Source organism: Suricata suricatta, chromosome 12, assembly GCF_006229205.1.
Source record: "Suricata suricatta isolate VVHF042 chromosome 12, meerkat_22Aug2017_6uvM2_HiC, whole genome shotgun sequence".
Classification (NCBI taxonomy): domain Eukaryota; kingdom Metazoa; phylum Chordata; class Mammalia; order Carnivora; family Herpestidae; genus Suricata; species Suricata suricatta.
In genome coordinates, this window is record NC_043711.1 from 7763443 (window position 1) to 7874855 (window position 111413).

The 111413-nt window shown below is 54.9% G+C and overlaps 2 protein-coding genes across 9 annotated transcripts in view; both read left to right on the forward strand.

Annotated features, from left to right (window-relative positions):
* The first annotated feature begins 16640 nt into the window (after positions 1-16640).
* Positions 16641-87866, forward strand: SMARCA4 (SWI/SNF related, matrix associated, actin dependent regulator of chromatin, subfamily a, member 4). 7 transcript variants are annotated; one of them, XM_029918845.1, is made up of 34 exons: positions 16641-16890; positions 18907-19039; positions 19829-20233; positions 20563-20661; positions 21744-22002; positions 24110-24236; positions 24720-24893; positions 25713-25886; positions 27043-27210; positions 27318-27368; positions 31621-31751; positions 31939-31996; positions 39835-39956; positions 41459-41609; positions 42611-42774; positions 48386-48452; positions 49374-49484; positions 50977-51219; positions 53476-53589; positions 54271-54378; positions 55230-55316; positions 56272-56318; positions 57620-57786; positions 59994-60157; positions 62174-62401; positions 62652-62750; positions 62985-63062; positions 63918-64136; positions 68500-68762; positions 83760-83868; positions 84289-84390; positions 85541-85673; positions 85811-85953; positions 87351-87866. In XM_029918845.1, the coding sequence occupies exons 1-34, from the start codon at positions 16669-16671 to the stop codon at positions 87381-87383; spliced, it is 4953 nt and encodes a 1650-aa protein (XP_029774705.1). In that variant the 5' UTR covers positions 16641-16668; the 3' UTR covers positions 87384-87866. The 7 variants fall into 7 exon arrangements, with proteins under 7 accessions (XP_029774705.1, XP_029774706.1, XP_029774707.1 ...); XM_029918846.1 differs by having other exon boundaries at positions 16669-16890; positions 83763-83868; XM_029918847.1 differs by having other exon boundaries at positions 16669-16890; positions 68509-68762.
* A 16412-nt stretch (positions 87867-104278) lies between these two features.
* The window catches only part of LDLR (low density lipoprotein receptor), a 31764-nt gene continuing 24629 nt past the window's right edge, over positions 104279-111413 (forward strand). For both annotated transcript variants that reach the window (XM_029917276.1, XM_029917277.1), the window contains exon 1: positions 104279-104472. In XM_029917276.1, the coding sequence (XP_029773136.1) occupies positions 104406-104472 (67 nt within the window). In that variant the 5' untranslated portion in view covers positions 104279-104405. The remainder of the gene's footprint in view (positions 104473-111413) is intronic.

The following is a 111413-nucleotide window of genomic DNA, read 5'->3' on the forward strand; positions in this document are numbered from 1 at the left end:
GTGGGGTGGGGGCCCGGGCCGCGTGGAGGCCGCGCGCGCGCTCTCGCCGGGGTCGCCGGACAAAGCTCTCCGCCTCCTCGGCGGCCCGGTCTCCCGGTCCCCAGTCGCCGTATCCGCCGCGGCAGCAACAATAGCATGGCGTTGGGGCTTCTCTGGCTACGTTGTAACGGGTCCGACCCGAATGTTGTCGTTTTGGGAAGGTTGCGGCCGGGGCTTGGCAGGAAAACACCCCCAAATGAGTCCAGGGTCGCCTGGAAACGAGTATTAGCAGCCTGTTTGGGTTAGCCGACCTAAAATATTTTTAAGAAAATCACGTACTCTAGATTTTCAAGGAAAAGCAAATACTCCCCCAATCCCTTGCAAGTGGTGACTTCAAAAATGTTTGCCCTAAAGTGGGGAGTCCAGAGCAAGTGGGGGAGGACGGGTAACTGTTTGCTCTTGGACGCATTGTTTTTGTTTTGCAGCCTTTCGCCTTCTTCCCAATTGATTTTCCAGATTAAGGCTTCTTTTTAAATTATGGGCCTTTAGGAGAGTGTTTTGTGTTGGTCCTGAAGACAGACACCCGTGTTGTTTTTGTATCCCCCCTTCAATGAGTCTTTGGGGGAAAGTAGGGAATACGTGCAAGAACCACTTCCTAGGAATTTGAACCAAGTTTTCAGTTTGAATTGACCGACCCGATTGGAGTTTGATTCCGGGCGCTGTCGGTCACTTAGCTGTGTGATCTTAGATCAACAGCCTAATCTCTCTGAACCTCTGTTTGTGAAATGGGGATAATGCCACAAATGGAGTCGGTGAAAACCTGTAAAATGGTTCCCGACAAGTGGGAAGTTCTGTTGTTACTGTCAGGCCCCATCTCCTCCATTTTTTTTAATGTTTATTTATTTTAAGAGAGGAAAAGCGTGAGTGGGGGAGGGGCGGAGAGAAGGAAAGAGAATCCCAAGCAGGCTCCCAGAGCCTGAAGGGGCGGGGGAGAGGGCGTTGATCTTAACCTGAGCCATCCAGGCGCCCCGTCCTCCTTCATTGGTGAGCAAATATTTGTGGCGTCCCTACTGGGTGTTAGATAGTTGGTGATTGGATGCCCCAAGGAGCCTCTCTGGTCTTGTGGGGGGTCAGATGGTAAAGATGGGAACCACTCCGCATGGCCTGTCCAGTAATCCTCACTGTCATTTTTGTGAGAGGCAATGGGCGCCAGCAATCCGGGAGGTTGTATGGAAGGGGTGGGGGTGGGGTCTACTCAGAATGGGGGAGGATGCATCTGACCACCTGGACAGGTCATTGCTTCTCACTGCTACGCTGGCACATCACCTTGATCTTCCCTTGGGTAGCAGCTACCCCAGTGTGTAATCACACGTTCGTTCTTCTCTGGGGGCCATCGGAGCAGGGAGCGCGTCTGCTTGGTCTCCCAGAGGGCACCCTGGGTCTGGCACGTAGTAGGTCCTTAGGGAACATTTGAGGAATGAACGAGGAGAGCCCTGGCGAGGCTGGAGTGGATTTGTGCGTGAGATGCTTGGCGCAGGACTGGGGGATGGGTGTAAGCAGTAAGTGTTCGTTGCTCTTGTTGGTGTTTCAGCTTTCCAGGCCATTGTCCCCGGGAATGAGGGTGTGGGGGGGTGGTGAGGACTGCTGGTTCTGGAATCACACCCCCTGGACTCACACCCCGCTGCCTAAATTCTAGTTTGACCTGGAGCGAGGCAGTTACCAGTCGGTCCCCCCACTTGTGAAACAGGTGTGACGGCGATGCTGCCTCAGTTGTAAGGGCTGAGAGCCTAACACGGGAACTGCTTCACCCACCCTGTCACTCTAGTGAGCACTCAGTTTATTGGAGGTAGTGTTCATTGTGTGTACGTTTCTGTGTATATATAAGTCAACTAAAGAAAGAACCACATAGTTTAGAATCATATATCCCAGGAAGCCCAGGTTTGATGAGCTGGTTCTATATACTGTAATTTCTGTAAGATCAATGCATGCATATTATGACAATGATAAACACTCCTCTCTGTGCCATGTCCCCTTTGTCACTCCTTATGGGCCCTCAGAACACTGAGAGGTAGCCCTGGGCCACCCCCTTGTCCTTGCTGATTATGAGACGCTGGAGGGATGAGGTGCGTTGAGTGAGAACAGCATTCTGCCGGTGAAGAAACTGACGTTAGGGATATTTCTTCACCAAGGGCTCTAGTCCGCCTCCTGCATTTGACTCCTGACTTTGCCACATTCCCTCTTGGTGCCTCAGAGAAATGGAGGTGAGAGTGCTTGGCACTTAGTGAGTCCTCACATGCGCCGGCCAGCTTTGGCCTCAGTTACTTATTTATTTTTTTTAATTTTTGTTTTTAGGTTAAAAAATTTTTTTTTATTTTTGAGAGACAGAGAGACAGTGCGGCAGGGGAGGATCAGAGAGAGGGAGATACAGAATTTGAAGACAGGCTCCAGGCTCTGAGCTAGCTGTCAGCACAGAGCCTGACGTGGGGCTCGAACCCACAAACATGAGATAATGACCTGAGCCAGAGTTGGATGCTTAACTGACTGAGCCACCCAGGCGCCCCTTAAATTTTTTTTTAATGTTTATTTTCTGAGAGAGAGACACAGTGCAAATGTGGAAGGGGCAGAGAGAGACAGAGATAGAATCTGAAGCAGGTTCCAGGCTCTGAGCTGTCAGCACAGAGCCAGACGTGGGGCTTGACCTTGTGAACCGTGAGATCATGACCTGAGCCAAAGTCAGATACTTAACCAACCGTGTCCTCAGTTTTTAAGGCTGCCATCGCACAGAGGGACGCATTCACATGGACCACAGACAGAACATAACAGGAATGGTGCCCCCTGGAGTTGTGCAGGAAGCGGCCCAACCTCCCCTTCCCCATTCCAGCAAGTGGGCATGGAGAGGCTGCCATAAGCCAGGCCCTGACGGGGGTGGGGATTCAGCCAGGAACAGGCAGACAAGGGCCCTGTTCTCAATCAGTCGTGTATCTGTCCCCCTGTTTGCAACGGGAGACAGTAATAGTCCCCAGCTACTCGGATTGTTGCGGGGACTGAACAACAATGACAACTGTGAAGTACTCAGAGCAGTGCCTGGCACGTAGTGCTAAACAGTCAGCCGCTGCTGTCGTGTGTCAGGGTTCCTCCAACACCCCGTGGCAGGTTGAGATGCAGAATACATTTTTGCCCTTGTTGTGAGAGGTGCTGTGTGTTTTCAAAGTGAGTCAAAGGAATCGACTCTTCTGTGTTGTCTTCATCATTTAAAAATCGTAAGCTTGCGATGCCACCGTAATGCACTGGAAAGGGAAGTGTGTCGGTGGCCTTGGTTTGGAAAACATCAAATGTTTGTTTCTCATCTCACATTTCCTCATGGCTTGTGACATTTGACTGGAACACTTAAGAGAGAACTGCAGTTAAAAAAACAAATCACATCAAAGCTATGTGCAAAAACCTCCAATAAAGGGGCGATTACAGCTGCCGGACTCTTGGGGAAATGCCTGAGGGGGAACACCTCAGAGTCAGGTCCGAGGCTCACTGGAGCCGTCATTGCTGCCACCCTCTCGGACATGGTCCCTCAGAAGCACAAGGCTCGTTAATATGAGTGGTAGTATCTCAGCTGGAGTCTTCTGTTAACTGTATGCTGATGATAGTAATTCACCGGACATGGATTTGATGGGCGTGAGAAATTTGACCTCGAATCATCTTCATGTGAGGGAAAGGGCCTCCCGGTGGTGCCAGGTCCCCAGCTGGGTTGGCTCAGCGCTTGGATCCCACAGGGCGGAGAGAACGGAAGGGAAGCATCCATTTCTTTACAACTCCCCTCCGAGAAGGGGCTTTCTTTAGAAAAGAGCCAACTGTTAGGACATAAACCAGCCCAGGCCCCTTCGAAGCCTTTGCGGCTTGACTGGCCTCCAGAGCTTGCCGGGGACTGTTCCTTTGTTAAATGCGGCATGTCTTCGTTTCGGCCTGTGGATACTTGTTTCTGCCTGGGTTTTGCGCAGTGTGTGAGCTACAGGACGGTGGACCCCGTTTGTAGCGGCCGTGGGCTTTAAAACGGCTCCTTGGGATGGTTTGAGTTCTCTTTTCGCTGGTTGGGTCACGCCCCGCTGGCTCAGGAAGCAGGTGGCTGCATGGCAGTTGCTGCCTTACCTGTCGCAGAGGGGACAGGGGAATTGGTGTGCGCCACCTCGATTTGCACCAAAAGTCCCAGTAGAGGGGCACAGTGGGTGGTGTCATTGTCTTTTTTTTTTTTTTAATGTTTATCTATTTTTGAGAGATAGGGAGAGAAAGCACGAGCAGGAGAGGGGCAGAGAGAGAGGGAGACACAGAATCCAAAGCAGGCTCCAGGCTCCAAGCCATCAGCCCAGAGCCCGACTCGGGGCTTGAACTCACAAACTGTAAGATCATGACCCGAGCCAAAGCCGGACACCCAACCGACTGAGCCACCCAGGAGCCCTGGTGGTGTCATTGTCTTAGAGGTGACGATGAAGCCCAGGGGTCTACTCGTTGAGCCCTGGGAGCTACATCTGCCCTGATGACTGCCAGGTGTGCTTCTGATTGGTCTGCTGTTGGGCTGACTGCCTGCGCGCAGCTTCCGGGAACGCACTGCGTACTCCTGCCTGTCAGAGTGCTTCCTTTGCCTGTACCTTGCACCCTTTGAGGCTGTTCTCTGCCTTTTGATACTTAGCCTAAGTTCGTTACTCAGGCTTTGGAGTCAGACAGACTTGAGGCAGGACTGACGCCACTTCCTGTGTAATGTTGGACCAGTGACTTAACCTCTCTGAGCAGAAACCCCTGTTCCTCCCATAGCCTCCCCAGGCACTTCCAGTCACCAGTACTGAACCAAGGGATGTGACCCGAAATCCAGCCTGGCTGGGCTTTGCCGCACCTGGCTCCAGAGCTGGTCAGCCCCAAGGAGGGTGGGTGGTGGGAGAAGCGCCTTTTGCATTTCAAAAGGCACGTGCTGGCTGAGGCCCTGTCGCTTGCCTTGGTCACCATCGACTCCTTTCTTTCTTTTACCCTTATTATATCTGTTCGTCACTGCCCTGCCCAGAACATGCCAGAGGTTTCCCCCTCTTACGTCCTCAGTGCTGTCCTTAAGTCCTGCGGTCTCCTGTCCCCACCCATCTCTGACTTCATCTGCCACCCCCCCCCCCACTCTAATCCAGCACAGTACCACCGGATGGCTGAGCTTCCATTCCACTGCAGGTGTCTGCCTAGGTGTATCTCCTTGCTGAGGCCGCCCCTGCCACGGCGATGGGAAGAGTGATTGCTGTCAGCTTGATGGGTGACCCGGCTTGTTCCTTCCACCCCCTGCGCAGCATCATGTCCTATTTGTGTGCTTGGCTCTGTCACTCAGCTGTTAGTTCCACCAGGAACTGTCACTTCCAACCAGGCAGGGGTTTTGTTGGCCGCTGGATGCCCAGTACCTGGCACCTTGCTCAGCACGGGGCTGGTTCTCAGTCCGTATTTGAGGTGCCTGGGAGGCCCTGTCACAGGTGAAACTTCGCGGGTACAGCCACCCCCCTCCTCGGCCATCCTTGCATTTTGTGTGCCGCTGTTGTGGGGGACTTCTCCGTTGCCCTCTCCACGGGTCATGTGTTGGGCTCAGTGTTGACTATACAGCAGGCACCGCAAGAGACCCAGCAGTAGGTCATGGCATCCACCCAGTGTGGCTTGATCAGCCTTCAGAAGGGAAAAGGAAGAGAGTCTGTCCATGCTTCATGGGAACATGGTCAAGACAGATTTGTAAAACTGGTTGGATTTACTTGATGCCTGTTTGCCGGGTCACGTTGTGACTGTGGACTTTGACAAATGCCCGTCTAGTGGACAGATGGGCCAGCGTTTGCGTTCTCCCCGTGGAGACCCTGCGTCTCCCCGCTGGGTTAGAGCGTGAACGCGCGGGCAGAGAAGCAGCCGGGTGTCCTCATGTCTTCAGATCTTCTGGTGTGTTTTTAGATGAGGAGGTGCTCTTCAGTGGTTTCCAAATGAATGAAAAAAATTGTTTTAATGTTTATTTATTTATTTGTGAGTGAGAGTGCGTGCACAGGGGAGAGGCAGAGAGAAAAGCCCATGCCCAACTTGGGGCTCAGTCTCAAGACCCTGGGGTCATGACCTGAGCCGAAATCAGAAGTCAGATGCTCAACTGACTGAGCCACCCAGGTGCTCCCTGAATGAAAATTTTTTCAAAGGGCAGGAATACATAATTCCTAGTGCTAAAAATAATACGGTAGACCCTCATATACCTGGGACATACCTTCCAAGACACCCCGCCACCAGTGGGTCCTGAAACCATGGATAGTACTGCATCCTATCTACTGTCTTTCCTTGTACGTGCACACCTACGGTAAGGTTTAATTTACAAAGGAGGCACAGTAAGTGATTAGCAACGTGCAAATTATTTTATTTTGTTTTGTTGAGATAGAGTGGGGGGGCAGAGAGAGCGAGAGGGAGACACAGAATCCGAAGCAGGCTCTGGGCTCTGAGCCTTGAACCCATGAGCAGTGACATCATGACCTGAGCTGAAGTCGGACGCTTAACCAACTGAGCCACCCAGGCGCCAGCAACGTGAAAATTATTATACACTCAAACCGAGGACAAAGTTTATTTTAGGTGAGGCACAGTAAGTGATGAGTGACGTGAAAATTGCTAACAGGAAATCTGACTTAACCTGGTTTGGGAGGACGGAAGGGGGAGCTCTCAAACCCTGACCCTCGTCCTCCCTTGCGGTCATCGGTTGTCAGGTTGTCAGCCGTTGCCGACACCTTCCTTGCGAGTCACACCTCGAAGGTCGTAGAACTTGACTTGTCCCAGCCCCGGCCCAGCCAGCGAGGGACTGTCACTGCTCAGCCAAGGAAATGCCGCTCTCTACACTCCGACCTCCCCGCTTACTTCTCGTTTATGACAGCCCCCGACTCCCCCCATTCCTTCCAGAAGAGAGCATTCTTCTTCTTTGTTCTCTGGCCTTGCCTGTTTTGGCGTAGTTTGCTTTTCCTGGATTGCAATTCTCTGCTACTCCCAAATAAGCCCATTTTTGCTGGGAATTCACTGATGGTTTTAATTTGAAGGTAACAACCACAACCGATACTAACATGGAGCAGTTATAACAGCGTGGTGTAATCAAAGTGTGTGAATGTGCCCTTTGTCTCTCTAAACACGTTGTTGTGCTGTGCTCCCCCTTCTTGGGACAGTGCGAGGTGACAGAGTGCCGGTGTGAGGAGATGAAGTGGGGTGAGTGGTGGAGGCATTGGGACGCACTGTTTTAGCTATAGTTGATTTTCTGGCAGAACCCCGGGTAGGGGGGGATCATCTGCTTGCGGGCCAAGGGCCGCAGTTGACCCTGGGTAACGGAAACTGGAAAGTGAAACTGGGATCGGGGTGGGGGTTGGGGAGAGGAACTGCTGTACTTAGTAACGTACAGACCAGGCCTGTCTGCACTGTAGGTAGAACTGATGAGACATTGTGATTAATTATCATGACAGAGGTTTTTGTTTCCGAAGTGTATTCCTTTTTTTAAATTTTTTAAAATGTTTTTATTTTTGAGAGACAGAGAGAGACAGAGCACAAGCAGGGGAGGGGCAGAGAGAAGAGACACAGAATTGGAAGCAGGCTCCAGGCCCCGAGCTAGCATTCAGCACAGAGCCCGACACGGGGCTCGAACCCACGAACCATGAGATCATGGCCTGCGCTGAAGTCGGTCACCCGACCGCCTGAGCCACCCCAGCGCCCCTGAAGTGTATTCCTTTTTAAATGTAGGGCAAGGATTTGCTGCGTAATTCTGCTGCAAGGAAAGTGCCCGCAGCCGGCCGTGGAACAGCAGTGTTGGGGGAGCACCAGCTCAGGAGTGGGCTGTTGCCCGGTGCTCCCCGAGGCAGCAGGTGCGACAGCCCACTTGTCACAGACCAGTGTGCCCCACGCCATCATGTCAGGTGTAGACGGTCTTCTTAGTAGAGAGCTGGGGGGGATCCTCATTTTGTAGTTTGATTGTAGCAAATAAAGCTGGTGTCGCTGAAGGAACGTTGCCCTGTGCCCCCAAAGCAGAGTAGCAGCTTTCCTGGGGCCAAACTTCCGTTCGGTGCTGGTTTTCAGGCAAGACGGGGGAAGAAACCCACACACCGTGATCGCAGCAGGCAGAGTTTAGAGGGTCCTCTGCACCTGCTAGTCTGTCCTGTTGCAGTGGCCAGCCACCACCATTCTTGTTACTGACTGTACTTTTTCAATTTCAGTTCCAGTATCGTTAACTTACAGTGTTACATTAGCTTCTGGTGTCCAACGTAGTGATTGAAGTGGGGCCTGGGTGACTCGGCCGGTTAAGCGTCCGACTCTGTGGCTCAAGTCACAATCTCACAGTTCTTGGGTTCGAGCCCTGCGCCCGGCTCTGCACTGGCAATGCGGAGCCTGCTTGGGATTCTCTCTCTGCCTCTCCCCAACTCATGCGTTCTCTCTCTCTCTCAAAACAGATAATGAAAAAAAGAATTGCAGGTTACTCAGTGTTCGTCAGGGCAAGTCTGTTCATCCCCTTCACCTATTCCCCCTCCCATCCCCCGCCCCGCCCCCTCCCCTCGGTAACCACCAGTTCTCCAAGGTGAATGAGGTTGCTGTTTAGCTTCTTTCTTTTTCTCGCGGTTCATTTGTTTTGTTTCTTAAGTTTCACAGGGGAGTGCCATCCTCTGGTACTTGTCTTCATCTGGCGTCACTTAGTGTCACACCCTCCGGACCCATCCCTGTCCCTGCAGCCACGGTTCTTTGTTGTACGAGGAGAGCACTGGCGGTGTGAAAGCAGAAGACGCTCCTGCAGCGGTCTGGTTCCGCATTCGAGCGTCACTAGATGTTTCTATTTTAAATGATGGTTTTGATGAAGTTGAAAGTAGAAAAAATAACGCAATCCTCCCATCCTTTCATCTTTTTTATCTCCACAAAGGCACCCCCTGGCCGTCTGTTCTGGGTATTTATTTCTCAGGTATTTTGCTGATCGAGCTTGGTTGGTTGGTTTTGGTGTTTTTTTATTTTTTATTTTTTTTTAAGTACATAGGACTGCCAAAGTAGTGGAAGGTTATTGTAAAAACAACAACACACCAACAGGAAAAGCCCCAGAGGTCTGTGATGTGGAATGTGTCAGTTCCCCATCTTCCGCCTCCTGAGGGCTGCTGGCCGCTGCCAACCGCGGTTGGGCACGTTCTCTTCGGACCGGTTCTACGCGGGGCTCGGGCCGAGCACACCTCACGTCGGTGCCCCCTTCTTTCCTCTGCTTCATCGTGGACCTTGCTTCACGTCCGTGTGCACGAAGCTCCCTCATTCGTGCTCGATATTGTCCTGAGGCGTGGATGGGTCGGGGGTTCGGACTGTTCAGCGGTTGGGGTGCTCAGAGAAACCAGGGGGGTGAGACCCTATCACCTCCAGACCTGTTGGCCCTGGGAACCCGACTTTTTTCGTCCTGCAGCCTGTTGACTGTCTCCGCTTTCAGGGTTTTGATTCTTGCCCCAGAGTAGCTTTGTTTGCTGTCACATTCCTTTGGGCTGCTCTTCCCTCCTCGAGGAGCCCCCGGACACACTCGACCCACAGGCCACACACACACTTCTCGGTTAGGCTCCCGGAGACACGTGCTGGTGGTGGCACTGTTCGTCCCCTTGTCCTTCACTTTTCCCCGCTGCTTAGGTGCTGCTGACTGGTCTGAGATGGATTTCAGTGTTTGTGTATAATTACCTTCTTTTTCCCAGCCCAGACGCCACGTGACTCGCCACAGAGGGACTTGTAGGGGGCTGGTCTGAACGACGGAAGCCACCTGAAACCCCCAAGACCATAGGATGACCTTGGGGGCCCAAGGAATTCGCTGCAAATGTCAAGTGCTCAGTTTACTGTGTGGGAAAGGGAGAGGCGTTTGGTGATGAGGGAAGAAGGGGGGTGTTCCTTGCCCTCAGATCCACCTCACTTGTGAAATGTCCGGCCGAGCCCTCGGGCTCTCCTGAGCGGGCATCTTGCTGGATCACAGCAGTGCCCCATCCCGTATCATACCCGGCTGTGGGGAGGGCCAGGCCCAGCCCTGCCCTTGGAGAAGGGTTGGCTGGTCACAAGGGCCTTGATGGTGGGTAACACTGCGTTTGCGTCAGTGCGATCCAGGAAGGCAGGGGCGAATTTGTAGCAGCTCCGATCCTGCCCAGTGATCGCCAGGGCGGACCTCGTTACTGGGCCGGCCAGTCAGTGTGCAGCCGGGCCACCGTTCCTTCTCGGGTTCCACAGAGCCGCCTGGCGCAGCCCCCGCATCCTGAGCTTGCTCCTGAGCGCCGTGGGCAGGAGCATCACTTGAGCTTTGCCCTGCGAGGGAGGCTAGGTTTGGGAAGCAGATTCTCCAGAGCACGTTCTTATTACGAGAGGAGGATGCTCCTGGGTCGGCAGTGGCCAGCAGTGAGCAGCCGCTCTGTGAGCGCAGAGGCCCTGGATTGGCCCAGCGTGCGGGGTTACTTCCGGCCTGTACGTGCCTTGCATGCGTCCGCCCATGTGATGCTGGCTGTGACCCCCTGCGGGGGGGCGGTTGGTCCCCGCTTCTGCCTGCCGAGGCGGAAACAGGCTGCAGGTGGTGAAGTCACCCATCTAGGATCATGCAGTTGGCAGGTGGTGAAGTCCACACTCCGAGTCCAGGCTGCACTGCAGTGAGGTACACCATGGCTTTGGCCTTGTGACCCTAGTCGTTCCACTGGGTGCCTGTGAGGCTCAGGGACCCCTCTGTCGGCGAGCCCTTGACGGCCCCTCTGGGAAGTGTAGAGGTGTGCACTCCGTGAGTACGTGTGGTCCTTGCCGCCGAGTGGGCCCACAGACCTGCTTCCCCTCTCCGGCTGGGTCACCTTCCCTGTGACTCCTTTGTGACTGATAACACCCTCAGCAGTCGTGAATCCCTAGGAGCCGGGAGCAAGTGACAGTGTCTCTGGATTTTAAAATATCCCTTTCCTTTCTCTGTCTCCGTGACCTTAAGATAGTAAAGGAAAACCGATTTCGTCTGCTCACAGCACTCTGACACCAAATGTGTGGGTTTTCCACACTGAGCAAGTTTCTGCAGACACCAGCCGAGGGTCCTTGCGTCACCTCTGACACTGATCACCCAGGCTTCGGGCAGACCCCAGAGGTTACGGGCTCAGCCCCACAAGACTCTGGCTGCCGGCGCCCGTCATGAGGAGTGGGTCCCCGGGTTACCCGCACTTCTGTCCAGCTTGGTTACAGATGGGGTTACCGTGACACCCTCTTCGGGTTTAATTATTTGATATAACAGCCGACAAATCTCGAGAGGAGACATTTACATATGTTTACTGGTTTATCTGAAAGGATATTGTTAAAGGGTAGGGACGAATAGCTATATGAAAAGGTAACTAAAGTGAATTCCAGAAGGATCCTGATCGCAGGAACTTTTGTCCCCATGGAGGAGGAATGAGCCACCCTCCTAACACACGGATGTCTTCATCAACCCAGAAAGCTCTCCTGGCCTCTTCGTTTAGAGTTTTTACTGATGCTGCATGATGCAGACATATGGTAATTCGCTTTCCAATTTCTCTCCCCTCCTTGGAGGGTGGGGCTGGAAGTTCCAAGCTTTTAATCATGGCTTGGTCTTTCTCAGAACAAGCCCCCATCCTGAAGCTCTCCAGGAGCCCACCTGGAGTCCCTTCGTTAGGACAAAAGACCGTCCTATTGCTAAGGAAATCACAAGGGTTTTAGTCAAAAACTGAAGGCAGAGACCAAATACGCATTTCTTTTTTTTTTTAATGTTTTTTTTTTTAGAAAGTTTTTTTTTTTTAACTTTTAACATTTATTTATTCTTGAGAGACAGAGACAGATCATGAGCAGGGGAGGGGCAGAGAGAGAAGATACAGAACTGGAAGCAGGCTCCAAGTTCTAAGCTAGCCGTCAGCACAGAGCCTGATGCGGGGCTCGAACCCACGAACTGTGAGATCATGACCTGGGCCGAAGTCGGATGCTCAACCGACTGAGCCACCCAGGCGCCCTGTTTTTTATTTATTTTTGAGAGGCAGCGCAAACAGGGGAGGGTCAGAGAGAGAGAGGGAGACACAGAATCTGAAGCAGCCTCCAGGCTCTGAGCTAGTTGTCAGCACAGAGCCCGTCGCGGGGCTCAAACCCATGAACTGTGAGATCATGACCTGAGCCAAAGCCGGCCGCTTAACCATCTGAGCCACCCAGGCGCCCCTAAATACGCATTTCTTATGATCTCAGGGAGACAACATTTTCTTGAACCGGACTCTGAAACCATTAGCTACCTAAGGACACATGTGATAAATCAGATGCCATTAAAATAAGAACTCTGCGCTGGGTGTTGTGTGTCAGCGATGAATCCCGGGATCTACCCCCAAAACCAAGAGCATGCCGTGTACCCCCATATGTTAGCCAGCTTGACGATGAATTATAGTAAAATAAGTAAAAAGAAAGGCAATAAATAACTTCTCTGCAGGCTGGAAGGGGAACCACGCATCCCCAAGTGAAACAGTGACAGCAGGGCCTCTGCAGAGGCGAGTGTCGCAGCGGCCGGCCCGCCCACGGAGAGAGCTCCCGTGCCACTGGTCGCAAGGGAAATGCCAGTGAAAATAAGATCAGATTCTACACTCACTGGAACGGTTACAAGTTAGAGGGACCGACAGCGCCGAGCGTCAGCGTTGACGGAAGGAGCTGGAACGCGTCACCCTCCGCTGGGGGCTGACGGTGTGTGGGACCGCAGTCCTGATTTGGAAAGCTGGCGATATTTACCCGCGCCACATTTACCCCTCCCTCTGACTAACGGTTCCACTCCTGGATCCCCAAGGAAGCCGGATGCCCGTGTCCGCCAAATGACATTGTTGGCAGCGGCTTTATTCGCGGTGGTCCAGATCCGGCAGCACTTGGCCCGCGGATAGGAGAGCAGGCAATGACGAGCGAGTGCCTGCCGAGCCAGCAACGTGGGTGCCCCTCGCAGTAGAGCTGGGGACACTACGCGGGCTTCTTTTTCTTCCCCCAGATGCTGTTCAGTAACGAGTGAAACCAGGGAGTGATAGAGGCAGAGCAGCGTCTCCTGCCGGGAGGGTGGTCTTCTCGGGACGGGCCGAGAGGCCTTCGGGAATGTTCGAAATGTTGAGTCTGATCTGGGGCATATCCAGCAGCACGCCTACGACGAGGGCGTGTGGGGATGCTGACGCTCGGCGCGGGTAAATCAGATGCTCCGGCCCCACTTTCCTGTGCTCTCCGTCCCGGTGCCGTGGGTCTGCCAGCCTGCATGTCCGTGCAGGCACCGGCACCCCGACGGGGCGCGGCAGTGTTTGGGGGAGCCCAGCCCCCTGTGCTGCTCGGATGGTTTTGCATCGTGTCTGTACGTCTTAGGTCCCTTTCACTGTCACTGCCTCGTGTGTCTGAGCTTTCAGACCAGAAAGGAGTTTGCCGCCAGCAGCTCCATGCGTGTTCCTGTTTCGTCGCCGCCTGATCCTTCAGAGGTGGCAGCTTCTGAAGCAAATCCCATTTTTATTATTTTTATTTATTTATTTATGAAGTTTATTTATCTTGAGAGAGAGAGAGCGCGTGCACGCAGCAGGGGAGAGGCAAAAGGAGAGGGAGAGAATCTCAAGCAGACTGCGCGCTGAGCCCAACGCAGGGCTTGATCCCACAACCATGAGATCATGACCTAAGTCAAAAGCAAGAGTCAGAGTTTAACCGACTAAGCCACCCAGGTGCCCTATTTTATTTTTTTAATGTTTTACTTATTTTTGAGAAAGAGTCAGCATCAACAGGGGAGGGACAGAGAGAGAGGGAGACACAGGATCCAAAGCAGGCTCCAGGGTCCAAGCTGTCAGCACAGAGCCTGACACGGGGCTCAAACCCACAAACTGGGAGATCATGACCTGAGCTGAAGTTGGACACTTAACCGACTGAGCCACTCAGGCACCTCTAAAAATTTTTTTTTAAGAATGAAAAAATACAGGGGTGCCTGGGTGGCTCAATCATTTGAGTGTCCGAGTTTGGCTCAGGTCATGGTCTCATGGTTCATGGGATTGACTGGCCCCGCATCAGGCTCTGCTCTCTCGGGGCGGAGACTGCTTAAGATTCTCACTCTCTCGCTCTCTCCCCCACTTGTGCTTTCTCTATCGAAGAAGTAAACTTAAATACATTAAAAAAAAAAGTTCTGAAACCCTGTACTTCTCAAAGGTAGATGTTGCCATGTTTTGGCACAAAACTCTTAACCCCGTGCCCTCCAGCACCTTCAGCGAGCTTCCTATGTCGTCGATGAAGTTAGTGCTGCTGTGGGTGGAGGTGAATTCCTAGGAGCGTCGCAGTTTGATGGGAAGGAGGTCCGACGCCAAGTGTAAACCCCGTTAGAAGAGCCATGATCGCCAGGACACTTCCCAGTGTTTGCTCTTTGGTGTATATGCCTTGAGGTCAGGAGACGCTGTTCCCCTAGGTGACGTGGATTTTATTTTGCTATTGGTTTCAGTTGGCCTGACTTAGAATAGATCCTCAAAAAGCACCCATGAGCTCCCAGATGCCACGGGGTTCCTTGAGTATTTTTCAGAGCCGCTGTCTCTCTGGCCACCTGACTGCCGTCTCTCCGGGCCTGAGAGGGCCGGTGACCGCAAAGGGTCTAGAGGGGCGCCCTGAGGAGCCATCCTCCTCGACCCCAGCCACGGCTGTGTTCATGTCACTCGTTGTCCACCTGCCAAGTATGGCTGCAGGCGCATCTTACCCTAGATAAATCCGGGCCCGAGGTTTCAGACTTCAGAATCAGCAGTTTAGAAAAAGATTGGGCTCCAGCTCCCTCTTCCGTGGCAGAGACTGGAGCGTGGCGCCTGGCGGTAACAGGAGCCTAGTTCTGTCACAGAAGGTAGGACTGTTCACACAGGTCTGAGTCCGGTCCGCTTTTGCTTCTAAATGACTTTGTCTCTGTTTTTTAAAATTTCGATTCTCCCCGTCCCCAGGCTTCCTGGATTTTGGATTGGTGAGGAAGGGATCGTGAGCCGACACCAATCCTGCCGCTGTCTTGGGAGGTACATAACTGAGGCCCCTTGTACCTCGGGGGAGAGCCAGACGCCCTGAGGCTCCAGGAGCACCTCAGCGGTCAGCCATGTTCCTAGTCAGGCTGGTGCTCTGGTCACTGGTCCAGGCCCTGCCAACGTCTGACCCTCTCTGATTATTTAGCCGTGAAACTGGGACAAAGAAGTTTTGGCTTTTGATCGATTATCCAGGAAAATATGCCCACCTTTCAAATGAAAACTTTTGTTTCAGTCAGGAGAATTTAAAATGTTCTTACACGTGTTCACAAAATTTATCTTTAGAACCAGAAGTGTCCAGTAAAGTTTAGGGACAAAGAGAGTCACTCCCAACACCAACAGAGCCCACGTTCGTGACGTGCCAACAAGAGAGGGGCTCTAAGCAGCCCCGTGCGCGGCCGAGTGAGAGAACAGCAGAAATCTACACGATCCTCTCTCGAAGCCGGTTATGTGTTAGAAAAGGTCCTGGGTGGGAGTCTATGAAGAAAAGCTTGCCTAGTCTGTGCTGAGGAAGGAATGCTGTCGAGTGTGTGTGTGGAACAGTCTAGAAGGGAGGCAGTGAAGTGTGGGGGGAGTCCCGGCGGCAACCCCCGGAGGGAGCCCGCCCTGCCTGGCTCAGCCACGCCCCTGAGGAGGCCCCACTCCCCCGTCACCCTGCCCGGCTCGGCTCCGGTGAGGACAACTGGGTTGCTGGCTGCTCCCTGCAGGGCCGCTAAGTGCTTCCCCCCTTGTCCGGTGCGATGCTGGGTGATTTTACGTTCCCGTGATCTCCTTGTGTTTTCTACGTTTCAGCCCTGAAGACGTATTTCTCCACCATCATGAAAGAAGTTCTTAAATTGAAGAGAGCTGTACTTAAGGCCGTGTAGATGAAGGGTCACCTGAGCATTGAGCCCTTACTGTAGAAAGCACTGGTGGCCCTGTCTTAGCTAGCATAGTTAATCCCTTTCCCACCATCATTAGATTTTTTTTTTCTTTGCATCTTTTTGGAGTTCCTGGTGGCTCCGGGTCTTAGTTCTGGGCACCAATTTTCAGATTTTGGCAACTCTCATTGAACTTTAGGCCTGTGAATAACCACCGTGGAAGAATTTGAGGTATCAGAGCGCCGTCATTTGTGTAATACTTCTCTTTAAATGAACGCATGTATTAAACCTACATTCACCTACTGTAAAGGGAACTGGGTCTCCCCGCCTTACACGGAACCCCGGCGTCACTCGCTGTGAATGTCTGGTTTTGTTGAGGGTGCCAAGGCCCGGGTGGGAGCTGTTGCCGCAGAGGCCAGGAGTCTCGGCCTTGCTCTCCCTTCTTGTGAAACCGGAAGATGGCAGGTGTTAGGCGGGCAGCGTGTGTCAGCACCACCCCAGGACGTCCTTTGTTGTGACCGGAACAATAGCTGGTCCCGAGGTGGGGCAGGGGCCGCACACCTCCACCCCCGAGTCCCCTCCCTTCCTTGGGGAGACTCGGATCTGGTGGTGTAGGCCTGGTGTGCTCCCTCCTCTGAGAAGAATGGGGGAGAAAGGTCTGGGTGGAGGGGGTTGCATGTCAGAGGTGCCAGCACCCTGTCCAGTGGGTGCTGCTTACATGCTACGTGTGGCCCTCCCTTGCCCGCTCTGACCCTCCCTGGTGGTGGCCACGACCCCCAGCCTGACCAAGACTTCTTTCTGGCAGGAGACCACTGTCTGCAACTCCTGTGAAGATGTCCACTCCGGACCCACCCCTGGGCGGAACTCCTCGGCCAGGCCCTTCCCCGGGCCCGGGCCCCTCCCCTGGAGCCATGTTGGGCCCTAGCCCAGGTCCCTCGCCGGGCTCTGCGCACAGCATGATGGGGCCCAGTCCGGGGCCTCCCTCAGCAGGACACCCCATCCCGTCCCAGGGGCCTGGAGGGTACCCTCAGGACAACATGCATCAGATGCACAAGGTAGGGAGCCTGGCCCTGCTGCCCTGATTGGCTGGGTCTGCGTGATCAGAGGTGGGAGGATGAGCCGGGCATCCTGGCCTCTGCCGCGAGCCAGCAGCCTTCCCACCGTGGGTCTCGCACACCCGTCATCCCACGTGGGAAACGTGCTGACCTTGCTCCGGGGTTGTCTTCTGTTAATAAAAATGCCCAGCTCCAGTGTCACTTGGGTTCCCACGCTCACCTGCGTAACTTACAAAGCATAGCCACGGGTGCCCTTTATCCCCCGCTCGCTGTATAACAACCTGCGGGAACTGATCAGGGACGCTTTTGCTGGTGGGGTGGAAAAGAGGCCTCCGAACACAACTAGTTTTCCTTTCTCCCTGTGTTCCGGGTGGTGGTTGGGGGAGTGAGGAAACAGCCTCTCATATGTATTAGCATCTAAGGGAGAAGGTGACGCACATGATGTACATGTTCAAATCTCAGAGACCACAGGAGACCCTCGTAGAAGATGCAGGTTGGCCTGGAGGTGAGGGGTCTCTGTGGACTCCCAAAGCTTCCCTCCTGGGGCTATGTGTTTGCACCCCATTCCACTTAATCTCTCCCCCCCATCAGGTGGAGGTGGTTCTTGTGCCCATTTTACAGATGAGGAAGTAGGCTCTCCGAGAGATGGTCCCTCACTGTGTCCATGGCAGAGCCATCTTATCCCTCTGGTCCTCCCTGCCCTCCCCATCTCCTACCCGTTGCTTTTTAATTTTTTTTAATTTTTATTTGTTTTAATATTTATTTATTTTGAGAGAGAGAGACAGTGTGAGCAGGGAGAGGGGCAGAGAGAGGGAGACATAGAATCTGAAGCATGGTCCAGGCTCTGAGCTATCAGCACAGAGCCTGATGGGGGGCTCGAACTCATGAACTGCGAGATCATGACTTGAGCAGAAGAAATGAGTGAGCCACCCAGGTGCCCCTCCCACACATTCTGTCAGTAGTATCTTCTTGTCACTTCCTCCTTGGGAAGCGGTTGGTGAACCGACCCCCTCCCTCCCCTCGCTGATTTAGTCTGGCTTCTCCAGCACACCCCCCTCTTTCCCTCTCTGCCCATTTTGGTGTTTTTCCTCTAATCGCTGGCACACACCCCACACCTGCCACTTGTCCTGCACAGCGTTAGGAGCCTGGGCCCGGGGGTAGTGGGATACCCCTTGTCTGCAAGGAAGTCAGCTTCCCGAGCGCTCCACCCTCTTCTTGTGCCTGAAGCTGCTCCCTGTGGTCCCAGCTGAGCACCCTCTTCTCCCGTCTTCCTTCTCTTGTGACACACACTGTGCTGTAGTCTGCTGAGCCACCCATTAGACTGTTCTGGAAGCCCAGGACGTTTGCGCCAATCAGGCCCTAGCAGAGTGCCCTGAAGGGTGCCGGGAAATTTCCCCTTTACCAGCTATTCCAGGAGGGGAAGTGCTTAGTGCTGAGCCTTCGGAGGGAGACTAGGGTGTCCTCGCTCCACAGAGGACTGATGTGCCTCGGGACGGACAGACCCATGCCACAGGCTGGAGGCTGAGCTCCGATCAGCGAGGACACCTAACCTAGTGTAACCACACTTATGGGCAGAAACTTGTTTGTCCCAGGGAAGAAGGTTTCTGATCCAAAGACTGGTGGTCACCAGGTTTCCTTGTGACAGTTAATGGGGAGCTTGGTGTCCCAGTCATAACTCCTCACCAGGAACTCATGTCCTTTCCTCAGGGGGTTTTGGCCATCTGAAACTGTCTCTGGCGCCTGATCCATCGGTCCCTTCCCCTCCAGACCTCTAGCCACCTAGGTGGCCAGCCATCACTGTGTGACCCTGCTTCATGCGTCTGCTTGACACTCAGTAGGCATCAGGACTGGGGCTTGGACCTCGGCTGCTTGGTCACGTTGGCGATTCCATATATACCATGGCGACCTTGGGTGGACATTTTCAGTGGCAATGAACTTCTCTTGGGCAGCCCTTTGCCTCCTGCCTCTTCCCGTTCCCTCTTGCTGATCTGGCCTTTTCATCATCCCCTCTTACAGCCAATGGAGTCCATGCATGAGAAGGGCATGTCGGATGACCCCCGCTACAACCAGATGAAGGGAATGGGGATGCGGTCGGGGGCCCATGCAGGGATGGGGCCCCCGCCCAGCCCCATGGACCAGCACTCCCAAGGTACCGCTTCATTCCTCTTCCTTCCTTGTGCGTGTTGTCCCCCTGGGTGCCCTGAGGTCATTTTTCTAGTTGGGTCTCCCGCAGGCACATACAGGGTAGACCCGGGACTGTTCAGGCCTTGGGAGATGCTTGGGCTTGCCTAGGGCCCGCTTCAGGCCAGCCTGTCTTCGAGCAGCCCTGGCAGTGGGAACACTCGTGGGGTGGGTCCACGTGAAGCACCGGAGGTTAGACGGGGGCTGAGCGGGGTGGGCGCCTCGGGCCGCGGCCCCTAAGCCACCCAGGAGCATGGTAAGAAATACACATTCCCGGGCGCACTTTAGCCGGTCTTGGGGTGGGGGTGGGGCTCTGCTCTCACCAGCCTTCCAGGTGGTTTTTCTGAACAGGGCAGTTTGAGAATTGATGGAGTATATGACTTCCTCTCATCAGGGTGGGGAGCTCAATGTGCCCCCGGGGCTCTACATGGGGGTTCGAGAGGCATTCTATCCTAGCTGAGGGGCAGGGGGCCCCAAGGGAGGCCTGGGTCTGTGTAACATCCCAGCATCGACCCCTGGCAGCGCTTGCCAAAAGCTGAGCCAAAACCAGACCAGCTGTGCCGACCGCTAGCCACGCTGCCAGCGCGTGTCATGTCCCGTCTCTGCACTGCTTGTTCGCATCACCAGAGTAGACCCCTCGGCCGCTCCCGTCCTGGGGTGGGAGCTGGCGCAAGCGAGGCCGAAAGGTTGCCATCTTTGCCTTGGCATCCTCCGGTGTGTGTTGCCGACTGACTGCTCGGATCCAATTGCCCCACAGGTTACCCCTCACCCCTGGGCGGCTCCGAGCATGCCTCCAGTCCGGTTCCAGCCAGCGGCCCATCCTCAGGCCCACAGATGTCCTCTGGGCCAGGCGGGGCCCCGCTGGACGGTGCCGACCCCCAGGCCTTGGGACAGCAGAACCGGGGTCCGACTCCGTTTAACCAGAACCAGCTGCATCAGCTCAGAGCCCAGATCATGGCCTACAAGATGCTGGCCCGGGGCCAGCCACTCCCCGACCACCTGCAGGTGGCGGTGCAGGGAAAGCGGCCGATGCCGGGGCTGCAGCAGCAGATGACAGCACTACCTCCACCCTCCGTGTCTGCCACAGGCCCCGGCCCTGGCCCCGGCCCCGGGCCCGGGCCTGGGCCAGGACCAGCACCTCCAAATTATAGCCGGCCTCACGGTAAGGCCCACTGGCCACAGTGCTCGGGCTGGGGAGGGGACGGCAGTGTCCGCAGTCCTGGGCTGTGTTGTTGGCGTGCACACCCCTGGCCCCTCCGCCCTGGACGGCACAGTATCGGTGCCTGGCGCTCTGGCAGGCAGGACTGCTGGCGCCATAAACGTTCCTCTGGCCGCCTCCCCATGCCCCCATTTTCCCCCGGCCCCCAACCCCTCGTCCTCACCGAGGGGCTTGTTGTTAGCCATGTCCCCTGGGTTCAGGGCTGCCCGTGGGTGTGGATGCAGGCGTAAACACGGGATGACTTTGATTCTCTTGTTTCTACCTATGTGCAGGTATGGGAGGGCCCAACATGCCCCCCCCAGGACCCTCAGGTGTGCCCCCTGGGATGCCAGGTCAGCCCCCCGGAGGGCCTCCCAAGCCTTGGCCTGAAGGTAAGTTCCCTCTGTGTTGGTGACATGCCTGTTCCCTGCTCTTGTCACGAGCTTGGGCCATGCAAACCTGAGAGGGGACCGAGATCAAGTCCTTGCTTCTTCCTTTTTCTTTTTTAAAATATTTTCTTACAGTTTATTTATTTTGAGAGAGAGAGAGTGAACATGAGTGGGGGAGGGCCAGAGAGAGGGGGAGACAGACTCCCAAGGAGGCTCCACGCTGTCAGCATGGGGCCCACTGTCAGGCTTAAACTTACCATGATCATGACCTGAGCCAAGTCAGACACTTGACTGACTGAGCCACCCAGGGCCCCCAAGTCCTTGCTGCTTCCTGCCTTCTTGGGTCTGTCTGTCCCTGGTCGGTTCCCGGAGGCTCAGGTTCGGTCGCACTGCACGGTCCCTACCCCACCTTGTCCCGTGGGGCGTGGTGATCCCGGGCTCTCTTTACCAAGAGGCGAGGGCACTGAGGAGGGAGTTGCTGTGTGACTCCAGCGAGGCCGTGAGCAGCGCTGCTGTGGCCACAGATGCCAGCCTTCAGGATTTGGGCCTCAGCCTGGTGGCCGTGTGGGACCCCCTGCCCTCCTGAGAACATCCCCAGTGCTGCAGGAGGCAGGCGGGGTGACCGGGTGGCCCAGGGTTCCAGGTTCCACGTTCTGTGTAAAACGCGGTCTTTACGTATTGGAGGGGGAGCATCCATTGGGATGAAGCCCGGACGGAACGGACTCGTTCCGCGTCTTCTCGGAGCCTGAGGGTTAGTGATGGGCGCTGAAGAGCTCGTTGCTTAGGAGGGTTCCTTCTGGTCCTAGGAGGCCACACGCAGCAAGACCACACCTGCGAGGGTGCTTGGGCAGGCCTGCCTGCGGGAAGGGGCGCGTACGCTGAGGTGTAGAGGAGGGAGGGAGGCCCCTGGGAGACCCTTGAGCGGGAGGCGGCGTGGTGGCCTGCACAGGCCTTGTCTGCTGCAGGGTTGAGTTTGTCCCTGGGTGGGGAGCACCTGGCAGGCTTTTCAGTCTCCCCATCCGGAATGGAGCTGGAACTCAAAGCTGTGCCTTTGCTGCCTGACCCCTGTCCCCTTCCGCCCCCAGGACCCATGGCGAATGCTGCTGCCCCCACAAGCACCCCTCAGAAGCTGATCCCCCCGCAGCCAACGGGCCGCCCCTCACCAGCGCCCCCCGCCGTCCCGCCCGCTGCCTCCCCGGTGATGCCGCCCCAGACGCAGTCGCCAGGGCAGCCCGCCCAGCCTGCCCCCATGGTGCCCTTGCACCAGAAGCAGAGCCGCATCACCCCCATCCAGAAGCCGCGGGGCCTGGACCCCGTGGAGATCCTGCAGGAGCGGGAGTACAGGTGAGGGCGCGACTGCCTGGGCCCCTCGCGGGGCAGCCTAGATGCGGGCCAGCTGGGCCCACTGTTCTCAAGGCCCGTGGGGTGTGTGACCAGAGAGCTGGCGCCAGCTGCCTGGTTCTCTGCGTAGGTGCGTGTCCTTCCAGAGAAGTCCGGTGAGCGTCTGGGCGGTCGTGCGGTCCCAGATGCTGCCCGGTGTGCGCACTGTTCCTCCGTGGGGCATCCTCTGCGTGTGCAGTGAGCTTTTCTTTTTCTCTTTTTATTTATTTTGAGAAAGAGTGAGCGTGTGCTTTGGGGGATGGAGGGTGACAGAGAAGGAGAATCCCGAGCAGGCTCCACACTGTCCGTGCAGAGCTCGATGTGAGGCCTGGACTCACAAATTGCAAGATCATGACCTGAGCCAAAATCAAGGGTCGGATGCTTAGCCAGCTGAGCCACCCAGGCGCCCCAGCGAGCTTTCCTATTGTGGACGCGTGGTGTCTACCTGGGGGCTGTGCCGTAATTTATTCAGCCAGTACCCAGGCTGAAGGGATGTCAGGTGTGTGCACGTGTGTCAGAGTAAATCCGTAAGAGTGCCGTTGTTTGGGTCCAGGTTACAGATGCAGAGAAATTTCCTGGAGTCTGGGAAACGGCTCTCTGTCGGGGCTGTACCAGTAGGTGTGGGAACGGAGGTGCCCGCTTGTCCTTGCCTTCGATTGGCCCACGAACACTCCACAGGCAGCTGGTCGGGCTTCGTGTTGGGCGCTTCTCCCGTCCAAGCACTAACCAGGCCCGACCCTGCTTAGCTTCCGGGATAGAGGAGATCAGACAGGTTCAGGGTGGTAGATGGCCCTAGACTGTGCTGGGCCCTTCTTGAGCGACACTAGGTGCTGGCTGCTTTGCCCGGGCCTTCTGGGTGCCGGGGGCTGGGTAGGGTGCCGGGCACACGCAGGTTGGAATCACTCTATCCCATTCTGCGGGTGTGCCTCCGATTCAACCCCCCCACCCCCGGTTCTCCATTGCACTGCTAACTTACTCAGGGCTGGCCTCCCTTGGTGAACATAACCCCCGTGAGGGGGGCCTGTGCCTCGTTCGCGGTAATCCCCAGATGTATCAGGAAGCTGTGATGTGCTCTGGAGCTCCCTCCCCAAACCCAGGCACCTCCCGTTCAGCTCCATTTCCGGGTGTCCACGTGCCCCTCTCCCCACCCTGTTTCCCTCCAGTCTCTGTTCCCTGCCCCGCCCCCGCCCCGGCAGCAGCTCACCGGGCCAGACCCTGCAGCCCCTCGCCTCTCGCCCTCCCTCAGCCCCCACGTCCTCATCTCGGCTCTCCCGCCTGTCCCAGGAACTGGCGGCCTTCTCCACACTGTGGACCCAGCCACCTGCTCTGCGCCACCTGCAGCCTCTCGTTTGTGTAGTCGGTTTGCCACACAGCAGTGTGAAGTCTCTTCCAGAGATGTGTTAGATCGCTTCCCAGGTTCCAACCTGCCAATGATGCCCTGCTGCCCATCCAGGAAGCATCTTTTGGTTTTTAGCCCCCGCCCAAGGGTCTATCCTGCCTTATTCCACTCTCCCTCTTTCTGTTGAATAAGTTAGACTCATTTCTGCCCCAGGGCCTTTGCAGGGGCTCTGCTTGGTTCCTTGACTAATTAGGCCTAATGGCTGAGTTCACCTGCCCATAGCGGCGCTGCCCACCTTCCTCACTTCCAGCCCCTTCTCAGAGAACCTGGAACTCTCTGGAATTACTATAGATTAAACATTTTTAGCTGTGTTATGGCCTATTGTGCTGATAAGTCTGTGAGCCCTAGGAGAATAACAAATAGCCCTGTTAGTCTTGTTTAGCACCAAGGTCTAACACCTGGATCGGTCCCTGGCACACAGTAGGTGCTTAATAAATGTGTTAAACCCTGAGAAGGGGGATTATCTCGTTCAAACTTCAGACCAAGCTTATGGGGCTGCTCTGTGCTGTCTCCCCAGGCTGCTGAGTCCCAGGGCTGCCTCCACAGGCCGCCTGCATGGCCCCAGTGTCAGAGAGCAGCTGTGGCCTGTCACTTGAAAGGGAGGGAACAGATGGGCTCGTGAATCGACAGGACCTCTCATCGCTGCTCCCTTCTTCTGTCATTGTACCCCAGGCTGCAGGCTCGAATTGCACACCGAATTCAGGAACTTGAAAACCTTCCCGGGTCCCTGGCCGGGGATTTGCGAACCAAAGCAACCATTGAGCTCAAGGCCCTCAGGCTGCTGAACTTCCAGAGGCAGGTGGGCACAGGCGCAGGCACTTGGGGGAGGGGCCTTTGCTGCCGCTTGCCCGGTGGTTATTGAATGGGCGTTGACCGTTGAAAGCAGCAGCGTCCTTGCATCCTCATTAGCTGGCTGTGCATCTCCTCTCCGCATCGGGCACAGCGGGGGGACGGTAGCCGTTCTTGGGGTGAATGGTTGTGGAGCCGTCACTTACCAGTTTGAAACAGTAGACTTAGATGCGTCTGTTTCTGAGGGTGCTTTTATTTTGAATGACCCACAAGTATCTTCTGCGGGGTTGACGGTAGGCGAAGCTGGAGACCTGAAGCTCTGATACAGCCTTCTGCTGGGGGTCCTGACCTGTGCGTGTGCTGCCCGTGGGCCCCCTCCAGATGGCATTTAGACTAGGATCCTTCTGGAAAGGGCAGCATTCAGTCTGGCTCAGGAGGTGTAGTCACGTGTGGGCCTGACAGAGTCGTGCGCCTCTTGTCTTCCCTCCTCAAGCTACGACAAGAGGTGGTGGTGTGCATGAGGAGGGACACGGCCCTCGAGACGGCCCTCAACGCCAAGGCCTACAAGCGCAGCAAGCGGCAGTCCCTGCGCGAGGCCCGCATCACTGAGAAGCTGGAGAAGCAGCAGAAGATCGAGCAGGAGCGCAAGCGCCGGCAGAAGCACCAGGTGCGCCCCCGCCCAGTGTGGCCCGTGTGCCCGGCGCCGTTGAGTCTCGTTTGGCTTGTGTCTGAGCGTGCTGCCCGTTTGTCTTCTCTGTTCGTCGTGACAGTATTCCAGGTGCTGAGAGTATGGCCGTGAGCAAAACCAAATGGCCGTGAGAGGAAGGGCCATAATTACGTACACCACGTGGGGAGGTGGTAGAACGTGGAAGGACGTAAAGCAGGGGTGGAGGGAGGGAGGTGGAGGGGCTGTTTACACAGTGTGGGTACGAGAGGAGACCTGAAGGAGGGTAGCCACAGGACCCGTGTGTGAGGAGCTTTACAGATCGAGGGGAAGATGCAGAGGCCCTGGGGCTGCCGTGTGCCCTGTGTTCTGGGGAGAAGCGGGGGATGGAGGAGTGACGGGCAGAGCTTGCGGGCAGTGCGCACAACTTGGGCCTTTGCTCTGAGGGGGACGCCACGGAGCGTCCAGAGCAGAGGAGGGCGTGATCTGCCTTTGCTTTTACAAGATCAGGAAGTTTATTTTTTTATTTTGTTTTGAAAGTGAGAGAGAGAGTGGGGAGGAGACAGAGGGAGAGAGAAGCCCAAGCAGGCTCCACGCTGCCAGGGCAGAGCCCGACGCAGGGCCCCAACTCACGAACCACAAGATGAGCCTGGAGCCCACTTCAGATTCTGTCTCCCCTCTCTTTCTGCCTCTCCCCTACTCATGCTCTGTTTCTCTCTGTCTCAATAATAAATAAAAACATAAAAAAAAAGTTTGGTCTCAGCTGGGGCATCGCGTAGCACCTCGGCCGAGTAGCCAGGCCTGTCGTGTGTGTCCCTGCAGGAGTACCTCAACAGCATTCTGCAGCACGCCAAGGACTTCAAAGAGTACCACCGATCGGTCACAGGCAAAATCCAGAAACTCACCAAGGCGGTGGCCACGTACCACGCCAACACGGAGAGGGAACAGAAGAAGGAAAATGAAAGGATTGAGAAAGAGAGAATGCGGAGGCTCATGGTAAAGTCCCGCCTGCGTGGCGTCGTGTCCCTTCATGTGCAACAGACGTCAGGGTCGATTCCCCAGTGTTCTGCTGGTGCGGTTCACTGCGCAGAGGGGTGGGGTGGAGAGAACGACAGGGCTTGGGTTTGCGGTCCAAAAGGCCTGGTCTGAGACCTTGGCCTCTTCGTTCCATGTGATCAGAAGACCTTAGGCTGTTAGGTGGCGGCTCCGTGTTGTCTCCAGAAAATGGAGGGAGCGCCTGCTCCGGGTTGGGGTGGGGGTTGGGAGAGCCACGATGTGGTCCCTAGCCTGCATCCCACCCTTTGTGTCTGGCTATTCGGGGGTGACTGTCTAGTTGGGCGGATGTTGGTGGGCGCTGCTCTGTGAACACGGCCCCGGGAGTAAGGAGAAGCGGCCGCCCCCTGCTGGCCCCAGAGAGCCAGACACCCAGGGGGAACAAACTGGATCATTCTGGATGGAAGCAGGACGGGGAGTGGGGGTCGCTGGGGTATTCTGGGACGGGTGGGCATGACTCCCTGGGTGCAGTGCCTCTCAGGATAGAGCAACCCAGGCTAAGAGCCCAAGGTGGCAGGAAGTCGAGTGTGAGGCACAGCAGGTCGCCCATGGAATGGCGTGGTGAGGGTGCAAGGGACGTCGGGGGTCCTGGGGCCCCAGGGCAGACCTGTCGGGCCTTGCAGGCCACGAGAAGGCTTTAGATTTCATTCTGAGTGTGAGTGGGTGCCACAGTTCATAAACTGGGGGTGACACGATCTGATTTATTATTATAAAGCCAGGAGGGGCTTGCCGCACCCGTCTGTGACAGTAAAATGGCCCAGACCGTAGGAGGTGTTGGATTTGGGGTGTGTCTGTGGACACGGGGGCCAGGACTTGCCATTGGCCTTTGCAGATGACTTCTGGCAGACGCATGTCCGTCCAGCAGGCCCCCTTGGGGTTCTGCCCTGGATAGAGTCGATAGCTACGCGAAGGGCGTGTATAAGCTCAGCCGTGGGGTAGCTCAGCACTCACTCCCTTAGTGTGGGGCTGGTCACCGGGTCACCGCCCCTAGTGGCCTTCTTGACCCCGGGTTCCCCCCCCCCCCCCGGGTCCCCTGCCGTGGGCGCTAAGGGACGAGATGACTCTGGCAAGCAAGCGACATAACCTTGCCGTCCTGCAGGCTGAAGATGAGGAGGGCTACCGCAAGCTCATCGACCAGAAGAAGGACAAGCGCTTGGCCTACCTCCTGCAGCAGACGGACGAGTACGTGGCCAACCTCACGGAGCTGGTGCGGCAGCACAAGGCTGCCCAGGTCGCCAAGGAGAAAAAGAAGAAAAAGAAAAAGAAGGTGCACCGGGACCCGGCCCCGCGCCCGGCTGGGACCACAGCCGCCGTCCTGCGAGCATGCCCCCGCCTCCCCAGTCAGGGAGTGACCCTGTCTCTCTCTATTTGCAGAAGGCGGAAAACGCGGAAGGACAGACGCCTGCCATCGGACCCGACGGCGAGGTGAGGAATCAGGGGCTTCCTGGAAATGCCAGCCCAGCCCCGGGAGCTTCGATCTATTTCCTCCTTTACGTGTTTATTTCTGTTTAAAACTCGCCACAGCTGTATGTGACGGTGGTAAGAAGCCACATCTGTCCCCTTCATGTCCCAGTTCTGCTCCTGGGAGGGCATGTGGTTAACTCCTGGGTGTGTTTACTTCTGGACTTTTTTTCCTTCCGCACATGCCATGATTTTCCAGTTTTTATCCTCACATAATTACAGGCCAGGGAATTCCTGCCTAGTCCTCAGCTGGGTGTCCACATTTCCACTCACCACTTTTCCTAAACCATTTGGGAGGTGCCAACAGGATGACCCCCCCCCCTCCATATTCCCTAGAAACAAGGTCTTTCTTGTCCGTGGATGCAGTCACGCTGTGAGCAGATCCGCCGCTCTCATCGAGGTTTGGCCCCCTGTCCCTCTAGCATCCTCACCACGGCTCCATGGCCGAGGGTCTCATTCAGTGGTAGTGTGTCTAGTCTCCTTTGATCTAGAACAGCTCCTCGCTTTTTCTTAGCCTTTCTGACCTTGGCAGTTTTAAAGAGAACAAGCCAAGCATTTCCTATAATTTGGGTTTGACCTGCTGTTTCCTTTCTGGTTAGATTCGGGTTATGTGTTCTTGGCAACAAGAGCCAGAAGTGATGCTGTGTTCTCCGTGCGTCACATCAAGAGAGCATGGCGTAGACGTCTTCCGTCACTGGTGACGGTGACCATGATCACGTGGTGGCATCTCTGCTGAAAAGTTTCTGTTTCTCATTTCATGATTATTAAGTGCCTTCTGGGGAGGTACTGGAGGCTCCTTAAACATTTTAACTCATCAGCCTTCCACCCACTAGTCTCTGGACCCACTGACGGCCTCTGCCTGCGTCAGTTTTTGCCTTGCTGGTTACATTATGGGGATTTTCTGCCTCCAGCCTCCACCTGATTTCGTCTGCATTTTGTAGATGACTTTCTGCAGAAGGAAAAGCTTTCTGTCTGTCTGTCCCTCTCTCTCCTTTCCTCTTTGGCTCTTGGAACAGAGTTTGCCAACCCCTGGTACCAACTCCTACAATTCTTATTTAGTTTAATCCTTACGGTCGTTATCTTGAAGTTTAAATTGTTCCGATTTGGGCCAGAGGGAGCCCCTTCAAATTGGTGCCTGCATCCTTTGAGGACTTCCTTACTTCTCTTGCACACGGAAATGGGCTGTGTTCACCTTCTGCTTTCCGTGCCCAAACCCTGGAAGTCGTCATTTCTTCACGGGGCCTTGGTTCCTTTTACCAGAGAAGAATATGTAAAAATCAAGATCTCCCTCTCTCTCTTTCTCTTTTTGTTTATCTCTTTATTTATTTAACATGTAAGGTAAGTAAGCAAGCTCTGCGCCCAACGTGTGGCTTGAACTCATGATCCTGAGATCAAGCTTTGCCTATTCTACCAGATGGCCGCTAAGATCCCTCTTTAAAAAATTTTTTTTTTACTGTTTTTATTTATTTTAGAAAGGGAGATAGCATGAACAGGGGAGGGTCAGAGAGGGAGGGAGACTCAGAATCTGAAGCAGGCTCCAGGCTCTGAGCGATCAGCACAGAGCCTGACGCGGGGCTTGAACCCACGAACCGTGAGATCACGACCTGAGCCGAAGTTGAATGCTTAACCCACTGAGCCGCCTGGGTGCTCCCAAGATCTCTCATTAGATATGAGTGTTGGTGCAGGTTGTCATTACTTCTAGGCCCTTGCAGCCAACAGATCTAGGAAGTAGGCATGTGTCCGTTGCTAGTTCTGTATATTCAGAACCTTCAGTTGACACAGACGCTTCTGTGTGCGACCCTTCTGTCTTTCCATTCTGTATCAGCCTGAAACCTGGATTCCGTTAGCCATGGACTATTTCCTTCTTTGCTCATTCTTGGAACATACAGGAAATAATTCAGAATTGCTAACTTGTACTCCTCTGCAAAGGAAGCCTCCTGGCTAGTTTAATTTGTGTTTGGAGTTATTCAGCCTGAAGTTGTGTGCTCAGAGTACTGCATTTGAAAGTTACTTGGAGGGGACGCCCTGGGGGGCTCAGTCGGTGGAGCATCAAACTCATGCCGACTCAGGTCATGATTCCAGGGTCGTGAGATCAAACCCCACGTTGGGCTCCGCGCTGAGCTTGGAGCCTGCTTGACCTTCTTTCTCTCTCTCTCTCTCTCTCCCTCTCTCTCTCTCTCTCCCCTCTTCCCCTTCCCACCTCTGCAGTCCCCTGCCACAAGTTACTTGGATTAGTTTCCTCCTGTGCCCCCGTTAGGGTGGTTTTCTCCACCCTTGTTGGTTTTACTTATTTATTCATCACTTAACGTATTTCGCATGTGAAACCTGACCAGCTTGCTCCTAAAAATCAGGACTGTGTGAAGGGGCCCACTCAGGGAGGGGCTGTGTCCCGCACACCCGCTCTCCCGCATCCTTCCCGCCCCTGCCGCAGCCGCCCTCGCTCCGTACTCGCATTTGGGAGAAAGACTTATAAAAGGAAGAGACATAAATACGAAGTGTCTCCTCCCCCCCCACCCCCCAGGAAAAGTGTGAGTACCCATGGGGCGCGGGCTCTGGGGCCTCTGCTGTAGGCGCCACCAGATGGTTTGCTTTCCCCAGCTTTGCATCGTGTCTCTGACGTCCTCCCATGCCAGCTCACACACGCCTTCCTTATTCTTTGCAGCGTTCCTGAAATGTAGTATTTCTTGCAGAAAATACCCGAACGGCCTGATGAGAAGCAGCTGCTCTCGCGAGCCTGCGTGTTGGACCTTGGCTGGCGTCTTCCCTGCACATCCGGGATCTTTTTGCCCGCGTCCTTTTTGAGTTGTTCTCAGGCCACTCGGGGCAGTGTGGCCCGGGCTAGACTCTTTCCATTTATTTGAGTGCCTTGGGCCATGTCCATATCAGGCCATGATTTCTGTTTTAATTTTATCGCGTCGATGTATCAGAACCTCATTCAGCTTTCAGACTGGTAGTTATGTAGCTCACTTCCCATCCGTAGCTGTGCGGAAGGTCCCGCGCCGCTTGGTCCTGACGCACCGCTGCCTCCCTTGCTGGTGGCTCTTTCCCTTGTTCCCTTTCTGCTGTGGCGCACGTCATGGTCAGGAGCCTTCTCGTATGGCGCTTGCTGATGCCCCCTCCCGGGCGGCCTGGCCTGCCCTTGTAGAACGCCATGGCCTGGGTGCCTTGGTGGCTGTGAATCGTACTTGACCTCAGCCGGGGCTCGGCCGTGGCACATGTGCATCGCCTGGGAGCTTAAAGGAGTCTGGAGCTGATGAGTTAGGGTTTGGGGGTGGGGACAAGTGCAGGCGTCAGCCCTGTTAGCCACTCCCGGGGAGCACGCGGGGGTGAGAGTCACTGACCGGGGCCGATGCCGGCTGTCTGCAGAGCCTCTACGTGTGACAGGCGGTCGCTGTCCCCTTCTGGGCCGGCAGCTTTGAGGGGGAGGTTGGCTGCACGGAAGCTGATCTCACCTGGAGTGTGTGGGCCGCGTTGATGGTGAGTGCGGCACTTTGAGGGGTCGAGGAGGTGGTAGTAGGTCCTAGAAGATGCGAACAGAGGTTTAAACATGAACCTCCTCCTCCTCCTCCTCCTGGAGGTTTTCTCCAGCAAATTCGAAGGAGCTAATGGAGGGGGGAAATGTTCTTCCGACGTTGCCATCCATCTCAAAATGAGAAATTGAGGAATTCCGTATTTGTTGGTAAGGGGAAGTTAGTTGTTTTGTTTTTCAAATATTCTAGTTAGCTGTTGAACAAAGGATGAGAACGTTTGAGGAGGTCCAGGAAGGTATTATCAGTGACAGAATCAAGGGCCCGAGGGATGCGAATCGTGTAGTGTTTTGTGTAAAGGGGGAGAAACCAATCCTGCTCCTCCTGCACGGAACTGGTCTGCGGGGATGCGTGCGAGGCAGACCTGTGCAGAGAGCTGTCACGTGGGGCCTGGGGGCGCGTGGGGCCGGGGCGCGTCAACACCCCATCCTCTGGTGGATTTTGAACGTTATGAATGTATTACCTCTCTGAAAATGAAGTTCCTCGAAGAAACAGCTGTTGTCAGGCGATCTTCTGGTATTGCTGGATTATTGATATGTCATTAATCTGTTTTCACAGCCTCTGGCCGCATTTGGTGCCATTTTGTGGGGGCCTGGAGGTGGGAGGGCACTTGCCAAGTTGGCACCAGTCGGGGTGCCTGGGCTGCAGATACCGCAGAACCTCCGGTTACACGTGTGACTCTCTTTCAGCCTCTGGATGAGACCAGCCAAATGAGTGACCTCCCGGTGAAAGTCATCCACGTCGAGAGTGGAAAGATCCTCACGGGCACAGATGCCCCCAAAGCAGGGCAGCTAGAGGCCTGGCTGGAGATGAATCCGGGGTGAGTGGGGCCTCCCTTTTGGTCGAGGCCAGGGGTCCTGAGCTGGCCTCGTCCCGGGGGGCGCTGGCAGCGGGGGGGTGGGGTTGGGGGGTGATTTTGCTGTCATCTAGAAAGAAGCCAGTGTGCTGAGGAGAGTAAATCCTGTGGGTTCGGGAGAGAGGTGTATTAACACGTGACTTTTTTCTAGGTACGAAGTTGCTCCGCGATCTGATAGCGAAGAAAGCGGCTCAGAAGAAGAGGAGGAGGTAAGAGTCCGTTTCCCGGCCGTCGGGGCTCTCGGTCCTCTGTTGTGGTAACTTGCACCCCTGGGGCGCCCGTTACCCCCTTGCACTGTGACCCTGCCCCGCTCTGGGAGGGCCCTGCATGGGGCAGGGGGCAGGCCCAGGGCGGCTGAAGTCCGGTGCTTTAGAGCTGCCCTTGCCAGTAGGGTAGCCCCTAGCCACTTGTGACTCTTGCAGCCTTAAAATGAGCCAAATTAAATGGAATTTAAAATGCTCCCTCCTCAACGGTACCAGCCACCTTTCAAGTGCTCAAAATTTGAAGCTCTCCCCTCCTCCGAAAAGATCAGCATGACGTGGTGGTCGTGAGTTCATGCACGTCATCGCCCGTTATCATCCCTTCTTTGGGCACGTAAATGACCGCATTTGTGGCGCACGTTCCCTCGGGCGCTTAATCAGGCCATGTTGGGGCGCTCCTTCCTTGGTTGCCAGAGCTGTAAACCGCGGGCCTTGCTCCTCCCCGCTCCAGAGTGCCTCCTTGGGAAGGACGACTCGGGAGCAGGACGGTGCTCTGTGTCGCTCCCCCTGGAGGTGCAGCGGACCTGCTTAAGAAGCATTGCTGCCGCCGTTGTTTTTCAGAAGGGAATTTTCACGCGTGTTTCCTTGGTTGCTCGTACACTGGGGCGTCTTACTAGGTGTTCCTGACCATTCTGATTTCTTCTGTGAGTGTTTTGCCTTGTTTGCCCATTTCTGATCAGTTACGAGTGGGTTTTGGGTTTTTTTTTTTTTTTTTTTTTTTTTACTGATTTTGAAAGCGCTCTTCCTGTATTTTCCCCAGCCTGAAATCCACGTTGTATTCACCTATAATCTTTCTTTTCTTTTGTCCTGGTTTTACTCTCCTTATTGCCACCTGAGCTCATCTGGGACTTACTGGGTGTAGGGCCTGGGGCGGCTCCCACCCCCGGGAGGAGCGCTGCAGCTCAGTGATGTGTCGTGAATTTACAGACTTGTGCTTTCTTCCCACCCACCAATCTTAGAACGTCCTGTAGTCCCCCACGTCCCCTTCGGCCCGGGGTAGTTTGTTCCGACTGTTTCCTCCAGTTCCAGGAAACCACCGATCGGCTTTGTCTCGGTCGAGTTTGCCTTTTCTGGACATTGCGTGTAAACGGCGTCCAGTAACACGCAGCATTTTATATCTGGCTTCTTTCGGTCAGCATGCTTTTGAGGCTCAACCGTCGTGTTTGTGTGTCAAGAGGTCATTGCTATTTATTCCTGAGCCCTGTTCCATTGTGTGGTGAACCCCACTTTATCCGTTCACCAACTAATGAGCATTTGTGGTGTTTCCAATTTTTGCTTTTATGAGTAATGTTGCTGGGAACATTCCCATACGTGTCTTTTGTGTGGACATACGTTTTCATTTCCTCGGGTAGATGCCTGGTAGTGGAATTGCTGGGTCATGTGGTAAGTTTATGTTTGCCTTTCGAAGAAACTGCCAGGCTGTTTCCTAAAGTGGTTACACCAGTTCACCGGTTCCAATTTCTCCGTATTCTCGTCCACACTTGGTATTACCGGTCCTTTGATTATGTCCATCCTGGTGGGTGTATAGTAGTGTCTCTCTCTCTGTGGCTTTAATTTGCATTTTCCTAGTACCTAATAATGCTGAGCACTTTTTTTCATATGTTTATGCAACATTTGTTATCTTCTTTGGTAACCATTTATTCACATTTCTTGCCCATTATTAATTAGGTTTGTCATCTCATTGAGTTGAATTCCTTATAAGAATTCTTTATATGTTCTTGGTACGTGTTCTTCGTCAAGCACATAATTTACAGTATCTTCTGCTAGTTCCTAGTCAGTTTGTCTTTTTGTTTGTTTTGTTTTGGGAGAGACAGAACGTGAACAGGGTACAGGCAGAGAGATGGGAGAGAGAGAGTCCTAAGCAGGCTCCACACTTTCAGCATAGAGCCTGATGCAGGGCTCAAACTCACGAACCGTGAGATCATGACCTGAGCTGAAATCAAGATTCAGACGCTTAACCGCCTGAGCCACCCGGGTGCTCCAGTTTGCTTCTCCCGCCATCCAGTGGTGTTTCTTTGAGTGCAAAATTTTTAAATCTTCATGAAACCCAGTTTATCAAATTTTTTTGTTCATGCATTGTGCTTTTGGTGTTATATCTAAGAATTCTCTGAAGTCACGATTCTTCTTCTGTGTTTTCTTCTAGAAGTTTTGTACTTCAGGCTCTTACATTTAAGGTCATACATTTAGGTCATACGAAGTTGACTTGATTGCCATGCGTGGTCTGAGACACAGGTCTAACATTTTTATTTTTGGCATGTGCTCATCCGTCTTATCTAGCATCATTTGATGAAAAGACCACTCTCTTCTTCTTTGGTTAGTTTTGGCACTTCTATGGGAAATCACATGAATTAAAGTTGTTTTCTGCCTCTTGTTTCTTTTCTGTTCATCTTCATGTCTATTTTTGTGGCACTCCCACTTTATCTTGATTATTTTAACTTATGATTAGTGTTCCTCCTTCACTCTTGTGGCTTTTGTTGTTTGTTCTAGATCCTTGGGGTTCCTGTGTAATTTTAGGGGTCAGCTCATCATTTACTACAAAAATGCTTACTGGCACTTTTTTAATATAAAATTATCCTGGATTTTTAAAGTTTATTTATTTATTTTGCGAGAGACAGAAATAGCGCAAGTGGAGGAGGAACAGAGAGAAAGGGAGAGAGTATCCCAAGCAGGCCCTGCACTGCCAGTGCAGAGCCTGATGCAGGGATCAGACACGAAGCTGTGAGATCCTGACCTAATCTGCACCCAAGAGTCAGACCCTTAACCAACTGAGCCACCCCGGCGCCCCAGGGGTTTTATTTTATTTTTTAAAGATGATTTATTTTGATGGAGACCATGTGTATGCATAAGACCAGGGCTGGAGCAGAGGGAAAGGGAGAGAGAATTTATTCCAATTCCAAACAGACTCCTCACTGTCCGTGCAGAGCCCAAAGCAGTGCTTAACCCCATGAGCTGGGAGGTCGTGACCCCATAAACTGGAAGGTCACGAGCTGTCAGCACAGAGCCCGATGCGGGGCTTGAACTTACGAACTGTGAGATCATGACCTGAGCTGAATTCGAGCGCTTAACGGAGTGAGCCCGCCAGGCGCCCCATTTTGTCTCATATTTTTTGTCTTTTAAGTAGGTTGTCTGGTTTTTTTTTGTTGTCTGTTAATATGACTTATCATATAAGTTAATTTTTAATTATTATACCAACCTTGCGTTCCTAGGAGAGTCCTGCTTTGTCGTGTTGTGTAATCTTTCCTGTGTATCACAGTGTTGCTACTATTTTGTTGAGGACTTACAGGTCTTTATTAATGAGATACTAATCTGTAGTTAGTTGTGACATTTTTGTCTGGCTTTGATGTGGTTAACATTGGCCTTATAGAATGGATTGGAAATGTTCCCTCTGTACCTTCTGGAAGAGTCTGAAGGATTGGTATCCTTAATCTTAACATATTTGGTAGAATCACCTCTGAAGCCATCTGGACCTGGCCTTTTCGTTGTGAGAAGATTTTTATTTACTAATTCAGTTAGCTGTTAAAGATTTTTCTTTTCTCCAAATTTTTCCATTTCTTGACTCGGTTTTAGAAATTTGTGTCCTTATCTTATTTCTCTGGATTGCTCGTATCGGTGATTCAGTAATTTATTTTTCATTTTTTGGTAGTCAGTCGAAGTTTAGTTTATTCATTGGAGACTTTTTTCCCTGCTGTACTTGTTCAAAGTTATAAATTTCCCTTTAGGCACTGCTTAAACTGCAGTCGGTAAATTTTGATATGTTGTTTCTCTTCTCAGTCAATTCAAAATATTTTCTAATTTCCCGTGTGATTTTTTTTTTTTTGACCGTTAAGTCATTTAAAGTATGTTAAATTTTAAACATTTGAGAATTTTCTAGAGTTTTTCTGCTTTTTATTTACTTTTATTTATTTATTTATTTTCAACATTTATTTATTTGAGACAGAGCATGAGCAGGGGAGGGTCAGACAGAGAGGGAGACACAGAATCTGAAGCAACTCCAGGCTCTAAGCTGTCGGCACAGAGCCCAATGCGGGGCTCGAACTCACAAACCATGAGATCATGACCTGAGCCGTGGTTGGATCCTTAACCGACTGAGCCACCCAGATGCCTCTCTAACAGTTCTTTTATTCTTGATCTCTAATTTAATTTTCTCGTGGTGGGGGCGCCTGGGGAGCTCGGTCAGTTGAGCATCTGACTCTTGATTTCGTCTCAGGTCACGATCCCAGGGTCGTGAGATCAAGCCCCACATCAGAACCTCCTTAGGATTCTCTCTCTCTCTCTCTCTCTCTCTCTCTCTCTCTCTCTCTCTCTCTCTCTCTCTCCCCCTCCCTCCCTCCCTCTCTCCCTCTCTCCCTCTCTCCCTCTCCCTCTCTCCCTCTCCCTCTCTCCCTCTCCCTCCCTCCCTCTGCTCCTCATGGTGTGAGATTACTTTGTATGATTTTTTAATTCTTTCAAGTTTCTAGAGACTCATGTTATGGCTCAGCATCCTGTGAAATGTTCCACGTTCACTTGAAAGAGGATTCTGCGTTTTGTTGGCTGTAGTGCTCCGTATGTGAGAGTCGAGTTGGTGGATGGTGGTGTTCAGTCACTCATGTGTATCCCTGCTGACTTTTGTTTAGTTGTTCTGTTATTGAGGATAAAGTAGGAAAATATTTGTTTTTGTTCATTTGTTCTGCTTTAAATTCTGTCAGGTTCGCTTCCTGGATATTCCTGTTCTGTTGATAGATATCCTTAGTAGTTCTGTCTTCCTGGTGTATTTGCTATTTTACCATTTCTGAGTATCTGTCGTTGTCCCTGTAGTATTTGTTTTGAAGTCTGTTTTGTCCAGTGTTAGTATAGTCCCTCCTGCTTTCTTACGGTTGCTGTTTCTGGGTGGCCTGTGGTTTTCCATTCTTTTACTTCAAACCTAGATGTTCATTTGAATCTCAAAGAGCAGGTGGCAGAATCTTGCTTTTTAGGTCTAGTCTGACAGTGCGTGCCTTTTGATTGAATTTTAGACTGTTCACATTTGGTGTAATCATCAGTATGACTGTGTTTACGTTTGCCATGTGGCCATTTCTTTTTGTCTTAGGTCTTTTTGTGTTCCTCTGTGCCCCTTTTTACTGCCTTTTGTGTTAAATATTTTTTATTGTACCGTTTTATTTTTTTCTGTAGATTTCAATTGTTAGTGTATTTGTACAAACTGTACAAAAACACTTTGTTTCATTGTTTCAGTTATTTGTTTTGTAGTAGCTCTGGGGATTACAATTTGCGTCTTAATTTATCATAGTCTGTTTCAGATCAATTCTGGTAAAATAGAGACATGTATCTTCAGTGCAGCTCTCTCTGCTCCCTTCCTGCTCCTTGTCACACGTGTCATACCCACACACTGCCCTAAGCCCTGCAGTGCAGGCTTCTGACTACTGCTGCACGGAACCTTGTGATTTGGTCTGAGTAAGTTAGTAGAGAAGAAATAAGGGAAAGTGTATTTATGGTCTTTTATATTGATCTGTGTACTTAAAGTTTTTAATGCTCTTTATTTCTTGGGGTTTGAGGAACAGTCTGTTAGCAGCAAATTCCTTCAGTCTTGGTAGATCTGGGGAATATATTTCCATAGCTTTGACTGTGGAAGGATAGTTTAGTTGGACACACATTTCCTGGTTGGCAGCCTTTTCCCTTGTGGATGTGTCCCTGCACTGCTTTGTGGTCTGTGTCTCGACGGAGAATTTAGCCACTGATTGTATTGACATTCCTCTGTACATGGTTCATTTTTCTCTGTCTTGCTTTCGGTATTCTGTTGGTCTTTGGCCTTTTTTTTTAGCGGATTGATGGTGAACTCTCTTTATATTTCTTCTCCTTAGGGTTTGTTCATGCTTTTCATGAAATTTGGGGATTTTATCATTGCTGTCTTATTACTGAGATCCTGTAGTTGTTGATTTATTGTGCTTAAAGATGGTCTCCCTTGGTTCTTTGAACATATTTATAAAAGTATTTGCTTCAAAGATTGTATGCTAAGTTCAGCATCTGGGAACAGAGACAGGTTCATTTGCTTTTTCACTGAATACGTAATCACCCTTTCCTTTTTCGCTTGTCTTCTCATGTTCGGCGGAAATGTATTTTTAGCTGTGCTACATTCTGACTCCCACCCCTGGTGGTGGTGTTTGTTTAGTACGTTCCGTGGACTCAATCTGTGAAATTCTTGCTCCAGTGCCGTGGGCTCCCCTTGGTGTCTCTGCTCAGTTTGTTTTGTTGTTTTATTCTCGTTTTCATTTTTAATCCTGGCTTTCTAGGAATCGGCCATGTTCCTTTGTAACTTAGTAGTTATCCAGTGATTATGCAGTGATTGTGCTTGGTCCTCTTGAGCCAGTAATCAAAAGCTTCTGTCTCCGGGGGATGGATAGAAGGTATAAAGGAACACATTCCAGGTCTGGCCGTTTTCAAGTCTGCCCTTGGCTTCTGTGGGGCCCTTTTGCATTTTCTGTGCACGTGGTCGTGGGCTCAGCCCATAACTTGCTTTCCCCGTCGAAGCAGAAAGGCCGACAGCCCCACCTCATTTCAGCAGTGCCAGTGGCTGGCGTGGCCAGTGCCCACGGCTACGAAATGACCGAGTCCCATCCGACTCAGCTGCCAGCGCTCGTGGCCTGGCTGCCCTGGCGGGACCTTCGAGGTGGAGCCGGGGCTCGGGGGACTCGGGAGCGATGGAAGCGGACCCCAGGGAGAGCGCTGCCGCCTCCCCCTCTCCGTACCCGTCGTGCAGCGGGTTTTCAGGCATCAGTGCCTCCCGGGCCCCCAGAGCTCCGAAATGGTTGCTTTTGCCAGTTAAGTTCACCTTTGAAGACGTTTTCCCAGGAGCGAGTTTGTGGACTTCCTCACTCAGACTTGGCCGGAAGTCCCACCCCTGTTGTAATGCCAGACGTAGTGATGTCAGCTAGGAAAAGCCTGTACCAAGTAGGATTTTTTTTTTTTTACCCCAAATGTTTGTGCTATTATCATCTGTTTGTTATTCCAGGTGATTTATACAATTATTTTGCACGTTCTAAGGGACAGGCCACGGGAGTTTGATTCGAATTAGTGAGTAGATTTGTCACGGATTCGCTCAGGTTTATCGCAGTCACGTTATACCTAAAGACAGCAATCCACTGGCTCTCTGTCTGATTTACCCGGGAATACAGACTGATTTAACACAGGGAAGTGCATTTGTGTGTGCTTCGTCACTGTGTCACACAAAGTCCCTTTCTCATGCGCTCCGTAAAGGCTGAAAAATCCCGGTGATGAACAAGAACTGATTTATTGTTAGACCCAACTTACAAGTTTATAGAAAATCTGTTGGGCGACAGGGGTGCCCGTTGTCACCAGCGTTACTTGACTAGTGTAGACGCTTCAGCCAGGTCGATGAAGCCTGAAGTAAATCAGGAGAATAATGTCGAAAATTTGCCGTCAGAGTGTTTAATACTTAGAAAAATTCAAGAGAAGCAAGTCAGAAATGGCGAGTGCCAGGTCGGGCAGGACATACGCTTGGCAGCACACAGTTTGTGATGGGGAGGCACGGAACACAAGGAATCCACTATATGAGTAACAAGAATCCCAAGTCCCTTGAGGTAGCCTTAAAAAGAAGTGTCTATACTTAGCTAGGAAAACTAAAAATCACAGCAATGAGGAGAAGAGGCAAAGAAAAGAGGCATGATGCATTCTGGGACAGGAAGAGAGCATGAAAACAGCGCTTGCTTCCAAAAGCGTTCTCCCCCTGCCTGCAGGGAGCCCTCCGCCTGTCCCTGGAGGGTGGCCTGAGGTGACACTGGCTTGTGTCTTGGCAGGAGGAGGAAGAGGAGCAGCCGCAGCCGGCACAGCCTCCCACCCTGCCCGTGGAGGAGAAGAAGAAGATTCCAGATCCAGATAGCGATGACGTCTCGGAGGTGGACGCCCGGCACATCATTGAGTAAGGCACCCTCCATGGCCGCCTCCTCCAGCCCCTTCAGGGCAGCAGCAGAGGGCCGTCAGGACCCCCGGCTCCCTGCAGACAGCCCTCACTACTGTCCAGCCCGCACACATTGGGGACTGCAGACCGACCAATCCGAGTTATTTGGGATTTGAGTCGTTTTCATAGGCGTTGAATAGTCTGTCCATTGACGTGGTTCGTCTTGCGCTTAGGAGGTACTTAGGTGCACAGTGACAGCCGCCTCACGCTCGGTCCCTAGGCCCCACCCCACCCATCCCTGGAGGAAACGATTTCCAGCGTCGTGTGTCTTCAGAGAGATTTCGTGCATCGGCAAGCAAAACGCGTACATGTTTTCCTTTCACGGGTGCGCGTGTGTCTGTCCAGGCTTTGTTTCCCCAGAGTTCCTCTCGGAAGTGACGCTGTGTTTGTACCCGGCGTCGTCAGCGTGACACTGTGTTTCGCTGTCATGGATTAGCCTGTCCCTGGTGGTGGGCGTTCCCGTTACTTTTCATCTTTTGCTCTTAGAAGCACAGGTACAGTTAATGTACTAATGTGATTGTTGCTTACGGTACCCAGTCAGTGGATGCTCTTGAAAAGACACCCAGGACTGAGAGTTGTGTGCGCTCTAGTTATGAGAAGCATTCATCTAGAAAAAGCATTCAGTCCTTGGAAATCCTCAGAGAAATAGAGAAGAGCCCACGAAGCTTACTGACAGATTCTTAGGGAGAGAGAAAACCGGAAACCCCAGCACCGTGTAAAACAGCGTGCTAGAAGCCGGATCTCATGTGTCTGTCACATTCATAAACTGCAACGGTGTGACAGTTTCTGTCACTTTTTAGGAGCATCTGGGTGGTTCAGTCGGTTGTGCATCCGACTCTTGATTTCGGCTCGGGTCCCGGCCTCACAGTTTGTGAGTTTGAGCCCCGTGTCGGACTCCGCGCTGACAGTGCAGAACCTGCTTGGGATTCTCTCCCCCTCACTCTCTGCCCTTCCCCCGCACACGCTTGCATGATCTCTGTTGCTCTTTCTGTCTCTCTAAACAAAAAACAAAGTCACTTCTAAAAAATAAAATCACTTTTACAAATAATTCCAGGTTAGATCGTAAAACAGCCACAATGCCAGTGGTTCTGGTTTTGTGTGAGGCTCTCCGGTGCGCATTTCTGGTTTAGCCTCACGCGTGCTCAGAGGAGAGGCTGGGCCGGAGGATGAGCCTCTGGCCGGGAGATGCAGTCTTCCTGTGATGTGGTAGCGACCTAATTCCTGTTCTGGGAACGTGGGGTCGGGCCCCACGGCCCCCGAGTCCAGGCTTGGGCCCCCCGGGGTCAGTAGTAGCTGCCTGGCCCTCCTCCCTCAGACTGTCGGCCTGCACTTTCGGCTCACGTTGTGGCCGTCAGGCCGTGGGTCACGGGGCAGGAAGGGCTGCTCCGCAGGTGCTGATGTCAGATGCACGTTGTCACAGGTGGGAGCGCGGTCCTCACACGGTGTTTCCATCTTACGCCCAGGAACGCCAAGCAAGACGTCGATGACGAGTACGGCGTGTCCCAGGCTCTCGCACGGGGCCTACAGTCCTATTACGCGGTGGCCCATGCCGTCACCGAGAGGGTGGATAAGCAGTCGGCGCTTATGGTCAATGGTGTCCTTAAACAGTACCAGGTAAGGGTGGAGGGGGCACATCCACACAGCACTCCCAGGGTCCCCAGGGGGTCGGGGGACTGCTGAAGTCACGTTCCAGGCTCTGGACACTCGCTCTTCCCCTCTGAACCTCCGTTTCCCCATCCGGGAGGCAGGGCCCTGATCTGTTCGCCTCGCCTCTGGGAGTCGGAATTGTGCGGTAAATCCGTATCTGCTGGGTGCTTGGTGCATGCCGCGCAGAATAGGAGGCTGCTCCCCGTTCACTTTACGCCCTAACCAGCCTCACTTAGTGCGGGGCTCCCTCTCCACTTCTGGGGGACATGGGGCAACTGAGGAACAGAGAGGTGCAGCGCCTCCTCAAAATCCCACAACGTGGGAGAGGCCAAGCCAGGACGGCGCGCCGGCATGGGCACCTGGGTGCTCGGTGTATGTTCCGTGGAGGAGTGAGGCGGGGAGGGCGGGAGCGTCACTGTCGGGAGCCGACAGCCCTGCTTTCTGTTGGCTGTTCCAGGAAGAAACTCAGCTGTTCGGATGTGTACCAGAACAAGAGGTTTTATAGATACTTACTCTTTTTTAAGTTTTTTTAAATGTTTATTTACCTTTGAGAGAGAGAGCCAGAACATGAGCAGGGGAGGGGCAGACAGAGAGGGAGGCACAGAATCCAAAGCAGGCTCCAGGCTCAGAGCTGTCAGCACAGAGCCTGACACGGGGCCCAAACCCACGAACCGTGAGATCATGACCTGGGCCGAAGTCGGGCACTCCATGGACTAAGCCCCCCAGTTGCCCTGAGATTTTATAGACACTTATCACCAGCCCAGCAGCCCTGTGACTTTGCAGGCGCGCTTGCTGAGGTTGCTGCCAAGTACCAAAGGACTGGGCCACACGCCAGAAGTCCCAATGGCCACGGGTGGCTCTCAGCCAGGACAGACTCCGTGCCTGGCCTGCGCGGAGGCTCTGAAGTCCGGGGGCCGCTCTGGGGCCCGACCCGCTTCGGTCCCGGCCACCTGACTCTCCCCGTGCAGATCAAAGGCCTGGAGTGGCTGGTGTCCCTGTACAACAACAACCTGAACGGCATCCTGGCGGACGAGATGGGCCTGGGCAAGACCATCCAGACCATCGCGCTCATCACGTACCTCATGGAGCACAAGCGCATCAATGGGCCCTTCCTCATCATCGTGCCTCTCTCGTAAGTGCCCTGCTCGCTGGGGCGGCTGCAGGCTTGGCCGGAAGGCCACGCTGCTCGGCTTCACTTCCCTCCTGTCACCTCTCGAAAGACCCCGTCTCCAAATACAGCCCGGTCTGAGGGGACGTGGGGGCGACACACTGCGGCAGGCAGCATCCTTCCTCTGGTCTCCGGGGCCAGGCTAGGAGGCGGGCGGGAGGAGGAGTGCCCGCCTGGCATCCCTATTGGGACAGCTCTCGCAGGATGACCTTGGGTGCTCCTCAAGTCCACCAGCCAGCGCGTTGCACACAGGGAGTGGCGGGGGCCAGACCGTCTCCCGCTGGCAGAGTAGAGGAGAGCCATCGGAGAGAACATCCCTGTCCCTTCCTCGTCGGGGCACCACGCCCTCTGGTCCACCTCCTTTCCTGGCCCTGGCAGCCCTGACGACTAGTGTGACAGGCTCCGGGTCCCCCACTGCGCCCCGAAGCAGCTCGCACTCACCACCCCTTGGCACTGATGGCCTCGCCTCCCGCCAGGCCGCTCTGTGGGGGCCAAGGCTCACCAGCCACCCTGGGCGTCCCAATTCCTAGGTCAGCACTGCTGCGGTGTGGCTCACTGGCCCCAGGGCTTTTCTAGAAGTTCTGGGGCTGGTTCTCATTAACCCCAGCTCCGGTGTCATGTCCTGCACCAGACCTCCCCCAGACCAAGGGATGGTCCACCCCGATGTGACCAGGCCTCTCTGTGCACACCTGGCCTGGCCCTGGAGGGATCTCCGCCCCCCATCTTCGGCCAGCACTTCCCAGTGACCTTCATCCCCGAACCCCCTGTCCCGGGTGAGGACAGGAAGCCGAGTACTAAGGCGCCCGCCTACCCCACAGGAAATTCCCTCCTGCTTTTAAGATGGCCAGGCCACCGGAGGCCACGCGGCCACAGCCGGGAAGTCCCAGAACTCTCCCAGCATTGACCGGGACAAGTTTATTTCTTCCTTCTGCTTTCCCTTCCTCATGGTCATGTGAGTGTGGCTGCGCTGCTGGGAACAGATCTGCACAGCAGAACTGCTTGCACAGAGCGGTGAAGGGCCCAGGCTGGGGACAGGTGGCCGTACCCCCCGCCCCCCGCCGTAGTCAGACCAACTCCTCAGCTTTCTGTTGCACGTCCCCATGCACTGTCTCCGGCCACCAGTAACCGAAGTCTTGGTTTTATGGACCCTGAGCCCCTCCCCCCGGGTGTGAGGTATGACCTCATCTCTACCAGGGTGGTTCACCCCCATCCTGCTCTCCTCCCGCGTGGGTGTTTTGTTTGCCAATTTTCATTTTAAAACTGTTTGATTTATAAATAGTTGCAAATTATAATGACGATTTCCTGTGTGCCTTTCAGCCGGCTCCCCAAGGGTTTCGTGCCCCGGGACAGTTGTAAAGGCAGCGCCGTTGGTGAACCCAGACCCCTCGTTCCCATGTTGTCCAACGTCCCCACCGATGGCCCCTGTCTGGTCCAGGCTCCTACTGTTGTTGCGGGGCTGGGCGACGCGCCTGCCACATCTCTCCAGTCTGTCTTCATCCTTGCTGATGTTGACAGTTGGATTCTGCCCGGGCATCGGCAGGCGGTCCCTTGGACTGTGTGTGTGTTGGGTGCCTGGTCCTGAAAGTCTGGTGCGAATCTTCAGGGAAGGGATGCTGTGCCCTTCGTGGGGCCTTGTTCCGGGAGGCCCGAGGATGTGAGAGGCCCCATCGCTTTGGTCTCCGCTGTGCGGTGCCTGGTGGTTTCCTCTCGTAAACGTAGGAGTTTTCCTTTGTGATTCAGAAGTCCCCGGTGGGGAGGCGTTTAGAGTCCGAGGCAAGATCCCATTTCGCCTCACACTTCACCCAAAGATTTCCTCATCCCATCAGATAAGGGAGTCTGGCGTGAGACGCGTACCCCAGCGGCAAGGGGGATGCTGGTGTTCGTTCCGTCGCCCCTCCCCCACATGTGCCGTATTCCTACCCCCCCCCCCCCCCCGAGTTCCTGTCACTTTTCTTTAATGTTTATTTTTGAGAGGAGCAGAGAGAAAGGCAGACACAGAATCTGAAGCAAGTTCCAGGCTCTGAGCTGTCAGCACAGAGCCCAATGCGGGGCTTAATCCCAAGAACCGTGAGATCAAGACCTGATCTGAAGTCAGCTGCTTACCTGACTGATCCCCCCAGGCGACCCTGATTTGTGTGACTCTTACCTGAAAGCGGCAGAATGGAGACTTTATTTATTCTGCTGGTCAGGTGATTCCAGACTTGGCCTGGGGAGACCTTTCGGGCTGGTTCCTGTTGCCCTTCGGCATGTCTCAGTCACTGTGCTGTGGTTGGTGTGGGCTTGAGAATAGTTTTAGGTTTCTAGAAAAGTCGCAGAGGTACTGCCGAGACCCTGCGTGCTCTCCCCTGGTCACCCTGTTGTTGGTAGCATCTCGTGTGACTGTGGCATGTTGGTCACAACTCGGGAGCCGGCACTGGCATGTCACTGTCAATGCCAGCGTTCTGGCCCCTCCCTCTGCTTGTCCCTTGGAGTCTGGCTGCTGCCCCAGGACCCCACACTGCATTCAGCCTTCTCGAAGCCTTGGCCGTCTGTGGCCAGCAAGTGCGCCTCACTTTCTGCATTTTTCTTCATCCTGACAGTTTCGGGGAGAATGAGGCAGGCGTTTTGTAGGATAGCCCTGAATCTGGGTCTGCCTGGTGACTTTGTTCATGCCTGGGGAGGATACTGGGTTTGGGGGCCGAAGAGCACAGGGTCCCTGTCGTGTCACATACTGCCTGTGTGCCTTGTCACTGGTGATGTTGACCTTGCTCACCGGGCTGAGGGCCTGTTTGTCAGGTGTCTACACTGTGAGCATACACTTTCTCCTTGCCCCCACCCGTACTGGATTCTGGAAGTCCCTGAGCTCAGCGCCCCTGTAATAGGTTAGCTCCACCTCATTGAGCTCTGTAAAGTCCTTAGAATTCTTATGTGTAGAGAATATATCTCTTCTCTCTTATTTGTTAATTTATTTAATCATTAAAAAATTGTTTTAATGTTTTTATTTATTTTTTGAGAGAAAGAGAGAGACAGCATGAGCAGGGGAGGGTCAGAGAGAGAGACAGAATCTGAAGACAGGCTCCAGGCTCTGAGCTAGCTGTCAGTACAGAGCCTGACCCGGGGCTTGAACCCACGAACCACGAGATCATGACCTGAGCCAAAGCCAGACGCTTAACCGACTGAGCCACTCAGGTGCCCCTATTTAATCATTTTAGCCACTTTTTTTTAAGGTTATTTATTTTGAGAGAGAGAGAGAGCAGCAGAGGGGCAGAGAGAGAGAAAATCCCAAGCAGACTCTGCGCTGTTAGCTCCAAGGCCAACGTGGGGCAAGATCTCACAAACTGAGAGCATGACCTGAGCAGAGATCGGGTGTCAGGTGCTTACCCAGCCGAGCCAGCGGCTGCCCCTGTTTATTTCGTGCCGGCACGGACTCGTGTGAACCTATTGTGCTGCTCTGCACACCAGTACTCGTGTGTCTTGTTGCTCAGATCCTTCCAGCTTGACCCACGAGGACTTTCAGTTGGATCTGCTCTGTCCCTTTGATAGGCCCTTATCATTGTGGGGTATTGAGGTACTTGGTTGTTTTTTGGTGCCCAGGGATGCGCCCAGCTCAACCCATACATTTCCCGCCTGAGGCCTAGAATTGGCCATTTTTTCTACGAGGCCCTGCTTTCTCAGAGAACAGTATTAGACACAGAAGCTGGGTGCCAGGTGTGCCCCTGGCTTCTGGAGGGTCATTACCCGCGGGCCCTGTCCACGGACAGCACTGGGAAGTAAATGTATGTGTTTTTCTAACGTGATTTCTGCATTGAGTCACGTCCAACAGCCGCCTCTGACTCAGCCACAGAGTTCCTGGCGCTTTCGTATTCGTTGGTTTGCAGTACGCGTGGATGGCTGGGTGTGCGCGTCCAGCGCTTCCCAGGTAGTTATTCAGTGCCGAACACCTTTACCCATCAGAGCACCGTGTTTAGATCCAGTTCCTTTGGTCTGGTGGCAGTTTCCCGTCAAGATAACTTTTCCCAAGATTTAAGTCAGTGACGTTACACCGTGTGTCGATCTTCAGGCTTTCTGAACCCCCGCCCCACCCGGACAAGTGTCTAGTCCGTCAGCTGCCATCTCCTCCAGGCCGGAGGAGCTCCTTCTGCCCCTGGGAGCCATTGTAGACATTGAGCGTCCAGCCATCCCATCTACCTGCTGAGACAAACCTCTATCCACCCAAGTTTGCTCTGTCCCCTGGCCTGTCTCTCAGTGCGCCCTGCCCCCAACTCTCTTGGCTCTTCTCCTGCTGCACATGTTCCCCACACCTCAAGTCCTGGCCATTGGCTTCTTTCTCAGTGCCTTGACTGGACGCCATTGGTCCGTACCGTAGAATCCGGACTTGAGGGACTGGACCACGGCAGTCCTGCTGACCCTCGGTAGGGGGTGACCCAGGGCCAAGCCATGTGAGGCAGGCCCAGCAGCTCCACGATGCCAGGACCCACGCTTTGACAGTTTTTTGCTCAGCCGTTCTTAGCGTAGGACTTTCACTCTTAGCTTCCTTACCTTGTAGTTGCAAGATAGCTGCACTGCCTTCATCATTTCCTATGGGCTCCCAGCATGGTGGGTGGGGCCAAGGGCAGCTGATAGTCCCCTCCTCTTCTCCACCCTCCTTTGAGCGCTGTCCCCCACAGCATCTTGAACTTCGTCTCTTCGGCTCCCACTGGGTCCACCTGGTTGGCGCTGGTCGCCGAGGAGCCTGGGAGCTGGGGGTTTGCGGTGAAGACAGGACCGCCCTCGGTGGAACTTCTTGCTGAGCCATAGGCAGTCTCTGCTGCTCAGCCTCTGAGTCCGGTCTTTACAGACTAACCAGACTAGACTTTGAGTAAATTCCCTTTCTCATTGAAAACTGTATAGCCCAGTGTTTCCCAGGGAGCTCACCCCCATGAACTTGGCTTTAGTGTTGTCGTCACCCTCCCGAGGCTCTGTCTGTCTCACAGTCCCAGGCGAATTGCTCCTCCTCATCCACCCTCTGACCACCTCCATGGCTGCTCTTATCTGCTTCCTCTCTCTCCCCGCTCTTCCTGGCCTTGCTTCTCCCGTGAAGGGGCAGACGAGGGTCTGTGCTGCTGCACACAGCCCTCCGCCTGGGGCTGGCACCCTGTCCCCGTCCCCATCGTCTCCCGCTGGGCAGGAACCTGCAGGGGCCACCATTTTCATCTCAAGATGGCACAGAGAACGTGCTCCCCAGTCCACCCACCACACTCGCCACCGCTCCGAGCCTGAGATGAGGCACCGAGGGGCCGCAGTTCTCCTGGGAGCCGGCTCACGAGGCATGGCGTGTTCTCACAGGGGCCTGGGACCCCCTGGCAGTGACAGGACTGGTCTCCCGGGCTCCGCTCGCGGATCTGGCCTTCTGCAGCTGCCTGGCTCCAGCCCGGGGCCACTCCAGAGCTCCTCCTACCCAGGGCATCACCCCCTCCCTCCCCCATGCTCGGTTACTTGGCCAGCTCTGAGCGTCACGGCCAAGTCGGCCTCATGCCCTGGAGAACCTTGGCTTAGACAGGAGCTGTTGGTGAGTGAGTTAGCACCTGACTGACCATCTCTTCCTTATCTCCATCAGCACCTTGTCAAACTGGGCGTATGAATTTGACAAGTGGGCCCCCTCCGTGGTGAAGGTGTCCTACAAGGTACGTCACGGCGTGAAGAGATGGACGTGGATGAGGGCAGGCTGGGGGCGGGATGCCCAGATGAGGGAAGTCTACTTGCGTGACTCGGAGGGCGCATACGCCCACACTTTCCTGGGCTGTCCGCGTGGGATCATGCTGTTTGTGAAGGGCTTGGCTCAGTTATCGAGAGCGATGCTTTTCTAAGCGATGCTGTGGACTCAACTCGTGGAATCTGGTGACGTCAGTGCATTCACTGGACAATGTCGTTCTTGTCACCCGAGCTTTGGTTAAAACCCATTCACGTAGGAAGACTTGATGAGTGTACCGCGATCAGTAGGACATGGGCCTTGGTCACCCCGTGAGGAAGTGACTTGTGCCCATGATCTCAGCAGGGCAGCCCTCATGCGGCCCTGTAGTGGCAGAGCCCAGTTGTGTCCTTGGCTGCCAGGCTCCTGGGTCCAGGCCCCGCACCCTGTGCTGGGAGGCTCTGGGTCACCTGATGCGGAGGAGGGGTCCTGACATCGGGAACTGTGTGAGCAGGGAGAACGTGGTGCCTTAAGTCTGCTGGCTTGAGCTTACGGGACCCAAAAAAGCTCTGTCAGCCTGGACCATGAGCCTGGAGAAAGCACTGTGTCTGCATCTCGGGGCTTAGTCATAAGGGGCAGGAGTTAGGAGCTGGGGTGGGGTGGGCTGGGGAGATCAGGGCAGGCTTGCACACTGCAGGGAAGCTGGGGTGCTCAGGGCGCCCACAGGCCGAGGCCCTGGTAGCCAGCTGGGAGGCCTCAGGGGAGGCCTGGGAAGAGGAGGGAGCCGACCCCGGGGGCGGAGGTGCGGGGGCAGGTGTGGGGCAGGCGGCAGGTTGGAGGACAGCCTTGCCGGGCGCCTCTCCGTGGTGGCGGGGCCCCCGGAGGCTGAGGCATGCGTGCCTTCTCTCCCTGGCAGGGCTCTCCAGCAGCCAGACGTGCTTTCGTCCCCCAGCTCCGAAGTGGCAAGTTCAACGTCTTGCTCACGACTTACGAGTACATCATTAAGGACAAGCACATCCTCGCAAAGGTAGCGTGTCCTTGTATAGAACACACCTAACCGCAGGCGGTCTCGGGATGTCAAGGAGCACCCGACCCAGGTTGTCACACGTGTGTCATGCACTCTAGCTCCTGAGCGCTTCTGCGCAAAGAGCGTCCTCACACATGGTGCCTCCTGACCCGCCAGCCCTGTCCTCAGTGTGCCTGGCAGGGTCACGGTGAGGCCGGCTTTGTCTCTGCTGACTCTGGTGGCTGTGGCCCTCCATCCCTGGTGGCTGTGCCACCTCCACCACAGCCCTGGGGACCCCAGTCCACGAAGCGAGTGTGGGTTTGGCATTCAGGGCTGAGGACTTGCGTTCCGTCGGCCTTGGGCTGCTGGGCTGGCACACGTTTCCTGGGGGTTGTGCAGGCCAGGGAGCTTCTGGAGAGATGCTGTTGTGAAGGCAGCTGTAGGCAGGCCAGCGCTGGATCACTGAGCCTGTACCTCGGCCACCCGTAAAGCAGGCACGGTCCCTTGCCTGCCAGGAGCTCATTTTTCCTGGTTTGGAGGCCGAAGATGATGCGTGCGTTCTTACCACTAACCATCCCGCACAGGTTAGGTCGAGGTTCTGGCCCAGGGATGGAGGTGTTCACAGGTCCCTTCTAGGGCCTTAGTCGTTGTGATGATTTGGGTGCTTCGTGTCCATCCCTGGCATGTAGACGAGGGAGCTGGGGTCCAGTGAGCAGGCTCTTACCCTCATGCAGGTCACCCCTTCCAACTCAGTGCAGAGCCTGGCCCTTCCCAGGCCCGAGAAGGAGGCTTGCAAAATCCTTATCTGGCGGGGGCATGAATGGATGTCAAGGCCAAGTGACGGGGGCTCCTCCTGGGAGGCCTCACCCCGGCTAGCGCTGCCCTGTTCAGCCTGGGCAGCTGAACCCTGTGCCCGCGGGAGAGGGAGTGACGCAGGGAGCAGTTGGGACACTTGTCACGGTGTCCTGCAGACTCTCGCTCACCGTGGGGCTGACGTCAAGCCGTGTCTCTCGGTCCCGTGGTCACCAGCAGGCTCTGGGCACAGCCCCAGCCCCTCGGAGCTCACAGGCTGAACTTACCTGTGCTAGCACTGCCTTGAGAGGCACAGCCTGGGGGTTGGAAAATGTACCCACTTCTGAGCCACATCCCCTGCAGACTGCCACCCCCACCCCAGGGCCCTCTAATCAGCGAATGGTGTGTTATTTGGAGTACATTTCTGTGCTCCACACGAGCATATGTAATCTGGGGGGAAACCAGAGTACTTTTCTGTAAAGCGTGTTGTTCGCCCAGCAGCAGGTCACGGGCATGTCTCCCCGTGTGTATCTCTGCACTGCCTGCTTCATGGAGGCCGTGTCATGTGGCTGTCGCTTGTTGGGGGTCCTTGATACGCCCGTGTTCTTCACCTAAATCTGCCGTTCCGGCTGGAGACTTGCCTAAGGGTTGGGGGTGTCTTGCCAGGCTGGGGGCGACCCTGCTGCCGCTCCCCCCCCAACCACCTGCTCTGGGCCCGCAGATCCGTTGGAAGTACATGATCGTCGACGAAGGCCACCGCATGAAGAACCACCACTGCAAGCTGACGCAGGTCCTCAACACGCACTACGTGGCCCCGCGCCGCCTGCTGCTGACGGGCACGCCACTGCAGAACAAGCTGCCCGAGCTCTGGGCGCTCCTCAACTTCTTGCTGCCCACCATCTTCAAGAGCTGCAGCACCTTCGAGCAGTGGTTCAACGCGCCCTTCGCCATGACCGGGGAGAAGGTGTGTGCGCACGGCTGGCTCCGCACCGGCGGGGGTGCGGCGGGGAGGGTGGCGTGCACGCAGGCCTTCCGCAGGGGAGCCTCACCCGAGTGGACGGTCCCAGGCTCGACGGGCCTCTCTCAGGTGTCCGCCGAGTGCCCGCCCAGCGGGCCAGGCCTGTGCTAGGTGCCAGGGCAGGAGGCCACGTCTCCTTGGAACAGCGGCCCAGGTGCTGAGACCAGAAGGCAGGGATCGTGCGTGTGAACTCTGGGGAATCGCTCAGGGCTTCCTTGACCCTGTGCCTCGGGTCCAGCGAGGGGACAGCAAGCAGTATGGCCCCGAGGCAGCTGTGGCGCTGGTGGGGCACAGCTGGAGGTCCCGAGGGTCCTGCTGGTCCCTCTAGAGACTTCAGATTCCACCCCAAGGGTAGCAGCAGGCTCAGGAGGTTTTAGTTACGGGAGCAGTACAGTCAGATTCTGAATATATTGTTTTTAACAAGTGCTGTGATTAACATCTCTTGATGTCTGTATGGCTGGGGGTGGCATCGCCAGCCTGAAACCCAGGCGTGGGCCACAGGGGCCAGGTCCTTACTGCCTGACAGGGTCTGTGCGCCGGCTCCCAGCGTAAGCCTCCTGGGCCGTTGGGGATCGAGGGGGGCTTAGGGGCTGGTCATGCTTTCTGTTGAAGGAGGCTGCGTGGCTGGAACCTGGTGGTCGAGGAATGGGGCACAGTTGTGTAGGTGGGAGATTCATGGGGAGTGTCACTGCCCCTGGGGGCTAGCCTCCCTCCCCCCGCCTCCCGGGGCCACCAGTGTATCTGGCCCAGCCAGCTAGTTCCCAGTCATCAGTCATGAGGGCCTCCGTGGGCAGGTCCATCAGGTCACCTGGGGCCACCTCACCGTCATCCATGAGGCCCCCTCTCCCAGGTGCCAGTGGAGGCAGAAGCCATTCTGAAGGAGAGACTGGTTTTTCCAAGGGGAGCCCCCAGTTATCACATCCCCAGGAACCTCATTCCAAGCATATGGCTCTTGTTTAATTTATTTTTAAGGTTAGCCAGAGTTCTAGAACTCTACCATGGGTTATTGGGAGGCTCAAGGAAAATAACTTTTAAGCCTGGTCTACTTGACTCTTTTATTATTATTATTTTTTAATGTTTATTATTTTTGAGAAACAGAGAGTGTGCTCCTGCACCTGTTGGGGAGGAGCAGAGAGAGAGGGAGACACAGGATCCAAAGCAGGCTCCAGGTTCTGAGCTGTCAGCACTGAGCCCGATGCGAGGCTCAGACTCACGAGTTCTGAGATCATGACCTGAGCTGAAGTTACTTAACCCACTGAGTCACCCAGGTGCCATTTAAAAAAAAATTATTTTAAAACTTATTTTAAAATAATTTTTTTAATGTCTTTATTTTATTTTTGAGAGAGCGAGCAAGTGAGCTGGAGAGGGGCAGAGAGAGAGGGAGACAGAATCTGAAGCAGGCTCCAGGGTTCTGAGCTGTCAGCACAGAGCCTGACGTGGGGCTCGAACCCATAGATGGTGAGATTATGACCTGAGCCGAAGTCTGACGCTTGACCAACTGAGTCACCCAGGCGCCCCTATTTATTTTTGAGAGACAAAGAGAGACAGAGCACAAGCAAGTGAGGGGCGGAGAGAGAAGACACAGAATCCAAAGCAGACTCCAGGCTCTGAGCCGTCAGCACAGAACCTGATGCGGGGCTCAAACTCACAAACCGTGATATCATGACCTGAGCTGAAGTCAGACACTTAACCGACTGAGCCACCGAGGCGACCCCTAATTTTTAAAAGTTGAACTCATTAGCAGCATAGCAGACACCCTGGGTGAGCGGCGTTTCTTTCCCCCTGTCCCCGTCAGGCTGAAATGAGAGGGGCTTTATGGCTCACAGCAACAGAGCTCTGCACAAGGATCATTCATTGTACACCAGATGTTCTAGAAACGTCGCTCTGTCCCACCTGGGCTGGAGACAACAGAAGCTTCTATTGTGGGGAAGCAGCCCAGTGTGCTGTTTCTTTTCCTAGTAAGGCCTGTGGGGTGCAACTTCCTGGAGCCTTGGTTTCCACACCCTAAGGACTCCGTGGAAGGTTCCAGATCCTTACGGTTTTCTAAAGGAGAGGGGTGCCCCACCAAGCCCCCAACAGTGTCAGGCAGCCTGATGCAGGCACTGAGGGCAGGGTGACTCTAGGTGGCCCTGCGCAGCCCCTCGCCCCACCCCGCCCCTCCCGGGAGGTAACCCAGGTCTGCTTGTCCCGTGGCGGCGCCAGGTGGACCTGAACGAGGAAGAGACCATTCTCATCATCCGTCGTCTCCACAAAGTGCTGCGGCCCTTCCTGCTCCGGCGGCTCAAGAAGGAAGTCGAGGCCCAGCTGCCTGAAAAGGTAACAGACGGCTCTGAGTGGACGAAGCAACAGTGCGGTGTCGGGCCAGGGGCTTTCCGTCCTAGGCCCGGCCGGGTGACGCCCTGGGGACAGTGGACCCGGTCTCGTCTCGGCATTGTAGTGTCCACGCTCCTTGCTCACATGCGCTGTGTCTGCCGAGGGGAGGCGGGCGGGGATCAGAGCGGGAACCCCCCACCCCCGCCCCCCGCCCTGGCGTCTGTGAACCGGAGGCCTGGGCAGATCCTGTCACATCCCATCCCACGGTGTCTGGAGGATGTGAGCTGCTTGGGAACCCGCTCACCCCACGGGATGGCTCTGGCTTCTTGCTCAGGGTCCCCGTCCCCCAGCTGCCCCCCTAGACATCCTCCCCTCCCCACAGCGGGACATGCAGTACTTGCCCTTGGGCTCCTGGTGGGCTGGAAAGAAGCTTCAGGAAAGTAGCCAAGTTGCCCCTTCTGGGCCAGCACGTTCCATCCATTTCTCTGTCCAGTTGTACCCACCACAGCCTGTCTGCTTGTTCCCCAGCGGTGGGAACTCCTCACCATCACCCCCTTGTGCCCTCATCTGAGCACGTGTCCTGGGGCCCAGGTTGTCTGCGAGGCCCCGAGGCCAGCGATGGGCTCAGGCTGGGCATTAGGCTCAAAGACTCTCAGCCCTGACTGCGATGTGTGTCCCCTGCAGGTGGAATATGTCATCAAGTGCGACATGTCTGCGCTCCAGCGTGTGCTGTACCGGCACATGCAGGCCAAGGGAGTGCTGCTCACCGATGGCTCCGAGAAGGACAAGAAGGTTAGGTACCCCCCCCACCCCGAAGTCCGAGGCAGGTGGGTTGGGTACAAACAAGCCAGGTGTTTGGGGCTTAGGCACATTGTCACCACCTGAGCCTTCTGCCTCCTTGGAGTTTATACCATTGAGATCAGGGCTTGATCTGGTGGTCATCTGAAGGGCATCAGATAGCTTCAGTTTAAGTCATACCTGGTGGGAACAGCCTCACTCAGTGAGGAAAGACGGATGGCCCGTTTCCAGGGATTCCCCCAAGACCCTCCCAGCGTGTCACTACCCGATGCCCTCTGCTTCGGAAATTCTGGCCTGCTGCAGATGCATCCATCAACAGGGCGGAGCCCTTTGCCACCCCCAGCAGAAATTCCCTCCTAGGTCCCTGATTCTGCCCCCGATGCCTCAGGCTTGGCCTGCCTCCCTATGTCTTCCCCTCCATGTTTTCTTTGGGCCCTTTCTGGCCTGAGCGGTTGCCACAGACACCCAGCCCCTGCGTCCGTCCTTCTCTCTGTAGCCAGGTATCTTCCCACGTAGTCCGGGCCCGTCTGGTGGCAGCCCCTCAGGGACTCCTCCCCGAGGCCTGCGACCAGGAGGAATGTTTGTCAGTCAGCCTCAGCTCTTTGCCAGTGTCCCTTCCCTTCTGTCCTACCAGCCCCTCCAGCATGCCAGGCAGTCTCTGTGCCCCCGGCACTGGCTCGGGGCCCTCTGTGCCTCCATGGGAGCCAGCCCCTTGCTCCAGACGGTTGTGCCGCGAGCCATCCCTCCCCGGGGAGCCCCCTTCTAGAGTCCTTCTCCCGCCCCTGCCCCCGCGTGCCTGCCCCAGCGACAAGCCCCAACACGGGAGCCTCTCTTCTGCCTTCCAGGGCAAAGGTGGCACCAAGACCCTGATGAACACCATCATGCAGCTGCGGAAGATCTGCAACCACCCGTACATGTTCCAGCACATCGAGGTGAGGTCCCCCCCGGCCCCGGCCCCAAGCCCTTCTGTCTGGGCTGAGCCCTGGCACAGAGCTAGGTGTTCCTCTCTAACAGCTTTGTATTTATTAATTAAAAAAAATTTTTTTAATGTTTATTGTTGAGGGAGAAAGTGTGAGTTGGAGAGGGCCAGAGAGGGAGACACAATCCAAAGCAGGCTTCAGGCTCTGAGCCTTCAGCACAGAGCCCAATGCGGGGCTCAAATCACAAAACGCGAGGTCTTGATCTGAGCCAAAATTGGACGCTGAACCGACTGAGCCATCCAGGCGGCCCTCGCTGACAGCTTTTTAAAAGGTAGTTTATAATACTTGAAGTAGGTGATTAGGTAATGCCTGTATGTTTCCTTGCTCTTGACATGTGTAAGTGCTTATTGTAAAGAATCCAAATGATGTAGGAAACATGTGATAGAAATTAGAGCTCCCGAAAGCCTAACCCTGGAGAGCCACAGAAACCGACGAGGCCCTTTGCGGTTCTGTTCCCAAAGCAGCCTGCTAGCGTCCCTCGGCCCCTGCCGAGGCGGGGGTCCTTCCTATCTGGAGCTTCGAGAACAGCCTCTCTTGTCATGAAGTCTCTGGGTCAGAACTTTTTTGGGCCACGATACTCTTTGAGAGTCTGGATTCTTGCTTCTGAATTGCCCACGTATGTCCATACTTTTTAACGTAAAGTCTCAGGGGCTCCGCATCCTGATACCCCTGGGGTTCCATTTCTCCACCCCGAGAGTGGTCTCAGATGCCCCTTATGGTGGTTTACAGTGTTGTCCCGTGACTGACTTTTCTTTGGAGGCGCCGAGGGAAGGGATGTCGGGACGGAAAAGCTGCGTACGGCATGTGTGTGTGGCCTCAGGGCCGCTGTGGGAGATCTGTGTGCACTGGTGCAGGGCTGCGGGCCCCCTGCCTGCCCGGCCCTGACCTTCCTCTCCTTCTGTTGCAGGAGTCCTTCTCCGAGCACTTGGGGTTTACCGGTGGCATCGTGCAAGGGTGAGAGGCTCCCCAGGGAAGGGACGGGCACGCGGGCCCCGTGCCAGTCTTCGGCACTACTTTGACTGACTTTATCGCTCTTGTGACCTCTGTCCAGTTTCAGAGGCAACCGTGTTCGTGGCAGAACATTTAGAAAGTATAGACAAACGCGAAGAAGGGACTCAGTCCTCCACACCTTGAGCGTAGGCCCCCGTTAACCTTACGAGGCAGCCCTGGCTTCCAGGACCCACCGCACCACGGCCGGGCTCTGGGACGGCTGGCGGCCTTCTTATCTACTCCGAGCCTACGCTCTGTCCGCTGAGAGAAGTGGTATTTGATCCACCTTGTCACAGCGCTGAACCCGGGCTTCGTCAAGCCCCTGTGTGGCCCTGGGCTCTGCGTCTAGATCGCGTCACTGCAAACAGCTTTGCTGTGGCACTAACGCCATCATTTCTCTGGCTAGTGAACTGCTCTGGAGAACAAAGGCACCAAATAAGAGATCAAAACGTTCTTTTGCTGCATATCTTTTGTACCACAGTGTGTCACCGGGGTCTCACAGAGTCGGGGTCGAGCCCTGCCCTGGCGTTTCAGCAGCGCTGGCTCACTGTCCACCCTCAGCCTCAGTCTGCACAGCTATAGGCCAGGGGCTCCTGGCTGGAGTGAATAAGAGACTCGGCATCGGCCCTGAACCCCGCAAGGGGTGCGGTGTGGGCGCTCTCCAGCCTGAGCCTTTGCTTCTGGAGCTTCTCTCACGGAACAGGGAGGACGCCCAGCCTCCTGTTGTCCAGCGCGGTTGCTGATTGCGTCTCTTCCCGTTCTTTTTTTTTTTTTTTAGATGGTTTTTTTATTTATTTTTGAGAAAGAGAGACTATGTGAGCAGGGGAGGGTCAGGGACAGAGAAGGAGAGACAGAATCTGAAGCAGGCTCCAGGCTCTGAGCTATCTGTTAGCACAGAGCCTGATGAGGGGCTCGAACCCATGAACCGCGAGATCATGATATGAGCTGAAGTCAGACACTTAACCAACTGAGCCACCCAGGCGCCCCATCGTCTCTTCTCATTCTTAAAAGTGTCTGAGTTGGACGACAGTCGTGTGCTCACCCTTGACCATGACCGGCCCAAGCATATTTTATTTCGGTTGGAATGGCTTTGCGGAAACTCCACAGGGGTGAGAGGGTCTGCCTAGGAAGCCACTTCTGTGACCTTGACCGTGATGACCAGCCTGCCCAGGCACACAGGTCAGCATGGAGGTGGGCGCCGTCTCCTGTGCCCATCTGCAAAGCGCCGTCGTTAACGTTCTTCCCCGGCTCCCTCCGCTGCCTAGGTTGGACCTGTACCGGGCCTCCGGGAAGTTTGAGCTGCTTGATAGGATTCTTCCCAAACTACGGGCCACCAACCACAAAGTGCTGCTGTTCTGTCAGATGACCTCCCTCATGACGATCATGGAAGACTATTTTGCGTATCGCGGCTTTAAATACCTCAGGCTCGACGGTGAGTGTGACCAAGAGAGTTGGTTTGTTGAGGGGACTCTCACCCGCACCTGCCAGAGCGTCTGGCCGCCACCCCGTCCGTCACAAGGCAGGGCAGGGCCCGGAGCCTGGGTATAGCTTCAGGGCCGAGCCTGCCACGTTCAGCGGCACAGGCCTGTGGGACTGGCTGGCTTAGGAGATTGGCCAGCCTGGGTCTGACGCCCGGTCTCCTGGACACGAGGCTCCTAATCTGCGCACTACAGATCTGGGTCCAGTGGTTACGGGGTATCACGCAACAGCCCTGTTTTGGTTAGAGTGGCAGAAATCCATATCCCGTGAGCATGCGGAGGAAGTCCACTAGGCTGAGGCTTGCTTCAGGTGCAGCTGGACCCTGGCGTCTCGAGGATGTTGATGAGCTGTTCTCAGACTCCTGGCTCCTGTCTCCCACCTTGGCTTCGTGCGCAGGCATCCTGGGCAGGCTCTCTTAATGCCTGTTCAGCCAAGTCCTCAGTGGTCCCCAGCAAAGGGTGCAGCCCATCTCTTCCCCCAGAGGTCCAGGGGCTGGCTCTGCTTAGGCCGCTCTGAGCCACGTGCCCCTCTCTCCAGTGCCACGTGGTTGTCGAGCTGTCCCTGGTCAGGCGCGGAGCCCGTGCCAGAGCCACATGCACCGAGGGTGGTGGGTGACAGAGAGAGGGTGCTGGGATGCAGGGTGACAGCAGGGTCGCCTGGGAACAGTGCTTGGCTGCGACCCTCGTGCTCTCATGGCTTTTGTCCCTGCCCATGGGAGCTCTGGAGGGGTGGGTGTGCAGCGAGATGGTGACAGCATGGTCTGACACCTGTCAGCTGGCCAGGAAGGCCCTGGTCTCTGAGTGACTGGTGGAGTGCTCGGACCCCTGAGCGCAGGGAGCTGCTGGGGTGAACGCCGTTACGCAGGCTGCTGCTTTCCCACGGCTGCTCCGAGCTTTGATTGAAGCTCATTGCCAGGTGCGCCTCCTTGAAGGCCGTGCAGCTGGGGGACCTGTGGTCGCTGGCGGATCACCTGTGCGTCTCTGCCCTCCCCGCCCCCACGTCCAGCCTGTGCCCAGCCTATGCCCATCATGCCTCCTTCAGGCTGGTCTTACAGTGCCATCCAGGGCAACCTTTACAAACACAGATGACACCGTGTCCTGCTGTGACCCTTCCAACAGGACGGCCCGGCCTCTCCCGCCTCCTCTCCTGTCCTTCAGGGGCTGGGCCTTAGGGAGCACTGGTCCCTGTCTGCGTCACCGTGTCAGCCCTCAGAGGAGGGGCTATGGGTAGAGAGCATGTTCCCACGTGCCATGGTATCTTTCATTTGCCCCGTTTCTTTTGCCTGCTCGGTCACAACTGTAGGGACCCGTGTGGTCACAGGCAGAAACCCCAGCAAAGAACAGATCAAAGGCGGGGGTTCCGCAGCACGCTGTGAGATGGAACCTTCCACCGTCAGCAGTGAGAGCGAGGGTGCGGGGGACCCTTCTGCATGGGCCTGCCCCTTCCCTGCTCCAGGCCTCGCCTGTCCCCCTGGCAAGGGGCAGCCGGAGGCACGTCTGGAGCCCAGGCTCCTGTGGGCATCGGGCCTCTGTGCCCCGTGTCGTGATGTGTAGGAGAGTGGCTGGAAGGTTTGAATTTTCATTTCATGACCAGGATGATTCCTGATTTTGCCACAAGCGCTTTTGCTCTGAGCTGCCAGCAGGCCAGGCAGTTTCGGTGCTGGGGGTCGTGTCCTGGGTGGTCGCACGAGAGTCCCTGGGACTCCGGGAAGAGGGGAAGCCCTTCCAGCCTGTGGGGAAGAGTCGCTGTTGGAGGCCCCCGTGTGCCGCCTGCAGCAGATTCTCCTTGTGAACAGAGAAGCCCCTTGCGGTGTGAGCGAGGCTGGCGCTGGCCCTCGGCCCATCACCCGTGCCAGGCTCTGTGCCAGGCACCCGCCGTGCTCGGCGCCTGCACTGGGTCGTCTTACTCCTGCCTGACACAGCAGCCCGCTGGGGCCCTGGCTCCTCTCCCCAGGTGGCAGGAGCGGCATTAGCTAGTGTCCCCGTGAGCCCGAAGCTCTCGCTCGTCACGGCTGGTGCATTTGTGTTTAGTGATCGTGGCGCTGGCCCCGGAGGCCTCTGCAGGTCACGCACGGGCACCGTCCCGTCGCTCCCCGCCCCTCTCCATCACCCCACTCCCCGCGTGGCCCCCCTGCTGACCGCAGGCCCCCGCGCCCTGCAGGCACGACCAAGGCGGAGGACCGGGGCATGCTGCTGAAGACCTTCAACGAGCCGGGCTCCGAGTACTTCATCTTCCTGCTCAGCACGCGGGCCGGCGGGCTCGGGCTCAACCTCCAGTCGGCTGACACTGTGATCATTTTCGACAGTGACTGGAACCCTCACCAGGTACGAGTGTGCTAGCGCCCCGGCAGGGTTGGGGGGGCTCGAGCCTGCACGGAGACCCTGCCCGGCGTGAGAGTCCGTGGCCCCTACGTCTCCTGAGACCTTGGTACAGAAGCTCAGAGAACATTCCTCTCTGTTTCTCAAAACATAGTGATGTTTTTGATTTTGGGAAAAAACCTATTCCATTGCAATAAAAAAAAAATCCCGAATTTATGGAAATGCATAACGAAAACTGAAAACATCCCAATTTTCTCAGCTGCCGGTCATTGTTGCTTTTTCTGTGACACAAGCCTTCCAGGCCGCGTCCTGTGCGCACTCTGACAGCTGTGCTCTAAAAACCCGGGGGGCCCGTGGGTGTGCCGCCGCTCTTCCTTCCCCACCTGCCGCCCCCCCACCCCCCGGGGCTCCAGGCCGCCAGCCACAGAGAAACGGGATGTTACAGATTCAGCGGTTTCCAGCTTTTCCCGGTGTTTCCTCATAAAATGACAGTTTTTTAATGCAGATGTCGATGGCCCGAAACAGTGTCGCAGCTGGTTCCCCTCCCACCAGTGTTGCTCTCTCTGAGCAAGTGCCGGCACGTGCCTGCACGCACACACGCGTGTTCGGGTTCTGACACACACAGCGTGTACTAGCACGTGATTTCCCCTGGAACACGTGAGAGCTGGTGCGCTGCTTGTCTCGGGCCAGCACACTGGGGGCCGCAGCTGTCTCCGCAGCTGCCTGGTGACCGGGCATACGGCGGCCCGACCCCCCTCGGCACGTGTCTGGGTTTTCTTTCTCAGTGTGACCGCCTGGGGAGCCCTGCTGTCCCTCCCCTGGAGTGTTCGTACAAGGACACAGCGGCCCATCCACCCTCAGAGGTGGATTGCTTGGCCCCTGGCAGCGACCTCACATTCTGTTCGCCTGTGCCCCCGCAGCCGCCCTGGGACTCTCTGCCCCCAGCAGGGTAGGAGCGTGTGCTTCCGCACAGCCTGGCGGCACCAGGCAGCAGTGGGAATTCTAGCCCCTCTGGCAGGCGGATGCTCTGGTTGGTACTGGTGACCCTTTCCACCCACAGACGGGGGCCTCCTTCTCCCCAAGGCCTCAGCGCTTGGCCGGTTTCCTGAGAGGTGGTTGGGGCTGTGCTGACCCCATCCGTGGGCAGACCCTGGGCCGAGGTCCCCCTGGAGCCCTGCCCTCTGCCACACTAAGGGCATCAGAAGCCACTAAACTTTCTACGGGGCCTGGGGCGCAGTATCTAGTGCCTACCCTGCCGGGAAGCTTGCTAGCCGAGCCGGGGGCATTCCTGTCCCGCCCCACCCCCTACAGGCATGGCCTCTGTCGACCCCATGAGGTGTGACTCGAGCGTAGGCCCACATCTCTCCTGGCCCAGATGCAGCGCCTCAGAGGGGCCCTCCTGATTCGGGGCCGGCGGTGAGATAGAGATAATGTCCATTTGATCAGAGCTTTGCCCTGCAGCATGCTTTGGGCTGAGTGCCAGGTCCCGTGCCACCCTTGTCCCCACACAACAGCCAGGAGAAGGGCCCGTGTCAGCACAGTGAGTCCCGAGGCTCAGAGAGGCTGGGCCTCAGCTTGGGCCCACAGCCAAACCAGACACTGCCAAGGTGCTGGCCGGCTTCGGCCCTGTCCCGTGCATAGTGTCCTTAACACACACGGCCACACTGCGTGCAGGGCCCTCCTGGGGTAGGTGAGGGGTCCTGTGTCCACCATGACGTGAACTGCTTGGAAACATAATCCCCCAGGGCTCGACCTCCGATTTGGATTTCCACCTAAAGCCCTGTAGGATCCCAGGAAGGCAGGTCGGGACAATCCTGGGGTGACACCAGCCCAGCCTGGGCTCTGGGTTGTGTTCCTGGGCTCCCAGGTGGGGAAGCTGGGGGTCAGTGCAGGAAGCCGGAGGAGGCAGGCACTCGAGAACTGGGAACGCCTTTCCCGACGGCGTCGCAAGGTTGACTTCCTCTTAAAATCACGTGGAGCTGGTGGAGCCGGATCGGGACTGACTCCCGTCTCTCCCTCCAGGACCTGCAGGCCCAGGACCGTGCCCACCGCATCGGGCAGCAGAACGAGGTGCGAGTGCTCCGCCTCTGCACGGTCAACAGCGTGGAGGAGAAGATTCTGGCCGCGGCCAAGTACAAGCTCAACGTGGACCAGAAGGTGATCCAGGCCGGCATGTTTGACCAGAAGTCCTCCAGCCACGAGAGGCGTGCCTTCCTGCAGGCCATCCTCGAGCATGAGGAGCAGGACGAGGTGAGGGCAGCGCCGGCCCCGACCCCCTCCCCGGCGTGAGTGGTGGACGCATGAGCGGCTTTCATTTTTGTTTTTTTACCTTTTTTGCACTCTTATTTTTTTTGCATCCCTTTGGAGTAAAGGGAGTGTGGGCTGAAAGGAAAGAGGATGAGTACTTGCTTTTTCTTTGAAGTGGTTTTTTTTTCTAAACTACTGGTGAAAGGCGCCGGATTGACAGCCCTGGAGCCTGAAGTCCTCTATCTATCCACAGAGCAGACACTGCAGCACGGGCAGCGGCAGTGCCAGCTTCGCCCACACTGCCCCTCCGCCAGCGGGCGTCAACCCCGACCTGGAGGAGCCACCTCTAAAGGTGAGAGGGGTAGTTCAGTCTCCACGCCCATCCGGTCCTCGGCTTCCCGGCTGAGACGGCCAGCAAGGGCCCTGACCCCACGGAGCGTGCGTGTGCGTGTGCGTGTGTGCCTCTCGCTGCCACGTGGGTCCCCATCCACCGCAGCCGGACCGGGACCGCCAGCTCGTTGCCCGTGGCCTGCCGCCGCCCAGCCCGGCCTCTCCGCACCCGAACTAAACGTGTGCCACCTTCTAGGAAGAAGACGAGGTGCCCGACGACGAGACGGTGAACCAGATGATTGCCCGGCACGAGGAAGAGTTTGACCTGTTCATGGTAAGCGCCGCCATGCCTCCCACACCGCCCTGTCGATGCCAGATAGAACAGATCGTCCCGGGGACAGCGGTGTCCCCGGGGGTAATGGAGCCGTGGGCGCTTCTCAGGGTGGCCCCACACTGCCTCCTGAGTGACCCAGCTTTCTTCCATGGCCTCTGAGTGTTACAGCAGTGGTGGGACATGCATGTGTGCACATGCGCGCACACACACACACATACAGTGTCCTCTTTGTGATCCTGAGTCCTGCAGAGAGTGTCTGTCCTCCCGAGTCCTTTGTCCTTGAGGCTCCCTTTTATTTTATTTTTCTTTAATGTTTTATTTATTTTTGATACAGAGAGAGACAGAGCATGAGAGGGGGAGGGGCAGAGAGAGAAGGAGACACAGAACCGGAAGCAGGCTCCAGGCTCTGAGCTAGCTGTCAGCACAGAGCCCGACGCGGGGCTTGAACCCACGAACGTGAGATCTGACCTGAGCAGAAGCCGGAGGCTTAACCGACTGAGCCACCCAGGTGCCCCGAGGCTCCCTTTTAAAGGGAGTTGACACTGTCCCAGGCCAGTGGTCGGTCACGGCTGCTCACTAGAAAGCACTAGTCAGCATGGAATCAGAGCGTGGGCCCTTGGCAGCCCTTCTGCGACCTTCCAGTCTGTTCTGGAATTCTCTGCCCTGAGGTGGAGCTCCTAGCAAGGGTCCGCTGTCGGAGCCGGGCCGGCCTGGCCATTGCAGACGCCAGAGCTTGTGTTCGCCTGCCTCCCAGCATCGGCGTCCGAGGCAGCGAGGCCTCCCCTCCCCGCGGCCCTCGCTCGCGCCCAGCTCACGCCTCTCTCCCTCTGCCCCCGGCCCCGCGCCGCCCCCCAGCGCATGGACCTGGACCGCAGGCGCGAGGAGGCCCGAAACCCCAAGCGGAAGCCGCGCCTGATGGAGGAGGACGAGCTCCCGTCGTGGATCATCAAGGACGACGCCGAGGTGGAGCGGCTGACCTGCGAGGAGGAAGAGGAGAAGATGTTCGGCCGAGGCTCCCGCCACCGCAAGGAGGTGGACTACAGCGACTCGCTGACCGAGAAGCAGTGGCTCAAGGTACATGCCGGAGAGGGCCGCGGGGGCGGGGGCAGAGGCCGGCTGCCGGACCGTGGGCCTCGTCCCGGATGCGAGCATGCCCCCTGGCAGCCTTTCTCGGTTTTCGTCAGTGACAGTGACGACTCTGACGTGGGGTCAGCTTGTTGGGTTCCTCCTGACCCACATAGTAGACGGTGCCCACGTGGCCCCAGGCAGCCGCGAACTCGCCACTAGGCACACCTGGCCTCTGCGAGGTGTGGGCTTCCAGGCGCCTGTCGGGGTCAGGGGGACACGCAGTGATGAGTTAGTGATCGAATCGCCTTGCCACGTGGTAGCAAGTGCCAGCTGGGATCAGACAGCCTCACTCTGGGCACGTCACCTCCCAGAGCCGGATCCCCACTCACCTGCAGCGTGGCTGCTCACGAGTAACCCCCTACCCAGGCCCAGCAGCATAGCTGCTCACGAGTAACACGATCATGGCTCCTAGCAGACGCACCTGAGGCCTGTCAGCAGGCGTAGGCAGCCGAATCAGGGCCACAGGGGTCTGGTGGCCCGCCATGCCAGCACAGGTGGCAGGTTGAGTCGTGGTGGCACGTCAGGCCTCTCCCCAAGCTCGGGGCTCTGAGTGCAGAAGTGATGACTGGGAATCCAGCCATGGAGTTTGGTAGAAGTCTCTGTGACGCAACAGTGCTCAGGAAGGCAGGTGGGGCCCTGGGGGCACCCCACTTATTGGCACACCCCGGGGTGAGCGCCGCTGCCTTCTCACGTCTCTGGCCACACTCCCTGGGCTCCTCCTGATGGACTACGGCCCCAGAGCCCCCTCAGCCCGCAAGGTCTGGCGGCCGTGGCCCCGTCCAGGAGGCCCCGGACTGCCCAGACTAGCCAGCTGGCCTGCTGAGCTGGGCTCGAGCAGAGCCGCTGAAACAGGCCGGGGAGCCAGGGGACCTCGGGGGGCACAGGCGGTTTGTCCTGCTCCTCACCCTTCAGCCCCGAGCTTCAGGGACGGGAAGAGAAGCCCAGTTGATGGAACATAGGCCCAAACAGACCCGTTCAGCTCCCACGGCCCTGCACTTCTCCGACACGGGTACCCTTTAAAAAAATAATTGCCTGTGTGCTGGGACTGTTCTGTGTATTTTTTTCTTTTTTCTTTTTTTAACGTTTATTCTTGAAAGATAGATAGAGCGCGAGTGAGGTAGGGGCAGAGAGAGGGAGACACAGAATCGGAAGCAGGCTCCAGGCTCTGAACTGTCAGCACAGAGCCCGACGTGGGGCTCGAACTCACGGTCTGTGACATCATGATCTGAGCCAAAGTCGGACACTTAACTGACTGAGCCACCCAGACACCCCTTTTGGTTTTGGTTTTGGTTTTGTTTTTTCTGAGTAGAATTCATAGACCACTGAGCTCACTCACTCAAGTTGCACAGTTAGGCAGGTTTAGTGTGTTCAGAGTGTGCAGTGATCACCGCAGGTCAGCTTTCGAACATTCTCGTCGTCTCAGATAGAAGCCCCTTCCTCTTCAGCTGTCCTCCTGTCCCTTTACTCTCACTAGCTCTTGCCTCGGACATTTTGTATCCATGGGGCCTCTGGAGTCTGGCCTCTTCCAGCAGGCGGACTCTTTCTGAGGTGTATCCGTGCGGTAGCAAGTGTCCTTCCTTTTCCAGGCCGCGCAGGGTTCTGCTGGACACACAGACCACACGCTGGTAATGTCACTGTTCGTGCAGACGCTTGGCCCGCTCCCTCTCCCTGGCTGCTGCGCACAGCGCGGCCCTGAGCGCTGGCGGATGAGACCTTGTGAGGAGCTAGGAACGCTGAGTCAGACGGGGATGTTGCGTTTTCCAAAGCGGCTGTGCCATTTTACTTTCCCGCGGGCAGTGTGTGACTGTTCTCGCTTCTCCATAGCCCTGCCTACACTTGTCACCTGACCTTTGGATTGCAGCCATTCTGGGGGCTGTGCCGTGGTGACCTGGTCATGGTCTTTACGCGCACTTTCTCAGTGGCCGGCGGGGTAGGGCGTCTCCTGATGAGCCTGTGGGCCACTTGGCAGATCTTCTTCCAAGGTCTTTTCGTCAGATGTGTGGATGGCAGGTGTTTTCCCCTCCTCTGTGGGGTCTCGCTTTCTCGATGGAATCCTTTGAAGCACAAACGTCTTAAGTTCTGACAACGTCCAGCATATCTATTTTTCTCCTCCTGCTGGTGCTGCCGCTATGGTGTGTGAGACTGTTGAGAAATTTTGTTTTCTTTCAAGGGGTTTTAGAATTTCGGCTTCTACGTGTGGGCCCGTGGTCCTTTCCCAGTAGTTCTTGTTCAGGGTGTGAGGTGGGGGTCCGACTCCGTCCTCTCCCAGGTGGCTGTCCCAGCTGTCCCGGCCCCGTTTGTTGTGAAGATCTTTCCCTGTAGAGCGTGCGCCTTTTTGTATGTCGGACCCGGTGAGAATTTGCATGAATAAAACATAACACCAGGAAACGCATTTGCCCAAAACAAGTAGTGTCTTCTTAGTGCGGGCGTTGTAACTGCCCCTGCCCCTTTCCGGCCGCCACTCTGGTGCCACGTGCGCCAAACCCTTCAGAATGTTGCTGGCTCGGGCCCTTCTGACCTGCGTGCCAGGCCCTCAGGACAAGACCCTAGTGTTGCCTCCCTCGGGTGGCTGCCACAGTGACCATAAACTGGGCCACTGACAACCACAACAGTTTACTCTCGGTTCTGGAGTCTGAGTCTGAAGTCAAGGTGTCCGTAAGGCCCTTTTTCCTCAGAAGGTTCTAGAGGAGGCTCCTTCCTCACCTCTTCCAGCTTGTAATGGCCCCGCTGCTCTGGTCCGTCTCCTGTGGCCTCTCCCCTTTGTGTCTTTGTGTCCTTTGCTGTCTCTCTTGGGGACATGCTCGTTGGAGTTGGGGCCCTCCCTGACCCAGGATTTCATTCTGCTCTTTAGGTAATTACATCTGTAAATGATCCCATTTCCACAGGAGATCATGTCCTGAAGTTCCCGATGGACATGGACTTTGGGGAACACTGTTCTACCCTCCACACACACCCTGGGCTCCCAGGGGACACCCTCCCCTCTGTCACCCTGCAGTCGCTCCTACCTGCAAGCACTCTTCCAGCTGTTCCTTTGGCCCGGATGCCTTACCCGCCCCCTGCCCTGCAGAGCTCAGCCTGGTGCTGCCTCTCCTGAGGCGCACCCCGACCCCCACCATCAGAGCGCCACTCACCCTCCTTCTTGGCGATCAACGCTTTTCACCACGTTTGCGAGATCTTTGCTTACACTCCCCTCCATGAGGGGTCTTTTCCCCACACTGTGTCCCCAGCACATCCCTTTGAGTCTCGTCCCTGCTCCCTTTTCTGAGTCCAGGCTCCCCTGGAAACGTGGCTGCTTCTTCCTTTATTTGCGAGGATAAAACGCACAAGGTAGCTATTGTCATTGAGAATTAATCGGCCGGTGTTGCTGGAAAGTTCATACCGTTCACGGACAGGCCCTTCTGCTCAGCGCTTCCCCTTCCAGGAGCCGACGCACAAGTAATGCGGCCTAGGTCCCGGCGTTACTTACCCCAGCACCCCTCCCCCAGGCGGAAGCCACCTAAATGCCCAGGAACAGGGAAGTGTAGTTGAGGGTGTGTTGTTCAATGAAACCCTAAGCAGACGTTCCGGAAAATGACAGGCAATACGTGCAGGATATAGTAAGTGAAAACAGGAGTCCCGATGTGATACGTGGGTGGACCGTGGCTCTGTCCCGCACGTGTCGTCGGAAGGCAGCGGGCACTGGTGGCCTTTCGCAATGTTAATGTCCCCGACACCACAGAACCGCGCACGTAAACGTAGTTACGGCGCCCAGGGTTCTGTGTGTTTCACCGGTTTTTCAGAAGAACGCAGAGGGCCTAGTGCAGGCGTACTGATAGTGTCACCCGTGGGTGGAGGGGTTCCAGTCTGTTTTTTTTTTCTTTATGGTTTTATTTATTTTTGAGAGAGAGAGACAGCGTGAGCAGGGGAGGAACAGTGAGAGAGCAGTGAGAGGGAGACACAGAATCCGAAGCCGGCTCCAGGCTCTGAGCTGTCAGCACAGAGCCTGACTGGGGCTCGAACCCACGAACCATGAGATCATGACCTGAGCCGAAGTCGGCCACTTAACCGGCTGAGCCACCTGGGCGCCCCTCCAGGGTTCCAGTCTTGCTCTGCATGCAGTGAGGCTATGCCTCTCTAACTGGTAAAGAAACTCTGACTGTCTGTTGAGGAGAGGCAGGCGCCGGGGCACACGGAGGCGCGGCGGGCCTGCCCTGGTCCCAGGGCCCGGCCTGAGCCTCAGCAAGCGTCCCACCCAGCCGGGCCCCGCGGGTCTGCGCCGCGGCCTCTGCCTGTCGACCTCGGTGCTGGCTGTCCTATTTTACCACTATTGACCCTGAAGGCCATCGAGGAGGGCACGCTGGAGGAGATCGAAGAGGAGGTCCGGCAGAAGAAATCCTCTCGGAAGCGCAAGCGGGACGGCGACGCCGGCTCCTCCACCCCGACCACCAGCACCCGCAGCCGCGACAAGGACGACGACAGCAAGAAGCAGAAGAAGCGCGGGCGGCCGCCTGCCGAGAAGCTGTCCCCCAACCCGCCTAACCTCACTAAGAAGATGAAGAAGATCGTGGACGCTGTCATCAAGTACAAGGACAGGTAAGCCGGGGAGCGCGGTGGGCGGGCGCGGGGGTGCCGTTCGCGGGGAGCCCTGCGGAAGGCGGGATGGGGACGCGGCTCCAGCAGAGGCCAGTGGTGAGCGAGGTGCAGAGGCAGGGGTCCGTGCCAGGATGGGCACGCTCACAGCGGTGGCACACGGTGACAAGGAGGCCCCTGGGGCCCAGGTGCAGCACAGGCAGCTCTTCCCCACCCCGCGCGTGCACGTGCGCACGCGGCCAGCAGCCCGGCTCTCACCCGGGCCGCAGCACGTCTTCCCGAGACAGACCGGGCTCCGCTCCTGGATCGGGGGGCCCCGCCCTCCCAGGCTCACCACATACGAGACCGCAGCCGGTCCGTTGTGGATCGCCGGCGCCATGTAAATAACAAATTACCGTCCTCCCGGGCCCTCCAGGGGGTCGCGTGCTCATTCTGCCGGCCCGGGGACGGTCGTGTGGAGTGGCCGGAGGGGGCCGTGGGCGCGAGGCCTGCGCTGTGCTCTCGACTCAGGTCCTTGTACACCCCGGTCTGGTCCATGCTGGCCGGTTCAGCCGTCCCCGTGATGGGAGGGTTGTCCTGCTTGATTTTATAGTAACACTCGGCACTCAGTCGTTAAGCAAAGTAAGGATGAGTTGTCATCTGGAGGAGGGGAAATGTCAGGGTGTAAGCTCTGAGCGCATCATTTGGCGTTCTTACCAAGTGTGAGGTTTTGGGGAATGGTGATGATTATGGTACCCAAACAAAGGACACAAATTGTCCTTTAAAAAGGAATCTTTTAGGGGCGCCTGGGTGGCTCCGTCAGTTAAGTGTCCGACTCTTGATTTCAGCTCAGGTCATGATCTCCCCGTTCCATGGGATCAAGCACCGCACTGGGCTTCGCACTGCTTGGGTCTTGTGTCTCTCTCTCTCTCTCTCTCTCTCTTCCCCCCCCCCTCCCTCTCTCTCCCTCTCTCTCCCTCTCTCTCCCTCTCTCTCCCTCTCTCTCCCTCTCTCTCCCTCTCTCCCTCTCTCCCTCTCTCCCTCTCTCCCTCTCTCTCCCTTCCCTCTCCCACCCCTCTCCTTCTCTCACTGCCCCTCTCTTGCTTGTGTACATGCTCACACTCCCCCTCAACATAAATAAGATAAACTTTAAATAAACAATAAAAGTAAGAAAGAATATTTTATCAGAAGAGAAGCAAATCACTAAGGAAGGCCTATTGAAATCCAGCCACTCACTCCCAAAATAGAGCTGCAGTATTGAGAAGAAACTGCTGAGCAAATTTGCAGATTTCACCTTTGAGGCAAATGTCACACAAAAACAGTAGAAGACTCACAATTATTTAAAGCATGGAATGTGCAGGGGCCACCTGGGCTCAGTTGATGGAGCGTCCGACTCGTGATTTCGGCTCAGGTCATGATGCCATGGTGGTAGGATCAAGCCCATGACAGAACATGGAGTGTGCAAAAGTCCAAGGAAATTGTAGACCCCAGTGTTTTCTTCCCAACGATCTTCCTGTGAGGGAGTCTTAAAACTGTGAAAATGAAGAAGACCCTTGAAGGTTTGGGGCCAAGGAGTGACTCTTGCTGACCTTCGGGATATCCAAATGGAGAAGATGATCTTTGACCCCGCCCAACACCTTGCGTATATATTAACTTGATGTGGCTTCCAGACGTGGATCGACAGGGAAAACAGTCCTCGAGGAAGACGCGGCTGAGCAGCTTCGCGGCCCTGAGGCAGGGGTCGGCTTCCTGAGTGCACACGAGCACTGCTCTCCGAAGAAGACTCGTAAATGAGACTTCACCGATATTGAGAACCTCTGTTCACCCAACGCCGCCCTCCCAAAGCCCGTGGACACTGCCGCAGGCTGAAATCTTAAATGGGCAGAAGTCACAGACCAAGGTCTCCGGGAAGAAGACATCCCCGTGACCAGTCAGCATGTGAAAAGGTGGTCGGCATCAGTGCACTGACCTTGCAACATCAAGGTCGCGCACGGGGAACCAGAGATGCGTCCGCAGGCTCACCGAAACGGCCAGAGCTCCATTCAGGGCTGGCACAGACGGGGGGGGGTGTAGGTGCCCCTCCAGTGCTGCCTCCTGGAGTGGACAGGTGTGTGGCGCTGAGCCTTCGCACCCAGAGATCTTGAGCCGTGAGTGTTCACCAGATGACATGTCCAAGCATGTGTGCATAGCAGCCTGGATCATAACGGTCCCAAAGGGAGCAGCCTGGTGTCCGTCCGTAGGAAAGTTCATCCACGGTAGCCTCGCCGAAGAGCAGAATTCCACCCGCCACCAGCACAGACATTCTGCTGCTCCCTGGGAGACTCATCTTGTCTTCGGTTGAGTGAAGGAAGCCAGACACAAACCTGCTGTATGTGTCCATCGTGGGAAGTTCAAGTGCTGGTTCTTGGAGATGGGCGTTGTATGGTGCTTACCTCCAGACGTGAAAATGTTTGTCAGGATCCACATTCAAGATACGTGCACTTTCCTGTATTGTGTCAAACCTCAGTTTAAAAAATAAACAAAAAAGATACTTTGGAGCAGCCAAAGATGTGTCCAGTTTTTGAGTCATCCTGTGACTTCCTGAAAAATCCTCCTGAGCATCATCCTTGGCTGTGTTTCATGTGACAAGAGAGGAAGTGCTTCCCCAGGGGCTGCAAACAGTTGTCTTTCCACATCTGCAGGAGTTGTTCCAGCAGTGCAGGACTGGGTGACAGGTCGGGCGTTAAACTGCACCTGGCTGTGCAGCTCAGCGACCCCCTGTTGACACGGTGCTCTTGCAGGAGGCTGAGGTCCTGGCGGGGACTCCAGGATCCAGTTTGATGACAAACTCGGGCTCTGGTGGCCCAGAGCCACCCACCCAGCCGACCCGAGACCCGCGTAGCAGGACGCCTCGGCAGGGGGCTTGATGTGCGGTTCCCGTGTGGCCCCGCGTCCTCCCGCCCCGGATGGCACCCCAGGACGGGGAGCTCTCCACCAGACTGGGAAGTGACGTGGGGGAGTCGCACGTGGGGGAGTCGCACGTGAGACGGCGCACATGGGGGCACAGGAGTCCTCCCACGCGCTGCCATTGAGAAACGTGTGGTCCATCCTCCTGCCGCGTTGCTGTGGTCACACCAAAGATCAAGCAGGTCATGTAGACTCGGGGAAATAGTCTCCTTTTCCTGCTTGAAAAGTTACCTCTTCGCAAACAGTTTCGAAGACGACGTTTGGATGAAAGGCTGACCCGTATAATGGATGTTTTTGACGTTCGTTAACACGTGGAATTTGAAACCATGGGGGGGAACAACAGGACGGTTCCCCATGTTGAGAGATTGGGTGAGAAGTGAGACCACGCTCACCTCGCACACCAGCCGCAGGCTCGAATCCAAGACCACCCTGAGGCTTGCTACACCTCTAGGCAGAACCTTGAACTCTCTGGAAGCTGTTAAGCTCACAGCTCGGGTTTTTACCGTGAAAGGACAAAGTGACACGGGGGCCAGAGTCCTGCAGAGTTCTGTGCACGGGGCTTCTAGCCCCCTCTCCACCATGAGTCGCTGACAGCTGACGTCTCCTGGCGGCATTAGGAGACAAGACGCCCGGGGCACTGCCAGCCGAGGAGCCCTGATGTCTGTAGGGTTTTTATTGGAACGTGTTTGCAGAGACACGGCTGACCACCCACGTGGCCTCAGGCTCCAGGCCCTCTGTGAGTGGAGCTGACACCGCACAACCCATCGCCCCTCCCCTAAATCGCATTCTTAGACTCTCTGGGCCCGAGGCCCCAGCTTAACCAAGGCAGCCCATCAGGCAGGACATTTCAGGGACTGAGAGTTCGCCTCCCAGGAGCCCAGCACAGAAGCCAGGCCTCCCTTTGGACCGGGTGAAATTCTGACAGCCCACTTGTCAGATACCTGGAAGGTTCTGAGGACCAGCCACTGTGCCCACACCAAAGAGACCCGGGACGGAGTAAATTTGGAAAGAGCCTAACATGCTTTCTTGTCTCAAACCTCCAATATAGCTCCTTTCCAGAAGGGACCAGGAAAGATTTGTATTAAAAGGTTTTTTTCTTTTTACTTTCCAGAACATTTTAATTAGCTAAATTCTGTACTTGATTTAAACGTGGAACCTGAGGAGAGAACAAATCGTTACAGCTTGGCTCCTCCTGGACGCCACAGAGCGATCACAGGATGGTGTCAGCATTTGGGTTCGCGGTGTCCCAAGTCTGCCTCTCTGCGCAGCGACGTGGCAGCGCTGGTTCTGTTGCTGTGAGCAGGGCCTCCCTCCTGTCCGTTGGCGGCACTCCGGATGCTTCTGATTACTTACTTTAAGCTCTCCCCCAGGTGTATCTAGATACCGGTGCGGTCATGTTTGACGTTCCTCATCGACCAGAAGTGGCCGGCCGTCTGTCCTCATCTACCAAACCTAATGTCTGATCTAGATGCTTTCGCTCCTTCACACCTGTTCTGATGTAGGGCTGCCACGCCCATCCCTCCCAAGGCCCCTGTGTCCAGCGTGGCCTGTAGACAGTGCCGTGAAGCAGAGCCTGAGGATAAGCAGAGGCCCTGAGGTCAAGGGCATGGGCATCCTATGTCCAGAGGAAGCCAAGTAAGGCAAGAGGGCTATAATAGGCCACTCCGTGTGCAGGATCTCACCGGGTCCCTCCTCCTTGGTGCTTGGAAATCGCAAACTGCATCAAGGAGCCTTACAATGAACAGCCAGGCTTCGAACTAGAAATAAGAAAGCTAAGTCGGAGGAGCACCCAGGTGGCTCAGGCTGTTGAGTGTCTGTCTGACTTCGGCTCAGGTCATGATCTTGTGGTTTGTGAGTTCCAGCCCTGCATCCAGCTCACTGCTGTCAGTGCAGGGCCTGCTTCAGATCCTCTGTGCCCTCTCTTTCTCTGCCCCCCCGCCCCCCACACTCTCTCCAAAATGAATAAACATTAAAAAAAAAGAAAGTTGGAGGTAGGATTTTTGCTTTAAAATCTAAACATGCAGGGGCTCCTGGGTGGCTTAGCTGGTTAACCGTTTGACTTCAGCTCAGGTCATGATCTCCTGGTTTTGTGACTTCGAGCCCCGCGTTGTGCTCTGTCCTGACCGCTCAGAGCCTGGAGCCCGCTTCGAATCCTGTGTCTCCCTCTCTGTCCCCTTCCTCACTCACGCTGTCTCTTTCTCTCAAAAATCAATCAAAACGTTAAGAAAACTTTACAAAAGGCAAAATCTGAACATGCCAGTGAGTTAGGCACAGGTTCCTGGTCAGGTCGGGACCTTGTCGTGGGGCTCTTGGCACTGTCACTTGATGTCTTCATCCCTTCATCCTTCAGAGGGTGTCGGCAGAAGGGGGCCAGGGTGCTGGGCACTGTCTCCAGTGCTGGTCGGCGGGTGTGTGCCCTGGGCCCCGTGCTCGGTGCCTTGGGGGGCACTTCAGAGAACCGTGCCTGCTGCAAGGAGCCGTTTACACAGGTGGGCTCCAGAGGCCCCTCCATGGACGTGAGCCCCCCACGGGTCATGGAGCTCGGTCTGTCCCAGCAACAGAGCAGAGTCACGGCTGCTGTGAAGACCGTGGAGGTATCAGTGCAGAGCTTCTGGAACTTGACCACACTGCTGTCACAGAAGAGCATCTTTGTTCTTAGGAGATCCTCCCAAGTTACTCGCGATGGCTCCAAAAGATGCTGAATGTGTAGACGCTGCCCCAGCTCAACCTCCCATGTCTGAGTCCCGCTGAGCAGCCCCTCCGGGACCCTCTCCTCCTTCCCCTGCCTGCAGGCAGCAGCCATAAAGGGGCTGGAGGGCTGGAATGTCCCAGAGCTCTGGGTTCATCATCCATGTCCCTGTCTCCATTTCCAAGTCCGCAGCACGGGTGGAGACCCCAGGTGAGACACTGTGGGCCAGCCCCGAATCCATGTGGAAGGTGAAGGGCACTGGCTGGATCCGAGGCGACAGCCACTCCTGAAACCTGCAGTCCCTTGCCGTGTACCACCCTGATTACAATCAGAGAAAAGAGCACTTTTCGGAGGGGAAAGGGTTATGCTTTGACTTGCAGTGTAACGAGCCCTAGGGAAGGTCGTACACCCGGAGCGCTCCCCCAGGACACGCGACTGCAGGTGGCCGACAGCCCCGCAGGGTAGTCCCTTATGGCAGAAGAGTGGAGGGTGGGCCGGCCAGGAGCCCTCATGAGGGGGCACAGAGACCTCTGACCTGCCCTGCCCCGGTCTTTGGAAGGCCAGACAGCCCTTTATCTGGAGTCCAGGGTCCGCATGGGTGAGCTCCAGAAGCCAGCCCTCTGCCTCTGGCTCCAAGTGTGGGGTGAGCACTTTGTATCTGGCCCCCAGCCCAGAGGCCGTCATGACAAACACTGAGGTGAGGTGCTGATCCCCACCATCCAGGCCCAGGCCAGGCGGAGTGTAGCCCAGGGGGGCTCTATGCCATGGGAGGACCACTCAGGCTGCCTTGCTGGCTGTGCTGAGCCCGCTGTGGGAAGCTGCCCCTGCCCCTGCCCCGTTGGCCACCCTGCCAGTTCCATCCCGGGCTTTTCTCCCTGCTGGTGACTGATCAGGGTGGAGCGCACCCAAGGGAAGGAGACGGGCCGCTGTCTTAGAAGAGCCTTAAACCTGGAATTTCAGGGGCGCCGGGGCGGCTCAGTCGGCTGAGCGTCGGCTCTTGATGGCAGCCTAGGCCGTGATCTCTCCGTAGTGAAATCAAGCCCCAGTCAGGCTTTGTGCTGAACTTGGAGCCTGCTTGGAATTCTCTCTTTTCCTCTCTCTGACCCTACCCGGCTTGCATATGTGCACACGTGCACTCTCTTTTCTTTCTCTCTCAAACATAGCAAGGGAAAAGTAGAGGGGTGCCTAGGTGGCTCAGTTGGTTAAGCGTCTGATTCTTCATACTGGGTCAGGTCATGACGTTAGTTTGTGGGATTGAAACCCACATCAGGCTCCACTCTAACAGTGCGCAGCCCGCTTGGGATTCTCTCTCCCTGTCTGCCCCTCCCCTACTTGCACACACGTGCTCTCTCTCAAAACAAAAGTTAAAATGTTAAAAAAAAATTATGTATAAGCTCAAGATAGGACAAGTACAGACACTGGACTCCAAAAGTAAGTAGATTTGCCTCCCTCAGAGTCCCACGTCTGATCATTCTTTTTTTTTTTAAGTTTCTTTACGTAGAGCAAGCTGAGGAGGGGCGGACAGAGGGAGCAAGGGAGAATCCCAGGCAGGCTCCACACAGTGTGGGATGTGGGGCCTGTGTGAGATCCTTCTAAAGTGCTCATGCATTTCAGCAATTTGCTGCTTCTCTACACAAGGAAAATAGTAAAGAAATGGTCGTGGGGCGCCTGGGCGACTCAGTCGGTTAAGTATCATCTTCAGCTCAGGTCATGATCTCACAGTTGGTGAGCTCGAGCCCCATGTCAGGCCCTGTGCTGACAGCTCAGAGCCTGGAGCCTGCTTCAGATGCTGTGTCTCCTTCTCTCTCTGCCCCTCCCTGGCTCGCACTCTTTCTCTCTCTACAAAATACAGCATTAAACAAAAGTAAAAGGAAGTGGTCGTGAAAATGGAAGATAATTAATAGGTAAGACAAGATGTATAAAAAGAAAATTCAAAAGAGCTGGAAAAGAAAAATAAAATGAGAGGAAAGCATGAGTAGAAAGGTCCAAGGTCATGGAAATGAGAAATCACAAAAGAAAGGTAAATTTCAAGAAGAAAAAAAAAGCTCAAAGCCAGCTAGCTAAAAGAACTGGAACCTAGGTAAAAACATAAGTTAACTAAGGTTAAAGGTGAGGAGGGAAGAGAGAGTGGGCGTCGGGGTCAGAAGGTCTGGAGCTGGGTCTGTCAGCTCCGGTTGGACGGGGGACCCCAGCACCCTCAGGTCCGTGTCGGGGTCCAGCGGGCTCTTTTTCAGAAGGGGCCTCGCGGCCTCCCTTCACTCCGGGGGTTCCTGAGAGGAGCAGCGGCTGCTGGTCCTGACGAATTCCAACCAGGGCACATGCCCCCCCCCCCCCCCCCCCCCCCCCCCCCCCCCCCCGCTTCTGGCCGCAGCTGCTGGGGCTCCTGGGCTTGCGGTCTGTCCTCCTCACCCACAGCTAATGTCTCTGAGCTGCTGCCACCTCAGCTTGGCGCAGGGCCGGCCCTCGTGGCACTCACGGCCCGCCTGGGGGACTGCGCAGACGCACTACGTAGTTGCCACGACCAGGAGCCCGCCTGGATTGTGATCTGGCGGCTGCTGCTTTCTGCAGCACCCTGGGGCATGCGTCTTTTTTCAAAGCTCAGGGTCTCCCCTCCACAATGAAAACGTCAAATCAAGTGCTTCCCCAGCTTGGGTGACTTGAGCGAGGGAGCGGCAGGGTTTCTTTAAAACGGGATATGGGTTGGGGCGCCTGAGCAGCTCCGTCGGTTTAAGTCCGGCTCTGTGCTGACGGCTCAGCCTGGAGCCCATTGTCTCCCTCTCTCTCTGCCCCTCCCGTTTGTGCTCTGTCTCTCAAAAATGAGTCCCCAGCTGTGGCGTTGGCTCATTTGAAACTGTGAGCTCATTAGATACTTAATCAGCGGCATAACCTACAGCCAGTCTGGGCCTTGGCACACGCACCCTGAAACAAAGTTTCCCCCACTTCTAGCTGCCGGGAGGGTGGCGAGGGCACAGCGCCAGGGGCCCATCCGCAGGCTCATTGGTGAACGTTATTTCCTTTCACTGGTGCGGGATTCAGTATTTGTGTGTGCCACATGGGCCTAAGAGCCAACGCTGAGATTACCCTTTCAGGGTTTTCACCTGGCAGGTGGAGGCTCGTCATAAATTTTTGTCCCCTGTCAAAGCACCGAACCTAGAAAGTCACTGTATACTAATCGAGTAAATGAGTTCCGTTGTTTCACTTTCAAATTTTCTTTGTGGAACTCCTTTTTTTAAATATTTATTTATTTTGAGAGAGGAAGAGAGACTGAATCCCAAGCAGGCTCCGCGCTGTCAGCACAGAGTCCGATGTGGGGCTCAATGCCAAGAATCGTGCGATCGTGCATGACCTGAGCCGGAACCTAGAGTCAGACGCTTAACTGACTGAGTCACCCAGGCGCCGCTATGGAGTACCTTCTGAGACTGTTCCCGATGAATTGTCTGCAGCTAAATCAGTTTTGATTTTTTTTTTTAAGGTTTATTTATTTTGAGAGCAGGGGAGGGGAGAGAGAGAATTGCCAGCAGGCCCCAAACTGTCCACTCAGAGCCCAACGAGGGGCTTGAGCTCACGGACTGGGAGACCGGAACCTGAGCCAGAAGCCAGAGTTGGACGCTCAAACAGCAGCCACCCAGGTGCCCCTGCGGCTACACCAGCTTTGAAATGCCCCGGCTCCTTTTATCCAGGACCCTGGGGGCTCGGTTCACTGACTGAGGGTCCAAAGAGAGCATTATCCCAGGGCTTAAAGATGCCGTTGAGGGCTGTCACGGGAAGGTGGTCTTGACCTGGGTTCTGGGAAGGCCAGCGGGGCCGAGGGACAGAGGGGCAGGCCTTCCTGGTGGGTCGGGACCACTTCATAGTGGGCTGGAAAGGTCCACCTCGGACAGCACCGTCGGGTGATTGCTTGTGGAGTCTGGCCCACCAGCTGTATGTGTATCCCCTGCGAATTAGGAATGCTTTTTTTTTAGATGATTTTAGAAAAATCAGAAGAATCCTGATATCCCATCACATGAAGTTCAGTGAAATTCACATTTCATCGCTCATAAAAGAAGCTGTGTTGAAACACACCCAGAGCTCATTTTTCTGCGTGTTGCCTGCAGCCACTTTTGTGCAACAGCGGCAGAACTGGGTAGTTGTGACAGAGATGGTAAGGCCCACAAGTCTTAAAAGATTTACACCCAGTGTGTTCCAGAAAAGGTGTGCTGACCCTTGATTTACAGTGGCACACGGGAAAGCGTGGGAGAGGCCTCCGAGTGAGGCCGGGGACGACAGGGGCTCGGGCCTGCCCGCCACCAGTGCTCCGGGGTCTCCCTCTGTTAGAAAAGGAAAGGGATGGATGACTTCTTTGACGTAGAGAGTTCTGGGTGCCGTCCGGTTGGGTGTGTTGGGGGAGGGTCTGGGTCTTCTCTGATTCTCTGAGTCCTTCCTCGGCGTGTTGTGATTTTAAGGACGGGTCGGAGGGACATTTGTGCCTTTAGGCTCCGCAGGTCAGGAAACCAGTTCAAAGACTCCGCTCTCTCGGGATTCTTTCAGCTGGAAGGCCACAGCGGAGTTGGCGAAGCCTAGCTTTGGAGACCCAGAGCTGTCTGTTCCCTCCCCGTTACCCCATATTGTGACCTGTGGCTGCCACGGCCTTGGGCTCCATCTAGAAGGCTTTACACCCCAAGAGGAAAGTGGCCTCCGCTTCCCTAGCTCTGAGTGGAAAGTCCCAAGGAAGGCTCTGGTTGGCCAGTTTGTATGCCAGACCTTGCCTGTTCCAGTCCCTAAGATCAGGTGGCTGAGGTACTGTGCTTGGTCTCACCCCAGTTTTGTGGAGAGGTTGGCGCTCCGTGGTGGACAGCGCCACCAGAGCCCCCTGAGTTGGCATGGGGGAGGGCCCATTTCTATAGGGGGGCAGACCCCATCTGGGCTGGTTGAACAGTAAGGGTCCTGACCGGGACCAGAGCTCTTCAGGCTCCAAGAAGGCTTGTGAACTAGACACGGCCCTCCCCCAACGCCGTTAGACTTCTTACCACACACCTTTCAGTGAGCAGTGCTCACCGGCCTAGACTTGGAAGGAATTGGGGGCCCAGGGCAAGGGCCCTTGGCCACTCTGGGCCCCGCCGGTGTCTCATGTCCTGTTGTAATGGGGACAGGGCAGGGAACAAGGGAGACGAAAATCTCTGCCTTGGGAGCCGGGGTCTCGAGGCGGGAGAATGCGCTCACCGCCATTCTCGTGGTCACACGCCTCGGTGCCCTGAGCTGCCGCTGCTTTCATTGCCGACCTCGGTGACGGCCCAGGGTTGTGTCTGAACGGGGTCTCAGGGCTGGTCCTCGCGGCCTCAGGATATCTCCATGCTCCTTTACTCCCGTCCCCCTGCTGCCAGGGCAGCCAGACCCCAGGCCAGGCCCAGGATCGAGTTCCAAACAGCTCTGCCTGTGGAAACTTCTCCAGAGCTCGTCTCCTCGGCCAGGAGGCTGACGTGGGCACACCGCGCTGCACTCGGGGGGCAGTGGGGCTCCTGGTAGTTGCCACCAGCCTTTTCTGGAACAGGGTAGTGTATAGATGCCCATGCAGCCCATGGGGCCGATGAGACACGCTTGCTCGGAGAGGGAACTTCGTGATAGCTGGGTTTGAACCCTGCTCTGTGGCCCAGATGCTTTCACCCTGTGCCAGGCTTCGATCCAGGCGCCCGAGGCACAGCAGCGGATGAACCAGGCGCAGTCTCTGCCCTCGTGGCCTGTGTTCCAGTTCGGTGAAGACACAGACACCTAGGATTTAGGGGGACCGGGTGACAGCTGCACCGGGTGACTGGCTTCTGTCCAATCCTGTAAAAAGGCTGAATTGTCAGCATTTCTAGAAGAAAATGCAAGACCTGTGCGGTGGGCCAGGAGAAACACCAAGTGGAAAAAGAAGTACTGGTAAATCAGAATTTGATGGAAAGACCCTATCGAGAGGGGATGAAGACACGCCACAGACTGGGAAAGGTGGAGGCCGTCAGCCCTCCAACCAGGGGCCGGCCCCCTGAGGGAGGAAGAAGCATGAGCAGGCGGTGCCGGGGACCGTTGCCTGTGAAAGGGTGCCCAGCTTCATGCCCATCCAGGGTTTGTGAATTCAGACCACAGGGAGGCAACGGTTCCCAGCCAGGATGTGGAACAGCCACACTGAGGAGGCCTGACCACGAGCGCAGGAGACGGGATGACAGCGGCCCATCGGCTGCCGCAGACATGACCGGGGCCTCTGCATGTGCTGAAGCCACACGGCGCCTGCCCCGCAGTCTGGCACGTCCGCCCCCAGGCGTGTGGTCCCCGGACGAGCGCAAGCCAGACTCCTGGACGTGCGCGTCTGCCACCACTTGCTTCGTGGTGCCCACAACCTCCACAGCCCAGACCCCGGCCGGCAGCAGATGGACAGACTGTGTGGCACCTGCGTACAGGGACAGATCTCACGGCGATGAGAGACGCGGCCAGACCTGGGAGCTTACCTGTGTGACCCCGTAATAGCACGTTCAAGAAGAGGTCGAGCCCGTCCGGGTCCCAGAGGTCAGGCAGCCTGGCGCGTCTTGGAGCTGAGCGCTGAAGATCATGCCTTCGTCTTACGTCTCCGTCACTCTTCTTTATCACACTATGTGAGGGGAGCTGGGTGCAGGTCAGAGAACCCAGGGCTGAGCTGACATCTGCCGGGAGGGGACGTGAGGGCTGCAGCTGGGTCTCCGCGGGAGCAGTGGCCGTGACGAATCTGAGGAAGGGGACAGAAGGACGCTGATGTCAGACGCCACGGGCAGCCCACGCTGGAGAGCCAAGCTGCCATCCGAAGGACTTTGGGTTGCAGCTGTGACTTGCCCACCTCTAATGCAGAGGTGAGGAGGGCTGGTGAGTGAGCCTGGAAGGCCCCTGGTCCCCCTTGTGCTGCTGCAGCCGCTGGTGGCGGCAGGGGGTGTCCAGGGGACTCCGGAGGGTTAAAAATGACATCTCAGCGCTTTGTGTACTTCTAAGAGGTCTTTGCTGTCGGAGAGAGGGTGGTTTTAAAAGTCCCCCGTCGTCCCAGTGCCCTGTCAGTGTATTCCGGCTCTGGAGTACCGCTTCCTGAGCCCTTTTGAGGGCCACACGTCTGCCGAGGCTCAGCCACCGTCATGGATGCCACCGACAGATGCGTGTGGCCTGCGGAGCCCCGCCCTCGCACCACGTGTGGCGTGCTCCCCACACCTGTTAGCGCGCTGCAGATTGAATCTGGGGGGCCCACTGGCATTTCTAAAAAGTGAAATACAGGAGAAAACCTCAGTCCGCCTCACTCAGGAAGGGAGTCCCTGGCGCAGGAGAAATTCTCTGTACTTTGCAGTTGCAGTTGCGTCTCCTGGCACAGAGTGAAAAACGTAGCTTTTGCTGCGTGTCCTGATCCATAATGACCGGACTGTCAGCAAGAGAAAGGGGAACTCACAGAAGGTTACGGGAGACCGTGGGGTGCGTGCAGGTTAGGGGGTGGTGGGCTGCGGCTCAACTCGCTTGGCCCAGGGAGCACGCCCAGGCCTTCTGATCTCTCTTCTCATTCTGGAGTAGATGTGAACCAGCTCCCATTCTCTCTGGCCAAGCCACCCACCGGCCTATTCCGGAGAGAGGGGTGGTCCGTGACTCTGGGGAACCCCACGGCCTGCAGGGGGCTCGCCCTCCCCTATCTGTGTCCAGCTGGACCAGCCCAGGGCAGAACGTAGCCAAACTCTCATCCCCGAAGGAAGGGGGAGGCTGGCTGTGCTGGGAGCAGAGGCCCGAGGTGGGCCGCGTCTGGGCAGGGCTTGCTGAACCTCCCGCCTCTGCCTCTGAATGACAGGGTTTGGAGAGTACATGTGTGTCCAGTGCCCAGTCCAGAGCAGGGACCCAATGGTTGTCTGAAGTGTGAAAGGCGCAGGGACTGGGGATTCCATCTCCTGTGTGTGGGGCCCGCATCTCAGGAGACCGAGCCACGGGAGGCAGGCCAGGGCTCTGGTGAGGCCCAGAAGCCTCAGACAGACAGACAGACAGAAAGCTTCCAGCATCCCAGCCTTGGGCATGTAGTCTTGGCAAAACTGCTTGCTCTTTTTTTTTAATGTTTATATTTGAGAGAGCGAGCAGGGGAGGGGCAGAGAGAGAGGGGGAAACACAGAATCTGAAGCAGGCTCCAGGCTCCGAGCTGTCAGCACAGAGCCTGACGCAGGGCTCGAACTCACTAGCTATGGGATCATGACCTGAGCTGAAGTTGGATGCTTGACGGACTGAGCCACACGGGCGCCCCTAACAAAGTCACTGCCTAACGCAGTTGTGACAGGAGCATCCAGCAGCAAAACCCAAAACACAGTCATGCTGTTACCGCTGATTCCAGAATTGTAAACGCATGTGAGAACAGGGTGCGCTCAGTGTGGGCAGACAGCAGGATGGAGGGGGCGGTGCTGCTCTGTCCTTTGAGAATGCTCTTGGAAAGAAGAGAAGCCATGCTCAGGAGGAGGCCACGGTTGCCAGTAGCCAAAGTGCCTCAGCCCACTTACAGCACCGAGCTGGTCCTCCATCTCCAAGGGGACTTTGGAAAAGCCATGTTGCAAAGGAGCCAGAAGGAGCCAGGGCCACGGGCCAGACATTTGGGCAGTGGGACCCAGGTGAAACCACAGCCAGAGCGTGTGGGGTCCTGGGTGAAGAGAGGGGACCTGCAGAGCGGGGCCTCGACCAGGTCACCGGCTCCCTAGACCCCGCAGGGCGGGGTCCCTGTCTTGCAGGGCTGCCGGAGCAGAAAGGGAGACTGCGCTCACTCATGCGGGTCGACTTCACCCCCCCAGCCAGTCCTCGAAGTGCCTTCGCCCTCCTTCAGGCGGGCCCCAGGAGTGCTTCCCCAGACAGCCCGGCGTGGGTGTGGCACAGCCTGGTGGCCAAGTGCATGGCTCCCCAGTGGCGAGACCCAGGAGACCGTGCTTGGGCCCGCCCCCATCTCAGGGCCGCTCAGGGCACGTCTTTCCTCTGCTCCCCTGTGGAAAACTGTTGCTTTCTCCATAGCAAGCCCTAGAAAACTGCTTTGTCTTCCGTTAGCAACTTTCCAAGGGGGGGGATCTTTCTCCCCCCAGGCTTTTGCCAATCCTCCGAAGGGCACTGCAACACGGGCAGGCTGATCTGGGTTTCGTGTGTAACTATGATTGGGGTTCTGCCTCTTGCGAGTGCCGAGGCTTTCTTGGTGTTGGGCGACCTCCCACCAGGGGCAGGGAGAGTTGGGTGAGGGCAGCGGCTGGGTTCCCACACGTCCCCAGCCTCTCCGGAATGTTCCAGCACTCACAGGAAATAACCCCTGGACGCATCCACCCCCTCACCCTTTTTGTCCTCGCACAATGGGTGCTGGCCGAGTGGGGGCCGGCCTGGCAGGCGGGGCGGCGAGTGACGCGCACTGTGTCCCCTTGCAGCAGCAGTGGGCGCCAGCTCAGCGAGGTGTTTATCCAGCTGCCGTCGCGCAAGGAGCTGCCCGAGTACTACGAGCTCATCCGCAAGCCTGTGGACTTCAAGAAGATCAAGGTGACCCAGGCGCGGCAGTGACCCCCTGGGCTTCCTCCTCGGGGATGTGCCCACATCACGTTTGGGGGATCTGACCCGGGACCTTCCATGGGCACCCATCTCTGGGAGCTGTGGGGTGCACGGCACAGGTGGCTGTGTGACCAGGGACCCAGTCACAGGCTCTTGGGGTTGCTCGCAGTGCCGGTTGGGGGAGAGGGTCCCGCAGGCGTGCCAGTGGGCAGCCGGCGGTTGGGGCTCCCTCGGGATCGGCCAGGCCCTGGGCTTTGGCCACGCAGCTCTTGTGTTCTGTGGGCCTGGGCGTCCGAGTCTGAACAGAGGCGCCCGGAAGACTGGGCCATGACCGCGTGAGGCACAGGGACCCCCGGGTCCCTGGGCAACAGGCGGGTTACAGTAAGGCTGCTTCTTGACCCCCACCCACAGGAGCGCATCCGCAACCACAAGTACCGCAGCCTCAATGACCTGGAGAAGGACGTCATGCTGCTGTGCCAGAACGCTCAGACCTTCAACCTGGAGGGCTCCCTGGTGAGGAGGCGCCTGTGGCCAAGGGCCCCCGCTCCTAGCTTTGCCCCCCTTCACAGCTCGGCCCCAGGCCAGCATGCCCCTTGCTCTGTTTTGAATTGACTGATTAAAAAAAAAAAAATTCCCAGGGAGCCTGGGTGGGTCAGTTAAGCATCCAACTCGATCTGGGCTCAGGTCTTGCTCCTCCAGTTTGTGAGTTCGAGGCCCCCCGTCAGACTCTGTGCCGGCAGCACGGAGACTGGTATTCTTTTTCTCCTTTCTCTGTCCTTCGGCTCATGCTCTTAAACTTGCACTCACTTGCTCTCTCTCTCTCTCAAATAAAAATAAAAACTTTTAAAAATTCCCAATAACTTTGAATATTTTTCCACTTACATTTTGTCACACCTAGTGGCTCAATCAGCCAAGCGTCCCGCTCTAGATTTCGGCTGAGGGCATGATCTCACGGTTTGTGAGTTCAGGCCCCAAGTCAGGCTCTGCACTGACAGTCTGGAGCCTACTCATGATCCTCTCTCTGTCTCCTCTGCCCCTGCCCTGCTCGTGCTTGCTCGCGGTCTCTCTCTCTCTCCACCCTCCCGATCTCCCTCTCTCCAAATAGAAAAGGCTTATTCCTTACTAAAAGGACCAGAAAGATAAGCAAGCAGATTGGAGGAAATAAACTCCGTCCCACCATCCAGGGCGACCCTCTGAGTAATCCGGTGCATATGTTGTGATTTTATTCTGAATTCACTAGGGGCTCCCTTGAAGGAATCGCGAAGATATGTCCTTTCCTGCAGTGAAACTGATATCCGCACACAACCTCGCATCAGTAAACTTGTCCTAAGTGTGTCCAGGATACATTCCTCATGGAAAGGGGATTGTTCACTCCTAGGTGTGGGGGGAAACCCTGCCTTAAACAAGGGACACGTGTCTCCAGCGCCTTTAAAAGCAGATGCTCTGGGATTCTCCGAGGAAGGGAGGGACCCGGAGCCATTCCTAAACTAACACACCCGGCCTTTCCTCGGGCGCTGTTTCACAGCCCCCTGTGCTCTCAGGCACCGATGGGGGACGGGTCACTCGCCGCCCCTCCGCCCTGCACAGGCTGTCCTCCCCGGAGGGCAGGCCAGGAGCCCCCATCGGGCCCCAGCCCGCTCAAACCGCACGTGCCTCCTTCCAGATCTACGAAGATTCCATCGTCCTGCAGTCGGTCTTCACCAGTGTGCGGCAGAAAATTGAGAAAGAGGATGACAGCGAGGGCGAGGAGAGTGAGGAGGAGGAGGAGGGCGAGGAGGAAGGCTCTGAATCTGAGTGTGAGTCCCAGCGGCGGGCGGCCGGGCAAGCCAGCGTCGCAGCCGGGCAGCCGCCAGCCGCCCCCGGTCGGCCTGCCGTTCTCTCCCGAGCTCACGTCTGTCTCCCTTCCTCCCCCACTTGCTGGTCCCTGCCGCAGCCCGCTCGGTCAAAGTGAAGATCAAGCTCGGCCGGAAGGAGAAGGCGCAGGACAGGCTGAAGGCGGGCCGGCGGCGACCGAGCCGCGGATCCCGGGCCAAGCCGGTGGTGAGCGATGACGACAGTGAGGAGGAGCAGGAGGAGGTGAGCGCCCCGGGGCCCTGGCTGTCCCCAGGCCAGCTCCAAGACGTCCAGGCCCAGCCCTGGGGAGGGTAAATGCTCTGGCAGCCCACCCCACAGATGGGGAGACTGAGGCTTAGGGATACACATGGCACGTATCTCAAGACCAAGTCTGCGACTGGGGCCGAGTAACCTGTCCAGAGCACCAAGCCTGCCGTGCCGCGGCCGGTGGGACCAGGTCTGCGTCAGATGCAGGGTTGGGAGGCTGTGGGATTGAAGATGCCCCCAGACCGTCCCCCATCTGTCTGCCCTGAGCAGTCGCTGAGGCTTTCGGGAAGCCCTGGCCCCCTGTAACAGACGCGGTGCACCCCGAGGCCTCCCTCCGCTCGCGGTTCTGTTCTGGCCCGTGTTAGGAGCATCTCCAAAGAATGGTAGTGGATAAAACAAAAACGCCATGATCTGAACTAACCAGAACAGCGTGGAGCAGGCCCCGCGGGCGGTGCTGGGAGGGGGTGCGGGAGCGCGCCGCGTTCCCTGCGCTCCGCAGAGAAGCCGCCAGAGCATCAAACCCACGGCAGGCATTTCTGTGCGAACGGGGGCGGGGGGAGTGGTGGACCCACTCACTGGATTCAGATCAGCTGTGCCCTCTGGCCGCGGCCTGGGTGCTCAGCCTTTCCCTGCTCTGGGGCCTGGGCGGCTCACTTCACTTTGGAGCCTTGCGTTGCACGCCCACCAAGCAGTGAGGTCGGGTGGATTGTGTGGGGTATGGCCCAGCGAACCTGCCCCGGGGCCCTTCCCCATTGCCGTTCTTCTCACACGACCATCTGCTGGGAAGGCAGCAAAAACTGGTACCTCGGAGTAAATCTGATCGTAGGCATAGACAATGACCTCAGGCGGACATCGGTGGTGGCCTGGTCGTGGAGGGCTGGCCTGCGTTTCTGGAGACAAGGGTCTGGGCGGTGAAGCTCCCCATCTGCCCAGTCCCGGATCCAGCAGAGCGCGTTGCAGCCCCTGCCAAGCTGTTTAAACCGTCACCCAGAAGAACAAACCTCTGCCGTAGTCAGGAGTAACCAGGATGGTTTCGATGCCCCGCGTCAGGGGCACAGGGCCAGGCACGCGGCAGCGGGAGGAAGGAGAGAAAGCCCTGCGAGCCCCCGGATCTCGAGGACCCGTCAATGTGGGCGCAGGGGCCAGTCCTTGGGAGACAGTGACCTTGAGATTTGGCCGTGGCAGTGAGGGTCGCCCTCAGCCAAAGTCGCCCTGCCGCCGGCCTCACAGCGCCTCCCTGCGCTTGCGCACAGCCGGCCAGGGCTGTTCTGTTCAGTTCCCGAACGTGCTGGAGCCCAAAAGGCCCCCAGTGGGGGGGGGGGGTGGCCTCGGCAGCGGGGCTGACTCGTGCTCTCTCCTCCTGTCCCCTCCAGGACCGCTCAGGAAGTGGCAGCGAGGAAGACTGAGTCCCAACATTCCAGAGTCTCGACCCCGGGCCCCTGGTTCCAGAGCCGAGGCGGCGTAGCCCTTAGCGTAACGGGTAGCAGCAGATGTAGTTTCAGACTTGGGGGAAAGTGTATAAACGAAAACCTTCCATATTTATACGGCAGAGAAGATGTAGGACTGTTTGTGTCTGGCCCCGTCCCGGCGTCGGTAGCGTGTGTGACAGCATTAACTGTTGAAAAACAAGAAAAAGGAAAAAAAAAACCCAAGAATTATGAATTGGGGAGCACGCGACCCCTGGCTGGCTGTCTCTCCCGGCAGCACTGCTGCGGCCACAGGTTGGAATCACTGTAGTTGAAGCCGTGGATGCATGTGTTTGTAGCCGTCCACTCCTCGTACTGTATTTTCTCGGACAGGTCAGACTCGCCGGGGCCGGGGCCCAGCGGGGTATGTCAGTGTCACTGGATGTCAAACAGTAATAAATTAAACAGATGACAAAACTCTCAGCTTCGCCTTCCGTTGGACTCTTTCCCTGTTCCCCACGTGGTGGTGAATCCTTGGGGACGTGGCGGGGGAGGCGCCTCGTCCAGGGCCCTGTGCTCCCATCACCAGATCCCACGGGCCCCAGGGAGGACCCCGAGGCCCAGGAGGAGGCGGAGGGCTTGCCCAGTCCTCACGCCATCGGACCTCCCGCTCGGGCTCTTGGCCCCAATGGTGCCACCGCCATTCTCCCTTGTCAGGCGCGGAGCAGAGAGCTCGGTCCCTTCCCTCCTCCCCACCTGCAGCCAAGGCCGGGCCAGAGGCGCCACACCGAGGCCAGGGCCTTGACCTGGGAAGCCCAGGGCATTGTGGGAGCCCAGATCATCAAAGAGAGCTCCCAAGCCCAGAACGTAGCCTTGTTCCTTTCTGTACTTTTGTTTCCTGATTAAGATCTTCTCTTTGTGAGTCATCGCCATCACGTTCGCCTCCCCTTCTTCAATCACGGTCCCCTCCAGTTCCTTGAACACGTTTATCAGGGCTGCTTTGAAGTCCCAACAACTGGACCCCCTCAGAGAGAGGTTCTGTTGACGATTTTCCTCAGTCGAAGTCATGTAATTTTTTTTCTGTTTATTCTTGACACAGAGACAGAGCACAAGTGGGGTAGGGGCAGAGAGAGAGAGAGAGAGAGAGAGAGAGAGAGAGAGGGAGTCAGAGACTCGGAAGCAGGCTCCAGGCTCTGAGCTGTCAGCAGAGCCCCATGCAGGCCTCGAACTCTCGAACCGTGAGTTTGGTTTTCTCAGCGCATGTGCACGGCCTCCCCCTGAACAGGTCGTCTGGAGCAACGGGGCACACTCTCCCCCCGCCAAGCATGTGCGCAGCGTCGCGCATGCGCGCAGCTTGCTGGACCCTTGCGGTACGTGGGCCGGCTCTGGCTGTCTCGGTCTCCAGGCCTTTCGACTGCTGACCAGCTTTCCAGTCTGTTGCGACCAGAATCCCAGCCCGGGCTGGTTAAGAGAACTTGGCCTTCCCCGTTCACCGCACAGTTAGAACCCCACCTCTTTCCAGGATGCAGCTCTTCCAGGCCATTCCAGGGCCCGATGGTGACTGTCAGGTCCCAGCCTGACTGGCAGGAAGCAGCGCCAGGCAGAAAGCATCACGGCCTCCAACCGTCTCCCCTGCCTTCCGGTTTTCCTGAATAGACACTTTTAAGTTTGTTAAACGTGTCGACTGCATTTGATCAATCTCCAGGATCCTGTAATGGTCATTTCGAGAACTGTCTGTTTTCATTGTTGCTTTTAGGGCGTGTGTTTGCCAGGACCCTTACTCCCTCGGGTTGGATGTCTGCATTTTTTGTTGTGGTTGTTTCAATGACTTTGACTTTGTTTTCATAGGTTTGAATTTATTTTAATGTTTGCAGAAAATCAGCTCACCACACTCTTGATTTCAGGATATTCAGGATGAGGTCAGTTTAAAAATGAGTCCTTTGAGGGGGAATACGTGGAACTTTGGTGTGACAAAATGTCATATGATATAGTTTGTTAGTGAGTGGCAGAAAGATGGAAAATAATACTGAATTACTGGACACAAGTGTCTACATCTCGCACCGAGTAGTCTCGAGTTGGGGCCTCACCGTGTTGGAAAACACCTTTTTCTGTGTTGCTACTTTAGCAATGACCAGACCTACGTCCAAGGTCACCTCATGGCCCAAGATGGCTGCTGGTACTCCATCCATCCATTCCACCTTCCAGCCCCCAATAAGGAGGCAAGTGGGGAGTCACGTCCTGCCCCGTCCCTTAGAGAGCGTTTGGCCACAACATAATCAATTGGCCACACAAAGCCACACAGTGAGCTGGGAAATGCAGCCCCACCTCTGGTGCCTATGTGCCCAGCTAAAGTCAAGGACGCACAGCTTGCTCACTGCCTGCTTGTCGCTGGTTACCCCCAGGTTTCAGATGAGAAAACCCAGGCAGAGAAGGGAAGTCCCTGTTGGCCCCCAGGCCGCATCCTGGAAGGTGTTTCTCAAGCCCAGGTCCCAGGTTGTGGGTTTGAGTCCTGGCCCTGCCACTTCCGGGCTCTGTGACCTTGGGCAGCATTCAGCACTCCCTGGGCTCACTGGGAGAGGAGAAACCAAAAGGTACTTGGGAGATTTCTCCTTCATTCTTCAGGCATTCGTTCCTGTATTTTCTATGGTGACAAGAAAAAGATCATTTTTAAGTGAGCAAAATGGGGGCCCTGGGATGCTAAGTGCTTAAGCATCTGACTTTGACCCAGGTCATGATCTCGCAGTTCATGGGTTTGAGCCCCGTGTCGGGCTCTGTGCTGACAGCTCAGAGCCTGGAGCTGCTTCGGATTCTGTGTCTCCCTCTCTCTCTCTGCCCCTCCCTGACTCACACTCTGTCTCTGTCTCAAAAATTAAAAAATGTTTCTTTAAGTGAAAAAGATGAAGGTAGAAACAGGAGCTGCTAATGTGGCAGAGCATTACCACATGGTGACACAGGGACACGTGGACTGTGATAAGGGCGAACGGTCAGGGCCGCAGCCACTGGCCTGGCTCTCCCGTGTTGACCTTGGCCTGAAGTCAGAACCAGCATGGTTCTTGTGTGGATACTGGCCACGAACCAGGGGTCCGCCAGCCTGGATTCCTGCCGCTCTGAGCTGCCTGCCCGCCCCCTCGCCCCCAGCCGGCCTTTGCCTTCAGAGCCCATCCGTCCAGACGGCCCCTCCCCCTCCATCTCTGCCCCGCTGGCTCAGGGGTAGGGGACTTCATTCTTCATTCCCATTTCACAGATGACCAGGCTCAGAGAGACTGAGGCACTTGCTCAAGGCCACCCAGATCTGATCCCAGGTTCTGGAGACACAAGAGTCCTCAGGGACCAGGACCTGCCCTGGGTATAGAGGAAGGACCCTGAACCCTGGGGAAAAGGTGGTGGTTTGAGCAACAGGGGGCAGGTCTCTGCGCACCCAGGGAGGCACAAGGGGTTCGGCCAGACATGGCTGATGTCCATGGAATGGCTTCAGGCTGGAATGTCATACAGTCAGTGCGTGACGGGAACCCATGAAGTGTCCAGACACAGCCAGGACTGGGAGGGACAGGTGAGAAGAATATAGACCCAGGGCACCTGGCGGGCTCAGTCAGTTAGGCCTCCGACTTCGGCTCAGGTCGTGATCTCACGGTTCGTGAGTTCGAGCCCCACCTTGGGCTCTGTGCTGACAACCCGGAGCCTGGAGCCTGCTTCAGATTTTGTATCTCCCTCTCTCTCTTCCCCTTCCCTGCTCGCACTCTATGTCTCTCAAAAATAAACGTTAAAATTTTCATTTACAAAATGGGGGGATGCCCGGGGGGCTCAGTTTGTTGGGCATCTGGCTTCAGCTCAAGTCATGATCTCATGACTCTTGTGAGTTCTAGCCCCACATCGGGCTCTGGGCTGACAGCTCAGAGCCTGGAGCCTGCGTCAGATTCTGTGTCTCCCTCTCTCTCTCTGCTGCTTCCCCACTCATACTCTGTCTCTCTCTGTCTCAAAAATGAATAAATGTGAAAAAAAAATTTAATAATAAATAAAATAATAAGCATTTAAACAAATTTTTTAAGAAGATTATCGACCTGGAGTGCCTGGCTGGCTGCATCCGTGGGACGTGTGGCTCTTGGCCTCGGGGTCATGAGTTCCAGCACCATGTTGAGCATAGTGTTCACTTTTACAGAATAAGAAGTTTGTTTTTAAAAGGTGCGCTGTAGACCCTCTATGTGCCAGATGGCCGCAACTGTCTCTCCCGTCCCACATCCACTTCTAGAACCTTCCAGCTCATATATTCGATGCCAACGGATATGGAGTCCAGTTCTCCCCTGGAGTCTGGCTTCGGACCCGCCGGTAACCAGCAGAGTGCAGCGGAAGTGACACCGTGTGACTGCTGTGTGACACTCGTGTGACCCTCAAGGCACCACAGCTCCCACCTTGTTTGCTGGAAGACTCCCTCCAAGGTGCCAGCTGCCCAGAGGCAGCCATGTTGTGAGGAAGCCAAAACAAGCTGATGCCGAGGGACCCCTAAGATCCGCCTGGTGAGAAGGAAGAGGTGGCTGGCCGGCCCCCAAGTTCTAGGGCTCCAGCCCCTAGCTGTGTCCACCTCCCCAGCTGAGCCCTCCCCTGAGAGAGAATAAAAAGGATTGTGTTTTTAGGTGCTGAGCTGTGGGCTGTTTTCTTACGCAGCAACAGTACCTGGAACATCCTAAAACAAGCTTTGAAATCACATGGGTATAATATTCCCGGACAGATCTGCAGAGCTTTGTTAAAGATAAAAGAGTAAGGTGCACAATGACATGTCCAGTGAGGTGCTGTTTGGGATGCACACAGGATCCCATCATCGCCTCTGAAACGTGTCACTACCACATGAATGTTTAGAGAAAGGTCTGGCAGGACACACCCCACGCACACTATATCCCCAACAGCTGTTGTTAGTTTGTGGGACAGGGGACAAGAGAATGCAGTGGGGACCTTGTCCAAGGTGGTGAGGCCCAGGACACCTGTCCATTATAAGAACCATTTCATTTTTCTTTTAATGTTTATTTTTGAGAGAGAGAGCGAGCGTGAGTGGGAGGGGCAGAGAGAGAGGGAGACAAAGAATCCAATGGAGGTTCCAGGCTCTGAGCGGTCAGCACAGAGCCTTACGCGGGGCTTGAACCCACGGACCACAAGATCATGACCTGAGCGGAAGTCGAATGCTTAACCAACAGAGCCACCCAGGTGCCCCAAGTACCATTTCTTAAGTCCTCACCGGTGTGTAACTCCACAGAAGGCTTCTAGATTATGTCATGGCCTCAAAGATTTCTACTGCAATGAGGCCATTCATTTTCTCGAGAACATGAATATTTATGAAGTGGCCAAGGCCCAAATCATCATATTCCTCCCACACCTGACTGCCCCTGCGGCCCCCCCCTTTCTCAAGTGGCCCCCATCACACCGACTCAGCGGTCATCCCTTTCCCTGAGGCTCCACCTTCCAGGCGGTGTCCCAGTTCGGCCCATTCTCCTAAGTAACTCTTGCGTCCGCGCGCGCGTCCCCTTCGCCCGCCCCTGGCCCCGACTCGACTCACCGCAGCCACCGTCGTGGGTGTAATCAGTCCCTCCCTGATACTCGGGCTCCCACTCTCTCTCCCTGCCAGGCGGTCCTCCTACCCAGATGCCAGTCTAAATTCTCAATTCCTCGGGGCGTGTGAGGCCCAGGTCATGGGAGCCTGGCAACTCCCCAGCCACGAGCACTTTAATCCTGAGCAACACTGAAACGTTACACCACCCACTGCTGGTATTTGTCCCAGTGCCTCCTTTCCCCATAATGGCCCACCTGGCAAACCTCCTTCCTCTGAGCCTCACAGATTTTGGGGGCAGCTGGGTGGCTCAGGTCATGATCAAGCCCTGCGTCGGGCTCTGTGTGGACAGCTCAGAGCCTAGAACCTGCTTCAGATTCTGTGTCTCCCTCTCTCTCTCTCTGTTCCTCCCCTACTTGCACTCTGTCTCTCTCCTCTTCTCAAAAATAAATACATTAAAAAATTGTTTTTTAAGTTTGGAGCTCCTGGGTGGCTCAGTTGGTTAAGCTCCAGCTTCGGCTCGAGTCATGACCTCACAGTTTATGGGTTCAAGCCCTGCATCGGGCTGTGCTGACAGCTCGGAGCCTGGAGCCTGCTTCTGATTCTGTGTCTCTTGCTCCTTCTGACCCCACCGCTGCTCATGCTGTCTCTCTGCCTCTCAAAAATAAACAAAAAAATAAATAAATAAAATAAAATAAATTTTTAAAAATTAAAAAAACCTTTTTGTTTCCCAAGCATGCCCTTAAGTCTTGCTGGTAGGTAACAAAAAGGAGGGGTGTGACAAAGCCCAAGAGACAAAAACTGAAAAAGAAAGGCCAGCAATGCTAGCTCATTTGCTGAATAAACACTTGAGAAACTGGGGTCCCTGGGGGGCTCAGTCGGGTAAGCATCTGACTCTTGGTTTTGGCTCAGGTCCTGACCTCACGGATCGTGGGATCGGCTGTCGTGGGTTTGAGCCCCACGTCTGGCTCTGCACTGGCAGTGTAGGCTCTGTACTTAGGATTCTCTCTCTCTCCCCCTCGCTCTCTGCCCCACCCCTGCTTATGTGCCCGCACACGCAAGCTCTCTCTCAAAATAAACGTATAAAAATGTATAAAAAAATAAAAAATACAGTGACGAAATATTTTACTATTTTTCTTCATCTATCTACCCTCGCCAATTGGCAGATACGTTAAAAGCTAACACGCAGCTTCGGCGAGGTGGTGGAAGGCAGACTAGCATCAGTGCAGCGGCACTGGATGTGGCTTCCCGAAATGCAAGTTGACAAGATGACTCAGAATGTTTATACCCTGTTCGCAGAATTTCTCTTAGGGAAATCATTAGAGATACAATCCATAGAGAACAAGCACCCATGGGTTCAGTGGGAATAAAAGTCCTCATCAAGGAAATAGCAACACCCATTAGGGTTCTTCCAGAAGATTCTGAATAGCCATTAAAAAAAAAACCACACATCACATTATCATGGGCATGAGAAAGGGATGATATGTGTTACAAAGAGGGGGAAACGGGCTACAAATGGTATTGTTCGATAAAATTTGAGTTAGGGGCACCTGGGTGGCTAAGAGGGTTAAGCGTCTGGCCCTTGATTTCAGCTCAGGTCATGATCTCAGCATATGTGAGATCAAGCCCCACATGGGGCTCTGTGCTGACAGTGGGGAGTCTGCTTGGTATTCTGTCTCCACCCCTCCCCCACTTGTGATATCTTTCTCAGGATAAACTAAAAAAATACACAAATAACAGAAAGTAATTCCATTTCATAAAGGGATACATTACATATATATATACAATAGATGACAGGAATAAATAACAAATGCAGTGATGATCTTGAATTGCAGATGTCTCTTCTTGGTAATTTCTATGCTTTTCTTTTTTAAATTTTTGATAATGTTTTATTTATTTTTGAGAGAGAGAGAGAGAGAGACCGCATGAGTAGGGGAGGGTCCAAGAGAGAGAGGGAGACACAGAACCCAAAGACAGGCTCCAGGCTCCAAGCTGTCAGCACAGAGCCCAACGTGGGGCTCGAACCCATGAACCGTGAGATCATGGTCTGAGTTGAAGTCAGACACTTAACTGACTGAGCCACCCAGGCGCCCCAATTTCTATGCTTTTCTGTTTTCTACTTTCTAACAGTTTTACATTTAAGCATGTGCTGTAATCCAAGATTGTGATAAAAATAGAATTTAGATCAACCTCAGAGAAATAGTCAAAGTAGGAGACCTTGAGGATGAGAATTTGAGGAAGAAACACTAGTGGCTTTGCTAGCCCCGAGCATTTGTTACCTCAGTCTTAGTCTCATAGACATTTTATCATCAAGTGGATTCTTGTTTACAAATGATATAAACCAGCCTGGGTGGTTCCTTTTTATTTAATTTTTATAAAAACTTCTTTTAACGTTTTATTTACTTTTGAGGGAGACAGGGTGAGCAGGGAGGGCCAGAGAGAGAGGGTGACACAGAATCCAAAGAAGGCTCCAGGCTCAGAGCTGTCAACACAGAGCCTAATGTGGGGCTTGAACCCACGACTGTGAGACCATGGCTTGAGCTGAAGTCAGAAGCTTAACTAACTGAGCCCCCAGGTGCCCCCAGCCTGAGTGGTTTCTGAATCAACAGAACACTGGGGGCTGGATTCCTAACCCGGCTCTAGAGTCGGTTTTGGGTGTGAGAATATGATTGGCTGATTCCAGGTCACATGCTCGTGTTCCTGCGCAAGGGATGCTGGGAAAGCGAATAGCTCTCCTTTAGAATTTCCGCCTAACCTTCCAGCCTGCCTCTCCTGCAGTCTGGATGTGATAGTCCTAACAGTGTCACCTTTGTCTCACCTGCGTGAAGGTCCGCTCCAGTCTCACCTCTCTATTTTTATTTTTAAAATTTATTTACACCCAGTGTAGGGCTCAAACTCACGACCCTGATCAGATCAAGAGCCTTCCACTCTAGGGCGCCTGGGTGGCTCGGTCGGTTAAGCCTCCGACTTCGGCTCAGGTCATGATCTCACCATTTGTGGGTTTGAGCCCTGCGTCGGGCTCTCTGCTGTCACTGCAGGGCCTGCTTGGAATCCTCCCCATCTCACTGCCCCTCTCCCCCCAGAAACATTTTTAAAAATTGAAAAAGCACTGTAGCGGCCGGCAGCTAGAAGTATCTAATGTCCCTGAAAACAGGTGTGTGTACCCCCCCACCGCCCCCCGCACCCCAGTGAAGCAAGATGGTGAGTTGCAGCTGGTTCAGCCAAGTAGGTTGGACAGAGCCTCAGTCTAGGACATCGGGACCCTGATTGTCCTAACATGTGGAATGGGAAGAGCAGGCACAGGTCTGTGGGGCCCCTGGAGGGCTTCTCACGGGCTCTTTCTCCCTGGTTTCCCATGGGTTCCTGGCTGCCAGGGTGGGGGCGGCCTGAAAGACAGGGCTGGGAGGCTGAGCCGCCTTTGACTGAGACCCCGAGGCCAGGGCTCACCATGGCTGACGCAAGACGCTGTAAGAGCCACACGGCTCAGAGGAGATTTTCATAACGTGGGGGGTTTTTTCCCTCTCATTTGTTTATTCCCCTCCCTCCTTCCTTTCCTTTCCTCTTTCCTTTCCATTTTTAAAAAATCTTTTTTCCTTTTTTATTTCTAATCATGGCAAAATACACATGACATAAAATTTACAACCTCTTTATTTTCTTTCTTTCTTTCTTCTTTTTTTTTGTGTGTTGATGTTTATTAACTTTGAGAGACAGAGAGGAAGCAGAGGAGGGGCAGAGAGAGAGGGAGACACAGAATCCGAAGCACAGAACCGGACATGGGGCTGGAACCCAGAAACCAAGGGATCATAACCTGAGCCAAAGTCAGAAGCTCAACCAACTGAACCATCCAGGTACCCTAGGATTATTTCTTTATTGAGAGAGAGAGAGAGAGAGAGAGAGAGAGAGACTGCGAGCAGCATCTGTGATGCCAGCACAGAGCCTATGTGGGGCTTGAATTCATGAGCCATCGTGACCTGAACTGAAATCACGAGACGCTCCCCGACTGAGCCACCCAGCGCCCCCCAACGTAACCATTTTAAGCGCGCACTTCGTGGCCCGTGTTGACCAGCCCTCACCATAGCCTCTTTCAAAACATTTCCATCTTCCCAAACTGAAATGTGGTCCTCATTAAACACTGCTTTTCTGGGGCTCCTGGGTGGCTCAGTCGGTTAAGCGGCCGACTTCCGCTCAGGTCATGATCTCACAGTTCATGGGTTTGAGCCCTGTGCCGGGCTCTGTGCCAAACCGCTCAGAGCCTGGAGCCTGCTTCGGATTCTGTGTCCCCCTCTCTCTCTGACTCTCCCCCACTCATACTCTGTGTGTGTGTCTCTCAAAAATAAACATTAAGAAAAATTAAAAAATAAAAATAAACACTGCTTTCCCCTCCCCTTCCCCCCGCCCCTTAACCATCCATTTTCTTTCTGTCTCTATAAATCTGATTCCTCCAGGGACCTCCTCTAGATGGAATTAAAACAGTATTTGTCTTTTTGTGACTGCTTTTTGTGACTGTTTCATTTTGTCCTTAATCGCGTAAGTACTAATTCATTAATATGACACATCCTGGTAAGACGTCAATGTCACAGGCCAGCAAAAGACGCTTTGCCACTCGCCCCCTCAGATTGGAGCCTAGAGTTATGTGCCTCCCAAGGACGTAACGAGTTGCTTTGGACGGTTGGCATTGCAGCCTTGACCGGAGGCCAGACCTCCACCCATTTTCCTTCTTGCCCACGACGGTCAAGGCCTCGTGGTTCTTCAGGAGTCACGGACCTGCAGGGAGATAGTCTGGTCTTCGCAAGGCACCCGACGTGCCCCCTCATGTGGGGAGAGGCAGGCCCAGCTCTGCCCCCGGGGCTTGTGGCTGGGAGGTCTCAGACCAGCCCCTCGTAGACCAAGAACAGACTACTGGTCGATGAAAGGTTGATCTTGACCCTTGGGGTCCCCGTGTGGCATCTCAGACAAAATGTAAACAGAATCTGACAGTTATCCCTTCCAAGGCTGGACCCTGGTCCAGCCTGGTCATTGCTCATCCCTGCACTTGCGTCTCCTGGTTCCTGCTCTGAACCCCTTTAGTCTGTTCCCCCCACAGCAGCCAGTGGGCACCAAGTCAGTCCTGCCCCTCCTCTGCTCAGGATGTTCCATGGCTCCCACCTGTGGGGTGAATGCCAAGGTCCTCCCTGCTGCCCACATGGCCTTGCACAACCTGTCCTCATCCCCCCTTCTCACTCACTCTATGCCAGCCGCACTGGCTTCCCTTCTGGAATGTTCTAACCTCAATCCCACCTCAAGTTCCACCTGCTAATCCGTCTGCCCACATCGGTCAGGTGAGCGCTCAACTCTTGGTTGGTTCAGCTCAGGTCTAGATCGCAAGGTTTGTGAGTTCGAGTCCCACACCAGGCTCTGCTCTGACAGCGAAGATTCTCTCTCTCTGCTCCTCCCCTACTCTCTCTCTCTCAAAAATAAAATGAACTTAAAAAAAAACTAAAGCCATGTACAACTCTAAAAACAAAAATCTACGGAGCTGCGCGCATAACGTTTGTGAACTGCATTGCATGCATGTTAGATCTCCATTTTAAAAAGCCATTAAAATAGGCACCCCCCACACTGGCCGCTCTTTTCCATATTATCCATTCATGTTTCAAATCGGGTCATCCCAAACCATCTCCTTGATTTGTTTCATGCTATCGCCTGCCCTGAAACGTCAGCTCCAGAAGGGGCGGGATCTTCGTCTTGTCCCCGAGGTGTCCTCGGCACCCTAGAACATTCCTGGGACACAGTATTCACTCAGGGCAATTTTTCTTTTTTCTTTTTTTTTTTTTAATTTATTTTTGAGAGACAGAGAGAGACAGCATGAGCAGGAGAGGGTCAGAGAGAGAGGGAGATACAGAAACTGAAGCAGGCTCCAGGCTCTGAGCTGTCTGCACAGAGCCGGATGCGGGGCTCGAACCCATGAACCGTGAGATCATGACCTGTGCTGAAGCCAGACACTTAACTGACTGAGCCACCCAGGCGCCCCCAATTTTTCTTGAATGAGGAATAAATACCAGGAAACGGAGACCCAGAAAGTGATTTGTCCAGAGTCCTAGGGTTTGGCCTGGCCAGATTTCCCATGCTTCTGAGGCTCTTCCAGCATCTTCCAGATATTTCAAAATTCAGAAAACTCCCCATGTGTGGGCAGGCTGTACACCATGCATGTCACATTTCATGAAATGTGGAGGACCGTTAATGACCAAACCTTGCATTTCAGGATTCGCGTGGATGACTAACTGGTGGGTTAAATATGAAATGTAACCCTTCCTCCACTCCCCTGCTCTGCCTGCCCCCGCCTCAACCCCTGCCCAGGTCTCTCTCCCACCCCCTCCCAAGACCTAATTAATGAATCAACTGCCCAAATTACCACTTTGAGCCAGCCTCTCTCGGCCACCGTGGCCTCAAATGCTTCTCAACACCCCGAAAATAGCATTTGAAGTGCGTGTGGAGGCCTCGGGTGTCCACTCTGATCTTATTTCCGCCTTCCCGAGTTCCCCACGTGGGCCCACCCCTCAGCCCACCTCTCTCCCTGTCCCCACCTCAGTGCCTCTCCTGCAGAAAAGCCGAGCAGAAGGTACAGAGATGTCCCGCATTCCTCGGCCCCGCACCCCACTATCAACACCCCCGCCAGATTGGTGCGTTCGTTACAGCGCAGGACCCTGCAGGGACACGTCCTTCCCACCCAGCGTCCGTACTGGCCATTCCGATCTCTGAATCTGGACAAACGGATGACCTGCGGCCACCGTTACAGTACAACAGGCGGTAATTCCGCGGCCCTAAGACGCCTCTGGGCTCCGCCCGTCCACCTTGTCCACTCCCCCACCCCCACCGCCCAGCCCCCAGCCGCCTCTCTTCGCTTTACCAAGCCCATAGATTTGCCCTTCCCAGAATGTCACACACACAGTTGGAAATGCAGAGTCCTTGCTTTTTCAGACCGGTTGCTTTCACTTGTTAACATGCATTTATAGGGGCTCCTGGGTGGCGCAGTTGGTTAACCGGTTAAGCGTCCGACTTCCGCTCAGGTCATGATCTCACGGTTTGTGGGTTCCAGCCAGCCCCTTGTCGGGCTCTGTGCTGACAGCTAGCTCAGAGCCTGGAGCCTGTTTCCGATTCTGTGTCTTTCTCTCTCTGACCCTCCCCTGCTCATGCTGCCTCTTTCTGTCTCTCAAAAATAAATAAAAAACATGAAAAAATTAAAAAATAATAATAATATGCCTTTGTGGTTCCTGCTGGTCTGTTCATGGCTTGCGAGCTCATTTCGTTTTAGTGCGGAGATTCCACTGGCTGGATGTGTCACGGCTGATTTACTCAGTTACCTGCTGAAGGACATCTTGGTTGTTTCCAGGTTCGGACCATTATGAATCAAGCTGGTATAGTATCCACATGTGGGTTTTTTTATTTTTTATTTTTTAACGTTTATTTATATTTGAGACAGAGAGAGAGAGAGACAGATAGAGCTTGAGCAGGAGAGGAGCAGAGAGGGAAACACAGAATCAGAAGCAGGCTCCAGGCTCTGAGCTATCAGCACAGAGCCCGACGCGGGGCTCGAACCCACGAACCGTGAGATCATGACCTGAACCGAAGTCAGACACTTAACTGAGCCACCTAGGTGGCCCTTAAATTTTTCTAGTAGCCATCCTAATGGGTGTGAAGTATGTGGTATCTTGCTCTCATCTTGATTTTCATTTCCCCAATGATAAGTAATGAGAATCTTTTCATGCTCTTATTGGCTATTTTTGTATCTTCTTTGGAGAAATGTGTATTCAAGTCCTTTGCTCATTAAAAAAAATTTTTTTTCATGTCTTTATTTTATTTTGTGAGACAGAGCAGAGAGCAAGCAGGGGAGGGGCAGAGAGAGAGGGAGACAGAATCTGAACAGGCTCCAGGCTCTGAGCTATCAACATAGAGCCCGATGAGGGGCTTGAACCCATGGACTATGAGATCATGACCTGAGCCAAAGTCAGATGCTCAACTGACTGAGCAACCCAGGCGCCCAGCTTTGCTCATTTTTTAAAATGTTTATTTATTTTTGAGAGAGGGAGAGAGAACACGAGGGAGGGAGGGGCAGAGAGAATGAGAAAGAGGATCCGAAGTGGGGTGATAGCCTGATGTGGGGCTCAAACGCTCCCTCTGTGAGATCATGAACTGAGCTGAAGTTAGATAGTCAACCTACTGAGCCACCCAGGTGCCCCCTTTTGCTCAGTTTTTAATTGGGCTGTTTTGTTGATGAGTTTTAGGTGGTCTTTACGTATTTTGGACCCTTATCAGATGTAGGATGTGCAAAAGATTTGCCTCCATTCCATGGGTCGCCTTTTCATTATTCTGTTCAGTGTCCTTGATGCAGGTACTTTTTGATTTTTCTGAAGTCCACCTTCCTTATTTTTTCTTTTATTGCCTATGCTTTTGCTGTCAGGTCCAAGAGATCATTGCCAAGTCCACCGGCATGAAAGTTTACCCCTATTTTTTCTTCTAGTAATTTTAGAGTTTTAGCTTCTCCTTCTACATCTTTGCTCCAGTTTGAGGTCAGGTTTTTTTGTAAAAATTTTTATGTCTTTATTTTATTTTGAGAGAGAGAGACAGAGAGTGAGCAGGGGAGAGGGAGAGAGAGGGAGACACAGAATCTGAAGCAAGCTCCAGGCTCTGAGCTGTCAGCACAATTGCTTCTCGGCCTTTTGGCTAAGATCAAGTGTGAGCCGTCAGCACAGAGTCTGATGTGGGGCTCGAACCCACGGACTGTGAGATCATGACCTGAGCTGATGTCGGATGCTTAACTGACTGAGCCACCCAGGCACCCCCTGAGTTCATTTTTGTATGTGGTGAAAGTAAGAAGTGTCCGACTTCATTATTAGGCACTTGGCTATCCAGTTTTCCCAATACCATTTATTGACAAGACAGCCTTACTGTATCGAATGGACTCGGCACCCTTAAGAAAAATCATTTGACCAGACATGCGTGGTTTATTTTGGGCTCTGTATCCTAGTCCATTGGTCTATGTCTGTCTTTATGCCACTCCCACAATGTTTTTGTTTGTTTGATTTTGTTTGTTTTAAGTTTATTTCTTTATTTTGAGATAGAGAGCATGAGCAAGAGAGGAGAAGAGAGAAAGGGAGAGAGAATCCCAAACAGGCTCTGCACTGTCAGCATGGAGCCTGATGTGGGGCTCAAACTCATGAACTGTGAGAGCATGACCTGAGCCGAGATCAAGAGTCAAATGCTTAGGGGCGCCTGTTTGGCTCAGTTGGTTAAGCTTCCAACTTTGGCTCAGGTCATGATCTCAGGGTTTGTGGGTTCAAGCCCCACATCCAGGACTGTGCTGATAGCTCAGAACCTGGAGCCTGCTTCCGATTCTGTCCCTCTCTCTCAAAAATAAATAAACATTGAAAAAAAAAAAGAGTCAGATGCTTAACCAACTGAGCCACCAACATGCCCTAATACCACACTGTTTTGATTACCGTGGCCTGAAGGGAAGAGAGGGAAGGGAAAGGGAGGGAAAAAGAGAAGAAGAAAAAATGATGTGTTTATAACAGGAACACAAGCAAGTCCACACATGGTCCTTATTATGCGCCAAGCGTGGCTTTAATCACTTTATACATTTATGTATTATTAATTTACTTGTCACAGCAACGCTATGAGCTAGTTGGGAATGGAGACCCTGGTAAGTAGAAACGGAGAAATTAAACAGCATGCCTGCGTCCTTAAGGCAACATATGACCATGGCCATGTGTGCCACGGACAGAGGGACCTTGCGATTTCCACGGGCAGGTCAAAGGGAGACCTTGTGCAGGCCTAGGCACCCCCGAAATGTCCTTTACAGAGCTTTTCTGGCCCCTTTCCAGGCCTGCTCTTACGTCTACGTAGAACCGGCTTTGAAGGTGTCTTAAGCCAAGTCCCTTCCCAGAAGAGAGCTCCTTCCTGGGAAATTTTTCCAGCCCTTCTGGGGAGAACAGGCCCCTGATCACCAGGTGAAGAAAAGAAAGCCGGGCCCAAAACAGAAACCGGGCTTGTTAGGTGTTGTGATTTTTTTTCTAAAGGGAAAGAAAACCTTTTATTTATTTAATTGACCAAAAAAAAAAGTAGCATGTGGTCTTAGGAATGGAATTTGATGATGACGTTCATAAATGTGGCCCAAACTCCCAGAACCTGCCCATCCTTACAAATTTCCCCAGGTGATTGGTAATGATCTCAATGGACAACCCCCCCCCCCGCCCCCACATAGAACCTGCCAGGGAAGGGTCCCATGATTTCCCCATTCCTCCACGTAGGGAAAGCTCATTTACTCACGCAGGTGATTCTCAAGCTGCTCTTCCTTACTCTGGACGAATCACCCGTTTTCCCTGTGAGGTTCAGTTATCTCCTTTCTCCCTCCTCCTGTCCCCATAAGCCTGCTGGGAGTGAGTCCGCCCCCCTGGGCTCAATTTGTAAAACCCCAGAGAATTCTGCTCATTCCTTGGAGTCTCCCTCCAAGACTGCCAGACCCATAATGGGGTTCAGACAAGAGTCTCACATGTGCCTTTTTGACCAGGGTCCACTGGCATCTCATGAATCCCCAAAAGAGACTCTCGATTCTTTTTATTATTTTAATGTTTATTTATTTTTAAGAGAGACAGCGAGCAGAGTAGGGCAGAGAGAGGGAGACACAGAATCGGAAGCAGGTTCCAGGCTCTGCGCTGTTAGCACAGAGCCGGAAGAAGGTCTCCAACTCACAAACCCTGAGATCAGGACCTGAACCTAAGTCGGATGCTTAAGTCACCCAGGTGCCCCGAGACTCTTGATTCTAAAAGGCTGCTCTCCACCAGTCCTCTGTGATTAAGGCAATCAGGTTCAACTCTGCAAGCTGTTTTGTTTTTATTTTACTTAATAAATCAATATTTGTGTCCAGACCCCGATTGGATCAATGATTTCACAGATGTTTTTGCCCATATTGATCCAAACGCTGGATCTCACGAAACAAGATCAGTTGCGGGGCTGTACTTCTGGGAAGATTTTATTTAAATCCCTCACGGGTTAGTGTTCGGACTGCAGGTTTGAAGAAAACTCGGTGAAATTCTAGCTAAGATTCCTAGAAAGGAAAAGGCAGTAGAAAAAGGCGAGGGTAAAGTTTCCGAGACGTCCCGTTTTTTTCCTTTGGCGTCACCGAGAGGGGTGGTCATCAACCTATTAGGTGATTCGGGAAGGGGTTTGGAAAAGACTGGAACCCGACTAAGGGCTTCACGGGTTAAAATCCCTTGTAACATCGGCCGTTCCAAACTCCTCCCCTCGAAACTCCTCCTCCCGCAGTGAGGTGAAGATATTCGAAAATCACCCCACTGCAGACTCCTCCCCCTGCGAGGAAACTCGCATTAAAATGCTGCAAATGACTGGGGCCCCGCAGGCAGTCGCCGGCCGGCCGCGCGGAGTCCGGGTTCTCTGCGCGGACTCTGCGGAGCGACTCTCTGGCCGGCGCTTTACGGGCGGAGCCTGGGAGCATGAGGCCCGCGGGCTGGGGGCTGAGCTGGGCCGCCGCCCTGTTCCTCGCAGCGGCGGGGACAGCAGGTAAGGCTGGCTCCAGGCGCCCGCGTGCGGTGAGGTGGCTCCCAGAACCTGGGGAGCCCCGTGGCGATTTGGGGGGGAGGCTGCGAAAACTCCCTCCCTCCCAGTTCCTTAGGACTTGTGCGGAAATGGCACGAAGAGGGAGCGCTGAGGGCTGCGAGAGTTTGGGGATGTGGGGGAGTCAGAAGAAGCGGGGTGAGGTTTTCCCCACAAGTCTCCGCTTCAAGGGGAGACCCCCACCTTGTCTTCCTCAGCCCGGAACTCACCAGCACTAGAGAGCCAGGGACACCCCGCCCCCAGCTGTTCTAGGGCGAGGACTAGTAGAACCTTCGGGGGGGTGGGGGTCCCTGCGGGCGCTTTCGAGCCCGCCCGCGGACCAGAGTCCCCCGGGCGCCGCAGGCAGCCAGGTCCTGCTCTGAGGACGCAGCTGGGCCGCGGAGTAGAGCGCAGCTCTGCCCCGCCGGCGCTGCACGCGCACCTCTGCGCTTGGTCCCCGCCTCCAGCCCCGCCTCCGACTCCGAGGGCCAGTCCCCACGCTCCCATTGGACGCGGTGGGAACAGGCGAGCCTCGAGCCACTCCCCTTGGCCAATGGGAGTCGGTGGATGGGGGCGGGGCGGGGTGGGGCGGGGCTGGAGGCGCGGCTTGGGAAGCGCGAAGCACCTGGTTTTGGGATGCGACCGAAGGAGTTCTCGCGTCCGTCCGGGGCTCCTGTCACAAAGGCGACGCGTCCCGGGCCCCCGGAGTCGCCTCCGTGAGCATGGGCCAGGTGCCTACGGCGCTCCTGGGCCGCTTTCGCGAAGCCAAAGGTTTCCTTCGAGATCTGGGCCCGAGCCCTTTGCGTCTGCCCTCGCTGCCCCGGCCTGGGTCGAGTTCACATCCGTGCCCCCAGGCCACTCTTAGGGCCAAGCTTCCTTCCCTGATCGAACCATTGCCTCAGACAGGCCCGCCCCTCTGCGGTGGGAAGCGGAGACCGGGGCTGGGATCGGAAGGCGCCGACATCGGATGGATCCCTCAGGGTGGCCCTGTTTGTTTAGAAGCTCTGAAGGGGGTTAGACGATTTTTCCTTTTAGGGTGTTTCTGATTGAGATTTAGCGAAGAGACTAGTTGGTGCGTGATCCTGAGTTTTCCAGTGGCTTTGAATGAGCTGCCGGAAGCATCCGACCTCGCCCTGGGTATTAGATAAATGGTCCTTTTCCTGCGTAGAACCGGAACAGTCCATAAAAGAATTGGGATTGCCTAATAATGGGATTGCCGGAAGCTTTTCATTGACGGGGATGGGTGGTGGCTTCGCAGGGCACCTTGAACTCTTGGAATTCCTCCCCGTGACACATGAGTTTTTGCTGAGAGCCGAGGAAGGGAGGGGCTGCCATAGAGCTGATGATTATTGAGATCACTCTTGCCACCCAGTTGGTTGGTGAGGACGGACTGTGAGGCTGGGCAAGAGGCACTTGGTTTGACCTGTGTTTCAAGCGCTGATGGACTCCGTCCCTAAGAGGAAACGGTGGCGCTGAAGTCTTGAGCAAGAGGGGTTGTTGCTTACTTTAGTTTGTGTTCGTTTGTGTTCTCTCTCTCTCACTCATGGCTAGGATCTGATGTAGCCAGGCTTCTCCGGGAGGCTCTGAGTCCCCGATGCTGGACTCCCAAGGACCCCCGAGGGCCAGCAGCTCCTTCTGTCCTCTGGTGGTAACTGAACAAAACCAGTTAGTAGTTGTCTGCAGAGTATCAAGGATGCCCAGGGCACTCCCCGACGCAGAGAAATAGAGCATCCCGCTAAGAGTTGTCTCTTTAGCGGCACGCCCCGGGGTGGGGGGATGCCTTGGTCATTGCCGGGCCTGCTTTTCCTCCTGGCAAAAAGACAGCTTTTTTGAGCCTGCAGAGCTTGAAGGGGAATTAGTGGCTCATTCTGTCTTTCCAGGATGTTCCTGCTCTTATCTGTGGGCTTCCTTCCCTGATAAGATCCAACTTCAGATACTTGTGTTGCTCAGTGCTTTGATAGCCCTTCATGTTCCATGTTACGTCCATTAACAGACTCCACATTTCACCGGGCTGTCAAGCAAGTGGCATTTGTTGCTAAGACACTGTGGAACTTACCAGCAGGGCACCGTCTCGGAAACAGGCGCCCCCCTGCCCCAGGGAAAATACCTTGGCATCACGTCGTTGGGAAAAGAGCCCTGAGAAATTGATTTCTTGTTCATTTTCAGCTGAATCTGTTAGCTCCGGCCGTTTACTTATTTATTTCAAGGAAATGGTTCTGCCTGTACGTTTGATTTCCCCGAACAACAACCATCTTCAGTAGCCTGGGAAAGGAAACATCGAAAGCATTTGACCGCCTCATTTGTGTGCTGGCGAAAAAGCAGAAATGTGCATTCTCCTTTTCCGTTTCAATAACCTCGTTCCTGGCTTGTCACGGGTGACAGATTTAAAGGCTATTTGGAGATTTGAGCACCAAGGGTGGGTGGGATGGGGGGGGAGGCAGGGGTGAGGATGGGGGTGGCTCTTGTGTAACCCTAGCAGAGAGGAGTTCTGGGTGAGGTGTTCCAGTTTGCTTTTACTGAAATCAGAAGAAACTGATCAGGAAAACCAAACTTTGATTGGGCAACAGGGAGGAAGCAAGAAAGCCCTGTGGTTTCCTTGGGCGATGGCGCTTTAAATCGGACTGTCCCCTTCCCCTTGCTCAAGATGGTGGTCCCTGCTGTAGGGACACCCCTCTGATGGGCCGTCACTTGGTGCTCGCTGCTCCTGATCCCTGTCCCTGCTGGCAATGCTCTTACTATTTCCAGTCTTTCCATTACCGCGTCCTGTCGGTAAGACAGGGCTTTGTGCAGAGGTTGGAGGCCAGAGCAGTGGATTAGTGGTAACGGAAGTTGTGAGCCCCTCGGGAAGGAGGGGAGGACAGAAACTTCTCCTCCAAGGTCCTTATTGTGACTGCCCCTGGCCTGAACTTCCTTTTTACCTTTTTTTCTGAGTCCTGGAATTCCAATGAGTCTCTTACCCGCCCTGTGTGCCAGCAGCCCAGAAGTGAGTCATATCCCGTTTTCGGCACAACTGCGATGCAGCTGTGAGTCTGTATGGTGTGGGCATCCTGTAGAGGCGGGTCTGAGAGAGCCCTCCTGTTCGGGTCACTGTTTGGGCAGGTCGATGCTCAGGATGTGTAACCACAGCAGACTCCAAAGCTCAAGGCATTCCCTTCTCTCTCTCTCTCTCTCTCTCTCTCTCTCTCTCTCTCTCTCTCTCTCTCTCTCTCTTCTACACATGGGGCTCCCCACCATGGCTACTGGCCTCTCTGTAATTCACTTACCAGAGTCTTTGATTCTTCTGAGCGCTCCTTCTATTTCTCTACTGGTATCGCCTCTCTGCTCCTTTCAACCCCCCCCCTCCCCCACTGCTCTCCTAGTGTTACCTGACTGGTTTCCTAACCTCTGGTAGGAGCACTGAACTTGAACTTTGAAGACCCAGAGTTTGTTGGCTTGTTATTTATTTATAAAATTTTACTTATTTTTTTTTAACATTTATATTTGAGAGAGTGTGTGTGCGCGTGAGCAGGGGAAGGGCAGAGAAAGAGGGAGACAGAATCCAAAGCAGGCTCCAGGCTCTGAGCTGTCAGCACAGAGCCCAGCGCGGGGCTCGAACCCACCAACAGTGAGATCATGCTTTGAGCCAAAATCAAGAGTTGGATGCTTAACCGACTGAGCCCCCCAGGCACCCTTATTTCTTTATTTAAAGTAATCTCTACCCACGAGGTGGGGCTTAAACTCAAGATCCCTGAGATCAGGAGTCACGTGGTCTACCACGTGAGCCGGCCAGGTGCCCCTGTTTGCTCTTTAAGTTGAGGCATAACTGACATTCTGTCAGATGGACGGGTTTTCAGCGAACAGCTCTGGGAGTTTTGGTCACTGTCCACCTCCATGTAGCCACCTCCCGTTAGGACACAGAACACTTCCAACTTCCTAGGAAGTTCCCTTGAGCCCCCTGTCTAGTTTAATTACCACCCCTCCGCACCGGACACACCACTAATTTGGGCGTTACCATTAGAGATGAGTTTTACCTGAACTACAACTTCACACAAATGGCAGAGTACCTACTCGTGCAAAAGAAGCCAGACACGTGAAATGTTTCAGAGGCTCATCCGTGTCCGTGTCCTTAGCAGCCATTTATCCCTTTGTATTCCTGAGATGAGGCTCAGTGGATGAACATTTCCCTTGTCTTTCTCTTTAAATTTTTTTTAATGTTTTATTTATTTTTGAGAGCGAAAGAGACAGCGTGAGCAGGGGAGGGTCAGAGAGGGAGGGAGGTACAGAATCCAAAGACAGGCCCCAGGCTCTGAGCCCGACGGGGGCTCGAACCCACAAACTGTGAGATCATGACCTGAGCCAAAGTCGGACGTTCAACCCACTGAGCCACCCAGGTGCCCCTCCCTTGTCTCTTTTTAAGCTGACATTTATTATGTCAGCCTGTGTGTGTAGCTACTCTTTGTTCCTTAATCTTCACAATAGGCTCCCAAATAGGGACTGCTCTGCTCCCCCATTTTACAGGTAAGGAACTGAGACCCAGAAGGATTAAGTCAGTGGCTCATGTCGATCTACTTAAATGGCCCAGAAAAGCCATTTTGTTTCTTTTTTTTTTTTTTAATGTTTATTTTTTGAGAGCATGTGAGAGAGAGAGAGTGAGTGAGAGCAGGGAAGGGACATAGAGGGAGACAGAATCCGAAGCAGGCTCCAAGCTCTGAGCCGTCAGCACAGAGCCCGACGCAGGGCTTGAACTCACGAACTGTGAGTGGGATCATGACTTAACCCGAAGTCTGATACTTAACCAAATGAGCCACCCAGGTGCCCCGGAAGTGGTTTTTTTTAAACCGGGTCCCAAAGTTCCTACCCCCCAGAGCCCTCGGTCAGGGTCAAGATTGGGTTCAAGCCCGGCTGAAATGTTCGAGGGGGCCTGGAGGTCTCTGGGCTTGTCTACTCCCCCTGGAATGACCAAAGACAACAAAAGGCACGTGGGAAGGCGAGCGAATTGGAGTGACTACCACTACAGCCAGGCATATGCAGTGACTGGTATTGCATTTATTTTGCTTAATGATTATTCTTGCCTGTAAAAAAATAATCTCAAAAATAAAGCATTCCTTGAAGAAAAATGACTCTGAACCGATTTGGCCACTATTCCCTATGCAGAAGCGCAGATAAGATTGTTTCTCAAAAAAAAAAAAAAAAAAAAAGGACCATATTGAACTATTACAAACTATTCTGGACCTTGTCCGCTCCCCGCCTGTTAACAAAATACCAGCACCTGGGTGGCTCAGTCTGTTAAGCGTCAGGTCATGATATTGCAATTCATGAGTTCGAGCCCTTCATCAGACTCTCTGCTGTCAGCATAGAGCCTGCTTCGGATCCTCCTGTTTCCCTCTCTCTCTGTCCCTCCCCTACATGCATGCCCGCATTGTCTCTCTCTCTCTCTCTCTGCCCCCAGAGGCCCCTGGCTGCTCAGGTGACTCTCCGTCTTGGGATTGTGGGCTCCAGCCCCACCACACTGGGTGTAGAAATTGCCTAAAAATGAAATCTTACCGGGGTACCTGGGTTGTTCAGTCAGTTGAGCATCTGACTCTTCATCTCAGCTCAGGTCTTGATCTCAGGGTCATGAGTTCAAGCCCTGCATCAGGCTCCTGCTGGGTGTTGAGTCTACTTTATTTAAAATTTTTTTTTATGGTTTGTATTTATTTTTGAGAGACAGAGAGAGACAGCACGAGCAGGGGAGGAGCAGAGAGAGAGGGAGACACAGAATCTGAAGGAGGCTCCAGGCTCTGAGCTAGCCGGCAGCACAGAGCCCAATGCAGGGCTCGAACCCACGAACCGTGAGATCATGACCTGAACCGAAGCTGGACGCTTAACTGACTGAGCCACTGGGGCACCCCGAGCCTACTTAAAAAAAAAAAAAAAAAAAAAAAGAAAAGAAATCTTTAAAAAATAAAGAACTTCAAGGTTTAGCTGCATGTATGACCCAAAGTAAGATCTATAATTTCCCAACCTCCTTTGCAGCCATGTGTGCTGAGATGGGACAGGGACAAATTCCAGGTCATGGCCTTAATGGCACTGTTGCCAAGTTTATTCTTGGTGCTTCCTGGAAATCTTTGCTTCCCTCACCCCAAAGTATAAGATAAAACAGACTTTCAGGGCGCTTGGGTGGCCCAGCTGGTTAAGCGTTAGACTTCAGCACAGGTCATGATCTCGCAGTTCGTGAGTTCGAGCTCCATGTTGGGCTCTGTGCTGACAGCTCAGAGCCTGGAGCGCCTGCTTCAGATTCTCTCTCTCTCTCTCTCTCTCTCTCTCTCTCTCTCTCTCTCTCTGTCCCTCCCCCACTCACGCTTTGTCTCTGTCTCAAAAATAAATAAACGTTAAAAAAGAAAAGGGACTTTCCAATCAGATATGGAAAGTCAGGCAAAATAAATACAAATAAGTTATCAAGAACACTGTTTGAAAAGTGTCTTCATATGCCCGACTGTTAATGATTAATCCAGCGTTGGGGTGCGTGGCTGACTCAGTAGAGCAAGCGACTCCTGATCTCGGGGTTGTGGGCTTGAGCCTCATGTTGGGTGTAGAGATTACTCAAAAATCTTTAAAACAAACCAACCCTGCCCTACCTGGGCAACATGACTGGAGATTTAAAAATTTTTTTAATATTTATTTTTGAGACAGAGACAGAGCATGAGCAGGGGAAGGAGCAGAAAGAGAGGGAGACACAGAATCCGAAGCAGGCTCCAGGCTCTGAGCTGTCAGCACAGAGCCCAGTGCGGGGCTTGAACCCATGAACTGAGAGATCATGACCTGAGCTGAAGTCAGAGACTTAACTGATAGAGCCACCCAGGCACCCCTACTTATTTTTTTTAACGTTTTTTATTTATTTTTGAGAGACAGAGAGAGACAGCACGAGCAGGGGAGGGGCAGAGAGAGAG

Coding starts and splice junctions, on each gene's coding strand:
- SMARCA4 (XM_029918845.1), top strand. CDS start 16,669: ATGTCCACTCCGGACCCACCCCTGGGCGGAACTCCTCGGCCAGGCCCT. Junction 20,234..20,562: donor AAATTATAGCCGGCCTCACG/GTAAGGCCCACT, acceptor ACCTATGTGCAG/GTATGGGAGGGCCCAACATG. Junction 24,237..24,719: donor TGCTGAACTTCCAGAGGCAG/GTGGGCACAGGC, acceptor TCCCTCCTCAAG/CTACGACAAGAGGTGGTGGT.